At 37.8% G+C, this 144,179-nt stretch overlaps 1 protein-coding gene and 1 long non-coding RNA gene across 4 annotated transcripts; one reads left to right on the top strand and one right to left on the bottom strand.

Annotated features, from left to right (window-relative positions):
- Window positions 1-27,809: 27,809 nt before the first annotated feature.
- Window positions 27,810-37,719, bottom strand: BET1 (Bet1 golgi vesicular membrane trafficking protein). The gene is made up of 4 exons (XM_068549986.1): window positions 37,556-37,719; window positions 33,090-33,214; window positions 30,226-30,282; window positions 27,810-27,974 (listed from the first exon to the last, which is right to left on the bottom strand). The coding sequence occupies exons 1-4, from the start codon at window positions 37,572-37,574 to the stop codon at window positions 27,819-27,821; spliced, it is 357 nt and encodes a 118-aa protein (XP_068406087.1). The 5' UTR covers window positions 37,575-37,719; the 3' UTR covers window positions 27,810-27,818.
- Window positions 37,720-37,878: 159 nt separating this feature from the next.
- On the top strand, window positions 37,879-102,764 carry LOC137768461 (uncharacterized). 3 transcript variants are annotated; one of them, XR_011074751.1, is made up of 4 exons: window positions 37,879-38,064; window positions 42,069-42,390; window positions 43,277-43,461; window positions 102,719-102,764. It is a non-coding gene; the product is annotated as an uncharacterized lncRNA (long non-coding RNA). The 3 variants fall into 3 exon arrangements; XR_011074750.1 differs by lacking the exon at window positions 102,719-102,764 and adding an exon at window positions 63,953-64,053; XR_011074749.1 differs by lacking the exon at window positions 102,719-102,764 and having other exon boundaries at window positions 43,277-44,540.
- Window positions 102,765-144,179: the final 41,415 nt, after the last annotated feature.

Genomic DNA, 144,179 nt, shown 5'->3' with positions numbered 1-144,179 from the left:
TTCAAAGATTTCTAAAAGGTTGTGTGTTATTCATCAGCATATATGTGTTTTTTAAAATCAGTTTCCTCTAAAAAATTAGTTTTTTAACAATATCATAATTCATTGGGTGTTGTCAACATTTTTTTGTTATAAAATATCACAGTGTAAAGTTTATACGGTGCTCTATGGGAATAATTCTAGTTCTAGTGCAGATGCTAAGAACTCCCTAGATATTTCTAATTTCATGCAGAGATCATTTCATACAGATATAATTCTTAATGATCTATCTCCTAGTATTTTTATAGACCAGTTATATGCTGCTAGGGTTATACACAGGTTTTATAGATGAGCTTTACCTCATATATAAAAATACAATTCATGGTCTGTATTCTGGATGTATAGTTCCCATAGCAGTGGCCTTCTACTCTTGTCAAAGAGTTGTCATTGAAAATAGATCATAATAAAAAAAAAAGTCAAAGGGAAATTATGCAAATTCAGCCGTATTAAAAAAAATCTTAGTCTTTGTTTTGGTGTTCTTCTGTATTCACTGATAGTCTGAAACTATAGCTGACCACAGAACAACTCTGATAAGCATGGAAGCGAGGTTTCACAAAACAAAGAAGAAAATACGTTGTTAGCTTTCAAAAGCTAATAGGACCTGTAAAGTATATTTAAGAATGTAAATTGATGGGCGTCCCTGGTGGCGCAGTGGTTGAGAATCTGCCTGCCAATGCAGGGGACACGGGTTCGAGCCCTGGTCTGGGAAGATCCCACATGCCGCGGAGCAGCTGGGCCCGTGAGCCACAACTACTGAGCCTGCGCGTCTGGAGCATGTGCTCCTCAACAAGAGAGGCCGCGATAGTGAGAGGCCCGCGCACCACGATGAAGAGTGGCCCCCGCTCGCCGCAGCTGGAGAAAGCCCTCGCACAGAAACGAAGACACAACACAGCCATAAATAAATAAATTTAAAAACAAACAAACAAAAAAACTTAACCAATCAACAGATATTTATTAAGCACCTACTATAAACTCAGCAATATCTATCCATCCTTATTTCCCAGAGGACTAAAACAAACCTGATCTGTTAAAAAAAAAAAAAAAAGAATGTAAATTGAGAATTTCCAGGTACTAAGATAAAGTTCTAAGAATTATTTCTTTACACACAGGGTTCAAAAATTTCATAATTTAATGGCAAAATAAAATAGGATACATTATTTGAAATTCAAAATATTGAGCTAATGGATTCCCCTCAGTTCACATCACAGAATAGCTAATAAGATTCTAAACACCCTGAGTGAGATTAAAACTGGATATATATGACTCTTTAACTATATCCCTGAAACTTATTTCCATTTCTACAGAAAGAAAACCAGACATTTTTGTACATTCACTTCGATGTTCAGAAAAAAAAGATCCTCTGCAACTGATCTGATGTCAGAAAAACAGTAGCATCAAATGTATTTTAAATCAGTATTGGCTGTGACTTTATCAAGCCTATGTCAAAGATGTTTATTCTCTAATAGGTCAAAAGAGGCAGTTACTGTTAATAGAAGGGCCAAGAGGCAGCTAGATATTTAACATTTTTTCTTTTCCTTTGAAGACTAAGACATTAATATATCGATAGAACAAAAATGAGTAATTTCCTAAATCTCTTTTAAAGAGCAAGGCAGGGTATTGCATGCTGAATCTATTGGTCAGATTTTTTCTTCCATAGCACTTATCATCCTCTGACATATATATTTATTAGATATTTTATTTATTTATCTATTTCTTTGTTCCTTCCACTAAAAGTTAATCATTCTTCAATGAGGGCAGATGCTTTATTAACTACTATATCTTCAGAATTTAGAATAGTAGTGGACACATGGTAGCCACTTAATTATTTGTTAAATAAATAAACCGACCTTTAGGTTGTCTTCAATTTACTAAAAGATGATTTTTAAACTGTCTCATGGGCAAGAAAAGGCAGCGTGAGCCTGGTTGTCTTACATGATGACAAATTTACTTTTGGGTTTCTACCATGCTTATTTCTGTTGCTGTGTTCAAAATTAGCTTTTTAAAGACTTTCCTATATCTAAACCTAGTTGGAAATTATATTAACAACCAGTCAATACAATACGACATGCCAGGAGCTGCATGTATTGGTATTACTTCTGGTCTCTAGGAGCCTAAATGTTGAGCCATATACTTTGAGGAATTTCAGGTTTGGAAAGGACAGTTCTGGAAACTGCCATAATTTGTGAAGAATAGAAAAAGTATGATGCTGATAATGATACTGCTTTTTCTAGACTAGACTCAATAAATTAGGATGAGTTAGTATTCACTAGTTTATGAATGCTAGCTTCCAAAGATGAATATGTAAGTGATTTTAATGGTGATAAATAATATGAGAAGGACGACCACTATGGTATAGAATTGTGACTACTGTGACTGTCAACCCACTTTGGATGAATTAGAAGAAAAGTGTTCCCAATCTATGAATACCCATTGTAATGTGGAATAAATAAGCACAGAAGACTCCTTAAGAGATTATGAAGATGGGGTGGCAATAGATAGCATTCCAGAAGTTGCTGTATGGTTTTAGAATGCAGATACTTCCACAACTGTATGAATGATTCTTTTTACTAAGTATCAAAAATCGTTACTATAGAAGGAACAACTGCTATAGTGGAAGGGCAGCAAATGTGTAATACTTTCCATCCTTGAAGCTTCCTAATTCGTAGGTACATTTTTGGAACATGTTTGGAAATCATATATTTAGGATAATGAGAGACATGTCAGTTCATAGATGCTTTTGAATAAAATATAAGAACCAATACTAGATGGCACACATATAACTCAAAGTCCAGAGTTAGAGAAGTTCCAGGGCTGTTTGATTCAGTGGTTCTAGGATGCCACCAAAGACCCAAATTCTTTCCACATTGTCAAACTGCCAACCCCATCGGGTTGATACACCCCCTACCCATGCCAGACCACTATACCCTTAAGATGGCTGCACAAGCTAATCATGACATTCCCACAGGATGTTAAAGAACTAGAAGATAGTCTATTCTCCCACCCCACCTCCACTCCCAAAAAGGAACTTTCCCAGGTGCCTTTATCAGATTTTCATGTCACATTGGCCAGAATTGCATCATGTGCTTATTTCTAAATTAAGCACTGGAAAAAGGAAATGGTGCAACCTTAATCTGACCTTAGGAATCAAGATTTGCAGGTGGAGAAGGATTCAAGTTATTTTGAAGCACAGGGCTATCTGAGACTTGTACACAAGGTTCTGAGAGTAAGGCAGAGGGAGAAGGAATGGCTATAGGGTTGACACCCCACAGTCTGTCACTAGGCTATATATGGGATGGGCCCTTGATAGTAATGGTAAGAATTTATTGAGAGTTTACTTTGGGCCAGGCATTGTGCTAAACACTTTGCAGCTATCTGTTTGAATGGCCAAAAGGTGTTTTACTGCTTAGAAGAGAGGAGATATCAAAAGGAGAGTTGAGAAGTCCCATTCTCTCAACTCCTTTCACTTGGAACAAATCAATCCATTCTTCATAACAGAGGAGGAGACTCTTTATTAATATGAGAATCAGATCAGTAATTTTAGCCATTCTAGGTAGTTTAACCAACCTCTCAAGTTCAGTGACGAACATTAATACTATTCCTTTGGCTATTTTGACCATGTTCGCTTTTAAAAAAATATTTTAGTAGTGGCTTAGCAAGCCAGGGTGGTGAGAGTAGTCTACCCCAGATGCAGGCAATAAGATTAGGCACCATCTCATCTGGAAGATGAATGGGTTCTGGAAATCTAATGCACAGTGCAGTGATTATAGTGAACAGTACTGTATTACATACTTCAAAGTTGCTGGGAGACTGCATCTTAAATGTCCTCAACGCAAAAGAGAAATGATAATTATGTGATGTGATGGAGGTGTTAGCTAACTGTACGATGGTAATCATATTGCAGTGTATAAATGTATCAAGTCAACATGTACACCTTGAACTTATAAAATGTTACGTGTCAATTATATCTCAATTTTAAAAAAATTAGGCACTGCTGTAAAACAATTTAAAACAATAATAAAATCAAGTAAAGATCCATCTTATTTTTAATAATACCATCCACCTGCAGTGTTTTAAACGTCAGTGATAAAATACCCCTCCTAGAAAAGAATCTTTTTTTGATCTAATTTCTAAATTGCTTTTGTTACTGTTGGGTTTCAATAATATATCAAGGGCTTCCCTGGTGGCTCAGTGGTTAAGAATCCGCCTGCCAATGCAGGGGACATGGGTTTGAGCCCTGATCCGGGAAGATCCCACATGCTGCGGAGCAACTAAGCCCGTGCGCCACAACTACTGAGCCTGCGCACCTAGAGCCCGTGCTCTGCAACAAAAGAAGCCACCGCAGTGAGAAGCTCACGCACTGCAACGAAGAGTAGCCCCTGCTGACCATAACCAGAGAAAGCCCGCGCACAGCAACAAAGACCCAACACAGCCAAAAATAAATAAATTTAATAATAATAATATATGAAAAGCCTCAAATTAGCATATTTTTGTTATCTTTTGATAAGTATTGTATTTTACACAAAAGTAAGTTCAGAGAACTCCCAGATAGTCAATCCCAACACCCACAGACTCAGGGACACACACTCTATTCGAGAATCTGTTTGCGATAGTTCAAAATTATTTAATTATTCAAACTTGCTTTGGGTACCAATTATATCTCCAACCTCTGTGGCACTACATATTCCTGCTTTTAAGCAGTAGATTAGAAATAAACAAGGCTATTATAAGTATATTTATAAAATGCTTATATTATAAATTTTATATTATTATATAAATATATAATATTAATATATAGTATATAAAATTTATATTAAATATAAACATATTTATAATATTTTACTATCAATAAGTAGATGAATTATAATTATATAGATTATATCATTATAAAGATAAAGAGGGACTTCCCTGGTGGTCCAGTGGTTAAGACTCTGTGCTCCCAATGCAGGGGCCATGGGTTTGAACTCTGGTCAGGGAACTAAGATCCCACATGCTGCACGGTGTGGCCAAAAAAAAAAAGACGAAGAAATAGAACTTGAATTAATTCAATTCTGTTACTCTATGTGACAATTTGGGGGTTTTATTTGTGTTTAAATTTTAAAACAGTGAAAGGTTATAAACCAGAGATGTCATGGGGTTTTATTTTTGTAAATGTAAATTTTAGTTCATACATGAAATACTTTACTTAATTTGAATAATATTTAAATAGAACCTTTAAAAGTTATCTATGTGGATATAACTGCTCTATCATGTAAGTAACTAAATAGCATTCCATTATAAGTGTATACCATATTGTATTTAACTACCTCACTATTGAGAAACACTTGGCCTAAGTCCATCAACTTTACTTTAGCTGTGAAATTCCTGCATAGCATATTGGCTCAATTCTCACAGATCTAAGAATTAATGAGACTGGAAGGAAATACTTAGAATATGTAAATGACAGATTTTGACTTTATAATTGTTAAGAAACTAAAACTAGATTTTATATCTATTTTTAAAAGCTGAATTGAATGTTGCGTTATAAAATCTATTAATAACTCAAATTTTCCATTTGTTTACAGATCTTTAACAATTTCTAATAAATTCTCTTGCATTACAGGACAAAAATGCTGTGTTACTCATAGCTGATTAAGAGCTGCATTATTTTAGTTTAGTGTTTCCATTCCACAGAGGTTATCACATAAACCACCAGAAAGAATAGAATCCAGTTCTATTTGTGACATCTCTGCAAAATTATCACAATATTCCATGACTATTTGAAAAATCAAAGTAATAATAGGCATTTCTATTGAGAGTTTCTTTGCCTATGAAGGACATAACCAAATTTACTTCTGGCAGAAACTCATTTGACACATACTGACCAGAATATATTAACAGAGAATTGTTTGCATTGTGTGGAACATTAAAATGATATTCCATTTGACCTTTCTATTTCAGTAACACAATAATGAACATATTTAATTCTTACATATTTCAGTTTAGTGGTGAACCATTTCCTCCATATTACTCCTGCCGCCTCCACTTCAAATTTATCATAATTACTCTCTTGGTGGTTCATCAAATCTACAAATATGGTAAACACGACCAACCAAATATGATTTTTTGACTTTGTTGATATATATTTGACAAATAAAAATGGTACATATTGAAGGTGTACAACCTGATGTTTTGATAAACATCACTTTTTTGTGTTTTTTTTTTTGGTGGTGGAAACACTTAAGATCTACCCTCTTAGCAAATTTCAAGTATCCAATACAATATTGCTAATTACAGTCACCATTTTCTACATTAGATCTCTTGAACTTATTCATCTTCCATAACTGAAACTTTGTACCCTTTGTCATAAGCCTTCAATTATTCTTAAAAACAATGAACTGCAAATATGCTGACATAATTTTACAAAATACATCTAATTTGAAAAGCAGATTATTCCTAATTTACCAGACTGAAATATTCAAACACTAAAAATATACAAATATTCCAAAACCATACATATAAAAGTAGTATCTGTTCAGTAGTGGCTCTCAAGACAGGGCAGCCAGAGCTTAATATTCATTGTCATTTGACATTCTTGACAATGTGCAGAAAATCATGCTATGTACAGAATTCAAAAGAGATAACAAATGCCTTTTGTGGGGAAAAAATATGAGTGTCAATGTGTCTAAAGCACATTCAATAGACATTTTATGTGCTTTATTATTTGTATGCCCCATAATAATCCTGGAACTTAGGCCCATTTAATAGATAAGGAGATTGAGCCTCAGAAGGGTTCATAAATTAGCCAAGGTCATACACCTGGTAAACTGCAGAACTGGAATTTTCACCCAGTTGTCTGGGAACTTAAAACCCATATGCTTTTGCAGTACTATACTGTTTTCCTTTTGGAATTTATAATCTATAATTGGGGAAGGATGACACACATGTGAAACATCTAGGTAACAATGAAAGTCAAATATGATTTTGTACCAGAATGAGTGGTCCAGAGTGTGTGTGTGTGTGTGTGTGTGTGTGTGTGTGTGTGTGTAGCTAGAGAGAGTAATACAACTTAGAGAAGTGTAGTTGAAGAGGTTTTGTCTCCTATTGCTTTAGTTTAGAGGATCTGCATTTTTTTTTCTCAACCTCTGTAAAGTTGAGAGATTTAACATATATTATTTTAAACCAACTTTAGATAAGTGATAATTACCCAAATATTTACTAATCTGATGAATTTCTACAAGTCCTTTTTTTTGTCTTCACAGAGAGAGTATAAATTACTAATCATTCTCAGTCAGTGCTTCCTTGTAAATGAAATATCTAAATTCACAATCGATCTGTTATATGAAATTGGTGTTATACAAGAGCATTTGCAGTAAAGATATTTCACTCCAAAATGAAATTTTATACAATCTAACATTCATGAAAGAGGTAAATAAATGGGTTTTGCAAAGACTGTTCATCAAGACCTTTTTCTAATAGAGGGAAAAAAAAAAGAAGTAATTAAATATTAGTGGAAAATGGTGTTTCCCCTTTGGGAAATGCACTCATTCAGGCTGACAGCCTCCAGAACATTCAGTAAATACCTTCTCTTGTCTGCATAGAGTGCCAGTGTATGGAGACACTAATGAATGCATGTCCAAATTGAACCTCTTTGGTTGGCAGATTTTCCTCCATCTCTATCAGCTCTTGAGAAGAAAACACTTCTCTTGACCTTTTAAATAGCTACACTTCAAAATAATTTTAGAATTTGCATATTTTTTTCTGAACCCTGGGCACATACAATACAAATATAATCTTTACCCTATTACCTTTTTCTAAATAACAAAAATGAGATAGTGATCCCCTTGAGACAGGACACATGTCTTATTCACTTTGTCATCCTCACAATGATAATCATGCTCAGCACATAGAAAATAGTTCAAAAATACTACTTGGGTTATAAAATAAATGAGTCATACAAAAAAGAAAAGAAAAACAAATTTACAAATGCAGCTGGGGATAAAAGTGTTAAATATTATATAGTATCTGACTTTTGACAAAAAAAATACTAATCAGGGTTTTCAAAATTCAATCATTCACTTTTTTCTTTAAACCTTTTAGTGTCTCCAGTAATGTACTAGCTGGAAGGTATACCTAAATGTTGTGAATTTTCAAAGTGAACGTAGAAAGCTTGAAAAAGGCAGGACATACATAGAATAAACAGGCCTTGTCTGAGCCCTGAAAAGGGCGAGATGCCATTATCAAAGCATTTTAAATATCTGTGTGTTAGTTATAATAACAATTACTGTGGATATTTATGTTATTATGTTATTAAGAAAATTACTTGGCAGAAAGAACACTGCACAATATTAGCTCAACTCCCAGTACACCTAATTGATAAATCTAATAGACTCAAATATATACGACATACACCGTAATATTTAACAGAAATATCTATAAAATCTAATATACACAGAGGTAGTTCTGTTTCTCTGCAAGCTTTATCTGAAAGCCCAGATTTGTCTTTTAACCATTTATCCTCAGACCTGTAGAAAATGTGTCCCTTTGCGGGGTGGGGGGGGAGTAGGGGTGTGCCATACAATGAGGTTCAAATCTAATAATCACAAAATTAACATGCTATCTCTAAGGCAGCAGCAAACACTAAATCAAAGTCCAGAACATCAATACAGGAAATCTATTCCTCCTTTGAATTTTGGGGACAATTTAGGTATACAGAGTTTTTCTTAATGCTACGGTTAATGCTAAAATTTAAATTACATGCAAATCTTCCAGTTCAGGGGGAAAAAGAATCATAAAATGCTTCTGCTGAATCTAAACGACTACTTCCTTCTGCAGAACCCTCGTGCACCAGTTCTCTCAGACACCAGTGATCAGGCTAGTCAATCTTTCTGGAAAGTAAGAGTGAACTTCTCTCCAGGTTTTCCCAAGACCATCCCTAAACGTGCTTTATGGTCTCAGCGTAATTATTAATGAAGCCCACTGTCACGCCCCAAAGTGTCTCAGTCTGGATAATAAATTATAGAGTTACCCTATTTTAGGTTAAGGCAACAAATAGGAAATTTTATTAATGATATGGGTTGGTTGCTAATGAGATCTAACTAAGAAAGCTTTATTTATATAGCAACTTTCCATGAAGTAAGCTTTCTTTTAAAGAGGCAGGAAAATGCTTTATTCAATAAATTTTTTAAAGAGATTTTGCAGCCCTTTTTAGCAGCTGCAAAAATTTTTTTTTAGAGTCCAATTGAAATTAAAAAAAAAAAAAAAGCAGTCTTGAGAAAATTCCTGAAAGAGGCTTTGCTTTTCTTAAAATAGGGCTTTATTTGAGGCACCAGGCTATGGTTGTATTTCTTCCTACCCAGAGAACGACAGACACTCAACATCAAGTCTTTGGCCATAATTCTGCTGTAGACATTAGTGTATCATCCTGTCCGTATGTGATTGAGTGTGAACTGTTAGCTCTAGAATGTGAGCTGCCATCTGTCAGAGACGAAGTTTGTTTCTCCTGTGTTATAATGCCCACAACAATGCCTAAGTAGACAGGCAACAAAACCAATATACACAAAGTGCCATCACCGGTGTTGGCTTAAAGGCAGAACATGTTGACCCAAGGTTGTTTTCTAATTCAATTAGCATTTATAGAAAGCCTATTATGTGCCAGGCCTTTCAACACAAATTTTTTATTTGATCCTAATAACAACCTGTGAGTTATGTGTTACTTTACAGGTGGGGAAATAGAGAGCCAGAAAGATTAAGTGACTTCCTTAAAGTCATTTAGCTGCTAATTGATGGACGGTTGATTCAAATCCAGGCTGATTGATTCACGTGTGCTCTTTCTGCCCCACCTCTGCTTACATCTCTGGCTCCAATCTTTGATGGTCTGGCTGAGAAGAGTTTTCAGACGGGTAGAAAACCACTTCCTGCTACACTGAAATAATCCCTGCATGGAGGTAAAATTGAATATTCTTATTGTACTTGAAAAATCTTCAACACTTGCCTTAGAAAAAAAGTGGGCAGACGGCATCATCCTTATCTTTTTTCCTTCTCCCATCTGCCCTTGACCATTTTATGAAGGCAATTGTATATTTCAGTGGGAAAACTATTATTGTACTGCCTCAAGATGGCCTTATCTTCTCCATTTCATTTATTTTTTGATGCTGTAAATGGGCTAAGTTCTTCAGCCTTTTCAACTTCAAAACTGAAAAGTTGGGCTTCCCTGGTGGCGCAGTGGTTGAGAATCTGCCTGCCAATGCAGGGGACATGGGTTCAAGCCCTGGTCTGGGAAGATCCCACATGCCGCGGAGCAACTAGGCCCGTGAGCCACAATTACTGAGCCTGCGCGTCTGGAGCCTGTGCTCCGCAACAAGAGAGGCCGCGATAGTGAGAGGCCCGCGCACCGCGATGAAGAGTGGTCCCCGCTTGCCACAACTAGAGAAAGCCCTCGCACAGAAACGAAGACCCAACACAGCCATAAAAAAAAAAAAAAAAAAAAAAACTGAAAAGTTGGCTCTAAAATTAAATAGTATCAAGAGTCCACAAAAGAGTGGGAAAATTTGAGATTCTTTTCATTTAGCTTTCAAGGATCATTGAATCATTTGGTTATAGAGATATCTGAAGTATAGTTAACAGATATCAAAAAAAAAAAAGTCCTGGGCTACTTGCAGTTATGGATGCCACAGATGTCAAAACTTCACATGTGGGATGAAAGATGGTCCATACTATGGAAGAAGAGAATCCAGTACCTCTTCCAAAATATTTATAAATTACAAAGGAGAAGATAGTATCTGTAGAATGGAGAAACTTGGCAGACACCAGTTTTACAAAGTGATCAATGTTAACATAACCCATGATAAGATATGTTGACATCATATATTCCCTGATATGATACATGGAGAAGGACACATCACATCCCCAGTATTCTCACCAAAAATACGTAACCTCAATCTAATCATGAGAAAACACCGAACAAAACCAAAGTGATGGACACTCTACAAAATAACTGACAAGGCCACTCCAGAAGTGTCAATTTCATCACATGTCAGAGACATGACAACTAAATGCAACACGAGATCCTAAAGAGGATCCTAGAAACAGTAAAAGGACATTAATAAACAAAAACTGGAGAAGTTTTAATAAAGTCTGTGACTTAGTTAATAGTATTATACCAATGCTGATTTCTTAGTTTTGGTAATTGTACTACAGTTATGCAAGGAATTAACATTAAGGGAAGCTGTATGAAGAAAATAAGTTAACTCTCTGTGCTGTATTTACAACTTTTCTATCCTAAAATTTTTTCTAAACAAAAAGTTTTTAAAACTGAAACAAAATGTATCAGAATATTAAGAGCAGTGATCTTTGGATAGTGAAAATATAGATGATTTTTATATTCTCCTTCATACTTTTCCATTTTCTAAAATTTCTACAATGAGTATGTATATTCAGAAAAAGACATGTTTTTATCTTTATTTTTAGTCAGGAAATTCCTTATGTGTGGCTTTGGTTGTGAAAAATTAACACATTTTTATTTTAAAAAGATAATGCAAAAAATTTTATACTATATGTTAGAAAATATCTGAAAACTTTAACAGCAAAGATTTGGCTTTTGATAGGAGAAATCCCCTGCCAGTTAATGTTGTCTTTGTATAGAAACTTAAATTGCCATTGAGTCATCCTTTATGTTCTAATTACAAGCAGACTCACCATTTTTGAAAGCTAAAATGATCCCTGATATAATGAGTGTATGTGGAAAACGCTGCTTTCTCTCGAATAGTTGAAGAATGTCATGATACCATCTTTCAATATCATGCTCAACTATAACTCCATATATTGTTTTCAATTTTCAAAGTATTAGGAGTCCACAAAATATATTTGTTTAAAAAAAAACTTACCTCTTTCTTGGATGTTTCGGAAGGCACTGTAGGATTTCACAGTGTCTCCAAGCCATTATTTTGACATATTATTTCATAATATGTAGCTGTGGTAGATGGGACTGAAAGGAAGCCTGTTTCCTTTTAGGCTTCTGGGCAAATGACAAGGAATAGATGAACCAGGCTTCCACTGTTATCATTAGTTGGAACCTGAGGGGTCCACTGTGAAAACACCTCCATCTTAGTTTCCAAGTAATTTGAACATTTTGTTTAAAGTTAAAGTAAATATAATTTCAGGAGAGCTGCAGAAAAACTGAGCAGTGAATGAATGGAAGGCTGATGCAATAGGAAACCTAAATCATTCTTTTATCCTTGCTCTTCCCCATCTCCCCACACATCCGGAACCATTTTTCACATTGTGAAGAAAGGATGTTACATTTTTACTTTCAAAAGTAAAGCAAAAAAGATATGACAAGATTATTTTGAGAGCTTTACTAAACAGGATATATTTGAAAGGTGTCTATTTATAGTATATATACAAACATATATATGTATACATGATATATAATATTCACAGTAAGTGGTGTAATGACAATTTAAACATAAATTCTTATGCTCTGACACTATCAACTCCATTTATCTACTAGGGCAGATGAATGCAGGCAGGATCTCTGAACAATAGCTTTTTGGGGAACTATAAAAGAAAAAAATTTTATTATACTTTAGAAAATAGGAATTAGCTTAGTATTATAGCGCTTTAGTGTGTTTCACATTTTATTCCATCATGATAATTCATGGTTAATAAAAGTGTCATCATTTAATGATGGGCACTTGGATACTCGAGTTTGGTCTCCTCTGGATCTTCTTTCAAGGATTCATAACATGGAAATAAGATTTGTCTATTGTTCACAGGGCTTTCAGCTCAAAGGTGAAGGGACAATTCTGCTTGACAGTGACTTAGAATTTGCTTTAATCTAAGCACTAGGATAGTAGTTGGAATATGTCTTGTCTTTAATACATGTTTTTTTCTCATGAGTTTGAATTTTAGGTGGGTGGAGTCAGGAGACAATTGCCTGGTAATTGACAGGAATACATGATCAAAGTGTTAGATGGAGCTTAGTGGTGGAGCTTTGTTATTGCATCTTTCAAAGACAATTTTATTTGGATGGTCTGTTTTATTTGGCTGGCCTGTTTTATTTGGCTGGCCAGTTTTCCTCAGAGCAATTTTTTCAGTAAAGGTAACGAGACATGAAAAATACACAAACACCTCAAGGGGCATCCAGATGAAAACTGTTATAAGCAAGATATTTGTTCAGCTCATCCTAGATAATTTAGCAACTGTGGCTACCACCCTCTGAGATCAAGTAACTGAATTTGAATGTTATTTAGACTAAAAGGAAGATATTGTTAGAATATTTGTTTTGCTATAAATTTAATACAGTACAATTAACCTATTAATTAAATTGTAGAAAGGAAAACATCCAACTTGTTTTTATTTGAGTATTTTAGAATTGATGACCTATTCTAAGATTACACATTCCTAAGAAACTCTATTCAAAATTACTTTTTTTTCTCCTCTGAAAATATCTCAGGCAACTATGTTTAAATTATTATATTAATACTAATAATGAATTTTTCCAAAGGCTTTTATTGGTTGTTATTTTACTCACTAGATTTTATGCCATTGAAACTCACTGCAACTGTTACCACACGTCCAATCAAGTGTTTGTCTGCAAAGCAGAGTGACTACAAGAGTGTGAGTAGGTGGCAGTGGGTAGGGGAATGGTGATGCAGAAGTGTGAGATGTTCTGTGGGTGCTTTTTATGCACCATCTCATTGAGTCAGCCTCCCACCACTGCAATCCTATGTCCACTGTCCCGCCAGCCTTAACCCCAAGCTCTTTGCTCGGTTGTCCCATCTCATCCTCCCAACCTCAGCTTCCCAGAGAGACCTTCTCTGACCATCCCCTCTAAAGTGGCCTCCCCAGTAAGTCTCACTCTGATTACCCTACTTACTTACTTCTTTATCAAAATATGCTTATTTTTATTATCCCTGGATTTAGCTTCTCTCTTGCCTGCTTTGTGCTTAATTTATCCCTGATGCCCAGCAAAGTGGGTGGCCTGTGGAGCAGCTTATTAAATATTTTGCTTAACAATTGAATGAAGGATCCTTTCAACAGTCTTGTGAAGGAGATAAAGGTATCCCCAGTTCACAGAAAAGGAAACAGTGCCGGAGAGATTACATGACTTACTACACAGCTAAAAATGGAAAGGCTAAAATTTAAACCTAAGTGTTTCTTTTTTTTTTTGAATTTTATTTTATTTATTTTTTATACAGCAGGTTCTTATTAGTTATCTATTTTATACATATTAGTGTATATATGTCAATCCCAATCTAAAACTGTTTCTGACTCAAAATTTTTCCTGTCCCATCAAAGCTTCAATTAGTTGGCTTTTAAGACTTTGGGTAAATTACATTCTTAAAATTGTCATAACATTATTATTCTTTGTGCAGGCAATTGTTCTCCTATATTAACCTTGTATAAGCTGCACAGCACTTGAAAAAAAAAGTAAATGCTTAAATGAGCTAACATAGCACATACAGTTTAAGCAATGCAGGAGCATTTTATTTGCCTTCTAACTTTCTTTCCCCTAAAAACATTTAGTGTTTTTAGTGATATTCCCATTCAGATGTTTAGATCTTCTCTACACCAAGGTTATTTCATTCTTTCTCTAGGTGCTTCCCTCAAACCATGGTGATTTTTCAATAAAACAGAAAAAATACCTATGGCATAAATTTTCTGCCCTACTTCATTATTAAATTGGATAAAACTGAATTGAGGGGAAAGTTAGCATTTGTCTGCAAAGTGTTTGTCTAATAAATAAATAAGTGTATTTCTGAAGAAATTGAATCTTCAAATCAATGTTTTTTTAATTCAACAAACATTTTTATTTTATTTTTTAAAAAATTTTTATTGGATTATAGTTGATTTACAATATTGTGTTAGTTTCTGCTGTACAGCAAAGTTAATCTGATATATATATACATATATACACTCTTTTTTAGATTCTTTTCCCATATAGGTCATTACAGAGTATTGAGTAGAGTTCCCAGTGTTATACAGTAGGTCCTTATTAGTTATCTATTTTACATATAGTAGTGTGTATATGTCAATCCCAATCTCCAAATTTATCCCTCCACTCCCTTTCCCCCCTGGTAACCATGTTTGTTTTTTACATCTGTGACTCTATTTCTGTTTTGCAAATAAGTTAAGTTGTACCATTTTTTAAGATCCCACATATAAGCAATATCATATGATATTTGTCTTTCTCTGTCTGACTTACTTCATTCAGTATGACAATCTCTAGGTCCATCCATGTTGAGGTAAATGGCATTATTTCATTCTTTTTTATGGCTGAGTAATATTCCATTGTATATATGTGCCACATCTTCTTTATCCACGCCTCTGTCGATGGACATTTAGGTTGCTTCCATGTCCTGGCTATTGTAAATAGTGCTGCGATGAACACTGGGGTACATGTATCTTTTCGAATTATGGTTTTCTCGGGATATACATCCAGTAGTGGGATTGCTGGGTCATATGGTAATTCTATTTTTAGTTATTTGAGGACACTCCATACTGTTTTCCATAGTGGCTGTACCAATTTACATTCCCACCAACAGTACAAGAGGGTTCCCTTTTCTCCACACCCTCTCCAGCATTTATTGTCTGTAGATTTTTTGATGATGGCCGTTCTGACTGGTGTGAGGTGATACCTCACTGTAGTTTTGATTTGCATTTCTCTAATAATTAGTGATGTTGAGCATCTTTTCTTGTGCTTCTTGGCCATCTGCATGTCTTCTTTGGAGAAATGTCTATTTAGATCTTCCACCCATTTTTTTGATTGGGTTGTTTGTTTTTTTGATATTGAGCTGCATGAGTTGTTTGTATATTTTGGAGATTAATCCCTTGTCAGTCAATTCATTTGCAAATATTTTCTCCCATTCTGTGTTGTCTTTTGTTGTTTATGGTTTCCTTTGCTCTGCAAAAATTTAAGTTTAATAGGTCCCATTTGTTTATTTTTGTTTTTATTTTCATTACTCTAGGAGGTGGATCCAAAAAGATCTTGCTGCAATTTATGTCAGAGAGGTTCTGCCTATGTTTTCCTCTAAGAGTTTTATAGTATCCAGCCTTACATTTAGATCTTTAATCCGTTTTGAGTTTATTTTTGTGTATGGTGTAAGGGAATGTTCTAATTTCATTCTTTTACATAATGGGTTTTTTAAAACTGGTTTTAAATTCTAGGTTTTTTGTCTTATGTGTTTATCCATTTAAAAATCTGTTTAGTAATATAATATATTTCACGAAGCAGGTAGGTATAATCAGATATCAAATTTCATTAGCCTTCTGTCTTCTAGTAGCATTTTTGCAGATATATGAATATTCATTATTCAGTGCATGTATAATGAAGTGACTATTTTGCCTGCAAAGCTCAAAAGAATAGATAGCTGTTTTACATGTATATATATATATATATATATATATATATATATATATATATATATATATATATATATATTAGTCATTAATGCTGCTCACCAAATCACCAAATATTTTTCTTTCTGTCTAGGCACATAGGAAGATTTCCCTTTCTGCCTTCTGATATTTGGGTGGCCGTGAGATGGGCTTTGGCAGTGAAGTGTGATGATAATGTCACATGTCACTGCTGGACAAAAGCATAAAGCATAAAGCACTGTTTGCCGCATTCCAGTTTTCTTCCCTCAGTAATTATGAAGCTCAGAGATAGGACCTCCCTCAATGTAAGCACAGAGGATAACACAGAGCAGAGCTCCCTAGACAACCCGCCATGGGCATGTGGCAAAGAGCAAGAAATAGACTTTGGCCTTTTAAGCCACTGAGAAGTTTCTGTGGTTTGTTACAGTAGCATAACCAAGTCTTTCTTGCCTGATGTATATATTTAGATGTTTTAAAACTAACAAAGAAACTTGCCGTTAACTCTGTTTCTTTTGAGTGACATTCACATGACAAAAGTGGTTGAAAAGCAAACACGGTTGAGGGGGAGTCTAGGTGGTGATATGGACAAAACACTTGATTAAAAGGTAACCAGATCTAGCTTCAACTTTGCTACCACCGATCTCTGGGACCTCAGGCAATTCAACTCATGTGATGATCTTGTAGTTTTATCACTTTTTAAATGGTGGTTTGGATCACATTGCCCCTAAAATCTCTTTCACAACCATTAGCTTTAAAAAAAAAAAAAAGTATTTTTACTGTTTCTTGTAATAAAAGAAGCAGGCAAGGGTCAGAAATAATAACTTAAAATTAACTACTTTAATTCTTGTGGAATAAAAATTTATGTGGCTTTTATTTTTCTTAATGACATATCTTTTCTGCAGTTTATGTGGTTATAGACTTAAAAATTTTAAATGTTGATATTCTACTTATTAAACATATTTATCCTATGAATTAAAAAGTTATATCAATTTCCCACATATTTTATAGTTCTTAACTTTTAAGAAGCAATTTATTCTAGATAATAAGCTTCACTGGATACTATTAAACTCAAAAACATTCATCTAGCCATTTAAAACATTTTGATAAAAGCTATATTCCCCCTCTATCCCAAACAGATCTTAACCAGTTATTTCTGTGTGCCAATTATTTTTTTTAGTTGTATTGTAAAATCCTTATGTGTAAGTAACATAAAGTAGCTCCAAGTAAGCAGAAAGGGCAGTTGCATGGATAGGAATTGTGCAGAAGTTTAATAGCTGCTGAAGGGCAATTAGGGAGAAGTCGAAGGAGAGAGAGCCCCTATGTTCTTTAGATAGAGTACCAGAGCCTGTAAACAATGAATTCTTCCTTAATTGAGGAAAAAACATTCTCTCCTCTGAAAAAAATATTCCTTAGTTAAGGAAAAAACATCCTCTTCCCTTATGAATCCCAAATTCATAAAGATGGACTGAGAATCTACTTATAATAAGGCATTTTTTTCTTTTTTTAAAAAACAGCAGAAGTGAAGTCATCATCTTACATTATCCAGGCTTACAGAAGACTTGACAGGTAGCACCTTCCTGTGTTCCCTCCTCTCAAAAAGAAACTATTAGACCCCTCATAGTTTGTGGAACAAGAAAAAGTCTTCTATATGACAAAAATCCCACTGTGTTGCCAATAGGAATCGTGATCAATATTTTTACATTTGGGCCCTTTGGAAAATAAACACTTACTTGATTGCATCTCCTTCCATTTAAGATTGAGAAAGTTTTTATTTATTTTTTCATTACTGAAGTTTAAATCTCTCTTGACATGATGACGTCCCTGAATGAATGAGTGAAAGGAAATTTAATTGTTATTGCGGGTGTATGTAGAATCAGAATATTTTAGGTAATAGAATATATACATATATGTATATAATTCTTTTTTCTTTTTTTTTTCTCTTGTTCAGCAAAGTGAGACCTTTTGGAATAGCATCCAGATTTCTTCCTCTGGACCTCTATGATGATTTAAGCCTTTTAAATTACTTTAGCAAATATAAGTTGTCTGTTTTATGTTTATGTATGACCCAGAAGGATGTTGAAATGATGAATCAGATCAGCATGTCCCTAATCAGCTGCTACGTATAGCTCAAAGGAAAGTAATATCAGTGTATAGACTAAAAATATCATCAATATCATACTCCCAAGAGGTAAGTTACCTAGTTAAAAATGAAACATGCCTTTTTAATAAGAATGCATTATCTAAAAGACAAAGTGTAAGATGCAGCATAGTCAGATTTTGAGTTGAATTTAAAGAGTCATCTGCAGCTGTTGTGATATGCGTTGCTGTCTGCATAGATAATGGTTTATGTAGTACCAAGACAAATTAGAAATACTTCTTAACAAATTAACTCACCCCACAATTCACAGAACTTTTTCTTCTCTAAGGTAAGGTGTAAGGTACGAGGCCATATGCCCATTTTGTGTGTTTTCTCTTAGTGATATTAAAATTACTGTAATACATGAACTTGTATCACAAATGGTAAGGTATATCAGTAAGAGTTTAATGCTAAGAAAATAGCTTTGGCTAACTTGAAGAGAAAATGAATCTGGTTGAAGGTTGCCCACATAATCATTCTGGAAGCTGGGGGATCAAGAAGAGAACATGGATATGGACAAATGAAGCTTGGCTAGAGAGCAGGAAGCATAGCCAGTCGTGACTCGTGAGCACTATGGTTGGTTGCCGCTGGCACTGCCACTAGTGGATGGCAAGGCTACGTATTGTTTTCTTCTTTCTGCCAGTCCATTCAACATGGCACATTCAGGCTGCTGCCACTGGACTGCACATCGATCTCTGTGCAACAGTTGACGCTGAGGCTTCTGCCATTAGTAGTTTCTCAGCTGCTTACATCTTTTGAGGTCCTGGTTGGTCAAGCCTGGATTCTGAGCCTACAGCTAGGCTACCAGGAGGGCAGGAAGAGAGTGTCTTCAGCCACTTTGGCTTCTAGGGTGGGAAGCAACACTTATACAAGCTGAGAATGCACCATAATAGGCAGTCCCTGGTTGCTGGCTACGTAAAAACAACCAATGTCCACCAAGAAAGCCCAGCTTTGCCAATTTTCAATACAATGGCAAGAACATACAACCAACTGAAAGATGCATTATAAGTATCTCTACTTAAAAATATGCTTTTATCACCTGAAAATAGTGGGCTTTTCCCTTGTCATGTGATAAATTAGTGAACTTCAGCTTAACATGATCTCTTAATTTTCATAAACTTGTCCTCTTTTAAATATGATTGCACAAAAAATCAGTAGCTAGATTCTGTTCATTCTTAAAATTTATCTTGAGAAAGTATGATGTATTTCAGAGTGATCTAAATTGTATTTTAAAATTATGTCTTCCTTTGTGTATCAGATCGCATTAATTCTTTCACTCAGTAAATATTTATCGAGCACTTGGGCCCTGGGAATAGACCAGAACACACAACAACCAGCCCTGATTCTCATGGAACTAGTCATTTACATTGCCTATAATTATGTCCAGTTTTAATCCTTTGTTCCTTTGACCCCTCAGCTTCAGGCATGGGAGTGAAGAACAGCAGAGTCTTTTCCATCCATTGCTGGGGAGTTTACCTCTTGTCTGTGCAGCTGTGAAACTGGTACAGGATCTGATGTTAAAAGTGAGTGAAACAAGTCTTCTTAAGCTACCATAATCCTATGTGTTTTTCCTAGATTTGACTTTCCAATGGTGTTTATTACTGTTTTTAAGGATCTTATTCCTTGCATTAGTGGGTACAAGGCTTTGAAAAGGAGCAGAACACTTGAGGCCATACTATCTCCTTGTACAAGAACAGGTGTGACATAATTACCTGAATTGGGGGCATAAATTTAAGCTTAGTTCCTCTCTGATCTCTGTTCCCATTAATCCTCACCTATGTGTCTGAGGTGGTGCTACTTTAGTCTCCATTATGGAATTCCATAGATTGGAGTGGTTTTATTTCACAAGGCATTTTCCCCCATTTTTCTTAGTCTATAAGATCTGAGAATAGGGCAAAGAACAGTTCACATTTGCAAGAATATGGCCTGAAAAATTAGGTACATTTTTTATTTAAAATCTTCTCCTTATGTTCGTCTTCTTCATTCTATGTTCAATTGTCCTCTTACTAAAGAAATACATTTAAGACTTCTTCATCTTTAATGTTTGCACTGTTAATATGTTGTGCCTAGCAGTGGGGCTTTGCTTCTTTTCTTTTCTTTTCTTTCCTTTATAAACTGTTTGCATCGTAGTGTGGCATATCGATCTGAGAACTCATGTAATTTTTTTCAATTTCTGGAGAATTTTCATTCATTTTCTCTTTCAAAACTTGCCTCATTTCCATTTTCTCAGTTTTCACTTTGGGAATATTAGATATATGTTGGAATTCTCATTTTACAAATCACTATAAATTCTATAATCCTGTGAAGAGACCAGAAATTTTTAGCTCTGAAAATTCAAGGTAGACTTTAAAGAGAAGAGTTACTAAGTTGCTAATATTTATCACTTGCCTTTCATGGATGAAAATGGACTGCCTGTCCTGAAAGATAAAAAATGAAGCTTCCATTTCCTCTGATTTACTTTTTCAGCAGATATCAGGATAACAGATGTGAAGAAAGTGATGACTATATTGTCAGTGGTAGCAAAGTGTGGGCCACCCAAGAATGCTATGCTCACTGGATATGTATGTCTCCACTAGTATGGAACGTCCCATTCTCTGACCTTGATCTGGGTGCCAGTGAAGTTCTCTGGTAAATGAGAAGCCACCACTTACATTAATGAGTAAGTGGGTTGCACATCTTGTTGTAGCGCTTTGAGTTATATGCAAACATCTTGGCTAAGGACAGTAGTCAAGTCTAATTAGTCAGAAACAGAAAAAAAATTCTTAAAGAAACCTAGGTTTTCTGGAATAGAATGCTCTACCCATCTGATCAACTTGGGTCAGAGATGTTGATAAACCTCTTCTGTTTTGAAATGTGATTGGTGATGGAAGAAGAGGAATATTAAATGGCTTTCCTCAACTCCTCTGCCACTTGTGCCTGATTAAGTGGTGTCCGTTCTTGACCTCTTAGGCAGAGCATTCAATTTTAGCCCATCTTCCTTCAGCTTTAAAAAGTGAAAAACATAAGAATTTTAAATTAGCAATAATTTTTGGCCCCTAATTAGCCTCACGGCTACTGTACTGTGCCTCGGATATTCAGAGAAACTCAGCTCATAACTGAACTTGGAATGTTACTTAACGTGCCACACATTTTTATTAAAGGCTTTCTATGGTCTCAGCACTGGAATTTTAGTGAGAGATAATAAAAAAGACACGTTCTCTAGTAGGAAACATCAACTTATTCACCAGACACTTCTGGAGATCTACTACAGTCTAATATTGGTAGACACCCTGTCCTCAGCATTCAGTTTTCACCAAGCCTTCGGAAGAGGTCATTTCGTGGGAATTTTGAGGATGAAACAGTATGTAATCAGTAAAAAGAATGTATATTCATTGATCTCCTTTAAAAAGTTCTCTGTGTGAATAGAACTATTTTAGTACTAACTTAAATTTAAATTGTTCAGTCACGAGAAGTAAATGCAAAGTAAAGAGAGTTTAAGGGAGCAGAATAGCATACCCCATTCAGAAATTTGCTCGTCTTTCAAGCAATAACATAGAAGAGAATCCATTAATATTGAAGGAATTTTAATCTAATAGTATGGAATCAGGGTGTGTGTGTGTGTGTGTGTGTGCACGTGCACGCAAACAAAACAAATTCAACTTACCTTTAAAAATGTTTAAATAATGTTCAAATAATTTAAACATAAATATACATTAATGTGAAATTAAAATATTTTAAAAGACTTTTTGAAGACACTAAGCATTAAATCTGTACGTAAGCAGACTAAAGCATTTCAGTCCAATAAATTTTCTGAAATACAGGTTATCTCACATAACAATTACACTCCAGTTTTCTTGAAAGTAAGAGAGCTTAGCTTATATGCTTTAAAGCCAATGGATTATTCAATAATGCAGAAAGCTTCATAAACTGTCAACTTACAGGATGATTTATTCATTAATGAGATAAAGTTGAGGAGGAATAATTATAAATACTTATAAAATATAAGTTAATGACAACAAAGTTTTTCATTATACATTAATATCTGTTTTATCTGGACTTTTACTTCAGCTGTGCTATGATTTTTCTGCTCATTTCCAAATTCGTTGTAGGCATGAAAGAAGTCATAAATACTGATATAAGCAGATTCAGCTGTCTGCTTTCACGTGAATCACACCATGATTATGGACCTTTGAAAAAGCACAGTAGGAACAATTTTTATACAATTATGTATATAAAATTGATCCTTGTTGAAGTTGCAAAGTTGACCTAATTAGTAAAAAGAAACCATTAAACATTAGTTTTTCTTTTTAAGCATCGTAAACACTTTGTAGAATACTAACATTTACAGTGGATAATGTGGTTATATTTTGCATTATCCTTTACTATTAAAGTTACAGATGATTAATTAAGCTTTTGTGAATTTTCAAGTCTCACACCTAGTATATGGATGATTTTTTTGGTCAAAAACATTTTATGTGTATTTCAATCTTTCTGTTCATTTTGAAGATTAGGAAAGATTATTTTAAGACCTGGACTTGGCCCTTTGCAGAGCTCTTCAGTTCATATGGTAGTCCTTTAAAGCCTCATGAAAAACTCTTTTCAAAGGGCGAGCAGGCGAGACCTGAACGCCTCAGCTAAGATAACATTTGTCTATAAAGAGAAAAGCTTTATAAAATATCCAGAACAATTCCTGCACTCTGTTTGAACATTTAACTGGAGGGAAAAGCATAGAGAACAACAATAATCAGCTATCTTTTAAAATATGTAATTTGTATACAGTATTTGAACTACCAGAAAATGGGAGATCAATAAATAAATATAGCATGAGTTTACCCATAAATATTGAGAAAAGAAGTTGACATATGACATTGAAAAAAATATTATTCTGGTTAATTTATCAATTTAAGTTCATGTTGCCTGAGTTTTTTCCTATTAAAATTTAAGTGTGAGATTCTCATTTAGGAAGCAAATAACTTCTACATTTAAAAAAAAATATTTATCATCAATGTAACCAGTGGTGTACTAGAGCCAGCTTGTACCACCTTATTAGATCCAGTTGTCCGTCTGTTTTCATAACTCTGTGCTCAGTGCTGTCACATTTGGTAGCTTGAAATCAAGTGTGGTGGAAATATTTATACCACAAAAATTAAAAATTACTACGAATCAATCCCCCCACCCCCAAGAGAGCTGGTTTACCACTATATATCATTAAATATAAATATATAATGAAAAAAATGTGAAATTTGCTTGGAGTCAAGATCTAACATTCCAGTAGGGAAATATTTTTGTGTTTTTTTTTTCAGTGAAGGTTATAAAAGATTAATGTGATTCTTATCAAAATCCACTATGCTTTATTAAAATATTATCAAAGTATGTTGAAGTTCATCAGAAAGAATAAATTGAATAGATATGTGCTGGCTATTAATATGCTATGAATCTACAATAATTAAAATAGTGTGGTATTGGTGCAAGGATAAAGAAAGTGAACGGAACAAAATACATATACAAGAAAATGACCCTATCATATACCATAACAACATATAAGGAGAGAAAAAAGGTGTTAATATTTACTGTGGGAATAACTGGTTGGCACTTTGTAAATTAAAAATAAAGTCATTTGTGCCCCTCACCTCATACCATTTATCAATATTTCAAAATAGAAGAAAGTTAAAAATTTAACTATAGAAAAAGTAAAAAAGGAAATGGAGTGTTTATAACTTTTTACCAAGTAGGAAACTAAGCTCTCTCCCTCCAAACTTCTGCTTCCAGAAAGTTGAAAAATCTGTTCTCACTCCAATAACTCAAGCCAGATACACTCAAAAGTCATAGGTTTAAAAAAAAAAATACCATCAGATTGCCAAGGATACAAAGAAACATAAATGAACTAAATTCCAGAAAATGATGACTCTTCCCAGAAAAGACAAACAGCTGCTTTTATCCTTGGCAGGATTGTGAGAGCGGGAGAAAGCAGCCAAAATTCTGTGTGACTGGTGTGATTAAAATCCCCAAGTGCCCATCCACAGACCCACAAAAGCAACAGCCACCATTGAGTGCCAGGAACCCATTTGAAGTTCTTTATAAGGAATATCATTTTTTTTATCATAATAACCCTATGAGTGTATTACTGCTGCCTATATACAATTTTTATTCCTGTTTTACAAATAAAGTAACTGAGGTGGAGAGGTCATCAGCCCAAAGTTATGATGTGAATGGTGGAGCCAGGATTTATGCTCAGGCAGTGTGACTGCACAGCTTTCAGTCTTAGCTACGATGCTATTCCGCTTCCCAGTAAATATTGAGTCAAAGTTTATTCATCAGTATGGCCTGATAAACATATTTGCTAACTGAATGAACCCAAATTATCACGCACTTTTCCCACTGTTTCTACAAGGAAGCAAATTCAATACATATAATTAGAAATTTAAGAGCACTGAAAAATTAGGAAAACTAGTTTGGTAGAAACAGAAGCTTTTTATGGGTGCAGGTGCTAGGGTTTTCTGCTCCAGAATTCTGATGCTTCAAATGTTGCCCATTTGTTTTAGATTTGATTCTCTGGTCAAGAATTTACATGCTAATTTAAATTCTATCAGTATTATGTATAATTCTCCCTTTCCTCATTGTGGAAACCTATGCCTGGTATCTGTAAGGGATGGAGCAGGTAAGTTAAACTTTCTATTATTTGCAAATGTGTCAGCACACTTCCAGAGACCAACTCCTAGTGAAATGAAGTGACCAGATATTTTGCAGAAAAAAATTTGGACACTTGAGATTTTTCTAAAGCTGCTTTACCATTTAAAATATAGGATTCATAGTGTGTTACTCACCACCCAAACACCTGCAAATCTTACACTGTTTGAATAAAAATGATAATGTGAATATTTTGTTTGTTCAATTACTACAATCAACCTCCCCAACACCAATAGCAATAAAGTCCTTTTCAGATTTAGCAATGAGTTTGTAAAGGATTATGAAGAATTAGAACTTGTCTATATTTGATGTTTTCCCAAAATTTTATTTCTCGAAGTACTTTTTCCTAGGGGTCCCTAAGCAGAAGGAAGAAAGAGGTGCTGGCAGAAGGATCCCTGATAGGGCAGAGACAGACCTTTCCAGAGTTCCCTGCCTGCCAGGAATCTCAGCAAAGGCAGTAACGGGGAGGGGGTGATATAAAATGCTGGTTAGGGACCTATCTTAGACAGTTCTTAATAAAGAATTGTAAACTATGAAATGCTGGATAATGCAGTGATGAGAATCACTTTTACATCACTCCAAACCCCTTTTCCTGAAATCCTCCCCTCCTTGATAATAGCCAACATAGAAATAGTGTTTTAATACTTTACAAAGTACTTTCTTATAATAGCCAAACCTTAATCTTGAAATCCATCCTTCTCTTGCCATCATTGCTTTTCCTAAGGCTTTGATCTCACCTATTTCCATTGTTGATTCTCTTCTGTTTCCATCTTCCGGTCATTTTTTTTTTTAGACTTCTGTTCTTCCCTTTTTTGCAATTTTAATTATTGACAATGATTTTTGAGTTTTCTCTGAGCTCTGATGTTACATAGTTGGCAGAGTACACAGTTAAATAATTCTTGAAAAACAAATCATCTCTAATTGTCTGATAGAAATTTCCACTTGGAGGTCACATCCTCACCTCAAACTTACTGTCTTGCCCTTAAATTTACTCCCTTTTCTGACATGTCTGTTCATGATATGGAGAACTAACATTTATTGAGTCATTATCATGTGTCAAGCACTTTCCAATATATTATCTTCCTCTCACAATAATCGTATGAAATAGATGATTAAATGAAGAAACAGGCCCCAAAACAGTGAGCAGGTGAAGGAATGGAGATTTGAACCCAGGTCATCTAATCCAAACCAGTGTCCCTCACCTCACGCCTCAGGCCTGTGTCTTACATGCTGTCACTTAACTGCTCTCAGCGCTAGTGTTTTAACCTGTCAGGTGGAGGCCCAAATGACAACAAGCGGAGCCAGAAAAGATAGGCCTAAATTGATAGGTAAGTATGCATAAGCAGAAAAGGATTGCAAACTCAGCAAAATCAAAGATAATAGATTTTTAAATAAAAATTTAAAGAATAAAAGAGAATTTTGAAACCAGTCACGATTTATCTCATTTGTGTGCAGCAAGTTCTGAAATAATACAAATATGTTAAGCTTTTCTGAGTTTGTTCTGAGTTTTCAGAACCACTTCTCAGTCTACGGAGAAAAAAAAGAGAGAGAGACTTGAACAAAGAAGCAACAAAGTCAATTAATATATTTCATTAAAAATTTTATTTTTGGAGCCCATAAATGGGCAAATTCCAAAATAGTAGCAATACGGAGTATCTCACATTTTAATATCTCTTTCTATTCAGCAGTCCACTTTTGTATTTTGTTTTCTATAGACAAATACACTGGATTAAAGCAACAGTGCCCTTAACCCCAAGGTCAATGCCTGAGTATTTCCAATATTTATTTTGAGCACATAATAAAGCAGAGGCAATTACTTTTCTTGAACATTTTATTTCCATTCAGAGCTTAGCAATTACTTTAGCTTCACATTATTCTGTCATAAATGATAACCAAATGGCCTAAGTAGCTAAAATCATAAAACTATTATAAGCCAAGTCAATGGTATATATATATAAAGTTAATATAAAATGACAACTATACGGGTACACATTTGTTTTGAACCTTACTAGAAATATGCCAAAATAACAAGTTTTATTAAAGAATGAGGTCCTTGGGCAGAGGCGGCAGAAGAGTCATATCATCAAAAATTATTAGGAAAACTGTAGGTAAAAAGAAATCAGCCTACAATTTTAACTAAATAAAGGAGGAAAGGAGAGTACATCATCAGGGGCGATGACAGTTCAGGAAAATACATTTACCATCCATCACAAACTTTCTCACCACCTCGAGAGCTCAGCACAAGGCTCTCCAGGCATTGTTATTTTCTCACTAAGTTTCTTTATGTGGAACATACACCTACGTTTATGGTAACAACAGGATATTATACTGCTATTTAACCTGACAGCAAAAAACAGGAAAAAAACTTACTAGGGCCAGACTGACCTCGGACCATCTCAATACCCCTGAAAATAGGGGCAAAAAAATGAATCATTAAGAAACAGTATTCAAAGAGCACTGTACTATCTAATGTGATTTATAAAACAAGTAAAATTCAGTAATCTTTGACGGAAAAAGCCATAGTATTATTTGAAATTTAGGAATGTTTTGATGCTGGTTTTTTACTGAAGTGGTACTCCAAGCCGTTAAGTTGGAACAAATTCCAAACTCACAGTTACTTGCATCACCTCAGTTTAATAATCCAATAAATGACAAAAAAGACAAACAATGAAAACAGCATCATATAGCACAGCAGCTTTGTTTGGCTCCCTCTGGATAAAATCTTCAGTTTTCCCATGGTTTTACCTAGAAATCCAGTTGTAGAATCAAACTCTGAATCCTATGAGGAGAAAAGGAAAACAAAATGTAATAGTTGGATTCTAATATTCTACACATGCATATTTAAGTAATTTAATATATTGTTATTAGAATACATTTTTAATGACATTTTCTGTGTTTAATCAATTCAGGACCCTGTTTATAACTTAGATAATCAGCCTGATTACTCCATGCAAAATAATTTTCTCAATAAATAAAAAGCTCTTTCATTATCCAATAAACATTCTTTCAGCTCCGGAGTAATTCAAAACCCCAAAGTATTTAGGTCTTATTCCAATTATGTGGATTAAAAAATATTAACAATAAAGTAAGTAGTTTATCTACTATCACACAGGTTTTTTCCCACTTTTTGTTGGGGCATTGCTCTCCAAGGTCAAATGGTGGGTTGCCTCCCAGCACAGAATTCATCCAAAATTTAATATGGTTAGCAGTTAAATGTACCTTTACTTTTAAGATCCTTTTATTTAGGTAGCTGACTTAGAAGGTCAGCAGAGTCTATTAAAATTTAAGAGAATATCATGTAGAGGTGGTAAAATGTGGTAGAGACTACAGATATGGATGGGGAAAAACGACCACATTGAAACATAGGTGGAGAGGGTGTGGAGAAAAGGGAACCCTCTTGCACTGTTGGTGGGAATGTAAATTGATACAGCCAATATGGAGAACAGTATGGAGGTTCCTTAAAAAACTAAAAGTTGAACTACTATATGACCCAGCAATCCCACTACTGGGCATATACCCTGAGAAAACCATAATTCAAAAAGAGTCATGTACCACAATGTTCATTGCAGCACTATTTACAATAGCCAGGACATGGAAGCAACCTAAGTGTCCATCGACAGATGAACGGATAAAGAAGATGTGGCACATATATACAATGGAATATTACTCAGCCATAAAAAGAAACGAAACTGAGTTATTTGTAGTGAGATGGATGGACCTAGAGTCTGTCATACAGAGTGAAGTAAGTCAGAAGGAGAAAAACAAATACCGTATGCTAACACATATATATGGAATCTAAAAAAAAATGGTTCTGAGGAACCTAGGGGCAGGACAGGAATAAAGACGTAGACATAGAGAATGGACTTGAGGACACGGGGAGGGGGAAGGGTAAGCTGGGATGAAGTGAGAGAGTAGCATTGACATATATACACTACCAAATGTAAAATAGATAGTTAGTGGGAAGCAGCCGCATAGCACAGGGAGATCACCTCGATGCTTTGTGACCACCTAGAGGGGTGGGATAGGGAGGGTGGGAGGGAGATGCAAGAGGGAGGGGATATGGGGATATATGTATACATATAGCTGATTCACTTTGTTATACAGCAAAAACTAACACACCACTGTAAAGCAATTATACTCCAATAAAGATGTTAAAAAAAAAAAAAGCTAGAAAAGAAGTCCTTAAGATGAGAGAACTAGGTATGGATTAGAAACACTGCACTTTCATAGAAATCTCAATATCCTGAGATGTAAGGCCCTGGCACAATGATAGCCTTTGCACAATTCAGGCTCTATGCAGCTCAAGCACTTTACATCTATAGTCTTCACTGGGGTTATGCATCAGAATCACCTGGGATCCTTTTTTCAAAATACATATACCTAGGCCTCTCCCCCTAAAATTCTGAATCAGTACATTTAGAGCGAGGACCAGGCATAAATATTTTCAAAGTTCCGCAAGTGATTCTAACGTACAACTTTCACAAGGAGATTGCTTTCAGTGCAATATTCATTTTTGAATAGTACAATTTTAAAAGCATTTGAAGAAACTAGGGAAGGTCCGGAGGAGTTTGACATACAAAATAAACATCGGAGAATGAAAAGAGCCTCTAACAAGAACAGGTATATATTACTGAGTTTGTTTAGACTAGAGATAAAAGGCTTGGGGATGTTACTATGTTCAAATCTTATTGACTTGTTCACAGTGATCCTTAGAAGATCAAGCAAAAGAAACAGGTTTACCTTAAGTAAAAGACATTTGGTTGGCTGGATATAAAGTGCTTTTGATTACTTGGCAGTCTATATCCAGAGATCTTTAAGAAGACTCAAAATAGTCATTTGTCCTGAGTTTTTAACAGTGTTTCTAAGCACAGGATTAAAGATAAATTGGCTTCCACCTCCTCCTCCTACTTATATGTGTTAGGCAAGATGAAAAATGTAAAACTATGGCAAAAACGAATCTTAGAGGTATTCGAAACCAAATTTGAGAATATCAGATCAAGTTTCTTAAAGTTAAAATCATATTCACTTACCATTTCAGCTAATAATTTATTTTGATGTTTAACTTCATGGCCTATTTCAATGGACAGCTATAAAGTAGAAAGCGTAAACATTATTCCTTACATAAATGTTTTTAAGTGTTATAAAGTAAAAACAATTTTGACATTATAAGCATAAACATTTTCTCAAATAAAACTGTATTCTAAAAATATAAAATACACTCTCTTCTTTTGTTACTTTTCTCACTGAAATTAATGAAAAATAAATTTAAAATTTCTATTCCTTCCCAACTATGGACATTGTCTCCCTGTTCTTCATTTTGATTTCATCTTAATATTCAATTCCATCTTTTAATTTTGGTACATATTTCTCTCTGGTTCTCTTATCCTTGCATTCTTTTTTCTCTCTCTATACTGTTCACACAATAGCATTTGTTTGTATATTTCTTCATTTACATTTTAAAAATGTGTACAAGTTCCCATAGTATCAATTCAAATCCAGATATAAGCAATATTTTCCTAATGAATGTAGCATTACTTTGAATAAACATCTAAATTAATTATTTCTTTAGATTCTAAAGGTGTTTTTCTTTAAAATATGATGATAAATTGGAAAAAAAACTCACAAGTTAGTGTTACCCACATCCTGAAGCTATACACAAAAGAGGCTGAGTCTAAATGAAATACCGTAAGTAAGTACAGCTGCTATTCAAACCAAAACCTATCTAATACTTTATACAACAAATTCATCAAAGGCTTCATTTCTAAGATATTTGAATAAACACACTACTACTAAATCTTGGAAACTACTAAAAATCTTGGCAAACCACTGCAAATACTGTTCTCAACTTATTTTGTTTGGAAAGCATCTGGGGTAATAGTGATGCAAAACCATGCTAGAATTCTATAGATCAGAATGTGAGCTTTCCCCCCAAATTTAACAATTCAGAGATAATAAACCAACTATGAAACTAGATAGCCCAAATCACCTAACTACTTTCTACAACTGTCATTCATGCCAGGGGAGGAAATTTCCAGGAGAAAAAAGCTTTCTTCTAACAAGAAGCCTAAATTATCAATATTGGAATTAAAAAAAAATCATTTAATTCTTAATTTCCTCTGAATGTTGTATTTTTAAAATTGTTAACATTATACAATATTGCTTAGTTCATAGATCAACTCCTTTTGATTTAATATGACCTTGAAAACAATACTCATTTCAGAATTTAACAGTCTCCAGGCTGAATATAATTCTGTTTTCCAAAGACTAATGAAATAGCAATTAAGTTTTGGCAGCATAAGCTTCCAATGAATGCTCTATAATTGTACTGCATGTTTATTTTAATGCAGAATCAACCACATACACTGTTAAAACTATCTTTTGGTAATCCTTTATTTAATACATATTAACTCAATACCACTATAAAGAATTATGGTAAGTGCTATGTAGAATATAAAACTAAGTACAATAGAAAACCCTATTTCTGGTAAATTTCTTTTACATACAAATAATTCCAATGCAGATCATTATGCAATAAGTGCTACAGAAATGGTACAAATGGTCTTATTTCATAAGGAAAAGGTTACTTTTATGTGGTGATCAGGTATGGCCTGGAGGAGAGAAGGTGCAATGAGGTGGAGCCTTTCAGAAGGGCAAGTCTTCAGCCAATGTCAGGAGGGAGAGGCAGTCTAATGCAAAGGGAGAGCATGCCCAAAGATACAGGAGTGGGAGAGTGACAGCATGCGTAGGACACAAGGAGTACTTGAATTTGTCTGGCAGAAAGCATGTATACATTCTGGAGGTGCAGGAGGTAAGGTCTGAAAAGCTGTGGACAATATCTGCAGAACCTATTTGATCAAACTACAGAGTGTGAACTTCATTTCTTACATTATGGGAGGCCACTAAAGACTTCTGGGAGCGAGGATGCAAGTTAAAAAATACTCTAAAAAGATGACTGGTGACAGGGTGTAGCTCAGACCAAAACATGGGAAAAATGAGGAACAGATAGGTTAAAAGGCTCTCCCAACAGTTCACCTAAGAAAACCGGGGGATAGTATTAGAAATAGAAAGGTGGAAATAGGAACAGTAGAAAAAAAGCACAGGACTTGGTGACTGACGTGAGGTACAAAGGCAGAAACATGAAAGACAGATTTGTAGCTTTTGAGACTAGAAGAAGAAAAGTCAGAAGATGAGCTGCTTGGGGGTGGAAGGTGGATTGCTCTGAGACATTACTACAGACAACATGCAGTATTTTAGATTTAACTACAAAAAAAAATTCTGAAGTTAAAAACAAAACAAAATAAAACAAATATACCATATGTTCTGATTGGCCACATTTTCTAAACTTGTACTTAAATCATGTCTAAATTTTGAGTCATGCTGCTAAAACTTAATTGCTATTTCATTAGCCTTTGGAAAGTAGAATTGTAAAAGCCTGGAGACTGTTATATTTTGAAATGAGTATTGTTTTCAAGGTCATATTAAATCAAAAGTAGTTGATCTATGAACTAAGCAATTTTGTAAAATGTGAATAATTTAGAAAATACAACATTTAGAGGAAATTAAGAATTAAATGATTTTTTTTTAAATTCCAATATTGATAATTTAGGCTTCTTGTTAGAAGAAAGCTTTTTTCTCCTGGAAATTTCTTTCCCTGGCGTGAATGACAGTTGTAGAAAGTAGTTAGGTGATTTGGGCTATCTAGTTTCATAGGTGCTTTATTATCTCTGAACTGTTAAATTTGGGGAAAAAAAGCTCATATCATCAAACTACACTATTTGGGTAACTGAATTCCTTAGTATGATGCCAATAAAAGTATATATTTTATAAGTATAAAATATACATGTATATATAAATACACAAATTAAAAAGTATATAATATGTGCTCTATACTTACAGATTTTATAGCAGTTACTTTGTTTCTCAGACTTTCCGTGAGTCTCTCATTTTCTTCTTCACAGGCACTATACCCACTATTAGGGTAGCCATAGTTCCCATAGTTGCCAGGAGGTACTCCTTCACCTGCAAGGATCAGAGTCACAAGCAGAGTTGCAGCAAAAACAAGCCACTTTTGAAACCTTGACAAGAACCAAAAAAGACCCCTGGAGGGCGTTGCAGACCACGTATGTCTATTATTCACACTCCAAATGAACTTTAAAAATTAATAACCAAATAGAGATCAGAACAATTCTAATACCCTCTCTTAAGCAAAGAATACTGAATTCAGTTCAAAACACATTTGTTGATTGCATGCTGATTGCCCACAAGACACTGAAATAGGCACTGATATATAAGGATATTCTGGACACATTTCCTGCTTCCTAGAACTACAAAGTTTAAAAAAAAATCTAAAAATATCATAATATCAACTACCTATGGAAGAAGCTTGGCTGTGAAGAGAAAGGCGGAAAGAGGATAATACAGCAGGATGGAGTTCATGGCAGAGGGAGGGTCCTTTACTAGCATCTCTTTCTTTTAAATAGAAAAGAGCTGGAATAACTTTTGGAGAATATTAGCTGAGATTTAAGAGAGGGACTCATTCATTCTTCAACAAATACTTGAGAAACTCCATGTATCAGATTCATTGTTCTATCTAGGTGCCACTTTTTGGAGCTCATCTTCTAGGGAATAGCACTGGGATACAGGACTATAGTCCCAGCCACTGCCTAATATAGTACTTGATATTCATCAGGCAATCAAACAGGTAGAGTGAGCCGTGAACGGTGAATACATATACTAACATGTTGGAGGATTGAGAGAGGAAAGCATAGTTGACGGTGTTATCTAACCGCATTTTTTTTTTTTTTAACTATTGACAATTTTCTCAGTAAAAAAGAGAAAAGCCTGTCTTTGAAGAATGGTGATCATTTGGGGGAATAAACAGTAAAGAGAATAATGGAGGAAAGTGACTAGGGTTATACAGGATTACTACAGGGATAAAGCAATCCTGGCTGAGGCAATATATTGTAGTGTGATTTTTCTCCAGAAGAACTCATCAGCCTAAGTTAGCCCATGAAAAGCTGGATGGTTGGACTGATCAAGAGTTGGAGGTTTACAGTGTTGGGGCTGCTGAAGAACAGAGCCCCAAGACGATGGGATTCCTTGCAAAAAGACTGGGTGAATATATGGATTATGGGGATTAGACTGGACAAGGACTGAAGTAGTGTTGACAGAAGTCTGAGAATATGGAGGAAAGGGATGATAAAGAAACTAAAGGTCTCCATAAACTCAAAGAGTGGATGGAGTGGCAGTGACAGTAACATGTGGAAGGGCAGGAAGTAGCAGGCAGCACTGGTTGTTGAAGGAAGGTCAAAGTGTGAAAAGAACGCTCCTTCAAGGCACAGCACAAATCTCACTTTCTCTAAAGAGCAAAACTCTCTCCTTTGAATTCTTACAGCTCTGACTATACGTAACACTAATATCACACTCTAGACTGCACTCCAAGGGCAGAAAGTAAATTTGTTCTGCTCGTGGCTATATATCCCCCACAAACATACACACACAGTAAGGCACACCCAGTAAATACTTGTAAATGAATTAATTAATGAACAGAATCTGAATTCACTGTTATTCAACTTTGAATGTGCCTGCCTTTGTCAGCAGTGGGGTCACAGGCTTCTTTGAGGACAGAGGCAGTGTCTCATCCTTCTTCTATATCCCCTGTACCTAATAAGTTCTTTACATGCAGCAGACACACAATCTCCACCACCACAAAAACCACAACAAAATGCTAAACGAGTATGTTCCTGAGGAGAAGGAGTTGCTTTCCCCAAATTTCCCCTCAACTGCTGACACACTATCCACAAAGCTCTCTAAGTGTGCCATTATAAAAGTTAAGGACTCAGGTGACTAGACATAATATTTTCCTCCACTCAATGATTAAAATAATCATTTAAACAATGCATTCTCACCCTATTCATCAATGATACTCTGTACAAACTCTATTTAATAAGGACCAAAATCCTTACAGAAAAGAAAAATGTCTTCATATTTTATGTGACTAAGGTCCTAGATGTATAACGTTTGCCCAATAAGTCATTACTGACTGGTTGAATTTAACCACTTGACAACCAAGGAATTCATTTCTAAATTAATGACTATTTGTCTCACTTCCTTTATTGTTATTTTTGCCTATCTTAATTTTATTTTTAGAGTTCTTCAATACTGTCCCATTTGTTAAAAGTGAAATTCTCAGAAGTATTTCAAGGCACATTTCTTCTATTAAAGAGTTAATCTTCCCTCACACCATCACTGACTACCAATGTTAATAAATAAATAAAATAAAATAAAATGTTAGGAGTTGTTATTCTTTTGTGTGACTTACTGCTATAAAAAGTTGTAGGAAAGCTAATGGGTGCCAAAGATGATCCTCTGACTTTGTCCATTAGACAAATGCTACTTTTGGATAGTTTCTATCAATAACTGAACCAAATCACTGAGAGAGACATGTGAAGTGTGGAAGCTTCTCCACATGAATATCTACTGATTCACGATACCAGGTTTAAAGTTCCAGGTCAATACACACTGATATTTAAAAAAAAAAAAAGCTCTTGTCACATCATGTCACATCACACCAATGTAAATTACAGCAATTGATACATCACCTTTCCTCCTCTCAACTACAGGGGAGCTTAAAAACAAAAAACAAACAAACAAACAAAAAACCACTCTATTCTAGAGATTCTAATTTAATTAGTCTGGGCTGGGGTCTGGGTATCAAAGCCCTAAAAGCTCTCCAGGTGATTCTAATGTACAGTCAGGGCTCAGAACCATCATTTCTCTAGTCCCTTTCCTGCAATTTATCATGGCACACTGCTGCACAAAAACATTCAAAGGGGCCAAAAGACCCACCAATGAGATCCAAATTCCTTGGCCTAGCACTCAAAGGTCTACACAATGTGGTTGGTTCTGGTTCTATGTCTCCTACTCCAACCAAATTGGCTTAATCATAATCCTTTAAAACACATCATTCATAATTCTAGATTCCAGCCCTACAACTATTTCTGGGGGGAAAGGGTCATCCTTTCAACTGGAAATTACCTCTCCTACACTTCATTATTTAAGCTTTAGTTGAAGTTCCTATGTCTCCACAAAGTACCAAGTGCTCTATCTGTGAAATCCCCGAGACATTCACTACCTGTAGAACTTATTTGGTATTTGGTTGTACAGCTACCGCCTTGTACTATAATTTATCTTTGTACCTATTTCTACTCCTCAACTAGATTGGAAGCTTTGGGGAACACAAGCAGAGCTACCAACGACTGTATACCTAGAACTTACTCAAGTACACAATAAATGTTTGCTGTCATTAGTAATGACAAAAAGGAAAAACACTTAGGCATATAAAACTAACCTTGTTCAAAATGAGTTATATTTTTTTCCTACAATTTATTTGGCCAACTTTCCTTCTATGATCCAAGTATTCACAAAAACTACATTTTTCAAAAGCTGTTTCTCATACTACAATTTACTAATGAATGTACATGCCTAGAGTTACTGGCAACTTTCACTAACTTTAAATACCTGACACTTTTGGAAACTTTTTTTTTCTTTCTCCATCTTATAAGAACTGAAAGAGGTAACATCATCATTTTTCAATATTTCATATATTTTCTCAGGTATATTGCACATTGATTTAGCAGGGGTTTTTTTTCCCCCCCAATTATCTCAATAGTTTCAGAACCAGAAAATGCTGTTTTAATGGCTCTGTATTATAACAGCCCATTATAAGTCCTTGTGCCTAATTTGTTCCTGCTGCTTGGTGAACCTGCTTCCTAAGCTAAAAGGTCAAGAACAAATGCTAAGTCACCAAGCATTACCACATTCTACCGTCTTACCAGTGGAACAAGGCTCAGAGAAGAATTGTTCTGGGTAAAATGGCCTTTAACGGTAATGATACGTACGTTTACCTTTGTAACTCACTGTAACGAGGCTAATATGATTATTATTAGTGTGCTTTGCATGCAACACTCACTCTTCAAACTTCGCTTCTGAAGAAACTAACATCAGGTCCAATAAAGAGAAACCGAAGACAGCAATTTCCATAATCACGCTCAGACCGTCAATAACACTAAAAGACTCATCACTGAGTTGGCACCTGTACATACCTCACCGCCAGTCCTCCACTACTCTCTCTAAACCTACCATCCATACCTGGGACTGAACTAAACTTAAGGAACGCCCCAGGATCTCGGACAAATGGTGTGTTTCCACTTGGCACCGCCTCCAAAGACCCCTCCATACACCCTGCTCTCTGGTTCAGATTCCAGTGACATGAAACAGATCCGATTTCCTTCCGCGTCCCCGCGCCCAGCACGGCCAGTTCTAGGGCCCCCGAACTTAGAATCTCAGTCCTCTTCTTACCCAGGCCTGCACGCCTCATCCTGCCAGAGGAGCGGGGGAAAAGGCGGGCGGAGGGGTGGGTAGGAAGAGGCCAGGGGCCACCCGGACCGCGTCCTCAGTACCAGGGCCCGGCGAAACACCAACTTCTTCCCCTAAAGCGCCACGACATCAGGGTAGTCTAAACGTGGCGCTGGCTGATGGCGTCACCCAAGGCGCTTCTCGGCGCCCTGCGAGGCGGCTTGAATGGCATTCTGGGAAATGTAGTTCGCCGCCGAGGCCGGGAGTGTGGTAGGGGCGTGGGGTGAACCAGGCTGGAGGAGCGGGCGGGGCTCCCGGAAGAGGGGCGCGCGCTGCCCCGGTTCCGACTGCGGGCCTGGGACTCTGGATCTCAGCTTGTGGCCTGGCTCTTTCTCTCAGCTGTCGGCCCCCGAGTTTAACGCTATACAATCTTTCCCTCCCAGACCATGAGAGAATGGTTGACTTCTTTCCAGATTCCGCCTCTCACTTCCTCTCACCTCGAGTTAGTTCAGGTAAAGTCAAAGAAAACTTTATCCAAGTTTCTGATGTCACACGTAAGTAATCTGAGACCCATAGACGGGAAGGAAGAGGGTAACCCATCGGTGACGGGTCACCAGTGGTGTAGAGAATACCAGGCCCCTTGCATTAGGGTTGCTGCTCGGATTAAAACAGTCGATAAAAGTAACAGGGCCTCCTCGGAGGCACTGAAGACTTCGTTCCCTGTTTCCGAGTTTGTTGCATTTCTAGAAAGAACCACGGCCATTAGTTGTTAAGGGCTCGAAGGACCCCTAAACTTCCTCCCACTTAGACCTTTTTAACTTACACAAAGGTTACTGAAATACTGTTTACACAGGGTAATGTGCCAATTTAAGAGGGGTGCTGGCGGGGGTGGAGTGGTACTGGAATCCGGATTAGTCCTAGAATTTCATTTTATCTCACAGGATTATCGTGAGGATTAAATGAGATAACGTGTTTTTTTAAAAAAAGTCTGATACACAGTAGATGCTCAAAAACCACTGGATGCCTGCTGTTTTGTCGTCGCTGCTGTATGACAGTGGGATAATCTCCATACTATAGATTTCTGACAATGCAATGTCTGATCATTTAGTGTTCCCTCATAGTGTCTCAATATGAACATTGACTATAGTAGTGGCAGAGTAAGTCTCTGCTCTAAGGTCGTTTTTGTAAAATACACACACACAAAAAAACAATTTTTAATAAAAGTTATTAACCTGGGAAATAAGCTTAATCCAATAGCGTTTTGAGAGGAAAACAGTATTCATAAAAATAAACAACCATTCTCTAAAAACATGAGAATTAAATGAAGATTTTATCAGAAACAATTATTGCAAATAAACACTGACGTTTCAATAAGAGAGATGATGGCATTTTATCTTACAATCTGTGACAGTTCTTTTGTAAGAAGTACACGTGTTCTATAAGCAAAACATGTCAGAAAAATCATCTTGCTTAAAGAAGGCTTTCTCATATTAATGTAATGTTTTAAATCTAATGTTGAGTTTACCAAAACATCATTTAAATTACATATGTACTTATCCTCTTATAAACTACTTCCCCTACATGGTAGGGAGATATAATAATAAAATATAAAAGGGATAAAAAATAAAGTAATAAAGGGTACCAAGAATATAACTCAAAACAGGCAAAGCTGGTTTGTATTGAGCTTGTGACCCAAAAATCCAAATAGTTGCTTATCGCTTCTGTTGCCAGTCTCAAATTAGGATAATCCCATCTGAGAAGATTTTGCATGCAAAAGATGAAGCGGAAAAGATGGATTTAATACACAGAAAAACAGTTATTCAGTAGGACCACAGTTGACATAGAGCCAAGAGGGAGTTCTCTTCACTTTTATCATTTTCTATTTTTCTTTTCCTTTTTAATAAAATCCCTAACTCTTCTTACTGAATGAAGACCAATAAAATTCTTAGAGATGAGGAGTATTTAGAACTTTTTTTCAATTCTTATAGGATAATTTCATAGAAAACATCTAATCTTTGGGGTCTCTAGGAAATGAATGACGAAAAATGACAATTAGTCTTTACTACCATTTCTTGTAGTAATTACAGAAACAAGAATATGAGCAGGAGATGTCTGAATCGTGGTGCAAAATTTGAAACTTTCTTTTTCAAAACTGGCTAAATCAACATTAACAAAATTTCCAATCATGACACAAATTCAGTATATCAAGCATAATATTTGAACGGCGAGAAAATGTAAACTAAAATCCAATAGCTCTTGACTTACAAACAGGCTATGGAACAAAAGTTAGTTTGTCAGTTATTTGGCACTTAAAGCACATTTCTCCTGGAGATTGGATTGACGGTAAGGTTCCCAACCCAGGCCAATAGTGTAGATGCTGTGCTTCCTATGTTGGCCAAAGCCTATGTAACCCATAGTATAGCTGAAATATACTATACATTCTCAGTGAAAACCAGTAGAAAAAAGTAACTTTACTTTTCATGATAAAGTGATGTCATTAAAAAAAATTTTTAAATAAAAAATTTTAAAAATTATTTTGGTTATTCTTGTTTGAGAAGGAATTAGTTTTACTTAATAGTTGAGAATGCAAAAAAAAATTACAAAGAGTTTTCAAAGAGCCACCAATTTGATCTTCCCTTTCCATAATTCAAGAATATTCCTAGCACCTATGTAATGCTTCTCAGCTTTAGTTAGTAAAAATGAGGCGCACAATTCCAACTGAAAAGTCTTCAGCAGAGCCAGCTGTGTGATCTGTGGGACCCAATGCAAAATGAGAGTGTAATACCCCTCATTCAAAAAGCAGGAAAAAAGTGCAATTAAAGATAGTAAAAAAGTTTTTTCTTTTGTTGTGATCTTTCCCCACCAACTTGTCATGGTGTTTTATTTGCTATTTTATGTCCTTCTAAGTAAAGAAAAATAAAATTTTAAATTATTGGCATGAATTTTACCCTTTAGATTGTTCAGTTTTAAATGCAAGCATGAGAGCATTTAACTCATATGTGAAATCACCAAAATCACACAGTTCGAATTTCATAGCTCATACATGAACATGTATAATATTTTGTAGAAACACTGCATAAAACTAACTCAACTGTTTTTATTCCAATCTTGATGTGCGCCAGGTCTTGATAGTCTACCAAAACTTGGTCTTCATCTTATTGGTGAGTTAGGAGGGACTGAAAAGTAAAGTAAATACGGTTGCCCTATCTTTTCCTTTCCTTCGATGTCATCATTTTAAATATAACTGCCTAACACAAGGAAGTAAGATGAGTAAGGAAGAATATAAGTTTCCTTGGATGTTTTCTTCTTTCTGCAGAAGAACTTCTGGTTCATGTGGTCTTTCAGGGCTGTCAGTGCCCGCACTTATTCAGTCACAGACTTAAAACACTTAACCTTGTACTCACTTTGAGTTTTGCAGAACTTCCACGCATTATGTGTCCACTGGAATTCTGTGCTTATGGAACGTCACAAATGTTACATGTGAATGGGGTGGCAATGAATAATAAACATGCATATTGCCATCTCCTCTGCTCATATGCATGCTCCACGGTTCCATTAGACTTCATTTACAAAACACAAATTCAAAGATAAAATGAAGAATTTCAAAACAGTGACTGCAGAGCATTAAACCAAGCAGGATGTTCTTCTAGCCAAGAGACCTATGCAACTGCAAAGATTGCACACTGGTGAACTTGGCCCTGGGCTGCAGAGAGAAATCTTCCAAGGTGATGGGGACATAGTTGGTAGAGAAAAAGGAAGAAAGTGAGTGAATACAGAGGATATATATATCCACAGGGAGAGACTGATCAAGGTGAAATAACTGAGAGGTGAAATTCTCAGGGAAACAAGAAAATAGAGCATGCAGGTGCTGCCCTAAGCAAAAGGAAAGAAGAAGGAAGGGAAGAGGTTGTTAGTTGTACCGTTTTCCCAAACCACCCACCAAGTTGGTCTCAGTAAGTGGTTAATGAACCATAGATGAGTGAAGTTCTTGTGACTTGGCATGTATAAGCAGTAGAAAATTTTTTCTCAAGGCAGGCATGATCCCAGAAAACCTAAATGATAGGGTGTGATTGCCAGGATAAGGCTTTTTCTTGTGTGTAACTCCAAGACGTTTCATTCTTCCAGCAATTCGGATGTATTACTTAGACCTCATTCTGGGAAATGATTCCTTCCTTAATGTCAGTGAATCAGTAGCTTTGATTTTTTTTTTTTTTTCCTGAATATCTGGACCCATAGCAGAGCTAAATTTCAAACAGCACTTTGCATAGGCTGCCCTTTTAATATTCCAATTTTAGACAAATTTTTGAGATTTATAAAACATTGTTTTAGGTTAAAGATGATAGGTTTAATTTCCATCGCTTAGAAAATATGGTGTTGTATGTTTTAAAAGGCTCTGCATTATGACTCAATGTTAGAAACCAGAATATCTAACTTACAAATTGTTTTAAAAGGTATTTTTTAATGAACAGTAAAGTTAACAATGAGTAAAGTTGACATGATGTTATATTTCTTGCAGGGCTTTTTGTTTTTTGCATTTTGGGACAAGTAGGAAGACAGAATTTCAAGGTGGACATCGTGGATTACAATCGCACAAAGTAGAGCCTGGCTTCTTTGTGGAAAGCCCAGATGCAGCTGATTTTGTCCCTCTGGGGCTACGTGGTATCTTCTCTCAGCACCTCTCACCTACTTTACTCTTGTCTTTGAACACTGGATTCCTATAACTGTTCCAGAATGAAAGCCTTGGCCCCATGTCTCTTTGACCTTCCAGTTTGATCCGTGTAGCAAACCGTTTCCCAGTACGAGTTTTCTGGAAGAGAATTCCGATTGGTCAAACATGGGTAAGGGGTCCATCCCTGGTTAGTCCAAGCAGCTGATGCTGAGTGATAGGGATTCCAGAACTTTGGGCAGAGCAGAGTCTCTAAGTGGATGCAGGGGTAGGGGAAAAGGTTATTTCTTAGTACATTAAAGCACGTGTGCGGTTTGAGTCCTTGCATAAAAGCTCTTGATCTCTGCTCTGAACCACAAACAGATTTCATGCAATAGCTTAGGGCTCTGTGCTCACTCCCATCACTGAGGCCTTTATCACTATCATAAACCTGCCATGAAAGTTATGGTTAGTTAGTTAGGGCAATGATTTGTATTCCTAACCCAGGTGTGTTTGGCCACGTGCCTTTACTCTTGCTTATTTTATTTTATTGAATTCTCTTTATTGGGGTTAGAAGACCATCTTCTCTTGGGAGGCAAGGATAAAGACCTGATCTTGTTTGAAGCAGGTCTTTATGGGAGACGCTAGGAATTTGATTTCTTCTCTTGTCCCAGTACTTCCCCCCTGTTAAAAATTCTCTATAAATAAGGCCTCAGGGTCAACATAATTTGAGCAATAACTTTTAGCAAGGAGTTATGTGGAAATAAGAACTGTTACAGAGAAAATTAGGAAAATTGATTTCATAGGAGCAGGGGAGAGAGAATTTGCCTTCACAGCCTCAGCACTCAAACTGTAGTAGAGGGTTGATACGGCACTTCTGGACACTTAGCATGCGTGCCTATTCTAGGCTAGCATGAATTTTTATAGCTCAATTAGAAAGCTTTGAAAAGATTTTAAAAAGTGTTTTTAAATGATAATGTGTTACATAAATATTCATGGTTACGCAGTCCTCTGAAATCTGGACCACTTAGAACTTTCTTCCATTAAATAATGACTTTTTTTTTTTTTTTTGCATACAGGTGCCATCCATTAGAGGGATAGTGACCAGTGACATCCATTACGCACGGCCATGAATATTTATCTAGTGCCTTATCCCTGTACCAGAGAGAATAGGAAAAGAGTTATGAAAAGGCTTTTCTTCCATACCAGATGACCAGTGTCCTTCCTCAGCTCAACTGAAGAAATTAATTGGACTGGTCTTCAGGTGAGGCTTCATACCCCACTAATATTCTGCTGGGTGAGGGTTAACTTAACTGATGAAAGAAAGTACGTGACAGATTCTAATGCTAGTGGAATAATGGAGTAGTTTGCCAGGGTCTATTGATACAACTCTTTATCTAGAAGTCCTTAAGACAAGGTTAGTTTAGTATTTTGCTTAGAATCTGTGTGACTTAAGAGTTACTCACAGGCAGCCCTCTGAAGAATTGTCAGGCTCTGTACCAGCACCGTCCTTTCCTCTCTACTCCAAAACCAGCCGAGCTTACGCAGATGACACCACAATTGTAACTCAGTGAATGGATGTGAGAGGATTGGGACAGACAGTGAGTAGCCAGCCATGTGTCATTTACCCGCAGACGTTACTGACATCCTACTCTGTCACTCGAAGCCTGGCCCCTTTTTTTATTTCCAGTAACTTATTTCTACCATTCTTTTGAGCATTTCTGTTTGGATATCCTGCCATTATCTCAAACTCAGTCATTATCTTCCCCAAAGCAGTTTGCCTGTCTGATTTTCTACCCTTGTTAATGATATGATTAAGCCTCAAAACCTCTGAGTCACTATGACCTTTCCCCACTTTGCCAACACCATCAACCCAATGGCCAAGTCCTCTTGAAGTGTCTTTTTGATTTGCCCCTTTCTTTCCATTTCAAAACTAACAGTATTATTAAAAGTTTCAAATACGTCAAATCTTGCTGGGGCTTCTTAATTTCCTCGCTTTCAGGTCCACTCCCCTCAAACACACCAGATTAAAATTTCCAGAACTCTAATCTTGTCTTATCACTATTTAATTTAATTAATTAATTTATTTTCTGGCTGCACCACGCAGCTTGTGGGATCTTAGTTCCCCAACCAGGGATTGAACCTGGGCCCTCTGCAGTGGAAGCACGGAGTCATAACCACTGGACCACCTGGGCATTCCCATCGTACCACTATTTAATGGTATTTGATGAATTCTGCAGGATTTATTGGGGGGGTGGTGAAGAGTTATATTTTCGTTTCCCTGAAGTCATCTGGAAACGCCCCGAAGATGGTGTCTGTGTATGGTCTTCAGTAGTCACAGTTTTGAGGAAAAATTTAGTGGACATCTGAATCTTTCTTGCACTCTAAATTATTAGTGTTTTGTCATTCACATTTATATCTATACTTTAACTGTAACTAGTTTCGTGTATGGTATGAGATAGTAATCAAGTTGCATTTTTGTTTCCTGTATGGATACGCAGTTTTTCCATTATCATTATTATTAAAAATACTGTTGTTTTCCCATCTCCCCCAGTTCTTTCTCATGAACCAAGTACCTCTACATCTGTTGCCTTTTTATAAGCTCTCTGTTTATTCCATTGGTCTATTCTTTTATCCTTGCTTTAGCAACACACTCTCTTAAATAGCTTTATAATGACTTAGTAAAACAAGTCCTCCTACGATGCTCTTCTTCGTCGAGAATGTCTTAACTAAGACCCTTTTGTGTTTCCACATAAGTTTTAGAAAAAGCTTGTCAAGTTTCACTTAAAAAAAAATCCTATTGCTATTTTGACTGGGCTTGCATTGCAGTAGGGGAACAATGATGTCTTTACAACATGGAGTTTTCCAATTCTTAAACGCAATGTATTTCTCTAATTATATTGGGTTTCCTCAATTTCTCACAATAATGTTCTGTAGTTTTCTGTGTAGAGGTCTTGCAAAATTTTTGCTAGATGTATCCCTATGTATTGATATTTTTGATGTTATTATGAATAGTATCTTTCTTAAGAATTTCATTTTCTAACTGTTGCTAGTATATAAAAATGAAATAAAAGTAAATTCTGATAGATTATCCACTGATTCAAGCAAATTGTCTATAAAAAGTGGATAATTTTATTTCTTCATTTACAATCCCTAATCCTTTTTCTTTTTCTATTTTTTTCTTTATTGCACTGGTTAGGATCTCCAGCACAGTGTTGAACTTATGTCCAAAGTCAAGGTGATAACTTTCAGTATTATAACATTACATATAAATGTTTTCATAGATACTTTTTATAAATACTTTGTCAGATTCAAGAAGTTTATGTTCCTAGTTTGCCAAGACGGTTTTTTTAAGAATCATTAATGGTTATAGGATTTTATCATATTCTTTTTCTGAATCTTTTGAGATGATCAGCTTTTAAATTCTTCTTTTAATGTGGTGAATTAAATTAATTTTTAAATGTTAAACCAACTCTGCATTCCCAGAATGAACTCAATTTGATCATGATATAGTATTTTTTTTCATATACTATTTACTTTGATTTGACAATATTGGTTAAAAATTTATATATCTTTATTCATGAGAGAAATTTGCCTGTAATTTTCCTTTCTTATAATGACTTGTCAGGTTTTAGAGTCAAGGTTATGCTAGCCTAATTCCTTACATATTTGGAAGAATTCATTGGTGAAGTCATTGGGATCTGATGATTTTTCACCTATTTTCTTGAAAATATTCTTTAGGGGTTACTAATGTATGGGTTCAATACCTGAATCACCTGTGGGTCTGTTTATATTGTCTTTTTTCTCTTTGTATTTAGTCATAGGTCTTGTTTCTTAGCATCTCTATTAACTCTTAATTGAATTGTAGAAAATATGTAATGTCACCTGATAAAATTTTAAATGTTTTTTTACTGGGAAAAAAGCACACAAATTCAGTATTCTCCATCTCAGTATATGGTATGATGCATTTTCTGGTTTGTTCAATGCTTTTAAAGAACAAAATGAATTCTGCTTTGAAATATGCATGGGCCTGAAGCATCAAAGATTTAGGTAAACAGATGAGAGTCTCAGTAAAAATTATAATGGAATGAGTTAGTATAAAGACAGAGCATATCTATATATTATACATTTGAAAAGTAAAAGACCCATAAAATTGAAATCTGTACAGGTAAAATAAAACTGTTCTCAAACTGATGCACCACAAGTTTCTGAACTGGTTCTGTTACAAAAAGAATGGAGTGAAATTAGCAAGCTTTGCTTAAACTTTTAAAATCTAAATATAATAGAAATCCAGACCTTAAAAATGTATTTATTTTCTCTACCTTATGGTGAGTCTAACAGTTCTTTTAGGGACTAATTATGAAATGTTTCAAATAAATACAAAATAAAAAAACCTCTTTCATGAATATCCTTAAGGCAAAAGTATAGAGCAAAAGTAGTTATTTTTTTCCCCACATGCCCCACAGGATTTAGTTCACTTTTATAGAACATAGTTTTTATGTTTATCTAAACGCCCAACTATTTTAAGCTGTATTTGACATGCATGGATACTCTTAATTTCTGTGTGTGTCAGAGAAGGGGGCAGGATTCTATTTCAGACCAGAGAATTTGTACTGATGCCACTAATGAACTTAAATTTTAAATTGGGCCCTTACTTTTTGCACACACACTCACACAATTTAATTATAATATGCTGTCCACAAGCTGAAATACAATAGGATGGCAATACAATGATAGAAAGGGCGTATGCTCTTTTTGCTGCACCCTCCATTTCCAGAATCTCACATTATATTTCTTAAAAACCCATTTTGCTCAAGAAGTAAGGTTTATTTACCAAGATATAATTAGAAATTAATTTTTTTTCAAAAACACCTTCTACAAGCAGACTTATTGCCTTCTTATTTGTTAGAAGTAGGAAAAGTTTTAGCTTCTATGGCTTTTTCCCTCTAGATTTTTTCTAAAAAATTTAAATGGAAGGTATTTGTAGAACGTAACAAAAATAAGTTTTTTGAAACTAAAAATGTGATTTAAAAACAAGGAAGTTGGGCTTCCCTGGTGGCGCAGTGGTTGAGAATCCACCTGCCAATGCAGGGGACACGGGTTCGAGCCCTGGTCTGGGAAGATCCCACATGCCGCGGAGCAGCTAGGCCCGTGAGCCACAACTACTGAGCCTGCGCGTCTGGAGCCTGTGCTCCGCAACAAGAGAGGCCGCGATAGTGAGAGGCCCGCGCACCACGATGAAGAGTGGCCCCCGCTCGCCACAACTAGAGAAAGCCCTCGCACAGAAATGAAGACCCAACACAGCTAAAAATAAATTAATTAATTTAAAAACAAAAACAAAAAAAACCCAAGGAAGTTAGCACATTTAGTGTTAAGGACAGAGAGCAAGTATGGAGCATGGAAAGTTGAGAAGGAGAATGTATTTTTGCCCCCAGTTATATAGCAACATTAAAATAAAGGAATGGGACTATATTTTCATATCAAATACCTAAACCAATTGCTTGTTTTGTTTTTTTTTAAATAAATTTATTTATTTATTTATGGCTGTGTTGGGTCTTCGTTTCTGTGCGAGGGCTTTCTCTAGTTGCGGCGAGTGGGGGCCACTCTTCATAGCGGTGCGCAGGCCTCTCAACTATCGCGGCCTCTCGTTGCCGAGCACAGGCTCCAGACGCGCAGGCTCAGTAATTGTGGCTCACGGGCCTAGTTGCTCCGGGGCATGTGGGATCTTCCCAGACCAGGGCTCGAACCCGTGTCCCCTGCATTGGCAGATTCTCAACCACTGCGCCACCAGGGAAGCCCCAATTGCTTGTTTTACAATTTGTTTTTAAATGGCAATAATAAATTCTTCGTTTGTAAAAATTCCCATTTATAACCGGAGCCAAGTCAAACGTGAACCACCAACTATTCCATTAAATGGCAATAATAAATTCTTCGTTTGTAAAAATTCCCATTTTTAACCGGAGCCAAGTCAAACGTGAACCACCAACTATTCCAGAATTGTAGGATCTCCATGGCCCACAGGAGATAAAAGGGAAGAAAGAAAACCTTCTTTCTAACAATCCACAGAGGCTGCTTAACTCATGGCCGGACAAGCAAATCATGTCCTCTGAATAAATAAATAAATAAATAAATAAATAAATAAATAAATAAATAAATAAATAATAAATAAATAAATAAAAGCAACCTTACATCTCCAAAGCAGTTAGCCAGCATTCTTTCAGTGAAACCAAAAGATAAGGGAGGAGAAGGGGAAGTAGTGAATCATTCCGGGTTCCCTGTAACCAGTTTATCACTCTGGTCATAAACAGGTACAGAGAGCTATCAAGTGGAATTACCAGATATTATTTTTTTAGGAGATTTAATTTCGTTCTGGTAGGCAGTTATATCTGGTTAAGCTATTTTATTTTTGATCTGCCCTTACTCTTGGAGCATAGCTCCTTCAGGCTCTCATTCCTCCTGGGCCTGAGCCATTCCTCCCTGGTGAACTCAAAATTCAGTCTTCCTGGAACCATCCAATCACTGCGTCCTTTGCTTAAAGGTTTAGCCTTTTAGAAGCTGCTTTCTGCATGGTTTCTCACAACACTTGCACTGGTTCGGGGTCAGCAAATGCATCGACGGCAGGTTATCTATAGAAGGGTGGGCTTCCTTTTCTGCACTCCCTTCTTTTTCTGGGATCTCAATCCTTCAAGTCCTGGTTGTCTTGCAGGCTCTGAACTTCATTTCTATCTCCCCAGCCCAACGAGAAAAGTGTTGCGAGCTCTGGGTTACCACTTTCTGCCCAGTTTCCATGCTCCTATACAATGAATCAGAAAGTAATTTGCAAAGAAAAAGAATGTTTGATTTAACTTCATAAGACTTAAAAACTTCTGCTTGTCAAAACGGTTCAAGTTGTATCAGAAATTGTATCTGTTTCCTAAATTTTGTTCATCCTTCCTAGAGTATACAGTTGTAGATGGGAAGTAACAGCCCAGCCAGGGACTAAATTTCCCCATCCCATTTGCCACTAAGTGTAGCCAGTGAAATATAAGTGAAAGTAATGCATGCTAACTTATGGGCCAAGATTTACAAAAGGCCAGTGTACCTCCTCCATTTTCTCTTCCCACCTCAGCTGGATGTAGATGATGATAAGGCAGGAGCTGACAGTAAAGTCACAAGATCAAAGCACCTGGATCCCAAAACCACTTCATTGAATGAGCCATTATAAATTTAGAGGCCTAGTTGTTAAATAATTTAGTCTACACTAGCTAATACATAAGGTTAAAATTATAAACTGAAAATACATGTTGTCAAAATGTATAAATTATCATAATCTGAAATGAGTTTTAAAATTCAATTAATAAAAGAGAAATATGTCAATAAATATTAGAGTAAAGGCAATTCTCAAAAGAAGGTATGACCTTCTGATTATTACCAATCAGTCCAAGGCTGATTGATGAGAGAAATATGCTGTTGATGTTGAAATATGATGTTGATTAAGTTATTTTATACTTTGAAGCAGAAATAACACCCTGACACTTTTCCCAAGGAGAAAATGAGTGTAAAAGGATGTAGCCACTGTAATGTTCATTTTATCATTATTAAAAAAATGCCAACAGAAAATAACATCAATGAGATTAACCATATATAAATTGTGCTAGTATCATAGACTCATGTTTGTAACATACTTTGAGTATTCTTTCTATGAAGAATTATTCATATGTAAATATATACATTTAACGTGTGTGTGTGTGTATGTGCACGTGGGAATGTGTGTGGAGATAGAAAGAGGGACAGAGGAATCTGCAGAGATGTTTACCAAAATGTGAACAGTGGGTATCAGTTGGGATGGTGGTCCTGCTTTCATGCTTATACCTCTTTGAACCTACATCAACACATTATCACCCAAAGTCTGTAACATACATTAGAGTTCACTCTTGGTGTTGTACATTCTGTGGGTTTGGACAAATGTTTAATGTTACATGTCTACCACTGTACCATCACAGTTTTACTGCCCTAAAAATCTTATGCTTTTTAAAGTCGGAGAATCCTTTGATTAAAGCCACGATCTCCTTCCCTCAAAAAGATGGACCTATGTGGATAACTTTGCAGGTAATGTCAGGAGTTTCAGGCTGCCTAAGAGCCCCTGCTCTAGCACAGAGAACTGCATTTAGACTCAGAACAGTAGTCCCTTCTAGGGTCTTCCCAAGGGCAAAATAGACTAATTATCTTATGTACCAATGATCTTCTTGGGTGTCTCTCAGAACATTTTAGATGCCAGAAGGGAAATATTTCTACATTGCAATTTCCGTGTAACGTTTGCTCACAATGATAAATTATCCTTTAAAAATTATTATCATATCAAATAGATAAAAACTAGTTTGCCTGGATAAGAAAGATAACATGGAAACTTTTCTTTCTCCTACTTTCTTCACCTATCACGTAGCTTTCAAGAACAGTGACCTTTCTTCTATTGATATTTCTGGCAGAAATCTTGGAAAACTGAGTCTAACTTTAAGCATTCCCAGCAATAGATAAATCATTATTACAAAGTGAAATAGTCACTTTGAAATTGAGACTTGGATACGTCTGCTCATTACGTGGATAAAAGTTTTGGGGTATGTTTGCTTTAATATGATTCCAGCATATTCTGGTGGCTTATTTTTTGTTTTCATTCATCTCCTCTGCCAAAATTATAATTTTAATTAATTTGTTTGCAAATTCATGTCTTCTGGAGACCCTGTCTCCTAAACACCATCCTCCTCTTTCACCATATTCTCCTTCCCTTTCTTACTCAGGTCACAGTGTAGTTCGCTCACCTTTTTAAATGTCATGCTCCTGTCATTCCCTGGGTCTCCACCCACATATGTTGTTTTTAGAGCAACACATGTTTAGAATGTTCTTTCTCTTCTTTTAACTCTGCTAAATTCATGTCGTCTGTAGTAAGCAGAATGTCAGGCATTAAAAATGGCAGTATCCTGACCTCCAGAACCTGTGTGTGTGTGCATGCTAAGGTGTAATTAAGTTGCAGATAGAATTACAGTTGCTAATCAGCCGACCTTAATTAGCCTGGATTATCTAGGTGGGCCCAGTGTAATCAGAAGTGTCCTTAAAAGTGGACAAGAGAGGAGAAAGAGGAGAGTCAGAGGATAATGTGGCTCTAAAGAAAGGTGCACGAAGAGAGATGCAGTGTTGCTGGTGTTAACTACAGAGGGAGGGAACCATGAGCCAAGGATGAGAGCAGCCTGTAGGGGCTGGAAAGGGTGAGGAAACAGATCCTCTCTTAGAGTCTCCAGGAAAGAATAGAGTCCTGCTGATGCTTTGATTTTTATCTAGTGAGATCTGTGTCGAAATTCTATCCTACCGAACTGTATGATAAAACATTATGTAAGATAAAACACTATGTTTGTGTAATTTGTTACAGCAGCAATAGAAAGCTAATACATCATCCTTCAGATTGCAAGCTGAAAAATCACTTCTTGATTTCCCCCAGCTACTCAGGTTCCCCTCTTAGGCACTTTATTAGCACAGCACTTATTCTTTTTAGCACTTTAAAGCATGTAAAATACCCATAACAAAATGTTTTGTTTTCTTGTTTGCTTATTGTTGTTTTCTTCCCCTGCTGGGGTGTGAACTCCAGGGTGTGGTCCTTGTCTTTCTTTTGCCTGCCACAGAGTAGGTGTCATAAGTGTGTGTTCAAGGATGGACTCTCCCTTTTCTTCCCTACATGTGCATACATCCAGAGGAAATCGGGTAAGTTCCCTCGAACAAAATCGTGGGACAAAGAGAGTCACCTTCCATTTAGTAATATGGTGACATTCACATGGTGTTTCACTTGCCTCGGTCATCAGTTCGAAAAGTGTAGTCCCCTGACCAGCGGCGTCAGCATTGCCTGGGAACCGCTTAATTAGGGTCAATCCCAGCAACGGGTGTCTAGGTGATGCTGATACACTAACCGCTGAGAACTACTGCTTCAGGCCCGAGGGCTTTAGGAACTGCTCACAGAATTTCCGACTGAAGAGGTCTGAAGTGGGGCCCAAGAATTTTCCTACCAAATTCTGGCGCTGCCAGTGCTGTGACCTCACCGTGCGTACAACTGACCTAGCCCATGAGTAGGCCAGGGAATTTCTGTCGGTGGAATTTGACCAGCAGAGATCTCACAACTTAAAGAGGCTTTATCACTTACTGCAAAGTGTGGTCTGTGTGCCGTTGTGGGAAGCATGCAGTCTTAGCCGGAGGTGACTCCTGGAGGAGACAGTATGTCTCTCACAGAAAACAAAGCCCTTACCCTTGACTTGGAGTGCACTCTTTGTCCCAGGCCTGAGGAATGTAAAAGAGATTAGCAAAGCTATCTCAAGCCAGGAGACCTCAGGGAACTGAGAGTCCTGGTTGTTCCTTATGGCTGGGGGCTGTGTGTGTGCCTGGTTAAGGGAAGATAATGTTCAAGGATGGTCTTTGTAAACTTGTTGACGTCCATGGTGGTGAATGAACTGAGATGATAAGAAATTCTATGGGTTCATTGTCTAATAAGGAGTTCCTCTTCTGTCTATATAAGATTCAGTAAATTCTAAATAAAGTGCCTTGCAACCATCAGTTGTCTTGGTCCTTCTGACCCCATACTCACGGTGCTATTCAGTCCCTTACCCCTTCTCCGTGGGGACCTGGAAGACCCCCTGCGGTGGCTGGACCGTCGCATGCCGTCCTTAACCAGAGACTGTCACTGTCTGTAGAGCAAAATAATATGGCCCCTTATAAAGTCCAGCTTAGATCCAAATTAACAGTGATAGGCAATTAGATTGAACAATCCAACTGAAATATGTAACAGTATCTAGTTTTCACTGGTACATAGTTAAAGTTGCATGATTTTTCTAAAATAGCAATAGTCCTTGCAAAAATAAATGAATAGTGACTGTAAACCAGTTTACTTTTCTCTAAAACTTACTGCATAATTACTTTCCTAAGAATGAATGTAAAATTCCCTGATGTTGTTATATTTCTGACATAGTGACAGCAATCACTTATAAAATATTTAGTAATGTGCTTTAACAACTAGGAAAAACAACTTACGTAAATTACACTTTAAGGAATGATTTGGTTTAATGAAAGATTAATAGAGTTTATAGATTGTTTTGAAGTCAGCCTTCACTTGAATGTTTCTATACTAGGAATGACTATGGCGCCAGTCTTGTGGAGGGAGGATCCTTGTGGAGGGAGGGTCCTTGTGGAAGGTTATTGTCTTAAATCAACATGCCAGTGCTGTGAGGCTGGTGAGACAACACTCCAACACCCACAGTGACGCATGATGGCCTCTTAGACTGATTTCAAGGTGCCAATGGGATCCCTCTGTCCTTTATTCACCTGCCTTCTACAGGGAACAAGTCCTTACATTTCACAGTTGAGGGATCCAATGCTCAAAATGTCAATGACCTGGGACAGGTATCAGATTGCTTTCCACCCTCTGATAATAGATTCCATTTGAAAGAGGATGGAGTGAGAGCCTACAAGAAGAGCACACCTCCAGGGAAAGCTGGGAGACAGAAAGTAAACAGAGGAGAATAAAAACATAACTAGGCATGAAAATGCTGGGAAATGGAAGGGCTTAGCTGACAAACTTGAGCATTTTGAAACAACTTGTGATTGGCTTATGGTGACACTAAGGATGTCGCCTTAGGGTGGGAAGTTAAGAATAGGATTATTAAAAAGCATGCAAGTTAAAATGAAGCAGTTATTAACTCAAGAGAAAATATAAACATGATACATCTGTCTTTAATGAACAATATTTACAAAGTTATGCCAATATATAACATGGTTTTCTATAACTGAAATGATATAATTGTATTGGCTCGGAAGAGCGGGGAGAGTGGGCATGTGTAATTGGGCTATATCCACCGCATATCATTTAGAAATATGAAAACAAATTCAGCAGCATAACCAAGAGCAACCACACAGCTGAAAGTGTTCAAAGTGATTGCTCTGCAGAGTGGAAATAGGGAGAGCAAGGGGCAGGGTGCAGATGCTTTTATAAACATGTTTTAAAAATATGTTCATGTATTCATAAAATGAGAAGGAACACCTTAAAATAAAGACTATCATGTTTTATTTCTTTGTTTTGAATATTTCAAAGGTGACTTGCAAATTTATTCCGCTTTCACTTTTAGAAGGAGTATTTCATCATTAATTTAAAAAAAAGATTATCAACAACAAAACTCAATCAGATATCTTTAACCTTGGGTGTTGAACTCTGGCGCTGCTGCCTCACAGAGCTGTGTGAGTTTGGGCAGGTCATCTTGTCTCACTTCTCTGAACGTTAGTATCCTTATCTGTAAGAGTTACTGTGAGGTTTAAATACAATTATGCCTGTAAAGCACTTGGAAGTTGCCTGGCACGTGCTTACTTCAGTCACTCCACTCTTGATCCATCCCTTCCAGTTTTCTGAAACTTATGTCACACACACAGAAACAGCTTTTAAGTCCATGTCCATAAGTACAAAAAGCTCTTATGTGACTTTGTAGTATCATTAGCCATATTTTCATTGCGTTTATATTTACAGCATCTGTTTTATTATCTGTTTTATTGCAGTCTCCCTCAATGCCTTCTAGTTCTATGGCCCTAGCTTCTTCGTCTCTTTTGATAGTTTCTCCTTCTGGAAGCACTTTCCTAGGGACTCTTATCATTCTACAACTTCACGCCAGATGGCCATATCTACTTTCATGGTGTTAACAACCACACACTGACAACTTCCAAGTTTGTATTTCCAGCACAGACCACTCGTCTGACTTCCAGACGTGTATATCCAACTACCTATCTGATATCTCCTTTGGGATGAATCCAGGTGTACCTCAAACTCAACCTCTCTGAAACCAAACTCCTAATCTACTTCCCCTAAGTGTTCTCTCCCACTGTTTCCTAATTTCATGAACAGTACTTTAACCATCCAGTTAACACATCCAGAAACCTAGCAGTTCCTTGATACATCACACTTTGGAAATTATATCTTGCCCAAACCCCAAATCCAGTCTGTCAACACAGACTATTGATTTTACACCCTAAATCTCTCTCAAATCCCTCTCCTCTCGTCCTCCACCACCACTACCAATCCCACTCTAGCCCATGCCACTCCACACCTATACCATACCAGCTTTCTAACTATCTTACACATATCCCCTCTTGCACCATAGAATCCATTTCCCACAGAACATCCCAAATTGTTGGCCTTTTGTCACTGTCCCTTCCTCTGGCATCAGGAGCTTTCAAAGCATATTTTGTTGAATAAATGAGTATTTATTTATCTGGGGCCTACTTAAGCACTTATGAATCATATGCATATATTAAATACAATATATACACGTATATAAACTGTGAAGCAGGACTTAACAACATTTGGTAATGTTGACGTGAATACTTTAGAAGTAAATTCCACTAAGTGTGAAAAGCTCTTCCACCTTTTGAGGGAAAACAAATTAGATTCAAATGTATGGGAAAACAGAGAGAAAGATAAGTTTCAATAGGAGAGGGTCAGCCTTTGACCCTTGCATTGCTATTTGTAACAGTGTTTCTGGGTTTTTTCGTGCAGGGAAATGTGGTTTTGGTGGGTTTTTTGGCTTAGATTTCTACCTTTATCCCTTTGGGTTTCTGAAGTAGCTATTTAAGGTGTTTGATGTTAAGGCAAAAATAATTGATTTTCTGTGGTAAAAGAGAGAACGCGTTCATTAGTTTAACTCTGGAGAGGATTAGAGTTCAACCACACATGATGAGCTGGCAAATGATCAAGACACATAGCATAACGAACAATGGGAAAGTCTAAGAAAAGAGAAAGAGGAGCCATAAATGGCAGGGGTCAGGGTCTAGGCACCCGGCCATGTGAGAGGAGGGGAGGAAGAATCTGAGTCTAGTTGGATCACAGGAGACTGCAACATACTACGTGGTTGAAGGGCAGAGTCTGGAGGACCCACTTGAAAGCAGAGTTTATGGGAACTGTGAAACAATTATTCCATTATGCTCCACTCTGAGCAAACCTAGAATATTCCACTTTTCAAGAGAAGCAGGATGTGGGAAATGTGTGTGGGAGTTGGAAGGAAGTCCACAAACATGAATAAATGCTGAGAACATTAAATCTGTATGGATTATTTCCACATGAAAATTGTGAAGTTTACAAAAAGGAAGGTGAGCTCTTTTGGAGCTAAACCCTCCTGTTTTTAGAAGGAACCTCTCCTAAAATCACTTGTAGTAAATCCTTAAAGAAGCATTCCTTCAAAGTCCTAGTCTGCTAGACTATATGGGTTTTGCTGAGGGACCTCACTGGAGGGAGTGAATGCCAGAGCTCTATGCTATGGAAGAGCTGCTGGGATAAGACCATTGTTCAACATGGCATCTATCTGTGTACAGGGGGTTTGGCTGTAATGAATGGATAGAGTGTGGGATGATTATTGCTCATTTTGCTGGTACCGTTCAAAAGACATGGCTGAGAGATTAGTGTTTTGGTTATTCTGTGGATCCAGAGGATCTGAGAAAATATGTGAGTCATGAAAAAAAAATGTTGGCCCAAATCTGACTTTTAATGATGTCTCTTTTTTTATGTCAATATATTATACTGACTAGGATTTGGTAGAAGATGGAAAAGCTTTGACTTCCTTAGTCTGGCTACACAGGGGCTTTCTGGGCAGAGACATGGAATAAACTTGAAAAGGATGAGACAGGGCAAAATCTGAAATGAGAGGTTGGTCATTCCGTGAAATGAGGCTCCTCATTTTCCTTTATTTTTAATATCTATCTTGAGAATATTTTTCAGTTTTTATACTATGACAGAATAGAATGACTCCCTCCCCCACCGCCCCCTACTCCAGATTATACAACGATTTCTATGTCTTTTCTGGTTGTATTAAATTTCTGACAACACAATCCAACCAATCCACCAGTTGCAGGACACTGTATTGTGTGACTGATGTTACATTAGGACATTGGGAAACATGTGCTATAGTGGAAGGCCATGCTGTGATGCAGGGTATGTGGGGAAGGGGCCCAAAAGGCAAGAGACAATGACCTATCCCTGAGACCCAGATGCCATTCTATGCCTTTTGGAACCCTTCTTTTTTTAGCATAACTATTTTAATTAGCAAAAGATCTATCATAACAGTTTTGCTTACTAAACATGAAGTTTCAGCCCTTGTGTAGTGTATAGTTATGAAATCAGACATTGGCCAATTTCTCAGAGGTTGGTGGAGATCTAAATTCATAAGGGGTCTCAACAGTGCCCTTGAGTTTGTTTGCCCCTAATCACAGTTTGCATTTTATCTTTCATCACACTTTGCAGAGGAATCCATAGTTTGTATTAACCAGGGTTCTCTTGGTCACAATTCAAATGAACTTAAAACAAAAAATTGTTAGCTCACTTAACCAGAAAGTCCAGGAATGATGCCTTCAGGGCCAACTGTATCGAGAGTTTCAAATCTTTAACACTCTGTCTTCCCCTCCATGTCATGTTTCTGTTTGTCTCTTCTCTCTGCATGATGGTCTCTTTACTTTTTGTTACAGTTTTCTCCATGTGGCCAGAGAAGATGGCCACTTGAAACCACAACTTCACACCATCCTGGTTTGACAACCAGTAGAAAGAAAGCAGCATTCTTCTCTGCAGCTTTATATGAATCCCAGGCAGGACTCTCCTTGGCCCTGCTTGCAAAATATGCTTCTCTTTCTATTCAGTGTGTCCAGGGGAATGGAGTACTGGGACTGACCATTACTAAAGCATAACTGATATCTCATCAGAGACATAGAATGGAGGAAGTAATTTCCAAGGAATCAGAGGATGGGAGGAGGTTAAGTCTGCTAAACAGTAGAAACTACAGATGCTGCAGTTTGATGCATAAGTTGTCTCTCATTAGAACTCTTCTGAGGCTAAATATCTAGGTAGCTTATAAGCTCTCTGACATTCTACAATGATTTAATTTGTATGCTGGCTAATTTTAAATGTCAACTTGACTGGGCCATGGGGTGCACAGATATTTTCTTAAACATATTCACTGAGTGAAGCAGATTGCCCTCCCCAATGTTGGTGGGCCTCATCCAATCTGTTGAAGGCCTGAATAGAACAAAAAACAGAGTAAGGGAAAATTCATTCTCTCTGCTTGACTGTCTTTGAGCTGGGACATCCACTTCTTCTGCCTTCAGTGCTCCTGAGTTCATTGGAGCTCCTAGGTCTCCAGATTGCCAAATGCAGATCCTGGGGCTTCTTAGACACCATAATCCCATGAGCAACCCTCCACTCTGTATAAATATGTGTTATATATATGTGTGTTATATATATGTTAACTATATATATATATATATAATATATATACAATTAGGGATATTTGGGTGGCAGAGGGGAGAAGGGGTATCTGGACTACAAAATCAAGTTTTATGTCTTATGGCTTAGCTTCATTTTGGGGGATATTTTTTCCCATCTTCAGATCCCAGAAGGTTCACTGTTGTCTTTGGTGGGATGACTATTAAAAACTAAGTGAGAGATTTTTGTTTTGAGTTTATGCTTCAAAATGCAATTTTAGATATTATACCAGGCAAAAGAATAAACTCTACCAAATAGCATAAATTGTTGAAAAATTTTCATACCTCCTATATGATGTGATATGATTAAAATTCACATTGCTTTTCCTACGAACTCAAGAGAAACACAGAGGAGAAATCCAACGCATTAATATTCCATGAATATTGGGGATAGGTAAATCTAGCAATTTCCTTTCAACTATGTGCTCAGATTAGAATAATATCATGTAGAAAAGACAATTATGCTTTAAACTTATAACCCATGAAAATGAGTAAATTATAAACTTGGCAAATACATTTTCCAATTTTTAAAAGATGTTTAAAAATGAATTCAGAAGGGCATCAGTGGAAAAATAGAGGAAACAACTCTTACCTTGTGACAAAATAGGAGATAAATAATTTTAAAATGTTGCAGCGCCATATTACCAATACCTCTTTCATGACTTTTATTAACATGCCCCTCTTGAATGTGTCTGTATAAAGTTTCTTGTAAGTTTGATCTGAGGATCAGATTTGGTGTCACTTCTAGAATTACACAGGAATGGGTAGAGTTGGCTGATTTGATTTTTCCAGACAGGCTGACTTGTTTTTTGGGGGTTTTTTTGTTCTCCCTAATGAGAAAAGAAAAATAAAACATACTTTTTGGTTACAAAAGTTAACCATATACCAGAAACATAGGGTGTTATATTTCCTGTTGCAATTTTTAGAACATGGATATGCAATTTAATATTTAAGATTCTTAGTTCATCAGGCTAATTACAATTTATACCCATGTACATTGTACTGCAGTTCTAATTAATTGATAGAATACTAGGTAGAACAGTTCTTACCATACTAATTTTGGTCATCAACTGAAATTAAAGAGAAAAACAAGCAAACATTGAACTTCCTGAGCAATTACGGAAATGATATCTGAGTAATATATCTCAGGTCAAGTGATTAAGCCAATCCAATCCATAAATTGGGGGATTATCTAAATAATTCAAACTGACCTGCCTTTAATTTTATAAATGGAATTTAGGGACCGATTTTCTCAAATCAGAGTTGCACTCTAATCTTTACTGCCTAAAGTCATCCAACTGAATTTGCTTCCCCTTGTACTCTATAGACCTGACAGAATTGGGACTCCGGAGGGCACCTATTTTCATTCAGTGTGTCAGACTGCATAACAATGGTCTTGTCAGTGTAACAAGCTGAAAGAAAAGCATCTTTAAATGCATGCCAGTCCCCTGGATTGCTAAATTGACTGAATTTGATATACTGAAAAATGTCCTCCCTTTTTCCATGTGGGGAAAAGATGGCAGATGGCAAACAAAAAGGGCAGGGAACATAAAAAGGGAAAGTTCCTCCCGAACTATCTGGAATGAAAGCTTCCCTGACTGAAGGATTCTGTGGCTAGAAAAGTGAGAGTGTGGCATTCCACATGCCAAGACCCACGTGCACACCCACAACGAGTTGTTGGTCTTCACTCAGGTGGTAGAGGCCTTGAGCAAATTGCATGAACTCTATTAGGCCAGGAACTCTAGGCTTCTCAAATTATAGTACATCCCTCTTCCCACTCTCACCCCTCAGCAAATTTTATATATGTCCAAGATTAAATGATATCCTTAGATCAACAAGATACAATCAGCTAATTTTTTTTTAACATATAAGAGCTTTGGTTTTTGCTTTGGTTTCTTTAGTTTGGTCATCAATTTTATAAGAACTTCAAGAGAACAGTTAAATAAATAAGTAATATAAAGCATAATGTATTGAATGAATTTTTAAAGTTAAACCTGAGATGATGAAGATAGTTTCTATCTGTAGGTGCGTCATTTCTGGCAAACCTCCATACCCTCTGAAGTGCACATTAACTCTCTGGCCATAAGGAATGTATTGATGGATAAACTGAGAAGCACTGGAATAAACTGAAAGATCCCTTTAGTTCTACTCTCAAAGAGAATTAGAGGGTTTTGTCTCTAAATCTCACAGCAGAGTGGTACATTTTACATTTGAAAGAGCCACTGGAAGCCTATACTTCCATGCTCTTACTTTAAAAAAAAGTCCTGATATTGCCTCTATCTGGCCAATTTCGGGTGCTCCTGTTTGAGTTCTCTCACAACTATACTAAGATATGAGAAAAGCTAAATAGCTTTGAACAATAACTTGATACTATTCTTTAGTCGTTTTGTTTTAAAATAATTTCAGATTTACCGAGGAGTTGCAAAAATAGAATAGAGTTCCCATATACCCTGTCATCCAGTTTTCCCTAATGTCAACATTTTACGTAATTATGATACATTTATCAAAACTAAGAAATTAACATTAGTACAATACTATTAAATTACAGACTTCATTCAGATTTCCCTAGTTATTTCGCCAATGACCTTTTTCTGTTCCAGGATCCAATTGCATTTAGGGGCTATGAATTTTTGCTTTCCCCTTTTTATAAATAACACAACGGACACAACATTACTATTAAAATTTTTGATCTTTCACGATTATCAAAGGCTATTAATAGCTTCCTATTCTTTTAAAAAGTAGTGTTAAATTCTTGCATTAAATAGGCTGAACTGCTTGAAGTCAATAAGAAATTTATTGAGAGAAATTTTAAAACTTGAGTATCGCAAGAAGGTGGGTTTAAAAACAAACTATAGCCATTTCAAGACAGCATACAATCTCTTTCCATCTAGCAAAATCCTTTTCACCTAAGAAATGATTTTCTAATCGGCTAGATCTGATTTCACTACAGAAAAGCTCTGAATTTTTGTTAGGAATTTTTCAGCCCACTTACAGCTCACACTAGCCCTCTCTTATGAAACAAATAGATTTTGAGGTGCTTGGAGGCAAGGACCTGTTCTTATCCATTTTTGTATCCTTAACATTACCTTAAACTTGATAAATATTTGTAGAATTAATGAACATGTGAAATTTCCTAGGATCTTCAGGCTGGAGAGAATTTGAAAACTTGACACTTTCAGGTTAATTAGACTCCAGAGCCTTCACCTCTGACTGCCTCTGGGATGTTTTGGTGTAGATAGTGTCAAAGAGGTTGATAGGTGATGCATTATAGACAGCTTCATGGAAATGTCATGAACCCTTGTAGAATACTTACTGCCAGGAAACTTGCCAAGTTTAAAATGTCTGTTTCTTTTTTCTGAAAGAACAAGAGCCCTTATCTTCTTATGAATGTGCAATCAAAATATTATAGAGAAGCCAAGATATTACATGAAGCTTTGGGCATATCCTGCTTAGTTGTAAGCAATGTCCTGGTAATGAAGGTATCATTCAAAAAGCAATCATTCTGGGGCTCTAAATGCTGATGTGTACAGTGTACTAGGACCGAATATGCCCAGCGATCACTCTATGATCTCAGAGTACCTGGGTTTTTTTGTCATCTTTCCCTCTCAGCTCTGGAAAATTTATTGACAGACTAAATATGTTTGTATATTCTCTTGATATTACATACAAATAGCTGTTTATATATTTTGTATATAAAATATTAATAACCTGCAGTACCAAAAGAATTTAAGTAGGAATGCCTTCATATAACTGTAAACAAAGAATGCCTGCCAAGCTGAAAAAAATTAATGATTTTTGTTTTGTTTTGTTTTGTTTCTCTTCAAGCCTAAGACACTTGAAAGTCAGAATAGGTTGTTGTCAAGGCTAATTCCAAAATTTAAATCTTGTGGGCATCAGTTTCTTATAAGTCTATCTTGTCCAGGCAGAATGTCAGCTGTGTTATAGTGTGATCTGGGCCTCATATGTCATATATTGCCCAAAACACTGAGAAGACAGCCGTGGGAGAGGGACCATGGGTCCATATTGCTGCTTGAAAGATTGTGGTGTTGGCCATGACCCTGAAACTCTGGGCTATGCAAGCAGCCAGCCCCATCATTTCTACTCTGTTAGAGGCTGTTCCCAGGGAAGAGTCTACCTGGGATGACTCAGTAGGAGGTGAACATACCAGTTTGCCCATACAGGATCTTAATAAGCATTGTTGGTTTGATTGGTTTTATGTGGTAGAATTCAAAGGAGAATTGGGCATAGTTTAGATCAGGAGCGGACAAACTTTTTCCATGAAGCACTAGATAGTAAATACATTCAGCATTGCAGATCTCTCTCAGTACTACTCAACTCTGCCCTTGTAGCTTGAAAGCAGACAGATAATACATAAACAAATGTGTCATTGTGTTCCAATAAAACTATATTTATAAAAATAGGTGAAAGAGGGGTGCATTTGGCCTTGGGCTATACTTTGCCAACTTAGTTTAAAATAAAAATATGTTCTGGGTCTTTCCTAGGGCAAACCCACATTTGGAACAAACTTAAATGGATTTAGACTCCTTAAAAGAACACCTATGCTAATCACACCTTGCTGTTTTGCTCTGCACTAACTGCCTCCAGGATCTTATGTCTCAGAAGGAGATTCAGGTTGGATATTTGCAGATGGTCTCCTAACATACAGCTAGCATATTGCATATGAAGGAAGAGTTCATTTTGACTCCTGACATATGTAACTCTGTACCAATTATTTTAATTATAGGCAGATGACTGATGGTAATGGCTCACTCAAAAATGTTTTTATTTTATTTATGCAGAAACAATGCAAAAAATCAAACCTCAACTTAGCAAGAAATATTTGAGGAATGGGTTTCTACCTAGCCAAATTTTTGGTGAACATTGGGTTAATCAGGCTCCCATTTATGTCTCTTTGTATACCTTACTGGTAAAAATGTTTCTCTCCTGACAGTGAAATGGCTTCAGCTGGCCTTAAGAAGCAGCATACCGTGACCCTGTTGTACAATCGTTGCTTATTTGCATTTCATTCTTTCCTTGCTTCAACAGCTATTACTACCTTGGTGGGAGGAGAGGAGGAAAAGACTAAGAAGCATATGTAAATCAACCACCCTTAAGTGCAATAATTAAAAATGGTCATTACATATATTTAATATAGTCACAAAACCTGTTCTTTCATTTCCAGTGTTAGGAAATGCTTGGGCTGGGTGGAATTGAGACTTCCTTACAAACATTCCAGTGCCTTCCAGGCAGCTGCTATTAGTAGGCAATTACTTGATGGTTTCTATTAATCAACTGGTCAGGTTTAACTTGAAGTCACTTGCTCTTGTGTTCTGTCTCATAACAGTTGGCATTTGGAATCAACTGCTGAAATGTCTTTTTCCCCCCCTCTGGCAGCAATGGAAATTAATTTGGTTTTCTTTCTGCTGTGCTTATCCTTGTGGAACATTATTTCTTCTTAGGTCTTGACATATTGGTTGCTTGATGCATGACTCGTGCTCAGTCTTCCTCCAGGAGGGCACCTGATCCCGATGAAGAAACGGCCCAGCAAGGTGGCCCAGCAGGTGGCCTAGCAGGTACTGAACCCAAATCCTGGTCTGCTGGCCCTTTGCCCTCCTTGTACTACTTCACCGTAGTTTGGGATGAGACTCTCAAAGGGGCTGTTATGCAAATCGTAATTTATATTAAGAGACTATACATTCTGGTAGGAGGAAGAGAGACTCTGAGATTAGATAGACCTGATTTTGCATCTTTTTGAATTTTGACTCCTCTTATTTGTAGGACTTGGGGCAAGTCATTAATCTTTCTTTACCTCAGTGACTTTTTCTGTAAGACAAGAAACTCTCATCTACCTCATAAATTATTGTCGGTATTAAGAGAACATCCACATGCCAGCATATTCACATCACCCAGCATGCCGGACACATAGTAGGTTAGTAGGTGCTTCATAATTTTTTACTTCGAAGGAAATGTCTTTCCTGCAACCTCAACCCAAAATGAATGGCTGTGACTTTTTGGAGGGATGTCCCCTTCAAGGTCCCCTGACTCAAGTAACCTGGGCTGAGTGAAAGGACAGCCTTCTCAGGGCCCTGTGTGCCTGTCACTAGCAATGACTTAGGGCTTGTGACATCAAGTGTTCACATTTGGAAGCTTGCTGAGGCTGGGCAAGTTTCTGAGGCTTTTGTCTAATGGGCTTTGTGAAATGCTAATAAACACAAAAACTTCTCTATAAACATGTTCCGTGTGGACCCCTGAGGCTACAGTGCTGATGAGCTTATTTTTTTAATGAAAAATAAGATGAACTGCAGGCACCCAATTAGAGAGGCTCAGTCAGATCACTAGACGCTTTCAGGCCTGGACACAATAGAAGAGCTTTTAAGAGGCTGGAGCAAGATAAACCATAACGAGAGAAACACTGAACTTGCTTTTATTCTTAGCAGTGGCTTTGTTTGTCCTCCTTCCAGGCTCAGAGCTGTGCTGCTGGGACTGAACTCATTTCCCAGCAAGCTGTTTTTGTGTTTCTCACTTGCAATGCTCTGTGAATGGACTCTCTGAAAGGCAGGCCCCTTAGTCCCCGTGAGTGCAAAGGGTTTGACAACACAATGAGTAGCAGTGGACGTTTTCCAACTCTCACCTAGATGTCTCTTCCTATTGCAAAAGACACCCCAAAACCTAGAATGGTTCTAATCCAGGAATCTCACCCGTGTCATGTTAACAAAGAGGATGAGACTGGGGAAGTGATGCTTTTTGGGCGCCCTTCTTGCCCACGGTTTACAGCTCAGAGATCACCACCACGTGTGCATATTTTCAGATCAGTTTGTGAGTGATGGAGTGGCAAGCAGATGGGGCAAAACGTCAGAATAAAAGTTCTAAGAATAATGATTCTCCTACCTGCAAAGTCACCTTGAAGTGCAGATATATTCAAACATTTCTGAACCAAGGCTGTACCAGTTTAGTGCAGAGCCAAAGATTAAGATTAGGGCTGTATCTCTTTAATGACCTAACCAGATCTTCGATGCAGCAGCAGAGTCCTGATTACATGTGTGCCTTCCTTGTCTTCCTGTAATTGTGCTTCCCCTGCTGGTGTCTCCATCGTTGGTATATCCCACTTTATGCACATTTATGGTATGTTTTTCTTTTGGTCTTTATTTAAGCTTAGAGATAAAGATGTATTTGCTTACCTCTTCTAACTTGGGTCTCAAAGCAGAAGTCTCTGTTCTATCAATTCATCTTCCTTTCCTAATAACCTATTCAGTACAGATATTTACTGTGCACTAATACCAGCCAAGCCCTGTACCAAGCACTAGGATTCAATGGTGAACAAAACAGACAGACTTTTTACAGCCGTAACAAAATAGTCAGATGAATAAGCAGTCATAAACTGTGATCAGCCCCACAGATGAAAAGTACAGGCTATAACAAGAACTGTAGCTGGGTAGCTAATAAAGGCTAATGAGTCAGAGAAGTTCTCCTCAGGAAGTATCCTTTGGACCAAGAACTGAATGATGAATAAGTGAAGCAAGATGATGATCATTCTGGGTTCCAGGAACAGCATGTGCAAAGGCCCTGAATCAAAAGGAATTTGGCATATTAGAGGAACTGAAAGCAAGAGAATGTGGCCAGAAGACAGAGAGCTGGGAAAAAATAGGAGGCAACACTGGAGGGGTTTGTGGGGGGGAGCACTGACCACATCAAGTAGGACCAAAGACATTGTGTTTTTATCTTTAAATCAGTGAGATACCATTGAAAGGCTAATAAGAAGAGAGATGTAAACAGATTTGTTAGTAAGAGATTGTGACTGCAGTATATAGACTCTATCAAAGAGGGGAGTGTAGTGGTTTTAAAGTATGTCTACAAATTCTTTGATACTCCTTGCTTCAGGAAATGGAGCCTAATTCTCCCTCCCTTGAGTGTGGATGGATTTAGTGACTCACTCCTAGTGAATAGGACATGATGGAAGTGACAGTGCTTAACTTCTAAGGCCAGGTCAAGAAAGACAGTGTGGCCCCCACCACCCTCTTTAGTCGTTTGCTCTGGTGGAAGCCAGCTGCCATGTCATGAGGAGCTAAGACCTTTAGCCAAGAAGCTGGGAACTCCTGCCAACAGCCATGTGAGAAGCCAAAGTCTGCAGCAAATCCTTCAGCCTCACTCAAGCCTTCAGATGATTATAGCCCCTGCCAGCATTCTGATAACTCAAAGTCAGACCAAGCCAGCTTAGTGACTCCCAGACTCCTGACCCTCAGAAACTGTGTGAGATAATATTTGTGATTTTAAGCAGCTAAAAGTTGGGGTAATTTGTTATGTAGCAATAGATACTTACTACTGCAGGTAAAAACAGAAATAGTAGTAGAAAGTTCCTTCGGTAGTCCAGGCAGATGATGATGATGTCTTGACTTAAAGTCATTGCTACTCAAGGCCAACTTCACTTCCTTTTTGTAGGAATACACCGTGGAGACTAGAGCATGACCACTGGACAGCTGTAGATGTGGATTTAAACCTAGGCTTTGCTACTTAGTTATAGGTGACCTTGCAAAGCCTATTGCCAATGATTTTTTGTCTTCATATGATGGTGTTAATATCACTTCTCTTTTAGCTTACATGGAGGCAATACATGTAAAGTCCATAGTGGAGGGTTTGGAATATTGTAACTGCTTGAAGAGTATTTACTTGCCAGTTTTTATTATATACGTAGTAATTTCTCTCTCCCGATCTTGTTCTTTGCTACAAGACAAATCCACATTAAACACTGTGTCATTCTCCTTACCAAATTGCATTCAGAGATTTCCATTACTTTAGAAATAAACTTTCAGTTCTTTGGCTCTGCATCGAAAGTCCTCTAACTTCTAACTTGAAGGACCATCTTGCTACCTATGTGAACCTCTGCTCCGTACGAATTCATTGTCTCTTCAATTAGTTTCCTTTTTTTGTGGCTTGTGATGTTTGGTTGAGTCACTTAATTTCTCTTACCCTCATCCATATATTGTGCATAATAATAGATGCCTGCCCTTCCTTACTGTTCAGGGAAAGCATAATAAAAGTTGTTGCATTGTGACATCATTTGCAAACTCATTCTATTGCATGCATGTTATACTTCCCACACACGCATTTATGAAATGAGATAGCCACCAAAGGGCCTCTCTCTGGACATCTCACCAGCCATGAGGTGGCATTTCAGACCTCAGGTCTCAGAGGATATTAACTCATTTTCAGGACATCAAGCCCATCAGTCTCACCTCTTATTTCCCACACAAGTTTGAGATGTGATTAATCACTGCTGATGCATGCTCAGTCATGGTTTATTGCCTAATTAACCTCAGGCAGTCTGTTGCCATTCGCACAACAACCCAAAGCAGCTACTGCTCTACACTTACATACAGAGAGGTCGAAGAGCTGAAGACTCCTTCACAGACTGAGGCAATAGCACCTCTCCTAATGGCTGCAGAGATGACCTCAAGTCCCCAAACTGGTCTGGATCCCCCTGACCAAAGGAGCCTGAGAAATGGGTATGTTTGACCCACATTGAATGCATCCTAGATCTGTAATTTTAAATAGTGCATATTTATGGCAACTTCCGAGTTGGATAGCCCTCCCAGATTGGCTCCAAAGTATGTGGGCATAATTTTCCACTTTCTGTGCTCCCTGTTGGTAATAACAGGAGTTTTTACTCCTGGTAGAAGGCCCTTCTGTGGCCAGAATCAGTGCCTGAAACATGACTTATGGCTCTCTTCCCCTTCTCCAAGCCTCCTTTAAAAAAGAGAAGCTATCCAACAGAGAGGCTCTTTATTTTGCCAAGGACCCTGCCCAAAGTGCATTTAATGTTTATTTTTTTCTCGATTGAGTTAGCACCAAAACACCATCATTTTAGTTAAGCTAAAGTATGGTAGTGACTTTGCATATGGTGTATCATGAGGATTTTTTGTAGAAATCTTTGGAACTTTTTTATGTTCATGTTTCCAATAGAGAGGCCCTAAATTTCTCAGCACGATTTTGCATATGAAACATAACTACCAGTTGCAAGCAAGTAATTTCACTGCTCCATTGCCTTATCTATAGCCTTCTCACATCTATTCAAATATGTGTCACAAGTTCTTTATGTAATATGATTTTGTGATACAGTTAATTTTTCAATGGCCTCTGAACAGAAGTCTTATTATTGATTGATGTAATTAAGATGCAGCCTGAGTTCCGGCATTAAAAATAAAGTTTAAACTTTTTATTGAAATAGATAAACAGAAACGTATGTAAGTCCTAAGTCTATAGCTCATCAAATTTTAATAAAATGAGCACAACCACATACATCCAGCTTTTATTTTTAATTGGTTATCTCTTTATAAATCATAAAAAAGCCTGATAATTTTAGCTTTCCCTTAAAATTGTAGGCATATAAGTTGAATACTAATTGTACTATTGTGTATTGATTTCTTTCTTAGATTTTTAATTAAACTGCTTATACATTGGGGCCCCTCAATATTAATAGATTAATCTAGTCATGATTATTACTGATATAGATGTTTATAGTATGTGTCTATTTGCGTGAGTGTGTGTGCACACGTGTTGAATATGGCGGTGGACTGATTTGACCAAGTATGAAATGAGGTAATTTTAGATATTTATGCTTAAAAAAAACCTTGGCCATTATTCTTAGTCCTTAACATAATATCTGAAAAATGAATTCCCCTCAGAATAGATTGGGTTGGCCAAGAAGTTCGTTTGCGTTTTCCATGACATCTTACGGAAAAACCCGAACGAACTTCTTGGCCAACCCGATACATATTGAATATACAGATTCAACTTTTGAATGTGAAAAGTTACAGCTGGAAGGGACCTCCAAGAGGAGACCTCATTTGCACATGAAGAAACCGAGTCCCTGTATTTGAGTGAGTGGCGCAAGGTCACACACTGAAGAGTGGCTTACCTATTCCGTTTAGTTTTTCCTCTCCAACACATTCAACACACATTGTGTTTACGGTCCAACACAGTCATGTGTCCTATGATGAGCGTAACAGACAAAACCATAGCAAACAGTGAGAGCTGGAGCTCTTGCTGGTCAACAAAGAAAAAGGAATCACTTCTTCTCATGGGGAATGTCTCTGAAATTTCCTCTCTTCCAGCAACTCAACACTCAACCCCACTCAACCCTGGCTGGGGCTGCCTTTTAGATAGATATGTGCTTTGGGGGAAGTGCCAGGAGAAATACTGTGGAAAAGATGAAGAACTGTTGTTCTGAATATAAATTTTAAGTAGCCTAAAATCTATTTTGATGTGACACTCAACATGACAATTTGGGATTCAGGCTGAAACAGAAAATTGGTTTTCTATATTGCTAATCAATGAGATCATAAAACTCTGATCACAGGCATTGGTTATGCACTGGACATGCTAGTGTGACATATGATCAGAGTATTTGCTTCCAACCCCAGGTGAGGTATTCCAAGACTACAGCTCCACAAGGGAAGTATATTGTAATAGCTATGATCTTCTGCCCCACTCCATATGACCTTCTGCCTATCCAGATGTGATGTCTACATCTACATAGATACAGACACACAGAAAAACTTCCTGAAAGGAACAGAAAAGTAATAGATTCTTTCAGATCACAAGTACACACAACTGTGGAAGATTCAGGTTAAAGAATATATAGGAGCTGAAGCTTATGGCTCTTGAAATATCTCAGTCCAAGTCAGTATCACCATGATGGAAGTGCTACCTGTTATCATAGTTCTGAGCAATTTTCTCACCTAAATGCTTCAACAGTACAAGCCAGGCTCATTTGTTGAAATGTTTGCATTTCCTTACAAATATATTCTACCAGTGATGTTTCTAAAAAGTGGTTGCTCTCTAATTCATATGTAAACGATTCTCTTGCATATGTTCCTGTATTTCAAGATGCCTAAGATTGTTTGGGGAAGTAGGCAAGATATAGAAGGGAGTAGGATTCCTCTATAAATTGCCAAGGTGAAGGGGCCAATTCCTCTATTTCTGGGTGGATAGGAAGGTATATGAATTAGGCAGTAGGAGAATTCTTCCCAGAAACTTAATCTAGTTGGGGTGTAGTGATCAGAAATGTTTCATGGAAGTTCTTAATTTCCAGTTGGCACATGGGGCATTACTGACTCAAAGAAATTATGATTATATATCCTAAAAGTGGTCTATTAAATCTAAGTTAACTTTTGGTAAAATAAACTTGCCCAGGTCAACATTGTTTATATAGGACAATGACTGAATTTCTAAAAACTCAATTAGATGGAAGGCTTCGAGAATAATGATCACCTAGGCTTATTTAGGTGCGTTAGTCTTTATTTTATAATCATTCACTGTGATGATTGAAGTCAGTTGACTGTTCTCAAGTAAGATTTTAATTAAATTGATAAATCCTCAGGAAAAAAATCTATGAAATGCTTATAGTTACCCCTGAGGTTTTCCTCTGTCAAAAGCCTAGCAATAAATGGTAATTTTAAAATAACTCAAGTTTTTGTGTGTGTTGCTCTAAGACCATATAAGCAAATTTATGGTCTCAGCCATGATGAGTAGTTGGTATTGGACTTACCGTCCCACTTTATATAACTATAAAACCTGTAGAAATCTTATAAAATCACTGTTTGCAGTGATAGGACTGGAGCCAAAGCAGAGCCCCAATCCTTGATTCACCTCACAAGGTGAGTCCCACATATATTAAGGCTTTTTTGCTAGAGACAATTTCCAGGTTGTGGTGCAGGGAAATGGAGCCCAAACAGTGAGTGTTAGATGAAAGGCCAAGTACTTTGAAAACATATTCTATAAAAATATATGCCTTTCAACTCATTTAACTCAATACCAGAAAACAAAACAATCCTATTAAAAGTGAGCAGAGGATCTGAATATTTTTTTCAAAGAAGATATACACATGGCCAACAGATACATGGAAGTGTGCTCAACCTCACTAATCATCAGGGAAATGCAAATCAAAACCTCAATGAGATATCACCTCATACCTGTTAGAATGACTGTCATCAAAAAGACAAGAAATAACAAGTGTTGGTGAGAATATATGGAAAAGAGAACCCTATCATACTGTTGGTGGGAATGTAAATTGATAAAGCCACTGTGGAAAACAGTATGGAGGTTCCTCAAAAAATTAAAAGTAGAACTACTATATGATCCAGCAATTCCACTGTTGGGTATTTATCCAAAGGAAATGAAAACACTAACTCAAAAAAATATCTGCATCCCCATGTTCAATGCAGAAAAAAAAATATGCAAAAAAATATGCCCTTCATTTAAAAGTAGTGTTCTGTTGGTCTTAGAAATTGAGACCTGCCAATTCACAAGCAAAAGGAAACATTTGCTTCCCCTATCGTGGTATAATATCTTACCAAGCATTTTGTAACCTAAATCTTTTCCTCTTCCACTTTCTACCTTTGACTTCAAGAAGTCTAGAGCTGATGAGTGGGTGGAAGCATTGTAGTATATACCGTTCATATCTAATAAAATCAACCTTTTTCTAGTCTCTAAGAATAATTTATTGCATTGAACGTTGAATTAAGGAGTAACTTAATGTATAATAGCTGAATGTAATAGTAGACAAGGCACATCCAAAGATAACTGGATGAATCAACCTGTCAAATTGGATGCTGCGTATGTCTACCAAGGGGAAGATTTTATACTGACGTACTGAGAAGGAGTTATTCTTCCAGATACTTATCAGCCCAAAGTTTCTGTTTCAACCTGAGATCACTTTTAGGTTGGGATAGTAAGGATAAATCAATAGCACTGGAGATAGGCTTCACCCTTGAGTGATGTTCACCCCTGATCTGCTGGAGGTATTAAAAGTGTGGTTCATCTTCTTGGAAGTTTTGAGGAAATAATCATTTCTTTTACCTTCAACCTCACACATCTATATTGTGAAAATGCAAAATATACATAAACTTAAAACACAAGACTTAAGAAAGGGAGCCTATTTGGTGCATATCCCCAACATCTCATAGGCATCTGTGTTTGTTCTTTGCTGCCACTGGGGAGGAAGTGTTTGCGAATGGAGAGCACATGCTTGTCCTATCAGGCTGGGATTCAATCTTGCCTCGGCTTCTCACTAACAGTGTCATTTGGGGAAAGTTGTCTAAAGGCTCTGAGATTTAGTTTACTCATATTTACAAAGAAGACACTATTATTTACCTCCAGTGTTGCCACAAATTGGAGGGGTACCGTTCCTACCTAGATGGTTCTCCTTCCTCTCTCTTTTTACCCCCTAAATTATGTGAAGTCATTTAGGTATGAGTTAAAAAGGACAAAGAATAGGAGACCAGAGTGTTTCATCACAGACTTGCACTCAGATTTGCTTCTCAGGGGTTAATTCCTTCACTGCTTCTTTCACTGTGGTGCTGTCATAAAGGCTGGGAAGGAGTCAACCCTGAGAACAAGGCGTGTGTCCCATGTCTGGCTGCTGCTTAGGGAACCAGGCCTGGAAAGAGTCTTTAGTTGCCTCTGTCTTCTCAATTTGGTAAAGCTGACTAAGAGCAATGTGAAATAGGAAGGCTATCCTGAAGTGCTCACCTGAGTGACTCTACAAGGAGTAGGACCCAAGGGTGCAATGGGGGCCCAGCCAGGGCTGCCCAGGGGTTCTGGTGGAGTAAAGGGAAGAAGGTTAGGGGAGGGGGTGGAGGAATGCCAGAGAATCTCTGCAAATGTATGGAGAGAGTTTGGGGTCAGGGGCTAAGTTGCTGTTCTGTCATCTGGGGCCGTCTGGTGTCTGAGGGTAGCTGTAGGGTGGGAGTGAAGCGGGACCAAATGATGGTGGCAGGGAAGCCATCTCTAAGCCAGCCATCTTCCTGGCTTAGAAGAAGGCTCTTCCTGGCTCATTCCGGAAACAAGCCATCTTCCTCCCAGGTGGTTCGTTCATGTGAAAGGTGTTCCCAAGAGGAGACTTTGTAGTGTGGGGACTATTTAAAGAGTAGTTTGTTCAGTGATACCTTCATTTATTCCATTTGTGTAAATATGGAATCTCTATTAATGATTATTTGCTGAATGCAAAGCAAAACCAAGGACACCAAAATGAGGCAAGACCCTAAGATTACCATTTATCCATTCTTCCTTCATTCAGCAATACCTAGCGCCCACCATGTACCAGGCACTGGGACTATCAAGTGAAAAGTTCAATGCTTACCCCTAGGAATATACATTCTACCTAAGATTGTATATATCAAGTCATTCACTTTAAAAAAGTTATGTGAAATTCATATTCTCAGTATTCATTTTTATTAATGTAAAAACATTGTCAACCACTTTTTTTTTTTCCATCTCCTGATCTGTCAAAAGCTCAGGGACATCTCTGGCACTATTTTTAAAAAATAAAAAATATTTTAAAATTTTATATATACATATAATCTTTGGCTTGATTCCAAACCTACTGGATCAGAATTTCTGCTCCTGCTGTTTAACAGATTCCCAGTGTGATCTTATGTAATTAAAAACTGAGAACTATAGTCAACTCTCTCTCTGAACATTCTCCCTTATCGTAAGATAGATGACACCAAGGACTTTAAAAGCAAAAGCAGAAGAGAGCACATCTGCCATGAAATTTCCAAACACAATCTTTCTAAGTATGTGTTGGTGCATAAACGGATTTGTTTTGACTGATTTTATCAGTGACGCCAATCCACAAAACAGCCATGTCTATCAAAAAGTCATTTCCTTTTGTTTGTGTTTTAACATTCACCAGCCCGGGGCTTGTCACAGACAAAGGCTACCTGATTACATTACTGTAGCAGGCAGTTGGGAGGCTTCTGTGGGAGCTAAAGCGGAGACATCCATCAAAGGGCTTTTCAGTGGGTAGGTCAGTGCTTAATGAAAGTGTCAGTGGCTTTCACGGAAAGTTTATCTTGATTCCTGTTAACACTCTTGATAATAAACTTCACACACTCTCTCGATAAATGTTCTTCCTAAATTTTTAAGTAGGCAAAGGTAATCAATTCTAAGAGGACCAAGGGCACTTTTTGAGGGGTGGGGTGGGAGGGATCCAGAAGCCTTTTCCCCTGGCTTTTGAAAGAAAACACAGGGAAACTGGAGTGTGCTGGTGTTTACAGCATGGCTCTCAAGAGTCAGAGGGTGCAAACTCACTCTCACACTTACCAGGCTATTTCGGGCAACTTTGTTCAGGATGGCTAAGCCATAGTTTTCTCATATGTAAAAGGGAGGGAATAATCACTAACACTTATTGACTGTCTGTTATGTACCAGGTCCACTCCTGAGCATTTGACACGTACTCATTCATTTAGTCCTCACAATGATGCTGTAATGGAGATGATAATATAAACCCTATTTTACAGATGATGCATCTGGGGAACAGAAGACAACTTCGTCGAGTTCTTGAGAGCATTAACTATTATACTATTTGGAATGCTTAGCATAGAGCTTGATACTTATAAATGCTAAGTAAAGATTTCCATTAATATGAATTTATTCTATTAGCCTTGTTTTTCCTTTTTAAACCCTCTCCAATAGTTATTTCAAAATTCACGTCCCCTTTGGCCTGGACCCTTGGGCCAGCCTGTTAGTTAGGATGCATTGTCTGAATGCAACGTGGTGCTCACTCTTCACACTTCAGAAGAATACACTGAGCTTCTTAAGTTTGTTCCAGGAGAGGATACTCTCTATTTCCCCAGTATGTGATCCTGACTCTTGATACTGGGCAAGACCAGAAAGCACACACCACCAAGGAGAGGTTTAATCCAAAACATGACTAATCAGTCATTTTGGTTACTTCCAAGGGGTGCCTAGCAGGTGCTTTGGCGGCATTGATGCACTTCGGACAGTTGATCCAAATGTGAGTTCCTTGATTGGTTGCCCTCAGAAGGGTAGAGCAAGAGGCAGTGTGGTGCAGGAAAAGAGCCAAATCTCTGTCAGGTCCTGGGGAGACGAGGCAGAGCTGGAGCTGAATCCTGTTCCCTTTCCCTCCACTCAAGAGTCCTGTGATCTGGGGCAAGCTAGCTCAAGTACTTAAACTAGAATTACCTCCTAGGGCTATTTTGAGAAAGTAAACAAGAGAAAGTATAGAAAGCGCCTAGTGAAGTATATAAATACAACTGAAATATAAAGTTTATCTTTATTATCAGTAATGTTTAGATACCCTAGATAGGAGGAATAGCCTAATTCTATGACCAGGCAGCCAGCATAGAGAGAGATTACAGAGGTATGAACTCTAGTCAGGCTGCTGTATGACTGAGTAGCACACAGAAAATTCTTTTATTGAACCAGTAAACGCTGAGGCTTCTGCATATGGGAAAGCAGGGACTGTATCTAAAGACAACCCCTATTCCAGTTTTCTTTGAAAACGTGGGGTCACTGATACAATTTGCTAGGTGCCTTGGTAGAGAGTGTTTTGAGGGTAGCTACACAGAAAAATAAGTTCCTTCAGAATGGGAATGGAATGAAAGCTGTGGTTGCCAAAGTTGTGGGAACTTGTTCTCAGCCTCCTGAAATCTCCTAGGGGTATTGACAAGACCTCCAATGGCATGTCTGCATGGTATTCCGGAGGAGCTAGGCCCTAGAACAAAGGTGCCCAGCCCCAGGAATGGTGTGGGACCCCAAGTCTGCCACAGAGTGGCAGAATCACCAGAACTAAATGGGCCTCCTGGATTTCTCAGTGGTAACCAGAGTGGGCTGAAAACCTAAGATGACTTCCCGATACTTCCAGGTTTTCTAGAATTAACTCTCACCCATGATTCAATCAAAGACCCTTGTAAAACCGTGGGGAGAGGAGGTCCTAAGATTGCTCCGATTGGATTCACTGCCAACTTGGTGAGATGTGGAATGAACAAAAAATATACAATGTTTCCTACACACCCAATTATAGCACAAGATTCATATTTGCTGCATATGTTAGACAGACAGTTTTTGAGATCCCTTGTTGAAATCACAGGGAGATTAAACATAAAGTAAAACTGCACTACCTAGAGTTCTTTTTTTCTTCACGAAAAGCTCCATTGAGCCTCATCTGAAAGCAGGGACCTACGTGCTTCTGCTTGAAATCCAGGATGGAGAGCCAGTTTGTATCAATACCTCTAGCACAGTGGTTTACAAACTTGAACATACATCAGAATCACCTGGAGAGCTTATTAAAATGAAGGTTGCTAGGCTTCTCTCCTAGAGTTTCTAATCCAGTAAGTCTAATGCTGCCAGAGAATTTTCATTTCTAGTAAGTTCCCATATGATACCCATCCTGCTGGTCCAGGGGATCCACTCTGAGAACCACACCTAGAGAAGGCAGCCTAGCAGATTCTGCGTTTGGATTTTCTTTCAACCTAATTTTTAGAGGAAATGCCTTTCTTATGTAGCATGAATTTATATTCTTGCTTTAGAACTCTGTCCCCTATCCCCACCATCCATAATTCTGCACAATGCTTGTTACAAAAATGTAGGAAAATGAAATAAAATATAGGAAGAGAGTAATAAGAATAACCCAGGATCCTGCCACCCAAAGATAATATTGTAAACATTTGGTATTTCTTTTTTTTTTTCCCTAATCCTGTGGTTGCACTTGTATGAATGAGGACTCATTCTACCTCAGGTGACTGATAATCTGACTCAAATGGAGCTTAAACATAAAGGAGAATTCATTGGTTCTCAGTGCTAAAAGATCCAAGAGTAGGGCCAGCTTCAGGCCAGGCTGGATCAGGAGATACTCACTGTCCCCAGATACAGACCCTCTCCAGGCCTCAGCTTCATTCTCAGGCGGCAGGATGCCATCCATGGCTTAGCTATTCTAAACTGGAAATTTCTATTTTTTAATGCCCATTTTTCTTTTTTCATTTTCTTTTTCTCTTTCTTTCTTTCTTTTTTATTTTTGGCTGTGTCGGGTCTTAGTTGCAGCACACGGGCTTCTCTCTAGTTGTGGTGTGCGGAAGGCAGATTCTTTGTGTGTGTGTGTGTGTGTGTGTGTGTGTTTAAATTAGTATACACATTGTTAATCTGAAAAGACATATGTCTCTTTAAACAGTTAATAAACATATTTTGCTTCTTAGCTGCACTCAAGAAATAGTATTTGAGTACAGTAAATCCTTTAAAAGGAAGGTAGCACTTAAGTAAATTAATATCAATCAAAAGAGTCAACCAGACTGAGCTGACTGATACCTTGTTTAGGGGACAGAAATCAGATGGTAAGGCCTTTATGGCTATTGTGCATGCTTGTAAGTGGTGCAAGGCAAGGATTCACTGTTTTGTTGGGTGGGTGTAGAGAGATTATTTTCCATCCCTGTATGGCTTGAAGCTCTCTGATGGTGGTGGCATTTTGAAACCGAGAAATAGCTTTAAAAACCTGCCATCTGAACTTGTGGAAAGTAATAGGTTTCAGTACAGCATGGACATGCTATGAATTTAACAACCAACACAATTGGTGCCAGCCCCACGCTACCCCATCTCACAGGGCCTTCTTTTTTATTTCTAGGCCTCAATTTGAGGCCAAAGAAGCTCCGTCTGATGCATAACCTGGTCCAGCTGTCCTCTTCAGAGATTCATGCCTGTAGCTGTCCAAATCGTTCTGTAGTTCTTTCTTCAAAACCTGATTTCTCTTCCTATACCCCAGCTGAGCTCAAACAAAGAGCAACAGATGACATATTTCTACAAACATAGCATGTTTGTGTTGTTGTAAACATCTACAGAGATCAAGAAAGTTAAGCCAAACTTTGCAAAACCAGAGGTGCTACCAAGAGAAAGCCACTCCAGTCACCTGACAAAAAAAGGAAATGAGATTTGCCAAAGATAATAAAGAGAGAGCTCACATTTCCCCCCCTTGACATTTTATAGCCAAAGAGGAAAATGCAATACTGTGATGGATTCTATGCGTCTTAGAAGATGATGGATTCCAGTTAGATGCCTATTAAGGCAATTAGGGTTGCTTTATGCTTAATTCTAAATCAAAGGAAACAACCATTGTATTTATTATTGACTGGGGTTACTTCATATTGAAATCATCTTCAAATACCATTTTGCTTATATTTCCCATTATCTTTGGAGATTTTCTCAAAGTTTCACTCTCAGAAACAGATGCATGTAGTCGGCTTAAAAAATGAAATGTCTCCAATTTCACTCTTTACTGATATAATATTTATATAGTAGAATCCCCCCCACCAAATAATCATGCTGTGTGAGTGTTTGATCTAGGGATCCCCTTTAGGAAATAGAGGAGAAATATATACGAGTGAGGTCAATGCGTGTATGTGGCAAATAAGAAAGATGCATTTGACAGAGCACAAGAAAATATATTCAGGCACAACTGGAACACTAGGGAAAAAAAGAACTTTTGCCTAGTGGAGGAGAATGGCTTAGAGGGAGAACTGGTATATCCTTAAAAGTCTCTGCATTATATATATATATATATATATTTTTTTTTTTTTTTTTTTTTTTTTTTTCTGGGGAAGTTGGATTCTTTACCGCTGGACCAACGGGGAAGTCCCTCATGCCCATTTTTCACATCAGGGTTTGTGATAGCACTAGTTAAAATTATGGCACTTTTCTCTCACATTTTAATGCTTAAAGTTTTTGAATTTGTGTTTTTCAAATTTTACTGTTAAAGGGAACTCTGAACTTGTCTCTTTAGTAGCCTTAAGTATTATACATTGAACTTAAGAGTTCTAGGGTTCTAATCAGCATAGGAAAGCAGAGATTGGAATTTGTGATATATATATACCATCATTTTATTTTCTTCAAATACAACCTACCCAAGTCTCTTATCTGAGTTGGTTTTAAAAAGCCATTTTGTGTGACAAATTGTATCCAATTTTTTCTTGCACCCTGTAGATATTTTTTCATGGACTGATGAACAGAGTATAGAATCTGTTATAGAAATTAAATAGTGTAGTGGGTAAAAGCATGGGCTTTGCTGACAGATATACCTCGGTTCAAATTTCAGCTCTGTTCCTTCATAAATAAGGGGTGACCTCAGGCAAGTCAATTTTTCCTCTTTGAGCTTCAGTTTTTTCACCAAGTAAGAGATAATGCCTGCACTTTGGGTTGTTGTGAGGGCTGATTTAGATGATGTTAATAATAATAAGCATTCTAAATAGAAACTATGGTTATTTCTTACAGATGATCATTTTTCCAAACCTTTTAGCCCCTTCTACAACTCAACTTTATAGTTTAGAAACAAAAAGCTCAGTGGAAAATTAGAGAAAAAAATTTTATTTGCGCATACTGGATATTACAAGAAAGTGCTATTAACAAACTACATGGTTTTCACTTGTTACGGTAAAGTAGATGTGTTTGCTTAGTGTTTACTCTTATTTTAGTGTTTGTCTAAATCAATATTAGCTAAGAGAATTCACACAATTCAAGCAAATATCACAGGACTGGAGAGGACTTTTTTCCAGCCACGTAGATCATATTAGAATACTGGGTTAACATCAATACACATGAAACCATTTGGATAACATCTCTCTCTACAAACACAGAATATTCATGGTATAAAAGTATTTGCAGTTTGGGTGAGACAAACCTGGCAAATATATGTGTGTATATATATATATATATATATATATATATATATATATCAAAATGCAGTGAAATCATTTGTGCCAATTTTTAATAGCTTTTATCTTTTAACTGCAGTTCGTAACATTATACTTCTCAGGCTTTAGTTCTATGTCATGTGAACTTAAATGAAGATGTTCAGATGGAGCACAGCAAACAAAAGAAAATGACTCTGGTTCATCTAAGACAAAACCAGATGTTTGTGTTGGGAGGGGCAAAAAAATTGAAATTGATTGGCAGGGTATGGGGTAGCTCACTGAATAAAAGAAACTGGATGAAACAGACCAGGAGGGAACAAGAAGCAGAAGAGCTCAGGTATCCTGTTCAGCAGGCTGACTGTCTCCTGGGTGCCTACTGCTTCTCCATCTGTTAAGTCATTCTGCTCAAGAGGTAAGGGTCCCTCTCCCTTGTCTGGCTCAGGTCAAGAACTCATCTATTGTCAGGAGAGAGCAGGGAACCATGATTGACAGTTCCACCTGTGCCACTGTTGCATACAATTTGTGGTGCTTAGAGGGACTCTCCCCCACCCAAATAGCCTGCTGTTACCACACATAAAAGGAATGGATGCAAAAAGAATGTAGCTTACTAGTACAAAAAGCACATAAATATATCTGTTTACATTTGTTCATTTAACTTGAAAGAAAAGATGCTATAGGCTTAGAATAACAGCCAAAAGCATCTTAAAAATATAACTCTAGCCCACAATTTATCCAAATTCTTAAGCCAGCATGTTATGCACATTGAATTATCTAAAAGTTAGTATTTAATGTAAATATCCAAGATGGCAACATAAAACTCATTAAAAGGAATAATGTTCATTTGAAAAGTTAATTTATTCACATCCAATGCAATGGCTATTTTGGTGTTCACTTTTAATAGCAGCAGCAATAAAAACTTTGGCAATCCTGTTAATTTATTGAAAGCGATGCCTAGTAAATATTTAATACAGCCCTAAACATTTTAATCTACTTTCCATTAATATTTTACTTGACAGTTTTTCTCTCATATAATCAATTTAATATTTTTAATGCTTAATATTTTAATTGGTCTTCAATTTGGAGAGATGGAATAGGAATTTAAGCTTAAGATATGAAATTGTATCTATAAGCTGAAGAAAAAGTTAAAAATCTGTAAACCCCTTAGGAAATGGAAAATTACTCTATTCTAAAATGTATGTCATAAATTTTATATTAAATGAACACTGAATCATAAATGTTTCTTCTTTCACATGTTTAATATTCAACAATTATGTCTCTCCTTAATATCTTTGGCATTAAATTTAATTGACCTTGGTTGTGTCAATTAGAAGCACTTGTATTATTTATGGGTTTTTTATGAATTGTCTTTATCAGGTCTGTAGGGCTTCAGGCCACTTGCTTATTCATCACCTTCTTCATCAAATCTCCATCTTAAAACAGTGGGATTTTTGAAATAGTTTATAATACAATAAAACATCTACTTGATGCCTATATTTTCATATAAGTGGCAAACATTTTCTGTAAAGGACCAGATAGTAAATATTTTAGGCTTTGTAGGCTACATGCTGTCTCTGTCACCTCCTTTTCTTTCTAATAACCTTTTAAAATGTAAAAACTCTTCTTAGCTGAAGGGCTGTACAAAAGCAGGCTGCAGATTATATTTGGCCCATAGCCTTAGTTTTCCGACTCCTGCACACATCCTTTCATTTTATAAAACATTATAATACAGAAGGCTATAAGATATGTTTGTAAAAGTAAATAGTAATTTTGAAGTAAGCTACCATAATAATCATCATTTAATTCAAGAAGTGGAATGTTGTAACCAAGTCCTCAAAATCTCCCTCTTTGCCTCTTGCAGAATTAATAGCATCTTTGGACATTGTCCTTCATTCATTTATTTTTATCTTTTCAGGAAATTTTTTAGCGGAATTCCTTTTATAATTCAGTCAGTTCATCTAAAGATATTTAATAAGGATATTATGTGTTCCAAGCATTCTTCTAGACTCTTGAGGAACTTGTAGTGATGAAGATAAGTATTGCATACATAAGGAAATAACACAAATTTAATACTAGCTGAAGGTGGGAAATGATGGTGGCTTGAAGATGATATGATAAGTGTTGAGATATATTTTTTAAATAGTGCCATGAGACTTACTGATGGATTAAGTGTGAAATGTATATGAGAGAGAAATCAAAGATGATGAAAATTTTGACCTGAGAAGTTGAGTAGGTGGTGATGCCATTTCATATGATGAAGAAGACTCTGAGAGGGGCAGGTTCTATAGCAAAACTCAGTAGTTATATTTGGGCCATGTTAAGTTTCATACTTCTTATATACCCCAATGGAAATTTCAGTAGACACTAAGATGTTCAAGTCTGGAGCCACAGAGCTGGATGAAGTCACCCACAGAAATAGTAGATAATAAAAGTAGGTAAGGAAGAGATGAGGATCCAGGAGCAAGCCCTGGAGAATTGAAACAACTGGAAGCCTACTGGAAGAGGAAGAGACAAAGGGGGATGGTAAAACATGCCAAGTCATGTCAGGTAAAACACTGGATGGATGTGAGGGGATCCTGGAAACTTAGGGAAGAAAGGAAAGGGAGTTCAACCAAGATTTTAAAAAAAGAAAAAAGAAAAAAAACAGGAACAAGAACTCTAAGAGGTTGAGCAAATTGAACACCTTGCTTTTGGCAAGATATTCTTTATGATCTTGACAATAGCCACTGTGGAAGAGTGGTAAGGATAAAAACCAGTAACCGGGTTGGAATGAACTGAGCAGAATGGTAGAGGCACCCTTCAGAGGAGTTTGCAGTGAAGGGAGCCAAGAAATAAGGTGCTAGCTGAAGGGACATTTTTTTCTCCAAAATCAGTAATATTACATGAGCTTATATATAATTTAAAAACAGAAATGACTCCAAGAAATGTCTTAGTGATATCACCCTAACACTGTATCAGCTATCTGAGGCTGCATAACAAATTACTTCAAATCTTACTGGTATAAAACAAGCATTTATTATGCTCAAAGACTTTGTGGGCTGTCAATTTGGATACAGTACATTCAGGAAAGTTTGTCTATACTCTACAACAGGGAGTGGCAAACGTTTTCTGTTAAGAGCCAAATAGTAAATATTCTAGGCTTTGCAAATCCAGTAGTCACTGTCACAACAACTCAACTCAGCCATTAGAGCAGGAAAACAGCCACAGACAATACATAAAAGAAAGAGGGTGGCTGCGTGCCAATAAAACTTTACTTAAAAAAAATATAGGTGTGGGCTGGACTTGGCCTGCAGGTCCTAGTTTGTAGACTCCTGGCCCAGAATGTCTGAGACCACATCTGGAAGACAAGATGTGAAGACTTGGGGCTTGGGGTGGGGACTTGCCAGCTGGGGCGGGAAGGCGGCCGCTCCTCAGGCATCTCTTTCCATTTCAGTGTGGTGATCTTTCCCCGGGATCCCTCAAGCATGGCACTTCAGTTAGTTACACTCTTTAAATGGCTGCTCAGGGCTTGAAAGTGAGCCTCGCAGGAAAAACTGGCAGAATCTGCATGGCTTTTTCTTACCTAGTCTTGGAGGTCATGGAATGCCACTTCTGCTGTATTCCATTAGTTGATGTAATCACAAAGGTCCACCGAGGTTCTAGGAGAGAAAAAGGAAGAAAAGTTTTCTCTTACTGGGAGGAATTTTAAAATTTATGAGCATGTCTAAAACCACCATACTTTCTAAGAAATAACCAAAAGGTCAAGAGACTTTTTTTTTTCAAAAGGAAAGTTTGAAGTTTCATAATGGCTCGGATGATTCCAAAATTTATGTTACAAATAGAGAATTGTGGTCACACTGTCATATTGTAATTTTCTTTGGAATGGGACTGAAGAAAAAAACGGCTCCTTACATAATTCAACTATGATGGTGCTTAATTGCATTCAGACTGCCTGTTTTACTAAAAAGAGGAAACACATTATTGACTTTATCTTTTGGGTGTGTAGATTTAACGTCAGTTGACATTTTGTAGTTTTGGTTTGTCCACTGAGCATGAAAATGGATATCTTAAGCTTAGAAATGTAAATAAGTCTATTTGGGCATCTATGGTAGGCTGAATAATGGCCCCAAAGATACCTGCATCCTGGAACCTGTGAATGAGCCTTTATATGACCAAAGGACCTTTGCAGATGAGATTAAGGATCTTGAGATGGAGAAGTTATCCTGGATTATCCAGAGGGGCCTTAAGCATAATCATAAGTGTCCTTAAACGAGGGAGGCTGAGGGAGATTTGAGTAGAAGAGAAAGAGAGGTGACGAGGTGTTGTTTTAAGCCACCAAGTAGGTGGTAATGTGTTATAGCAGCCATAGGAAACTAATGAATCCTCTTATAAAAGTTCATGGAATATTTGGTTGACACAGTTGTTTGCACATGACATAAACTGAGATGACTTAGGAGTTTTCTGTAATTCTATGAGGGTTAAAATGAAACTGTAAGTGGAGTGCCTGTTCATGGTAGTTGCCCAATAGATATAAGTTAAATAAGATATATATTAACTAAATGATTAGAAAGTAGAAGACAATAAAGGCATGAAACTGGAAGGTGGAACTGGTAAAAGCCACATGAAGGAAAGGGCACAGTGAAGCAGGGTTGAAGTTGAAAGGCCCATGAGAGACTGAAGGGTGGATCTCGGGGTCCACTAGAAGCAGGGCTAAGCTGTCTTCCCCCAGTACTTGAATCAAGCCCCCCTTGTGGGATGGAAGGATAAGGTGTGGCGTTTATTCATTCAGCCCTGAGGACGCATCATGTCCCAAGCATGTGCTCCTCCTGGGGACCCCTAGTGGGTAGCGGACTGTCTCCAGTCCCCAGTGCACAGACCAGGCGAGGTTGGTCCCAACGAGTACACATGGAGGGCAGAGTCCTCCCGCGTATCCTCACTAATTGAACACTGTTTCAATTTCTGTTTAAATAGGAATATGTCAAATGCCAGATTTTAATGCTTTGAAGATAGTTTTACATCTCAGCTAATAAAAAGCTAAAGATTCAAGGGGAAAACATTCAGGTTCATAATGCTTAGGCGCCTCACTGAATCTTTGTTTATATCATGTCTATTCCAACTGTCCCCTAGAAGCAGCAAAGCAGAAGGCTCAAGAGCATGGATTCTGGAGCAGGAACCTGGGTTTGAATCCTAGATTTTTCACTAATTAGATTTGTGACTTTGGACAGAAATCACGTACCGTCTGTGTGCCTCAACTCCCTCATCTGCCAAATAGGAAAAATAATAGTATCTACGTCACAGGTTCTCGTAAGAACTGAAAGGGCTGATCATTGTGAAACAGTATCAGCCCACACTAAGGGCTACGTGTTTGTTGAATAAAAGTATTAAAAACTTCTTTAAGACCCCGAAGTTCCTAAGAAAGCACATTCATACTCTGTAAATTACTTAACTTTTTCAGAGGACATTTTCCTGTTTGATATTTTCCATGCTTACTTTCCAAGAGTCCCCATGACGAACTTCCACTTACCATTCAACAAGTGCAGACAGAGCTCCATCTGTGAAAGCCAAGTGAACCCATATGTTGCTTGAGTGTCAGTAATGGGGACAGTAAGGGTTTCACAATCTGTGAGGGAGAAGAAAGCTCATGAACGCAATCGGAAATGAGATACTCCTGCCATTTCTAAATCACTTCAAACCCTTTCAGACTGAAGTAAGTGCTGGGTATGTGAATCACAGCTATTGCCTCAGTGTGGAGAGGTGAAGCATGTACTGGCTTTGCCAGTTGGACAGAACTGCATTCAAATCCTGACCTAATCCTTACTATCGACATAACAAGCAAGTTCGTTCAACTTTCTTAATCTAAAAGGGAAAACTTTGCAACTTTGGCTGAATCCTAAAACAGATACCTATATGCAGTCCAGTCATTTAGCAAATCATACCTATCCTTGGCTAAACATAGCAGGAGTGTTTGTAGTTTGGTGCTCAGAAATTAGAGCACCTACGGCCTTTGTCAGTGAGGAAAAGGAAAGCAGTGCCACCTCAAGCCTGTCTTCCTGCCTTTACTTTTGTTTAGCCTTTTAGAAACTGAGAGCATTCAGACATTTCCTCTGGCACATAGTAAAGAGAAAGGACATAAATACTTTTTAATCTTTCCAGTGAAAGTGGATGTGTAACACACAAAAGAACAGTGGCAGGTTAGACAACAGCCCTTTCCAGGTGCAAGGTCCCAGGCACTCATCTCAGATTTCATTCCCTGCTGCTCCCACCATTGACCCCAAAGGAGGAACTGATGCTGCAAATGGCTAAAATCGTAGTCATCCTCTTCATTTCCTGTGTGACCATCCCACTCTCCCCACAAATAATCCCACAGCCGCATCAGCCAGTGTCAGGGTCCCAGGTTTATCTCACTTCTGAGGAAAGTGATGCCTGAGAGAAAGGGCTTTTTATTTGTCTTTTAATTTTGGCTTCTTCTTAAATGAGACAGCTTTTTAGAAAGATGTTCACAGTATCAGGTTAGTTATCTAAACACTTTGTGACTTAACCCTGGATATAAAGGAACAGGGAAGAGGGCTAGATTAGGATGATTTTCCTATGGTACATCTCATTTTTTATTCAGTTTATATATTCTGTGTTATGAGCTGTATGTGGAACAAATAGATGTAGGACATGCATTATTATCCGTATTTTATGGATAAGAAAACAGAGAGGAAAGGCACAGAGAAGTTAAATGATTTGCTTATGGTCACAAAGCTTATTAGTAACCAAACCAGAACAAGAACCTAGGACTTATAACTACAAGTCCCGGGCTGTTTTTCTTTGCCAAACATCCTTGGTAATCAACATAATTGAAATCTATTTGGAGGTAAGTGGTTACAACAAAATAAATTCTTGTTCCTTTTGTTGGGTGACTTTGATTTGACTTAGATATTAAATTTTCTTGAGAAAGTCTCACTGTATTATTTGGTTATGTCTATTCTGATTTTTTTTTTTTTTTTGACTATACTTATGGCTTTGAGACTGTTGATTTACATTAAGGGAGATAGCTTTGATAGCTATCAAAGTGGAAGTCACCCAGGTGAATCTGGGCCACCTGTGGAATTCAGACGGAAGACCAGATAAGCACTTTAAGTATGCAAAGAATGGAGGGAGCTGAAGGGAGACCAAATGATTTGCTTTACTCTTGGTTTTCCCTAGAGGAAGAGGAATCCTTCCCATTTTAGACCTAAGATGGATCCCAGCCGTCAAGGTTAGAGAGCCATCCTGCCTGCTTCTTTCCAACAGTGTAATTTACTCTCTTCTTTATTCCACTTTGTCTTGTTCTACTGAATAAGTGACATTTCCTTTGGCATTGTTCTAATATCCCAGGACCAACTCACAGTGATATAAACTGGTGAGTGACCTTGAGCCCAGAGGTCTGGTGGCTCATTCCCTGTATCTAAATCAGGGGATAACATTGATATGGCCCTTAATCTCCTCTACTCTCCAGGGAAGACCCTAAATCTCAGAGTAGTAGGTAAGTAGGAAAGCAAACGAGGAATCTTGGAAAATTCTGAATTCCCAAAGCCACACCACTGTATTCTTCCATCACTTGTTTCCTTGGGTCTGCCCCCAGAAAAGTGTGTCCTTCTTAGCATTACAACAACACTTTCCATCCCATGAAAGTAAGACTTGGGAGACAGAACGTTGCTATACTGTTTGGGGAAACTTTGCCTAGTAGCTGGTTGGCTTTTGTTTTGTTTTGAAGCCTGAGGTGGCTGACGAGGGGGTGAATGAATAAATGTTAATGTCATAAATTATCCTGCAATAGATTATTAACTGATTATAACAAATTTTCCCAAGGGGTCTAAATTCCCTAGGAAACTCTGTCCAGGATTTCTCAACTCTTTTGAGACACCATCCAAAAATGGTGACCTGGATAAAAGAACTCAAGAGCTACATGCAATTCTTCTGGATGCAGCTCTATTCATATTCTGCTAAAGCTGGTTGATATTTTAAAAAGCCCAGCCCCACGATAAGGGTTTTGGAATTTTTTCACTATTCACATCTCATTATATGGTATAGAAATTGGGGAATAATCATTTAATAATAAGGCAGAGACTGACTAACAGAAATACACTCTAGAGCCTGGTTGTTGGAGCCAGAGAAAGGTGGCATTTCCTAAGAAACAGACAGTAAGAGATATTTAAAAACCAATTGCAGAGTGAAGAACAGAGAAGTGATGAAGATGATTGGGGAAGAGGTGCATTGGGACTAGAGGCATAAAGGAAGAGATCTGTAGACATCTAATAACAAGAAAAAGGGGTCCAATGGCTGAGAAGGAGTAGTTTAGACTTGATCTGTTTGCACCCACAGACCAGTTAGTGAGGAACCCAACTTTCCCAGGGACCAGATTTAACAGAAATATAAAATTAGTTTGGAAGGAAGGAAATCTGACTTACTAGTTAAAGTATGTCCAGCTAAATGATGTAACTCGGCTGACTATAACTCATTTATTTGAGTATATATTTTATAGATGATGTATCAGAGTGTAATAAAACAGATCCTGTACTACAAGGATCTATAGTTGTGATTTGAATGACTTGCCTGAGAAGGATGTGGAAAGGATCCCATGTCTCTTGACAGCAGCCCCCAGGTCAGCCTAAAAAGAAATAAAACATCTTACATCTTGGTTCACAGAGATGGAAGGAATTCAGAGTAAATACAGGGTCTCCTATCTGAGTGGAGTACTCTTAATTTATTGTTAGTTTGGTATCAGTGCTTTCTCTTAAAGATGCTATAAATTTAGGGCCCTCTAATGGATTTTTTTTTAACCTGTAAGTGTCAAAGAGTATCCTGTTACAAATCAAGCTTAATCCAGCCCTTGATGACATTGTGTCTGTAGACTAATTTCTTTTCAGGTACAGTGGAGTATAACTCAGCATATTTTCTTCCTCACAAGTTGGATTAATTCTTAAAAAAATAGCACGAAGAATTATGAAAAGTAGCCCAACCAAATACTCATTTCTTTACTTACTGTCACATTGCTTGGCAATTTTCTTCACTGTCATTTTTCAGTGGAAAAATACCTGAAGTTCATCTACTGAAATTCAACTGAACAGAGTAATTTAAAAAGAATCAATAGGCATGCTAATAATAAGGAAAAGCATTCCATTGCAATACAACATTTGTTTCTAATTACCACTTCATCAAGTCCCAGTTACAAGTTAAGTCTCTTTTATTTCAATTAACAATTTAATGGTGCTTTAGAGAGATAAATAATGTTCTAAAAAGACAAACCTCTGATAAAGCACACTCAATTTTCTCCCAAAATAAAATATGATAAAGGCTTCAAGCTATGAAAAAAAGCCTGGGATAGATGCTTTGTGGATGGTACTGTCCACCATGGGTAGGAGATGCAGGTAATGTTCTTTGTTTGTTTGTTTTAAGGCTCCTCCCCTTCCTGGGACCTTCCAGTCTACTGCACATGTGGGTTCTGATATCCTAGCACGGGGGAGAGGTCAGCTAGTCAGCCATGCATCTATCCAACAAATATTTATTGAACACCTACTTTCTGCCAGACACTTAAGTGGTAGGCTGTGGGGATTCAGGGATGAATAAGATTCAGGCCCTTCTCTCAGGAAGATTATTGTTTAATGGTAGAGACAGATGTATAAACTAATAGTTATAGTGTAATGTATCTAAGACAATAACCAAATGAGAAGAGCTATAAAGAAGATTTATAAATTTATTTACTCTGTGTTATATCATTTCATCCAGAAGTTTTTAAATGGACAGAGGAATATTTCACACACACACACACACACACACACACACACACACACACACACACACACACATACTCCTCTGTGTGATGTGTGATGTGTATGTGATGAGGGTAGTGAGATGTCTGATACTCACATAGGTGACCACAAACTCTAATTCTTTGTCCTTAAGGCTGAGCTTGTTAAAAATTTTTATTCCAACTCTGGGCTGGATAAAGCCATAGAATGTTAGGACTTCAAGGAGTTGCTGAGTATGTCTAAATGACTCTCTTATTTCACAGATGAGGAGACTGAGACCTAGAGAAATGAAGTTATTTGCTCAGGAAGACATAGGTAATCATTGGAGATCAATGTTAGAGTTCAGCTTTCCTAATCCTTAGTACAACATGTGGGAGAAAATGTTTTGTCTTTACTCAGAATGCCAATGCCTGGCCTTATCTGACTTGACCTCCTTGCAGTCTCAGGACCCAGAATCTTGCTCTCCCTCTTCTACACTGCTGATGAAACCTTCCAGGTCAGCAGCCACATCTGCTAAGTGAAGTTAATACTCCGCATTTTTAAAATAAGAGAATTAGACGGAATAGAGATACCCCAGATAGAAAGCCATTCTGAAAATTCTACTCAAGAACTGCATCTTTTTTTTGAAGGGTGTCACCAACCTGAAATAAATGCCTATAGGGCATGTTTCGGTAAAACATCTTTTGTCTGATTCATGGATGAAGTATTAGTTTCCTGTGGTTACTATAACAAATTATCACCAACCTGATGGCTTATAACAACAGAAATTCATTCTCTCACAGTTCCAGAGAACAGAAATTTGAAATCAGTATTGCTGGGCTGACGTCAAGATATTGGGAGCCTCTCATAGAGGCTTTAGGGGAGAATCTGGTCCTTGTCTCTTCCACCTCTTGATGACTACTGGTATTCCTTGGCTTGTGGCCACATTGCTCTAATCTCTTCCTCTGTGGTAGTGTCTTCATCTCCTCGTCTCTGATATCTGCTTCCCTCTCATAAGAACACATGTGACTGCATTTAGGGCCCACCTGGCTAATGCAGGATAATTCCCCCATTTCAAGGCTCTTAACCACATCTTTAAGGTCTTTTTTTTTTTTTTTTTTTTTTGGCCAAAAAGATAACATTCACAGATTCCAGGTTTTAGGATGTATATCTCTTTGGGGGGCCATTTTTTAACTCACCATAACGGGGTAACTGGTCATCCATTGTTTAGTCAGAGACTATGACACAGAGTTTCTTGCTTTTGCCCCATTTATTTTGCACATAATTACTGAGCTCGGATATTTCAGGGGCTTTTACTAGAATTTTTCTTTTGCTATGTATCTCAAAAATGTCTTACGATTTTTTTCATAACCTGTCATTTGTGATTTTTTTTCTAAGTGTTTGGCTATCTATCTTGGTCAGTGCTCTGAAGTAATCAAAATCACTTTGGAACTGAATAAAAAATCAGGAGGAAGAATCAAGAGATCCGTGTCTTACATGTTAGGAAAACTTTGTTGCTCTTTACGTCTGTTTGTAGAGTTGGAGGTAATCTGCTCGCAATAACTGCTGTGTTCAAGGAATCAAGTGTTCTTATCCCCAGCCACATAGTCCCTCCCATAAGACAGCTGGGTGCTTTAATAATCATCATTGACTCACTGTCAGATGGGTCTGTACTCTATGACAACTTTTCAGTATTATAGACTTTGCCAAGGAAAAAGGCATCCCCTTATCCTGTGTACAGAAAAAAAAAAATTAGTAAATGGAGGTGACAACCAGAAGTCCTGTGGCAAGAAAATACACATGAAAGTGCCCTTTTATGCCTCTGAGAACTCCTATGCTAGAGATGGACTCTTCAGTGTGTCTTGTCTGGTTTTCTAATTCCAACTGATATCCAGGCACACAAGGCAGCTTTGTGGTAGGGCCAGAGGGCACCACAAATTGTTATGTATGAGGCTCAGGGTCCAGCAAACAGGCCGTGCAGGGATAAGACTTAGTATTGGTCAAAGACATTGGACTGAGAACCACTGTGAGACAAGAGACGCAACCACATCTGAGACTGGTTTCCAAAGCAGGGTGACTTGATTCCATCCACACAGTTGACCTCTGGCCCAGTTCAGAACAGAGCTAGCTGCAAGTGGCAACTGCAGAGAGGAAGTTAGTGGGAAGGACAGAGACCCAACCCATTATTGACAGCATTAATCCCTGCAGCTGTGTTCCCCATTTTCCTACTAACTTTTTCTGTGTAACAAACAAGTTTCACTCCTCCCAAAGAGAAAATAGTGAGTTCATCTTCATTCATGGTAACTCAGCTCATGCTGTAAAAACTTAGATAACGCTGTTTGAACTTCTTAATTCCTTATCATATGTATCTGCAAGTTCACTGACAGTAGGAAAAGAATTGCCAAGGACTTTAGTTAACATTTCTTCATATGATGGAGAAAAACAAATAAATTATTTTTTATATATCTACCTTGCCCTCCAAACATGATTGTGGATATCTTTCCTATAAAAATTTATTCCTATATAAATGGTACTTAACCTTTTCTCAAAAGGGAAAGATATATTCTGTTTTCTCCAGCCCAAAGATAACCATATTTCCCTCAGATTATAAGTAGTTTAGATTTAATATTCTTTTTTTTTTTTTAAATGTCACTTAACAACTTTGTCTTAGCTTTTTATTATTTATTTATTTATTTATTTATTTATTTATTTACTTTTGGCTGTGTTGGGTCTTCGTTTTCTGTGCGAGGGCTTTCTCTAGTTGCGGCGAGCGGGGGCCACTCTTCATCACGGTGTGCGGGCCTCTCACTATCGCGGCCTCTCTTGTTGCGGAGCACAGGCTCCAGACGCGCAGGCTCAGTAGTTGTGGCTCACGGGCCTAGTTGCTCCGTGGCATGTGGGATCTTCCCAGACCAGGTCTCGAACCCGTGTCCCCTGCATTGGCAGGCAGATTCTCAACCACTGCGCCACCAGGGAAGCCTTAGATTTAATATTCTTATAAGAGATCTTCAAGAATTACAAATAGTAAGGTACTGTTACTATTTTTAGTTTGGAAAATGACAGGCCATCAGACCAAGGGAGAAGAAAGGCTGAAGGTGATTTCTGACAAGAGGGCTTTAGTATATAGCAAAAAGGATGTTAGAATGACTAGAAGCCTTGAGTAACTGTGTGATCACAAGGCTTAGCTGAGCATTAGTGTCCCAAAAAGTTAAATGTAAAATAATATTGAACTTGCTGTGTTGTAAGGATAACATCTGTTTGTAAACTGGAAAATCTACGTTAGATGTTTTTAACCACGTGGCTTAGTCATGATGGAGCAATGTTCTTCAGCTGCACCATGATCCTAGTATAAATGAGTCAACTAGATCAACATTTACATTCAGGTTCTAGCTTGCTGATAACTTTCTTGGCTCTTTTTCCAAATCAAATGTGGCAGCAGTTGTGACTGAATTAGTCTAACTGCTCAGACACCTGCACTTCTGTTTGGTCACCCTGGTATCTTTCCAAGGCCAAGTGCGGTGATCATTTATTCTCATCAGCATTGGCTGCTGTTACGGAGCGCTTGCAAGCAAAGCATCAGCATGTCCCTCAGAGAGCAGCTCCAAGGTCGGCCCCTATCATAATCCTACCAAGCCAGGAACGCCTTCCAGGGCCTCTTCTCTTTAGAGGCGGGAGAAAGAAAACGGGATGCTGAGGCTGGGAATGAGGGGCTTGAGCCCTGCACATTTTCTACCCTTTGTTTCATTCCCTGAGGGGATGAGGAATGTTGTTACTGCTGCTATGACCCCTCCTCTCTTCTGTTGGACCCAGGACAGATTGGAAGCAGTATACGTGGCCTTACTCATTGTTGAAACACTGATATTCTTCTATAATGGTTTGTAAAGAAGTGCTGCACAGAACTCGGAGTAACACACACTGCCAGGTGTCAACCCCAGACCTCCCAAGACCTGCCTCATTTCCAGCCTTGAAAAGGTCAGCCTGGCACAGCAGGAGGTCTCCAGACCCTTCTGGCGCCCTTTATGTTTGTGAATAGCGATTTGCATGCCTCTCCTAGCTGTGTCCTCTTTGGCTTTCAGGACAATGCAGAAATTTTCAGGATAATGTAGAGGATCTATTGCTTTCCATCTGAAAATGTTTAATTTTCACTAAAGAATAAATATTGATCAAGAGCTTACCATGTCCTAGGCATTATTCCAGGTACTAGTGATTTTTCAGATGTGTATTTTATGGATTTCACAGGAGAAGACTGTAGCTCAGTCTACCTTGAACTGAAGAAGAAAACTTTCACAGATATTTATAGATTGGCTATTTTGTACTGATTATGACCACCTCCCATCACCATGACAGACCACATTCATTAAAAAATGAGGTCAGAGGGCAGCTTCTCTTGGACACTTAACTCCTTCATCCATGAAATCATACTTTATGTGATTTATTTTTTGAAGAGTCCAGGTGGTTTAAAATTTCTATATCATACAGCCTAGGAGGAGACAGGAACTTAAAAACCTATTTTCCTCAGAAAATGTAAAATATAGCAGATGTAGTTCAAAACAATTTTAGGGAACAAAAAGATAGCCATTATGCATCCACTTGTCAACACAGCATTAGTTGCTTCCTTCAACTTAGATCCTTTGTTCAAACTCAGAGAGCACGAAGTATGGTGATAAACATTTAATACGTTTCCTGCCTGTCCTTATATTTCCCTCTAAGTTTCTTATAGTGTGGGAATTCTGCAAGATGAATCTTCCTTAGCACTGTCACACGTGGGAGGACACTTTTGAATTCTCAGATGCCACATGAATCCCAGGTATCTTTTAAGGTCTCTGAGTTACTTGATAAGATTTGTATACAGTTCACACCTAGTTAATGTATGACTAAATGAATATCCGGTAAAAGACAAATTAAATTGGCTCTCCGTCCACAAACAACAAGGTTGCAAGTATGGCTTAGTAAAGCTCACGCGCAGGAAAACAGAGCGTTGCAACAATGAGTGTGTTTGTCAACTTCACAATGAGTCATAGATTTTCTGTTTGTTCTAGGATTGTAAATATCCCTGTAAAAGAAACAGTTTGGAAAGCTATAGAAAACAACTGGACTCTGTCTAAAGTCCTCAGAGATAAGACTGTGATCAAAATCGTTAGGTTGTTATAAGGAAATGTGTGTATGCTTATGTATGTGTGTGTGTGTATGTGTGTGTGTGTGTGTGTGTCAGAGAGAGAGACAGAGATGGAGACACAGAGAAGTGGAGAGAGAGAGGATGGAGAGAAGAAGAGAAACAACAATAGAAAGAGAGCACTCAATGAGTCTCCTTCAGATGAGCCTGGCTTTCTGAGGGCCTCTGGGAGCATTAATCGTGGAGGACAAACTCTCTGTGATATGCACTGCACTTTAGTCAAGAAGTTACGAAACAACTCTGAATATTATCATTTCTTCCTATTTGACCACTCAGGATGTGCCTTCATGACATAAACAAATTTCAGCCACATTTATGCCGTGTTTGTCTTTTTCTCACAGAGAATACCATGCTTTTGCTCTGCAGTTTACACGGTGCTCTCATATCCCCTTCTGCATACAATCCTCACCTCATAGTTACCAGTAGGTCTGTTTGAGCTAGTGATCAAGCCACCAATAGGCACAGGTGGCTTTTGGGCTTCAGACATAATGTAAAAGTTGTTCTCCTCCTGGAGCTCAAGGCTAGAGCAGGACAAAGCAGGGCAGCTAACTTTCTGAGAGCTTTGTAAACTGAGGCATCCTTGGCTGATTGGATTGTTATTAGGAATCTTCTGATTCAGACATATAACATCATTGTCCAAAGCCTCTCAGAATGAAATGTGGTATAAAGTGTTTGCTTTAGAGTCAGAGCATGGCTTTTGTAGAAGCGTTAAAGAGTAGGTATGTTTATTGTCTCAAAGTGCCGTCCTAGTGGGACCTGGAAAATGGTTGTGGTAACATTGAGTTATGCCACAGACCTGTCCAAATACTTCGTGCAGCCAAGGCTTAGATACCTCAGTTATAACCAGTGTGACTGCTCTCCTCACAGAGAAACTATAAAAATTAAAGAATCATCAAGAATTTGCAAACACAGGCTCATGGAAATGTCTAGCAGCTATGTCAAACATAAGTGTTCTTTTTCTGGTAGAAGAATGGGAAAGAAGCATATTTTATTGGATTTTTATGATTGCTCAGAGCCTGACCAAATTGTGATTGCCTGGCCTCCATCCGCTGCATCACAAAATCTCACAACTGGCAGTAGGTTTAAGTAACTTACACTGCAGATGAGAAAATGAAGGTTCCGATATATTTAATTACTTGCCTAGGGTCATACAGCTTGTTGATGGCAATGTGAGCCCTGGAAGCCCAAATTTTATGATGTCCTAACTAGTTTCTTTTCCACAAGTCCAGATGGATTTATAACTTGGAGTTAATATCTAGGAAAAGGATGGTAAAGATGTTACCCTGAGTCTTGATTGGTAGGGAACCCTGACTGACTGGCACAGAATCCTGGAGTAGGTGTTAAGAAGGGTTTTGGAGTCACATTCAGGCTTCTCAGAAAAGAGCTCCCAAGGTCAAATGCAATTTTTGTCATGGGGAAAAAAAATGGAAGAGAGGCCAGATGCCACATGTTTCTGATGTAGGAGCACCAAATTTTCTTATAGTCATTATCAAATGTGTTTAAACTATAGGTGATGGTTTTAGGAATTGATTGTATAAGATTTTAATGAGAGGGACTGCAGAGAATAAGTGAAGGCTTACAAATGGTAATAAAATATTGTCAAGTCAACAGGTGTCTCCTATTTGCCTCAGCCTGTGCCGGGAGCCATTAGGGCTACAAAGAGAGTAGAAGACAAATCCTTATTTTCCAGCAACCTGTACTACAGTAGGGGAACTCATACAGCCCTCCTAATATTATCATGGTAATTTTATAGGAACATAGTGCTTTATATTTTCAAAGTGCTTTCAATGCATTTTCTTATTTTATACATACAGGGCAAAGGAATACATGGTCAAGTGCTAAATTTTGTGACGCTCATTTGTAGATGTTTTAGGAAAAATACCATTTGAAGGGAGACAGAGAAGAAGGGGAGTTTGTTTAGTTAAAGAAAAAAAAAACCTCTAAAAAATAAAGGCAATATATAGTAGCTTAAACAATCGATTAATGAATATTTCATTCAGATATTCAAACGGGAGCGTTCTGTCAAAAAAAAGTGACTAAATGGAATCAGTAAGTTTATTGTTCACATTTCACTTCTTAAGAAATTGTTTTGAAATTCTCTTTCTATTTCATGGTTAGTTGCTTGGCAGTCCAAGCTATGGAGCGGCACAATGCCTTCAGAGTTGTCAGCATGTCTAAATGAGAAGCCAGAGTTCAAATCAAGCCGTCCAAGCATTATTTTGATCATTGCAAATCTCCTCTACCAATTCTCTATGCTTCTGATGTCTGTCTTTCACTCAGTGAATGGAGAAAAAGAAAACTCAATCGGATCTACATTTTATTTATTTTCAGTTGGGTGAGAAAACTCCCTACTGCCTAAAAAGCATGAGAATACTAAAATTCACCACAGAATGCATTTCACCAAGAGTTATCACTGTGGTCTTCCCAGTGGCCAGAATGCCACAAGGAATGGCTCTGCTGTTGGTCAGTATTTCCTCAAGTGGGTCCAGTAGATTCATGTTTCTCAAAGTGTTGTACCCAAGCATCTCTAGAAGAATTACGTGGAGTACTTTTCCTCCTGAAAATGCCAGAGAGAGAGAGAGAGAGAGAGAGAGAGAGAGAGATTTATTATAAGAAATTGGCTCACACAGTTATGGAAATGGAGGCTGGCAAGTCCAAAATCTTCACAGCCAATCCCCCAAGCTTCTGTAGAACCAGGAAGAGCTTGATATCCCCGTTTGAACAACTTCAAGCAAGAAGAATCAGTATTTCAGTTTGAAGATTACCAGGCAACAGACTTAGGGGAAGGTCATTCCTTTGTTCTATTCAGGCCTTCAACCAACTGGATGAGGCCCACCCACATTAGGGAGAGCAAGCTGCCTTACTCAGTCTATCAATTCAAAATGTTAATTTCATCCAAAAACACCCTCCTTATAGAATACAGAAACACCCAAAGCAATGCTTGACCAACTATCTGGGCACCCTTTGGCCCAGCAAAATTGGTACATAAAATTAACCATTACAGAGAGTATAGCAGTGACTATTTGGCCATAGGAGCCATATACACACAATTCAATTTCTCCCTCTGCTTAATCTTGTTTCCTTCACCCATAAGAGATATTGTTCCTGAGAGTACCCACCCCCTCCAGTAAACTTCCTGCTCACAAATATCTGTCCCAGAATCTGTTTCCCAGGAACTTGACCTAAGACAATAGGACATAGCAGTGACCCTTCAAAGTGGCCTTAATTAACTTTCACATAAAGTCATTTAAAAACAAAAAGAAATAGATCTACTTCCATTATGACACAACTTAACAGGGGAACTCTATCTCAGAAACATGTGGGGCACCACTGGGAACATAAGGTGATGTAGTAAATAAAACAACTCTGTCCACATCTGTAATCCACAGAGTTCTTGATGCAAATGTCACATATTAAGCAGAATATGGAAATAGCCATTTTCTAAGTAGATCCTACGTAATTCATATAGTACTCAGGGGTTTCCTCTAGGCCATTCTGAACTAAGAATTCTCTTATGTTCATCCAAAAGATGGATTTTGGGGCTGTTGCTGTGTTCAACTTACGTGTCCAAAAAAGAGCAAGCTCTCTTGCTAGAAGCATTTAGATATATGGATACGGTTTGCCTCTTTCCTAAGGGTCAATTTATTGGCTCTTTACCAAAATATACAGGATTATTTTGTAGTCTCAAAAAGGGAGGTGCGTAAGTCTCACCGTGTTCAAAGTTTAACAGACATCTCACACTATTTTTCAAATTGACTGCAAATGTTAAGTCACAAAGCCTTAAGGCAAAAGTAAGTTGAATCTTGCTGACTCTTTTTAAAATACAATACATTCAAATACTGCTATTTTTTTAAATGTCTGCGACAGCTGGTGATATTTCAAGAGGAAAATTGGAAAGATATTCTTTTATACCTTTAGGCAAGAGTGAATTATTTCAAACAGCAAGTGTTTCAAAATCCCATTGAGCTCCAGAGGCTGGGTGGGTTTCCTAGGATTTCTAGTGGGCACTGTATTTGGCATAATAAACTTCCTCTCCTGCTTCAATTCCTCCACTTCAAATAGCCACACGCCCTCCAACCAGCCCTTGAGACAGACCCCAGTGTTGAATGATGGATAATCGTCATTTTCACCAATCCCCTTTAAGAACTATGTTTAGTTTTCAAATACAAAAGCAACGTGAATGGCTCCCTTAGGAAAACAGTAAAAATACAATCAAAACAGTTTAAATTTCAAAGGTCAAATTCATAATTCTACGCTCAGCCTAGTTTTCTCCCCGAAGGCAATGTGGTATTACATCCACTGTAAAGCACTGCATTCACACGGAAGGATTAGTCATAGGCTGTCAGAGCTGGCAAGGACCTCAGAGATTATCCATTTCTGTGCCTTTCTTTTACAGACGAGACAAAAGGCTCCAGGGAAGTGATAGCAGAATGGAGAGGAAAAGAGACACAAAGTTAGATACACAAAGTTTCTTAAGTTTGTTCCTAGACGAGTTGTGACCAGCCTACGTATGGAGAGCGTTCTCCTATGCAGCGATTTCTCCCATTTCCTTCACCTGGGCTCCACCCCTCAGCCCTCATTCCCACCCCACCCTGCCTGCCCTCACCTTTGTTGCCTTTCTAGGCGAGCTTACATCTCTGTGAAGGCCTGAGGTGTTAAGTTAGAACCCCCCTGAGGGCAGCTACCACGCTTGATACGGTCTTTGCATCAACTCTCTTGACATGAAATGGATGAGTGCAAGGCTCTGCTGATGCTGGCTGGGCCCTGAATACGGAAGCAGGAAGCTGATTATATCTCCTCTTTCTTAATCACCTTGTGTGCAGATCCCAGTAACCAATGCCCTCCTTCTCTTATGCAGGACTGAAAAGGTCTCATCTTTGTTTTCTTATCAAAATCCAAGCACTGTGATTCCTTGGTCTACCCACTGTAAACTGTCCTGTAACAACTTCTGTCCTTTCTAAGGCTTCCTAAGGTTTCAGCCTCTGCCTCAGCCCCCCATCACCTCTGTTCCTGTACCTTTTCAACTATACTTGCATGCAGGCACGTTTTTAGACAAAAGTCTCTTGTAATCCTGGACGAAGATTGAGGATCTGGGGTGGGAGACTGAGATCTGTTCTAAAATGAAGGGTTGAGAGGTTCCTGGAAGACAAAATTCTGTAAAAAAGATCAAATCACAAGAGATCTTTTACACGTCTTTCTTTCTTTTTTTTTTTTGGTTGCGTTGGGTCTTTGTTGCTGCGCGTGGGCTTTCTCTAATTGCAGCAAGCGGGCTTCTCATTGCGGTGGCTTCTCTTGTTGCAGAGCACAGGCTCTAGGCACACGGGCTCAGTAGTTGTGGCTCGTGAGCTCTAGAGCGCAGGCTCGGTAGTTGTGGCGCACGGGCTTAGTTGCTCCGCGGCATGTGGGATCTTCCCGGACCAGGGCTCGAACCCGTGCCGCCTGCATTGGCAGGCAGATTCTTAACCACTGTGCCGCCAGGGAAGCCCTTCATTCATTTTAGAGATGAGAAATTTGAGGCTTGATGAGTCTGTGATTTGTCCAAAGTAAAAGGGCTTGTTAATAACACGGCAAGAACTCAGATTTTTTGTTGTAAACTTTTTTTGAGCTAAAACGTATCTGTAGAAAAGTATGCAGACTTTTACAGTACAGTAAGTTTTCATAAACTGAACACATTCATATATTCACTACCCAGATCAAGAAATAGAATATTAATAGCACCCAGTGCTACTTATGCTACTCTCAGTCACTACACTTCAAGGTAAACAATATCTTCACTTCTATCACCATTGATTTGTTTTATAGTTTTAAAATTTGATATAAATCAATATAAATGTTCTTTTTTATGTCTGGTTTCTTTTGATCATCATTGTGTTTTTTGAGATTCATCCATCTTGCTGCATGTATCAATAGTTTCTTCAAATTCACGGCTGTATAATATTCCACTATATAAATACACTATAATTAGTTTATCCATACTTTTATAGAAAACATTTGTGTCATTTATGGTTTTTGTCTGCTATGAACATCATTGGACATCTACTTTGGTGTATATATGTGCACCGCTTCTGTTGAGTATATACCTAGGGGTGCAATTGCTCGCCAATAAGGTATGTATAAAAGAAGCCAGATCTTTTGACTCGGGGGTCAGTCTCAACCTGTAAATATCCTCAGCATGACCAGACTTCCTTCTGATATACACACAATGCAATAGCAAGATCAGGGGCGTGAGGAGGTTAAGATGGACCTTTTGGACGCTATTGGTATTGAGTAGTATTGCACAGAAGTGCCATAGAAAGAACATTTAACAGAGAGCCTGGAAAGCAGTTTCAAATACTGATTTGTCGCTCATTAGGAGGGCCATCATCAACAGTCTCAGAGTCTTTGCAGTCATTGTTACCTCTGTCCAAATTGTTCATCCCCTTCCTTTCATCTTGAGTAACTCCTGTCCATCCTTCAGGACTCAGCTTAATTCTCACTTCCTCAGCACAGCCTTTTCTGATATTCCCAATCCGCATTCAGTTTGCTGTTACTTGTCTCACAGAAACTTGCACTTTTCCTTTTTATAAAAATTATTTCTCTTAATCGTAGGTTTATAAATGATCATTTTTATAAGTACTGGTTTATCACCTACATCATTAGATGGTAACTTCTGTGAGGGCAGAGATGTGTCTTTCCTGCTCACCACATGTGTTTGGGGGAGCCCAAGATCACCCTCGGGTTCAATAATTTGCTAGGCGGACTCACACAGCTCAGCGGTGTTAGTGTGAAATGATACGAATCACACTCAACAAAGGGAATACCAGGCACAAGCTTCCTCGCCCAGTGAATCCCGCAGATGCACCTAATTTCCGCCAGCAACGCATTGTCACAGCACGTGTGAAATGTTACCAACCGGAGAGATTCTTTAGATACTCAATGTCCAAGGTTTTTATTGGGGGCTGGTAACATAGGTACCCTCTGCCTAGCACATCCCTAAATCCCACACTCTCAGAAGGAAAGCAGGTGTTCCTCCTAAACCACATGGTTTGTATAAATAGTTCAGGCACAGTGTGCTACTCTTTCTTATCAGTTCTGGAAGGAAGGAACCCTCCCCAAACTCATGTTCCCAGACACCAGGACATCATTTCCACAGATGGTTCTCAAAATAACGGTTTAGTTCAGGAAAATATCAGGAGGTATTGGTTAACAAATTTAATTACTTTTTTGGTCTTTCTTTAATTGCGGGAATTTCAGAATCTTTAGTTGTATAAATCTCCAAGGTGGCATGGGAAGATAGAGTATATAATGTTTCCCAAATTCTTTGGCCATGGAAAAATTTTTTTCCTCTCTTATTTTCTAAGGGATTAGTGTTCCATGAAGAACACACTGACAAATGTTCTAATTCCAGCGCCTTCTTTCAGGCCAGTCACCTTCCCACCTCAGCACTCTGCTGACAAGGCTTAGGGAGCAACAGTCCACAGAACATCTTTCAGGTTTCCCATAACGTATTAGAGTTACAGTTGTTTCCCCTATTAATTCTTTTACTTCCTTCTCAGCCACTTGTAATCATGACCTTAACCCCATAACACACATCAGTGATTCTGAATCACAGATAATGGAAAAGTCAAGGGGTCAAGCATATATGGTCACTGAGAACAAGACAATATTCATCCAACATCCCACCTTATACGACACAATTTCTGTTTCTTGGCAGGATTTTGCAAAGGTCACTTAGTTTTGCAGAGGTAACTTAATTGAAACTCATTAGCATGTTACTGACCATACAGCACAAATAGTGCAGAACAGAAGTAATTAACCATCGTTCCAGTTGAAAACCTACATTCAGTTCCTTTTTTATTTTCTTCACAGCTTCTGGGGTTGAGACTACTGAGGTGAAGGCTGTGTCGAAGAGGTCATAAATAAAGCCACTGCTTTGGATAATTAATATATAGTGCTTTGATTTTTTTTTCAGGCCAAGACTATTACTTTTGATAAAATGCTATGTATATTCATACAGGAACTCATTTAGAAAAATGGCTTTCATATAAACATTAGAGGAACACCTTATTTTTCTTCCCAGGATTAATTGAACAATTTTAATACAAAGCAAATTAAGTAAAATAAGGTCCAGGCTTCTCTGCAAACCAATAGTTCACTAAGTTTAGCTAGGTGTATGCTTAATGAAAAACCATAATTTTTTCCATCGGTGGAGGAACTGAGACAATGGTTGCTTGTCAGACAATTCAGACCGTACATTTAGACTCCCCAGCCACTTCTGAAGGTATTGGTGAATTAGCTGGCATCAAGTCACAACCATGAGCAATGAATACAAACAATGCCCTCAAAACTGACAAATTTTCTTCCAATCCTAAAGATAGGGACCAAGGCTTTATATTTTTATAATGAGAATAAAAGAGAACTGCCTCAAAAATGACGTTTGGCTGGAGCCTCTTTCATGAGGTCACTAATCCCATTCATGAGGAATCGACTCTCAGGACCTCATCCCAAAGCCTCCTGAGACCATCACAATGGAGATTAGGTTTCAATCTATGAATTGGGAGTGAGGGACATAAACATTCAGTCCATAGCAGGAATGGTCCACAAACTTAGTGCATCAGAATTAACTGGTGATGATAAATTGGGAGATTGGGATTGATATATATACACCAATATGTATAAAATAGGTAACTAATAAGAACCTGCTGTATAAAAAAATAAATAAATAAAATAAAATAAAAAGCCATAGGATACAGGGTCAATATATTTAAACAATCTAACAACACAAGGGAAAAAATTGGAACTATGTGAGGTAATGGATATTAACTAAACATTGTGGTAATTTTGCAATGCATACATATATCAAATCACTATGTTCTACACCTTAAACTCTATAGTGTTATATGTCAATTACATCTCAATAAAATAGAATATATTTAATTTCTATATACTAGCAAATAAATAAATAAATAAATAAATGGGTTACTCTGACTTCAAAGCTCCGATGAGGAAACCTTAGCTCTCTTAAATAAACCCTTTGATTTATGGCAATAATAATAATTATAATTTGAACTTATCTGATGCTTTCTTGGCAGTTTTTCCTGGTCTCAGTAAGAACAACATATTTGAAGTCTGTTTTCTCGGAATGCCGTACACAGCTGTGTAATGTTTAGGAAATTAAAAGGAGTCTGTATTTTAAATGTTTCTAGGCAGTTATTGTGGGACATTGTCTTATGGTGTTGAGGTGTGTTGTGTGTGTGTGTGTGTTTCACTGAAACACTTGAGGTGACCAACTTCACTTCATTCTGCCTGTGATATGTTAATTTCTTTAATAAACAAATCACCAAAATTGGCAATATTAAAAAAAAAAAGAAAGAATTAACTGGTGATATTTTTTTAAATGAAGATTATGGAGCCCTAACCCAGATCTGCTTAATCAGAATCATTGGGAGTAAGGCCTGGGAATCTACATTTTTAATATGCTCTACATATGATTCTTACACACACAAAAACTTGAAAATAATCTTTTCAGATGACTGCAGGTGGACAAGATCATATCCTGTTCTCAGGGCCAGGTTAGGTGATTTTTAGCTGAGTTTTGAAAGATGAGTAGGACTTGAGAGTTAAAACTGAAAGAAAGGGGCATTCTAGGTGGAAACAATGGCACGGGTGGACACACAGAGAAACACAGAAAAATAAATTATATTTATTGAATGGTGAGAAGACCAATTCTGTTGGAAACAAGGTATAATGTAGGACAGTAGAAGAGAAATATGAGAAATCACACAGAGTTGAACACTGGTTGTCTCACTGGAAAGCATCCCCTTCCCATAACCAAGGAAATGCAGAAGGTCCCCCGGGTATAGGTGACCTAGGCAAAGAGAGCAAACTTTATAGGTTCGAAGATGGAGACTATTCTATTGGGGAGGGGGACAGGGAGAAGAGGGTTTTCTGTAGCGTATGCACTGTTTTGTTTTGAATTGTCTATTTACTTATTAATATTCAGCTTTGATCCAAAAACTTAGGGATAGACTCTGATGATCTAATTTTGTTCATGGCATTAATAAATGAGCTTTGTTGATGTGTCTGCATTCTAACATCCTCTGATAAAGCAGTACTAATGGGCTGCTGTGGTGGATGGCGATAAGCACACAAAGACTGTGATGTAGTTGCCCTCCCTTTTTATAATTAATTTTGGAATCTGTTGTGCTGTTTAGGGTCTAAAATAAAATGGTAGGCAGCAAAAGTTTCATCATCAATTCCACTTCATAGCACCGACGGATAGTAGATCTTGCTATTCCATTTAATATTCTATTATTTTTTAAATTTAAACTTCTGATCCTATCAGAGTCTAAATTTTCATGCTTTTTCACTCTTAAACTGCTTTAGCTCCCAATTCAGGGGTGTGTGCAGATTACTCTTATCGAGTGGATGAGCTGAACTTTCCATCGGCTCTCCTTGGTGGGAAGCCTGTACACTGGGAAAACAATCTAGTGCTAAGCCACAAGCCCCCTGCAGCTGTCATGCTGGAAGGACCCTGGAGCCGCGCTCTGAGCGTTTTTCCTTCTCAGCCAGTCCTTACATCAAGCTGTGTCCTACAGCTGCAGTGGAAGAATAATCCAGGACCATGTGCTGCAGAGCATGGTTACCTATATAAGCAACCACCTGAAAGCTCCTCTCAGACCCCTCCTTGGAAGGGAGTTGTGGTCATGATAGGTTACACTTCCGCCTTTTCCACTCCAGGTTATGAGATGCTCAGCACAGGACATTTTAGAGGCAGGCAACCCAGTAGTATGTAACAACGGCATGCTCCACGCTTAAAAAGAGAGCCAATTCGGCCAAACTCAAATAATGAGGGCTTGATTTGGGATGCTTGACCATGACTGACAGATCTCTAGTCCATTGTAGAGAGTGGTACTTATCTGATTTGAGCCGTAAATAGTGGTATAGGAAGTGATTTCTGGCTCAAATTTGGTGGTATCAAATTCAAATGTGGCAAGACGGGAATAAAGACACAGACCTACCAGAGAATGGACTTGAGGATGTGGGGAGGGGGAAGGGTAAGATATAAAAAAAAAAAAAAAAATTCAAATGTATCAACAAAATAGATAGACCCTCCAGGAAGAAAAATCTGTGTGAAGCTCAACCAGTAGACCAGAGAGAGCACAAAGTGAATGTCCCAGCCCGAATGCAGAGGTGGCTCCAGCGCTTCATTCCCCAAACAAAAAAGCCGGATTGAACAAATCACTGTGGAGCTGGAGCGACCTCTCTTATTGCAAGGCCGGGTTCTCGGCACCCACAGCTGCTAGGAGTGGGACTGGAGGCACGTGCAGAGGACAGACCAGTGGCCCCAACTCTCTCATGCCTGGGCTCTGGGCTTCCATGGCATCGCCCCCCTCCACAGCGCCCAGGAATCCCACAGCCCAGGGCCCCGGCCAGAAGCCACGTGGCTCTGTGCTTCTCCTGCTTTCAGCTGCCGTCTCACTTCAAACTTCAGTCTCTGCTGATGCTAATGTTGTTGTGACTGAAGAATGATTTGAAGCCATTTCCCAAAAGCATGAAGCAGCTTGTCATTCTGGTTTAACACCCAAGCTATTATTTGTAAAAGCTACTTTAACTTCCATATTTTCTCTGCTCAGAAGCTGGCAATCAACTACGGCAATCTCTCTGTTTCCCAATGTATTTACCTAATATCCACCCATCAGTCATAGAACAATTCCATTTCCGCCCTCCTGTCTAAGGAAAGTGTGAGTTTTAAACAGAGCAGGCAGATGCCTCCCCCATCGGGTGCTTTCTTCCTTGTTTCTGGGGCATTTTCTCATTGAGGAGTGCCCCCGCCAGGCCCCTCATTTCCGCTCCTCTTCCACTATACCTGAGGATGCCTGAAGTGGCTTGAGGGAAAATCATGCTATTTAAAGTCTGGCAGACAAGTATTAGTTGTGTGACCATGGACACGTTATTAAAGTTGGTTGCGTTTCAGTTTTCTCCTCTGTGAGACTAGGACTGGGTGTGAGAAGTTTTGAATGCAGGGCATGGAAAAAGTACTCCAGTGATGGCTGTCAACCTCCTCATTATTGTTATATGTTAGTGAGAGAGACTTTTTAGCATCCCATGAACCTATAAAATAAGCCATCGTGGGCCAGCAGTGGGGTACATGGAGTCACTGAATTTGTTCTGGCCCCTGAAGCTACCCCAAGAGTCAGAGTTGGGCTGGAAGAGATACTGGCCAGTTAGCAAATAATCTTCCTCTATCTTGAAATTTGACTGCCTGTGTCCTGCCAGGTTAGAACCCAGATGGAAACTGAAATACCTCTTAGCATGAGGGATATATTCTGCTTCTCCCTCTAATGACATCAATATGTGTCATGCATGCACCTTCAGTGGTACTAATATTCTGAGTTTTAGTCATTCCTCTCTCAAAACATCTGCTTTGAAGTACCTTAGAGGCTGAAAACATCAGTGAAACGTGGGGTTGGGTTCTAACAGTGGTGTGCTGGTAAACCTTTTCTCTGGAGAAAAAAAAAACAATTTGTGGTGTTCGACAATTTCTGTGGTGTAGATATTCCCACCGAGGTGGATTTCAAGCTTTCAACCTTGAAACCATGCCCCATAGAGTTATCAGGAGCTGATAACTAATAGAAATTCTTGAACCTGTCTTACAGAATAACAGATAAGAGAACCTCTGTGCTTGTAAACCCTTTGATTGTAAACTGCCTTCATTGATTGTTTCAGGTTTTTTTTTCATTCTTTCATTCTTTTCTTCTCTTTAATTGCATACCTTCCCAGCTTCACGCAGCCCAGATTTTTTATAGGAAACTGGAGTCCACCTCTGCCCAGTGCAGGCTGGCTGGGGGTTGGTTGGGACCACTGACCCTAAAACTGGGCCTGTGCAGCTGTCCGATGAAGGGCCTTTAGACGTCAGAGGGCTGGAAACCCGACCCTCAGGTCACGCTAAGCGCCTCCACATTGAATACGCAGAAGCATGTGACCCAGATGCACCTGCGCAGAACACGGATTTCCTCACCTTTTCCCCTGCTTCCAATCACTTTTCCCCAGCCTAAGACCACCTGCTTATCCCATAAATACCTCAACACCCTGGCCTTTGGGGAGGCAGATCTAAGACTTGTTTTTCCATCTCCTCGCTTGGCTGCCTTGTGAATAAACTCTTCCTCGGCTGTAAAGTTCTGCATCTCAGCCTTTGGCTTGCTGCACGTCAGGCAAACAAAGCTGGTTATCACTAAACACAGGACTGGAAAGAGATGAGCACAACTGCTTCTTGTGAGCTGGTACAAACCAACTCTAACACCGCGGTGGTTCCAGACCAACTCTGCCACTTCCAAGACATGTGTTTTATGAACCAAACGTTACTCTCTGGGTTTCTGTTTTCTCATCTACACGACAAAGAAGTTAAACCAGACTAAAGTTTCCCAATCTGGATGATAATAAACTAACAAAAAAAAATATGTCTTGGCTCAAAGAAACTTGGGGAACTTTGGATTCAACAAAATAATCTGATTACATAGGTTTCTTTATAACAGGACTCCTTAGACACTTTAGTAGGACTTTAATACTTTGACTCTGTCGAAGGAAGCTATAGTATTTAGCTTTTCCCAAACATTTTTTTTTAATGGCACAGCTATTAACAATAGCCAGAACTCTGTACTAGATGATATTTTTTTGCAGCTGTAAAATCAAGCGAGAGGAAGGAGGGAAGGAAGGAAGGCAGGCAGGCTCAAAAATTTACCACTCTCTCACCCACTCCTACCTCCCAACCCCAGTCCTCACTTTCTGAGTTAAGGGAGCTAACCTGTGTTGAGAGCTTACTCGGTGCTGCCTGCGAAACTCAGCTACACCAAGGTTTTTTAATTTAAAACTGATAACTATCCTGAAAAACAGGAATTGTTTTCTTCTATCCAATTTCCAGATTAGGAATCCAAGCCTCACGCAGGGTCACAGTGTGTTTGAAGTGAAGGAGGCAACTGATACTGCCAATCCGAAAGTGCCTCTCCCAAAGACCCTGCTGAAAAACAAAATGAAAGCTAAGTTATATATGTATAATCACATCGGAATCTGTAGGTGGAGAGCTATTTTAGCAATAGTGACACCTTGTGGCTATGTCTGCCTCAGCTTAGTAGCCAGAGAGGCTGAAAGGGACCCTGTCCTGGGCAAGTCACCCCTGAGAGCAGTGGAACGGTGGCAACACGAACACAGCTCGGAGAATTGTGAAAGATCATCATTTTGTCATTTCAGAAATAACCTGAGATGAAAAGAGTCCGTTCTGTCTTTTCTCTTCTTCCCTTTTCTCTTTTTCCTCTTCTTTTCTTTGATTCCTATGATTATAAACTAAGAAGCAAATATGTTTGCTTTTACATCCTATCCTACCCATATCCAAAACAAAATAGTACATTTTTTAAATGCATGGGTAACTCTTTGATGTCATAAAAAACACTAATGGGCTTTAATTTCAACGGGACTTTCAGATTCTGGCATGCCCTCAGTATATCCCTTTCATGTGTTTTCAGAGAGATTGCAGATGCTTCTTAATGAGATGGAAAAACAGACACATTTTTCTAAAGCAGCCAAAGTGATGTTAGGTTCTTAGAAGACAGCAGGGCTGTTGTCAAGTCATTTGAAGAAATGTCTGGAAGGAAACCTTACTAAGATACAAGGGAAGATAGGAAAGCCAAAACTGAACAATCCAGTAGAGAAGGTGGAAGTAAAAAAAAAAAAAAAGACATTTTACCAGCCTTTTATTATAAAACCAAGGCCATACACTAGATCCTTAGACCTCCTGGGGAGCCAAAACATTGTGAAAAGTTCCATTCAGGGGAGTTGAAGAGGAGAGAGCTGAAGATGCACATGAACTTGATGCAGATTTTTAGGGGGTGAGGTGGTGAGGAGAGGAGAGGTTTAAATCTTGCAGAGGCAAAATACAATGTGGAAAATGGACTTTTTTTATGTCATGCTGCAGCCACACCAACTCTCAGAGCTTCTGTTATTGCCAGGCACAGAAAAGAGATGAATACTAGAGGACGTCAGGAGAGCCAAGCCATACAAAAGACCAACTCCAGAGCACTTAGCTGTGTGGGAAAGCTCTGATGAGCTTGGTGACCTAGTAATGCACCTGTGCCCTCTCCCGTTCCTCTGCAGGGATGAGGATGGCGTGGGGAGCACAGGGCAAGGGAAAAGGGAAATAGGGCACCAAAGAGCTGTGGAGAGGTTAGGAATGAAAGAACGGGAGGAAGGGAAGGAAGCAAGCAGATGAGGATTCCTAAGTGATGTCAGAGTTGGGAGACCAACTAAGCTATTTTTACCAGGTAAGTCTTATTTCCAAATACCTGTGTGGAAATCCCTCCTCAAAATTCCTGGCTGAAGTGGGAGTCAGTGAGCACCGGAAGTTGGGCAGGGATTATATGTCTCTGGACTGTTGCACCTGTTTGTTTGGTTTTTTTTCAACCAGAATGCTCTTCCAACCTTCATCCCTAACTCTCCAGCAGCACTTCTCCTGCCTAGTAAGCCCTTACAGATTTACACCACTGCATATCTCTTCTCCAAAATAATGGCTTACAAACACTGTGCCAGACTTGCATGAGGCAGTCACTGGGGTACAGAGGGCATGAAGTCCTAACACCTCGTGTTGTTAGGAGCTCACTGCGTGCGGGGGGAGGGAGAGCAGCGAGGAAATTCTCTGAATAGCCCCCTTTCATAACACAGTGCCACATCTCTCTTGATGTGTTTACTATTGTTCTTGAACACAATTGCTTTATCCCCAAAGCAGGTCCCAAACTACCCAAGGACAGAGACTATATTTTAATCTTTGCATCTCTTTCTGTACTATCCCAGGGCCACTGAACACAGTAGCTGCCTACTAAGTGGTCATTTGTTTGAATTGAATACCCGACTGACTCAGTGCAGGAGACATAGCTGTTGCTTCCGTTCCTAGAGTGCCACACTCCGGCCTATTGAGATAGAGGTAGTATTTTTCTGGCTGGCTCTTAGCTGGGGAAGGCCGATGTTCAGCCAGCGAAGAGATTTAGTAGGAAGGCCAGCTGGGAGAGTGTCATGGAGAAACAGAGGTCAGTGGGTAAATAACAACAAGTCCGATTAGGAGGCAAAACAGAAAGAGAAATGGACCCAACCAAGGGCTACCACAGGAATCCTGCCTACCTTTGAGCCTGATCTGATCATTTCTTTATTCTTTCTTTCACCAAGTCCACCTCTCATGCCCGACCCTTCAGGACTGCTCTCTTGGTTGTATTACTCCAGGTGCTATTCCAACTATGGGAAGCTGTCTTCTAAGGAGTAATTTGCCTGTATTAAATGTGTAGGGCTAGAAACAAGGCAATGCGTGATAACTTAATGAACACATTTTCAGATAAGACAGCCCTAAAACAACAAAAAGAGAGAGAGAAAAAAAAAAAAGTCTTCATAATTCATCCTTGGAAAATGAAACTCCTTATAACAAAACAACCAAGCTATCTGTCAGAAGCTGCCATTGCACTGCTCCCCAGTCAGCACAACTGGGTGCAAATGCCCTGTGGCGCTGCAGAGCACAGCCAGACCAGCTTGTCAATAGATCCCTGATGAAGACGCAGAGAGCAGTGTTTACCCAGCAATGCTTCTCTGACCCGGCTTCCAAATCTGGCCTCCAAGATTCTCTTTTCTCTAATCAGGGAAAACACAAACTGATAAAGATATTTCATTATTATTTTTTTAAAAAATTTCTGGGGTTGGGAGTGGAAAGATGGGGAAGAAGCAGAATCCCTAACCTCCCTCCACACTTTCTTTTGTGCCTGGCAGAGCTGCAAGGCCAGCCTCATTTAATCCCTTCAGGGTATGTCATTCCCCTGAGAAGGAAGATCCTAGATTAAAGGGGTCCAGAGCTGTGTGTTCAGTTTCCTTGCTTCTTGAAGAACTCAGTGTCGGCTCTGCCCAGGCACTGACTTGTCCAGCAGTTTCTTCCATGGCAGACCGAGTACCCACCTAGTTGTCCCCCTCCCCATGCCAAGACTCCCAGAGGCATTGCCTATAGTTGACAAAATGTTTTGTGCCATTTTAATTTGTCTTTAACGATATTTCATGATACTGTTCTCTAGTTTTTTGTTTCTTTTCAGATGTCCTCTAAAGCTATTTCCATGCCTCTTATTTATTATTTTTTTTATAAATTACTATAAATTATAAATGTGCTCTTTAGAAAATGTAACTCTTAGAGAATAATGATACATAGTGGGAAAAAAAAAACTGGCCCCAAATCTCACCACCTCAAATGGACAGTTGAAGCTACTAATGTTTCTATAAAGAATGTGTCAGAATGAATATACCTATCCAGTCTCTGTCTCTTACAAGAATTTTCTAAAATGCACCTTATCAAGATAGAGGAACACAGTATTGGACACCAGGAAAGGTCTAGGACCTCTTTACTCCCAAGGTCTCCACTGTGAAGTGGGTTTATAAAAAGCCGCTCCTCAATGCAAGTACCATTTAGGAATCTCTTACCTAATTTAGCTCAACTTCTCGCTGGCCTCTTGATACTACTGAACAAGTTGTCAAGAAACAAAACTACTTTGACTGAACAAAGTGACAGGTGCATAAAATACCAGAATATCTCAAAGTTCATCAAAAATCCTGCCTCACATATGGAAAAAGCAATCCATTTTCCTTCCCAACGAATATGTGGTGAAAGGATTTCCTTCTCAGATATTCATTCCAAGATAAGGAGTAGGGAGACAGAGATCTATAAGTGTTTGATTTTGGATGGTTTCTTTGAAGGTTACTTTAAAGCTATGACAGCCCTTTATCAGAACACAATGAATGTAAATGACAAGTAGTCATCTACAGAGAAAAATGTGCAGTCTTACGAAAAGGAATAAATGTGCAGAAATACCCTGGGAGAGCAGACTGGGTCATGGTGGAGCTTCTTGCAGTTACCTCTGGGCGTGAGTGCGGTACACTTGGTAACTGAATTTGTTCAGCCCTTTTTATCAGAGTTTTTTCATATTGTCACAGAAGGAAAGTAATAGAATAAGCCCTTTGCTGACAGCATTCCTATCATTTGGCTTATTAGCATATATTTTTTTACTACTAGCAGCATAGAAGAAGATTCTAGGGTGGGGATACAGGAATTAAGTTAAGGAAGTAGGTTTTTGTGATGTCAGTCTAAGGTTGAATCCACGTTCCCTGTATCCTTGTTGAGTGACCTTACCAAGCTGACTGGTCTGATCTCATCTGTAAAAAGGACATAAAACTAGATCTTATTTTATAGGATTACTATGAAGATAAAATGAGATGATGAAATGATGTAAGAGACAGAATGGGTTGCTGTGAAAGTCTCATAATTTTCTTTACATTTAAAAGGAGAGAACACGTTGTGGGGTGTTATTTGTTTGTTTTTTTTTTTTTTTTTTTTGGCAGAGGGCAATGATTCTTAATTTTGGTTGTGTATTAGAATAACCTACATAATTTTCTGAAAGTAGCAGTGCCCAGACCCCACCCTCAAAATTCTTACATAACTGATCTGAGGTGGGGTGCAGACATTTGTGTTTTTCAAAAGCTTCCCTAATACTCTGGTTTCTCTTAAGATAGTATAAATCTTTCACCTTCTTTTAAAAGCTTCCCAGTTGATCTGAACACACAGACAAGGTTGAGATGCACTGATCTAAGGATGAAAGAGCTAATGGTGGAATCCCTGAGTTCCATTTTCCTGCCAAGTATTTAGGTTTTTTAAATTAATATTTCTCATTTTCCTATCTTCTCAGTTTCCTAATTTATTTATCATCCTTTTGTATTGTGTGTATTTTTGTGGGCCAACTCAAATTCTTTTGGGAATAGACAGAGTTTAAATAATCAACTTAAGTTGAAGGATGAACCAATCCAGGCTTCTCTATATATTAAGATGTTTCTATGGAAGGAAAATATTATAAAAGTCTCAAAATAAAACTTCTTTTGCTATAAAACTTATTTTTAAGGAATATTCATTGCACATGAATATTCATTTGCCAGTACTTTGAATGCTTCTTTTAGCAAAAGGAAACAGCAAAAGAAATAAAGAAATAATAGGCATATATCAAAACTTCAAAAAGTTTGGATCTCTTTAAAACTTGCTTAGTTTTCCCAACTCTCTATTAGCCTAAAATTCTGAGTGCAAAGCTTATTAATTTGTTGACTGAGCTCTTTATGAAGAGAGGAAAACCTACATCAGACTTGGATTATTAAAATAGCATAGCCACAATTATTTCAGGATCTGAAATTGTGAGACTGAACTGAATGAAACTGAATCATATGGTTCAACCTATGTATTTTGTCAGAACTCCCTGTAACAAAGCCAAGTCTCTTGTTCATAATTAAATATTACAATAATCTACTATAATTTTATCTAAATGAAATTCTGAGCAGTCGTATTAAGCAATTAGGGCACTATTAAATCTTTCTAATATAAGCAGAAAAATTACATAAAATCTTCCATAATTGATCAGATTTAATTCCATAGCACCAAAACTTGCTACTACAATTGAAACAGGACAGAGATGGGGTGACTGCCTTTCAGGCACTTCAAAACAATAGTAGATATAAAAGGTCACAATCTCAACATAGCTGAGGGGAACACTGCTATAACTGAAACTTTGAAATGTGAAAATACTCCACTTATTCCAGTTTATGTATTTAAATTCAATCTCTTCCCTATTTAGGTTGCACAGAACTTCTAATACCTGATGTTTTGATTTCCTTCCTGGCTGTGCTTAAGCATTATCATAAAAAACTATCAGAAAATCAATCTTTTGAAAACTTAATGAACTATGTTTATTGGAACAAGACAAAGTAAAGAGAAAAAGTGGGTCCACTTTCCTGCCAGAAAGCTCACAGGGATGTAAGAGCCCTGACTTGATCATATTTCAGGCATGCTGGCAAATTATGAGGTTGCTGGGGATTTCACAGTGTCTTTGTGCGATGGTCTCTCCATTTGTAAAATAGAGATGAGGGCGTCTTCTACTTTCCTCCAGCTGATATGGAAGTTATGCGATACTGACCTCTGTTCTTTCTGGCAAAGAAAGAAGAGAAGAAAGAGTTGTCTGTTGTCATTAATCTATACAGTAGGAACTTCAAAAATATATGAATTATATACATTAGGAATTAACAGAAAATTGTAAAACTCATTAAAAACTTCCTGCAATATGTGCCAATTTTTATATATATATATATATATATATATATATATATATATATATATATATATATATATATATATATGAGACATTATTTTTAAATTATAGTAGCAAATTCAAAGATGAATTCATCTTCCCTCATGTGCTCCATCTCGTAACCTCTGGGATACAGCATATTTCTATTTCCCTGAATTGCTTTTTTTCCCCCCCTTAATTGGCCTCTCTCGATAATTCCACAGGATAAAGAGGAAGATAGTCTCTGGGATTAGTAACACTGCACAGGTGCAAAATGTCCCATTGAAAAGCTAGTTAAACCTCAAAGGTGGAAGCTCCAACTATAAATTAAATGAGAGACACATAGCCTTATCAGAGCCCATATGTTGGTCAACTGGGGATGCTCTTATCAGAACAATCTTTGTAAATGTAACAAGGCTGTTTCAATGCTACCCACAGCGTGAAGCTGATTTCTATTTTGCATGGTAATAGATTATACAGCTTCAATTTTCAATGGGCATGCCCTAACATATTGGGTCTCTCAGGAGACACAGCAGTGGCATTGACAAGGAGGGGCAGAGGGCTAAGCAGTATCATGCAATATTTAAAATGTTTTTTTCATGACAACCAGCAAACTGTGATTACCAAATAGAATGATTCACCACTTTCAGCTGTCAAAAATAATAGCTTCTCCTATTAGAGGCCTGTTACCGAATGACTGCCTCAGTGTCCAGTTTCTAAAAGATATGTATTCACATACTGATTATAAGATAAAATGTTTAACTTGTTATATATGGAAAAGTAATATTGCTGCATAGCTTTGCTTTTTACGGTGAGAAATAGAGTAAGGAAGAATGTAGCATCCAGAAAACAAACAGCACTGCACCACAGGAAATCGTGATAATACCTGCCAATGTTAAGTCACCTTTGCTAGAATGGTCTCTAAATAGTCACCTAAAAGGTGGAAACTAGTTTGCCCAAGACTGAGTGGTTTCCTGGGACCCAGGACTTTCAGTGCTAAGATCAAGTCCCAGACAAACAGGGATAAGTTGGTAACCTGCTGGAAACTTTTCACTTATCATCGGTATACACTTCAATCTGAAATAGAGTAAAACCATATATCAACTACCCAACAACTGACACCTCAGTTGGGTCACTCTTGTGGTGGAATTTAAAGGAAGACAAAGTGATAATGGATTTTTCAAGAGTAACTAACTATTATACTTTGGCAAAATAGTTGAAGAATTTCTTCACCTTTTTCTAATTATTTGTGCTGGAATTTGAGCACAATGATCTCAGAGATGACTGGGAAGACTTGGCAATATGATCTCTTTTCAGACAAAAGGGAAATTGAAAGTGTATTAGGTTGGGTTTGACTAATCTCAAACTAGATTAAATTGCTGATGTTATAATTTTAGAGTAATTTAAGACCAGATATCACAGACTTGAAAACTGTACTGTATCAGACTAGGATATTCCAACAAGATTTTCCTTCTGGAGGCCATGAGGCAAGGTGACCCGTTATGAGTAATGAGTACTCTGGAGGGAGTGGAAATTTCCACGGTGGGCCACCCTGGAAACCGGCAGCTCCAGGACAGAGAATGAAACTGGGAGGGGAAATGTAAAATGTAAATCACAGACACGTCCAGAACTCTCCTGGAGAGAGGGTAGTAACACCGATGAGAAAAAAAGTCGACCAGGACCTAGGTGGAGAGGTGCATTGTGAGGTGCCCTAAGGGAGGATGTGTTCTGAGTGGGACTAGATCTAGCACTTTCCCAGGATGTTCATCTGATGTCACTCCCAAAATCTTTAGTTAAGTAAATCTTGTAAACACCTGCAGGTTGGTCTCAGCTGGGCTATGAAAAGTCAAGCAATTCCCCCCCCCCCCACCTTTTTTTCCCCCTAACTGCTTCCCTCCTCATGAAAGTTTCATGCCACAGATAGACTGTATATGTACTATATGCATTTCTGTGCTTTCTACATTTAAAGAGTAAGATAAGTAAGATGTTTTCACCCCTCAAGAACCAATTTTCACCCCTGTGGATGCAATAGCATCCCCACTGAGGATGCACGGAGAAGGGGTGATAGCTTGAGAGACACTGCACTCTCAGCCTATCAAGAGGTGACCTGCAGTGGAGCAAGTAGCAACTCATGGGGCAGAGTAGAGACCAGAGAAGGCTGAGACCCCAGAAGACAGCCTGGATTGGCAGAGTACGTAAATCTCCCCAGGTGAGACACTGGATTCCTTGCAGTTGAATAGAATGCTCATTCTAAGTCATCATAATATGGTTATTAAAGGAAATGTAATTTTATTTTGTAGGTGTAGGCCAGTAAGGCCAGGGAACGTTTGGTTTACAAATATAAGTAAAACCTATTTTGATAAAAATTGATGAAGAAGATGAGGCTTAAAGCTCTCAGTGATGACGGAACATCATGTACACGCAACAGTACCAAAAAAGAGGCATATGTGATAAAACACAGACAGAACATAATAATCAGGATGATTAGTGCCTCTGAAAACAAAGGTCAATGTTGAAATTACTAACCAATAGCAATGCTGTAGAGTGTCTCAATGGCTAAGGCGGGGCTGGAGTTCTGGTAAAATATAACCAGAGACAATAATGTAAGAATCAAAAGGCACAGCCTAAGAGTCATATGTTATAAACTCTATCTATCTTCAGTCTTTTGCACTGGGGACTATGTCTCCTGCTTTGCAGAAAATAGCATGTTGCATAGTGGGAGAATTTTGGTCAGGGGATCAGAGCTCTGTTTCCAGCTGTGCTACCCCAGGCTCCTGGTTCTTCACTTGCTGGCCATTAGTCCTGTAATCTGTAAAGTGCAGAAGCTAAAGTAGGTGTCTCTTCCACCTCTAACATTATTTGAAGATATAAAGTTACATGCTTTGCTTTCCTATGACCCAAAGCAGCTAATATCTGATGAGTAATCCAACAATCAGCCATTAGGTATTTACTAAGTATGTCCTTATGTCAACTGGATCTCCTTTTCCTACTCACAAATATCTAAAATGTATTGTATACATAATTAAAGATAAGATTCAGAAGCAAGTAACAAAGGGAGAGATAATACAATGACTTAAATTTATACCAAGATATAAATATCAGATCCTTTTCTGAGAGTACAGTTTGGCAAAGAGAAAGGGGAGAAAGACCAGGAGATTCAGAACACCTTGACCTAGAGGCAGGACGTGTGAGTGAAGGAACAAGGAGCTGGGAAGCCAGGGCTATTTCTGCTGCTGATGCCCTTGACTTAACGCACTTGGATATATCCTGAGTACCCCAATAGGCTAGTGTGACAATGCTTTTGGCTTGAGTTGTATTATATTAAATACTCTTATCTAAAGGTAGATTCAAACCCTTAGCCACCCTTCTATTATGAGGGGGAAAATGACAGGGTTGGCTTCGATTGGTTAAAACATAGAGCATCAAGTCTATAATTGACATGACCTTCAATAAAATGGAATATATCCAAATCAATGAAGTTAATGATACACATGTTTTATCACTTCAAGCTTTCTTTGTTCTTTAAAACACAAGTGAAAGTTATGTAGTTAGACTAGGAGAAAGAAGTTAACATTTGAAACCAAAAGTACCAAATAAATAAAGGATTTTTGACTTGGAGTATCTTTATTGCTTAATACACCACTGGCCAGACTCGAGTTAAAAAAAAAAAAAAAAAACTGATTTATTTTGTTATATGAAAGAGCAGCAAAAAATGCACCTACCCAGCTTTTGTGTAACTCCAGAAGGTAACTGTGAGGAAGATACTTTTTCTTCATTTTTTTTCCTGTGGAATCTGCAGACCGCCATTGCAGCCCATCTTCGATAACATCCTCCCACTGCACTGTGACCTCCGGCCACACTCCAGAGCTGCATACAGACCCCTCAGTCCATGGCCTGTGTCCACACGGCAAGCATGTATCTGTTAACCACTTCTTACTACCATTAGTCACAATCTCTTTCCCCCACGGACTACGGGCTCCCCAAGGACAGCGACCATGATTATTCATCTTAGTCTTCCCTGGCACCTGGCACAACATCTGCATAATAGATACGCTCAATTAGTGTTAATTGAATGAAAGTAAACTACTTTTTATTTTCAGTGGCCTTCTAATTATGTAAAGCAGTCTAGCTATAATGAATACCAGAGTCCTAAATGTAACATTAACAGTGTTTCTCTGTTCAAAATCTTTTAGAAATTAAAAAAGAAATGAATTTTAGTAAAATACATATTTCCTAATTTACATAAGCACAAGATATCCTTAAATTACTCTGTTTCTCATGCCTTCTTTTATATGAATGTATAGGAAAGTGGAGCCTCCTGTTACTTTTTATTTGCTCTGTTTGATTTTAATTAGCATCATTAACATAGAACAAAACATGCAAACTTAGGAAACGGCTAGATAATGATATTTTTCATTTTTTATCCCCAACTGTGAAGTCCTGTAGATGCAGCCACTTGGTGTCTAAATATTTTTTTACAAAATGTCAACAGATAGGAAAAAGTGTAAATAGAAATGCTAGTGATTTTAATGAGAACTAGCTCTGAAATCTAAGATTAGCTGGGTCTCAAATATTACAAATAAATACTTATTCTTCTGGACCAATACTTATCTGGATCCAACATCAAACACTGAGCTATGACAAACTTTCTTATGACATTTTCCTGAACAATGGATAAAAAGACAAACATGACGAAGGACAAATATTAACTAATGGTTCCATTCATCTCCCCTTCACTTGCCCAGGTCTATATAATTTGTTATCTGCTGTAGTGTCCATGGATAGATTTCACATGCTGTCGTATCCTAGAGAACTAGGACATATTTTTGGAGAATTGCTGATAATGCTAGCTAAATTGTTAGACAAGAGAACAAGCTCAGGATGGCAGGTCATTTCACAAGTCTCCAAAATGTCATATTGAAGTGAAGTATCTGTTAAATTATTTTGGAATCTGTTAATAATTATATAAAGACTCAATCAGTTTCTGAATATTAATCTATGAATGGATTTTTAATAAAGTTGTAATATTCGTTGTTTCAAATGTGTTTATAATTCACAACTCCCACAATTACTTGAGGTGGCTCATAATTCAAATACTCATGTAGGAGTCTTAACTATAAAGTCAGTGAGAAGAGATAAGCAATCCAGTGGGCAATTTGGGGAGTGATTTTGCCCTCCAGGGGACATTTAGCAATGTCTGAAGACATTTTCAGTTATCAGTTGGGGCAGGGGGGAGCTGTGTAGGCGGATTGCTACTGCTGTGTAGTGGGAAGAGGCCAGGGAATCTGCTAAATGTCTTACAATGCATAGGACAGCTACTCCCCGTCCTCCAACAAAGCATTTTCTGGCCCAAAATGTCAATGATTGGGCAACTGTGATGAAGAAAAAGGAACAATAATTTGACCAGAAACCACCCCGTGTGTAATTAATATAATGAAACATTCAAGTTATCCTGAGCTTTCAGCTTGGTTCTGAAGTCACAATCAATAGAATTTTGCTGATGATAATTTCACAAAGAATGTTGAAGTGTTTTCCATATACCTGTTTTTTGTTTTATTTGTTATTGTTTTTGGATCCTCCACAAAGCTAAAAACTCAAGATTAGTTTGTCAGTTATGAAAATACTAAGGAGCCAAAATAAGATATATTAGGGATAGAACTCAGTAAGCATATAGTGATGGTTCTTGAAATTTAGTGTGCACAAGATTACCCAGGGAGCTTGTTTAAGATACAATTATAGAACTTCTGACTGAGAGATTATTATTTAGTGGGCATCAGCTCAATAGACCATATTTTTGAGGAATATTAGTTTAGTGGAATGAATCATTAATGTAAACCTTGGATGAGCACTTCCCAAACCTGGACCATCAGAATTATCTGGGGAATGTTTCAAAATATAAAATATCAAGCATATATGTATTGGTCTTATTCCTAGAAATTCTGATTCAGTAGATTTTGGAATAGGACTCACACAATTATATATATTTTAAAGCCTCTAAGTTGATTCTGTTGATCAACCAGGGATTAAATTTGCCATCATAGTCTATTATTGTATCATTTGGCCTAAATTCACTTTTGACAGAAGCTAGATGAAAGTCTATTCAAAACTGGATTTCTGGACAGTGCTTGGGCTAGGTATAGGACAGGCTTTGATTTACATTTAAGCCCCAGTTGCCCGCCTTTCTAGCTATGAGATCCTGAATACTTCACTTAAGCTCTCTGAGGTTCCTTTTTGGTAAAATGGGAATAAGAATGCCCACTTTGCAATGGGATTTTGTGGATTGGTTAGTAAAGTGCCTGACCTGACATGGAGTAGGCACGCAGTAAACAACTGTAAGCTTCAAAGCAAAATAGGTATCTAGGCATATACAGATATAGCTAATATATTGATATCTACATCTGCATATTAGATATAGGTGCTGGTGAAATGTTGATATTGACTATAAAGTACAAATTAAATTATGTGTTTTTAAGTTAGGAATAACTACTAGAAGAATAGTAATATTCTAGGGTATAACTACACAAAAGAAGAGGTTTGAAAAGTAAGGGTCATATGTGCAATATGATACCAATAAATATGAAATGAATTGCACAATTTACTAATAAAATTTAAATTACAAAAACTGCCACAAATATGTAGAATACCTGATTAAACCATCATCCATTGAATATATTGCAATCAATGCAATTTTTACAAATAAAAATATGCCTGACCCTCAAAAGGTAGTAAATCCTAATTCCTTTACAGGTGATGTCTACCAAACCTTCAGGAACATGGAATTCCCAGCTTATACAAACTGTTTCAGAGCATAGGAAAATGTGGAAAGCCACTAAATTTATTTTATGATTCACATAAAATACTGGAATCAAATATGATACTGTGAATAGTGATAGCAAATTACAGCAAACTATAGGACACTCTCATTTATGTACAAAAATTGATAGTTTGTCTAGAGACTTACATAACCCATTGTAAAGTATAAGAAAAAAGATGTCATTTTTCATAGGCACACAAACAACAAAATAGCTAGTAATATAACCAGTTAGTTTTTCTAAATCCATGGAAAAATATAGAATGATACTGAAGGACATAAGAAATGATTTCATACATAGAAAGATATATTTATGGATCCATAAACTCAGTATTTTATGACTATCAATTGTCACCATATTAATTTATCAATTCAATTAATTCCAAATAAAATACCAATAAAAATTTTCACAGCAGTTGAAAATTTAATTCTAAAATTCATGTACAAGAGAAAATGCAAAATGGTAGCCAAGACAATATTTAAAAACAAATGACGGATTTTCCCTGTGTGACATTAAAACATCTTATAAAGTATAGTAATTAAAACTGTGTGAAATTGGCTAAGGAACAAATACATCAGTGAAATTAAATAGATAATACAGAGAATGGCCCATGCATAGTTGGGAAATTAGACATGATAGATGCAGCATTTTATATCAGTGGAGAAAAGACAGATTATTCAATAAATGCTTTCTAGGCAACTGTCTAATCATTTCGAAAAAATAATTATATTCTTCCTATGGAAATTATAATATTAAATTCTGGATGGATTAAATACCTTAATGTAAAAGACAACAAAATAAAAATAATAGAAGAAAGTAAAAAATGGTTAAGTTTATGTCCTTGAAATGGGGAAGATCCTGTGACACCAAAAATTGATGTTTGTATCAAATGTTAGAACTTCTCATTGATGAAATACATCACTAATGGAAAAAACGATGAAGACATACGAAGAGAAAATATTTGCAATGTAATGATAAAGGGTTTTCATCAAGAATATACAAAGAATTTCTACAAACCAATAAGAAAGGACATGCGGTACAATAACAATTAGCAAAAGAAAGGAACAGTCAATTCATAGAAACTACAAATGGTCAACGCAGATGTAAAAATGTATTCATCCTCACTAACATTCAGGGAAATAAAAATTCAAACAACATATTCATCTATCAGATGGTCAAATATTAAAAGGTTTAATGACATCAAATGTTTATGAGGGTGTGAGGAATGTGATACTCTCATACAGTTTAAAATTTCAAATGCTTATAACACATTTCCCAGGAACAATTGGGCACCTACCCTGAAAAGGTACTATGCCTGGGAAAAAGGTGACATAAGTAAAAGTGTTTGTTACAAAAAGGTAGAACTAGCCTAAGTATCTCTTAGAATTATCAATATTATATTAGTAAGAAGCAGTTAAAAAGGAGGATTTGGACTAACATGGTTAAATTTTTTTAATTAATTAATTTATTTATTTATTTTTGGCTGTGTTCAGTCTTCGTTGCTGTCATTGTGGTGTGTGGGCTTCTCATTGCTTCTCATTGTGGTGCATGGTTTCTCTTGTTGTGGAGCATGGGTTCTAGGCGCACGGGCTTCAGTAGTTGCAGCACGCAGGCTCAGTAGTTGTGGCTCTCAGGCTCTAGAGCGCAGGCTCAGTAGTTGTGGTGCACGGGCCCAGCTGCTCCGCGGCATGTGGGATCTTCCCAGACCAGGGCTCGAACCCGTGTCCCCTGCATTGGCAGGTGGATTCTTAACCACTGCGCCACCAGGGAAGTCCGAACATGGTTAAATTTCTAAAAATCTTTTATTGAGTTATAAAAGTAGAAAGGTATATGTAAATCAATATCATTTATACATTTCAAAATCTCAAAGGACACTATTTTCCATGGATACATATATGTACATATTAATATTTTAAATAGTCTGGAGAAAAGGGTCACCAAACTATGGCTTGTCTGGTTTTGTAAGGTCTGTGGCTAAGAATGGTTTTTAAAATTTTAAATGGTTGAAGGAAAAATCTGAAGAAGAAAAATAGTTTGAAACACATGAAAATTATGTGAAATTCAAATTTCATTGTACATAAAATTGTATTAGAATACAGTCACAATCATTTGATTAAATTTTGTCGATGGCAAAATTTAATGATACTTTAAATTTAAATGTAACCTGATGCTTTCAGGCTACAATGGCAGAGTTGAATAGTTGGTACAGAGACAGTAAATATAAGCCTAAAACTTTCCATTAGTTAATTAGTATTTAATTAATAGAAAACATAAGCCAAAATATTTACTATCTGGCCCTTTTGCAGAAAAAGTGTGTCAAGCCCAAAGAATAAACACAAACTAATTATAGTGGTCAAAGAGACTTCTACCCTTACGTTAATGTTCTGGGTTTAAAACAGAATGTTTTCTCCTTGCGTTGGTTGGATTTCTGAAACAAATCACAGAGTCTTTAAAAAAGAGAGAAATTGGGGGATGGGAGGGAGGTCCAAGAGGGAGGGGATATATGTATACAAAAAAAAAAAGAGAGAGAAAGACACTGTTGACTCAAGTAAACTGAAAAAACCTAGGTTCAAGGTAACTTCATCTGTGGCTTGACTCAGTTTGGCTCTACTTCCCCTGGGCTGTTTCCACGCTCGGGCCCAAATTTTTCACAAGAGGAAATTGCCAGCAATTCCTGGGGTCTTGGTTTCCCTATTTGAATCTGGAGAAAGAAGCCAGTTTCTTCATCATAGTAATCCTACCCAGGATGTTCCAGTTAGGGAAAGGGGCTGGCAGTCAGAGCAGACAAATTGATAGGGAGGAGTAGTTCCTCATTAACATTTCTTAGAATTGCCAGTACATGGTGATAATAAAAAGCAACTGACTTGTACTTAGTTTTACTATTGCTTTTAAATTCTCCACAGACCATGCACCCCTTTACTGTCTGTACCTGTGGCAGACCTCTGGTAGCCTGTCTTTGTTGAGCCACTAGTCCTAGAAGGAGCCTGAGAATTGCTCCAATTAGATTACTAAGTAGTTAGGTGCCCAAGTGTGGACCAGAAGAAAGAAATGATAGTGGCCAGAAGAAAGCAATACACTGATTGGCTGAGAGCTCAGCACCTGTAGGGCACTGACACCATGAAAACTAAAAGTCTCGAATAAAACTTGGAACTGCTACTAAAAGAGGGAGAAGATGCCAGAGAGGCAAATAATAAGGATGTCCACTGTAAATGTCTACCTATGTAGTTAAACATTCATACTTTTAAAAAGAAAGAAAAAGCATGTGTTTGGGCTCTAGATTCAAATCCTCCAATTTACTAGTGATGTTTTCTTGGAGAAGTTATTGTTCTTGTTCTTTCTTAGAGAAGTTCTTGTTTCTTGGAGAACTTCTTCCTCTATAATAAGTTGTACACCATAGGCTCATTTTTGAAGGTTAAAAAAGATTAGATAGGTAGATAGTCTGCCTAGCATTAATACTTGGTATATATAGCAGCTGTTTAATAAATGTTATCCAGTTATCTATGTTATCTATCGTTGTGCTAGCAATATAACATAAAGCCAACAACACCCAAAGCCACTGGTAATTACAACATCAGTTATAAGGAGAGGTTGATGAATGGCAGGTTGTTCCATGATCCGAAGTTAACTTTTGTTTCCTTTTTTTCCCCAGCTTCTATCATTTCATGGGGCAATGGTTTTTTTTTTTAATATAAATTTATGTATTTATTTATTTATTTTTGGCTGTGTTGGGTTTTTGTTTCTGTGCCAGGGCTTTCTCTAGTTGCGGCGAGTGGGGTCCACTCTTCATCGCGGTGCGCGGGCCTCTCACTATCGCAGCCTCTCTTGTTGCGGAGCACAGGCTCCAGACACGCAGGCTCAGTAGTTGTGGCTCACGGGCCTAGTTGCTCCGCGGCACGTGGGATCTTCCCAGAGCAGGGCTCGAACCCGTGTCCCCTGCATTAGCAGGCAGATTCTCAACCACTGTGCCACCAGGGAAGCCGGGGCAATGGTTTTGATGTCGCTAGTCTATAATAATTTGTCTACAATGAAAGTCTTGTTTCCCTGAAGACTGCTTATCTCTTGTGAGAGAGACCGATTGCACTGATGGCCCAAGTAACGGTCTCCCTATATCCATACTCTTTAAGATATGACTTTGAAATTCCTCCCACCAAGAGGTAGAGTCTATTTCCCCATTACTCAAATAAGAGATTGCCTTCTGACTTGTTTGGCCAATAGAATGTGGGGGAAACAACAGGGTACCAGTTCCAAACCTACATTCTCAAGAGATCTCATGTACCTCCACTTTCTCAAAACCTGGCCTCCACTATTAAGAATGAGCCTGGTTTGCAAATGAAACAACAGACAAAGGATTAGTCTCCAAAATATACTAACAGCTCATGGAGCTCAATATCAAAAATAACAAACAATCCAATTAAAAAATGGGCAGAAGACCTAAATAGACATTTCACCAAGGAAGACATACAGATGGCCAAGAGGCACATGAAAAGATGCTCAGCATCACTAATTATTAGAGAAATGCGAATCAAAACTACAATGAGGTATCACCTCACACCGGTCAGAATGGCCATTATCAAAAAATCTAGAAACAATAAATGCTGGAGAGGGTGTGGAGAAAAGGGAACCCTCTTGCACTGTTGGCGGGAATGTAAATTGATACAGCCAATATGGAGAACAGTATGGAGGTTCCTTAAAAAACTAAAAACAGAACTACCATATGACCCAGCAATCCCACTACTGGGCATATACCCTGAGAAAACCATAATTCAAAAAGAGTCATGTACCACAATGTTCATTGCGGCACTATTTACAATAGCCAGGACACGGAAACAACCTAAATGTCCATCAACAGATGAATGGATAAAGAAGATGTGGCACATATGTACAATGGAATATTACTCAGCCATAAAAAGAAACGAAATTGAGTTATTCATAGTGAGGTGGATGGACCTAGAGTCTGTCATACAGAGTGAAGTAAGTCAGAAAGAGAAAAGCAAATACCATATGCTAATGCATATATATGGAATCTAAAAAAAAAAAAAGGTACTGATGAACCTAGTTGCAGGGCAGGAATAAAGATGTAGACATAGAGAATGGACTTGAGGACATGGGGTGGGAGGGGGAAGCTGGGGCGAAGTGAGAGGAGCATCGACATATATATACTACCGAATGTAAAATAGTTAGCTAGTGGGAAGCAGCAGCATAGCACAGGGAGATCAGCTTGGTGCTTTGCGATGACCTAGAGGGGTGGGATAGGGAAGATGGGAGGGAGGCTCACAAGGGAGGGGATATGGGGACATATGTATACATATGGCTGATTCACTTTCATGCACAACAGAAACTAACACAATATTGTAAAGTAATTATACTCCAATAAAGATTTATTAAAAAAAAAAAAAAAGAACGAGCCTGGGCTAGTCTACTGGGCAATGAGGGACCATGTGGAGAAGAGCTGAGGCACCCCAGTTTCTACCTAGTTGATGCTTGATTTTGCGAGGGAGCCCTACCTAGATCAGGAGAGCTGCTTACCCAACCTGCAGATGACCAGATACGCATGAGTGAGTCCAGCTGAAATTGAAGAACCATCTAGCTGCCATAGATGCTTGAACAATAAGAAACAGTTATAATAAATAGTAATAGCAAACCAATTCACCTTGTCTATAATATGCACTGGACTTTCACACATTTGCTTTGTCTTGAAATAACATGTTCAGTTTCCCCATTTCTCTCTTGGAGTTCTTTAGTTAAGAAATATTTAAGTGAGTGTGTAAAAAATCTAACGAAGAAGGAGATTAAATCTCTAACTTTTGAGGAAATTAGGGTCAACTTTGGACCAACTTTTGGTTGGCCTTTTTGAGTTCATGAGCAAAGGTTTGTGCCTTTTTCTTCTGTTTTTGTTGTTACTGTTGTCGTTCAAGGAGGGTAGAAATGTATAAATAGCCAGGCAAAACATGCATGATTTTTTTTTAAAAAGTGTTAACCTTTAAAAAAGAAAGAAAGAAAGAAACTAATACTTTTACTTTCTTTCCTTCAGGAATTGTTGTTTTCCACCTGGGATGTTCTCCACAGTTTCAGGGAGAATTGGTTTTAGTTCTATTCCCCCAACATCTAACTCTTAGACCAGTATGTGACTGAGCATCTTTCACTTTAATTGATCTAATTTGCACACATAATTCTGATGGAATTATTCATTGTAAAGTGTACCTTTGGGCCTCCCAGAATTCTGCCTTTTTTCTATGAATCCATTTCATTAATTTACCTGCAAATTCTCCCTTTCTCTAGAGGCTTCTCCTGGTTATGTAAATACTTTTGTACAGATTTTTCATTACAAACTGTTCTGAAATATTGGGTTCTCTCATTTTTTTTTCCTGCTTAGATTTGGACATAGACCTTGAAGCTACACAGTTGCAGTTTTAATGATCTCTTTTTCTGATAAATCGGAAACATTTGTCATGTATCTGCTTCACTAATAGCACAGTTGTAAGAACCACTAAAACCTTGATACAAAATTCTAGCCCTCAAAGACCCGAATTTCAATTCCAACACAATTTAATCTTAGTTTTGAAGGTGTGTTAGTAATAAAGATACATGCTTTTCATAACTTTAGCCTGCTTCATTCTACCATAGACGAGTTAAAGTAACAATTGAAGAGGGTGAATACAGAAAGAGTTGTGATGGCAATACAATTTCATTATTTCATTTCTGTGTGGCATTAGTATCTTGTCACTATTAGCCATTTCTAAGGCACTTGAATTGTGACCTTATAGCCGCCTTGTAAATAGGCTAAAGTATGTGGAGACCAGCAAATACAACCAATCCATATAGCTCACTTTAAAACAGCATCAGCTTTTAATTATTTGTTCCCATGTTTCTGTCCCTCATAGACTGTGTACTTGCAGAGGACAGGGTTTTGTCTGAAATACAATGGATATTCAATTAATATCTGAGGAGAGAGGGAAAGAAGAAAGGGAGGGAGGGAAGAATTCAGCGCCGGTGCACACATACAACTATGAATATAAGACTTAGAAAACAAAGGATAATCATACTGCATATATTGCAGCTGGGCTTATGTTCATAAGCTTTCTGTATATGAGCAGGGAGGATTCATCTTTGGTACAGAACATCACAGCTGCCACTCTGAGTCTTGTGCTAGGAGTCTTGTAGACCAAGGTACTTTCGCAGGCAGGTAGGAAGTAGGGGAAGTACCTTGTTACTTTTAACTGGTACCAGCTGTGCAACACCAGTCCTTAGATTTGGACATAGACTTTGAAGCTTCACAGTTGCAGTTTTAATGAGTTTTTTTCCCTGATAAATCGGAAATATTTGTCATGTATCTGTGACATCAGTCCACACCTCAGGCTGCCTTTTTGACCCTTGATGTTTATTTTAACTCCCCTTCTCCTGGCTGGTGAGAAATGAGGATAGCTCAACTCTTTCCTTCCTGCCTGCCTCCCTTCTTCCCTCTTTCCTCTTTTTTCCTTCTTTTCCTTCCTGCTCTTTTCTACAAAGATAAAAGGTCTTGAAAAAGTCTCAGGACATGCAGTTCTAACTTATATGTTAAGTATACTAACTACATGTCCAAAAACTGTTAATTTGGTTCCAGTTACAGAATTAGCGTGATTTTATATACAGCTAATCAGACTTGAATACTTACAATCGATTGATTTCAGCAATTTCGTATCCACAAAGAAAACATCATGACTAATCAGTTATGCTCAGTGGAAGAGACCCAGACAGAATAAAGAGGAAACGGTAAATTGGTGAATTGTCCTCATAGTACCTCCTGATCTAGATTGGATTATATCTTGAAACATTAATATTCTGGCTAACAGTGAGGTGTGACTCATATAGGCTAACAGTGAGGTGTGACTCATATAGGCTGAATTGAATATGGATGAGTTTTATTAAGGAGCTAAATGGTTTGCAGCAAATAAACAGCATTATACATGTTGGTGCTTATTCCTGGAACAGATGTAATCATCCGGAAGAGAGAAAGCCAACGTGTGTATTAGGAAGGAGGTAGTTTGAGGTACTACTGCGTAGGGGCTAGATTTAATTTACTTAATGATATGATGTCATTCTCTAAAATCAGGACAACTATCTAAAAGAAAATTCTCATGACCCTAACCTTTTGCTGGTTTGAACATAACCTGCATGTTAAAGTGTATTTTCTTACCGTCTGTCATAAAGCAAACTCCTAATTATCCTAATTCTCCCCATATATGGTGCCGTGCATTTCATTCTCTTTAACAGAGCCACCTAAGTCTGTGGACAGTCAGTGATGGAAATGGAAGCTATTTACTTTGATGGCACTACTCCTGAATCATTTATCACTGCCAATACTCCACAAAACTACTGGGACCCCAACACTGTTGATAAGTTATTACATTCTGAACCTGCTACCTTATTTCTGGCGTGCAGTGACATGAACTCAGTATCTAACTTTCATATTAGTTTTCTTCTCTGTTGGTAAATGGTTATCGTTAATATTTACTATGTACAATGATGATTGTAATAAGTCAGAGGCACCCATCTTTTGCTCCAACCTTCTTATCCATACACCTTTGCCCCTCCACCTGGGGACCTCAAAAGGCTGGAAGAGTGCTTTTATTTTCTCAGTTGTTACCTTACTTCCAACTTCGCTCCACACCTCTGACTGCTCCCACAACCCCTCCAGAAATCTATCCAGAGTCTAGGGCCACCTTGGCCACCTTTATCTGTAAGATAACTTCTACAGCATAGAACTGACAGGAACACGAGGGCCAGCCGTCATATTCTAATGGTTTAACATCGGAACGAATGATTTAGAGAGTGTCGCCTCAGATTATAATGCTAATCCCAGCCAAACATGGTTTTGTCAAACTGTTTTCCCTCTGCTCTCCTGTCTTCTCCTCTCTTCTATTTTTGATCTTGAAAATTTAGAGAAAATGTCCAGAGGAAAAAAAAGAGTAATTTTAAAGATCCCCTCTCCCTCTAGCATCAAGCCTTTTACCCAAATCTAACGTTCATAGGTCTTTTAGCTCTAAATTGTCCCTGCAAGCCTGCCAACAAAGAGCAGGCAATTGAGAAGGTTCAAATTTCAAGTTGTAGAAAATACTCGAAAGGATTCTATTTCCGATAACTAGAAACTAGTGGGGGTAGTTAGTGTTGCCTATAATTTGGTAATATAAGATGTTTATTTAAGTCATTAATTCTGACACAATAGCCTCAATTTGAGGACATTTTGTTGTTGTTGTTGAAGGTTAAAAATGCTACCTAGTGGCATGCCAGGGTCTGTGAGCTGTATATTGGATATAAGCTATAATTTATTCCTTTAGGAGCTGACAAAAATTTAAAGATAGCATTCTTCTGTTTCTGTTGCACATTTTAAACACATACTAATTGAACTCGGTGGTTACTAAGTGTCACAGAAATATTTACTGTGTTTACCTGCTTGTGGGATTGCTGGGGGCAGCGAGCTGAGGATAAACCCTGAAGTCTGGGAGACAGAGAAGTAATTACTCGTTTGCCTCTAAAGTATATGGAATAAATATGTGTGTCTCTAAGTAATTTCACTTTCTGATTGACAGCTGTATGATGAAGAAGGAATTAAAATCCAAGGAGGAACAGAAGAAAAGTATGTAGAAAATGCTATTTCCCCAGGCTCACTATATCATCTCATAAGGAAAGATGGGTCTGACTGCCAGTAACAGTCTTGAAGAAAATAATCAAACAAGTGAGGCTGAGGAAGTAGCTTTCTCACATAGGTTCCAGTCTATTAGGTAATATGGGATAATTTAGCTAATGATAATTATGATGATGCCAGCAGCTATATAGTAAATGCTTATTCAGTGCCAGGTACTACTAACTCATATTATCTTGAAAATACCTCTCTTGGTAAGTTAGTACTCACCATTGTTTTTTTCTCATCCCTATTTAACCAATGCAGATGTTGAGATAGAATTGGAGCTAGTATTTGAAACAGTCATTTTGACTTGCAAGCCCATATTCACCAATACTTTTATACACTGTTTCTATAGAAATTGAGACTAGGTAGCAAAAACAAATAACCATCAAGCAAAAACCCTTTAACCATATAAGCAAATCAAATTGAAAATGATATTCTTGAGCTTGATCAATCACTTCATTTTGAATAGTTGTAAGATGTTTCCAAAATGCAGAACCAATTTACCACTATTAAGCATAATCTGAAAGAAGCCCTGTGACCGGTGAAGGAAATTTCACGTATACAAGGAACTGTGTCAAAAAATTAATGGCAGCATTTTTTATGATAGTAAAAATAGGTGTTTTAGGAAAGCTTTACAAGAGGTGTGTGAATAACTAAAATATGGTATATGCCATCAATGGAATACAAGGCAGTAGTCAGAAGTAATTAATTAGATTTAAATATAGCAGCATGAGCAGATCTCAATAACTTGATGTTGATTTTAAAAAGCAATAAACAGTATGGAATTCATATACAACGTCGGTTGATGTAAACCCATCCATATAATAACACTTTATCTTTTTTAAAGGTACACATATATCTGTCAAACGATATTCATTAAATAATGAGAGAGTGGGTACCAAAGAGGAAGCAAGGAATAGGATTGAGTATGGGGAACTAAGGGAGAAGAAAAAAATAATATAATAAAACAAAAATAGGGACTTTTCAATAGACTAAGAATTTAATCAAATCAATTTCATGCCTCTGTGATTTTTAAACAAAAGACCCTAAAGAAGGGACTAAAATGAGTGTGGTACATTCAGAAGATTTGTAAAGCTACCAAGTTTTAAGCCAAGTTTTGGATTTATAGAGGTTCTGGTTTGAGAAGGGATGTTCCAGGGAAGAAGCATGTCATGGTCAAGGCTGGGACAGGAGAAGGATGTGTGAAAATTGTATGGGACTTCTTCTGGCAGAAATTTAATGAAAAGTTGACAGGGTGTGACAATAGATGAAAGCATAAGGCAGAGTCCCTTGTAATCTGTCACTGGGGCTTTTATTTTGATCTTCCCATAGTTTTGGAGGCCATTGGGAGTACCCGGGGACAATTAAACAGAACCTGATAAAAAGGAGAGCCTTGGAAGAGAAATTCTTGAACACATAGGTGCCACTCCATTTCTTTCAGAAATCGTGGCTATCAGAGGTTCCATGACATTTAATTGGCCTGAGACACTGATAATAAGAGAAGTCTTCCAAAAGTACTAGGAATTATTCTTCCCCTGAAATATAAAACAAACAAATAACAACAACAACAACAAAACAGAACAAAGCAAAACCTTTGGTGGTTGTTTCAGGGAACAACCATTCAACCCACATCGGGAGAAATTATTAAGGGGCCAGCAATTAGAAAAAGACCTTACAGGGTTCTCTATTTCACCAGCACCTAGTACAGGCCCTGAAATTATTATCACCTTTTCTTTAAGTTAAAACCTTCCTTCACTGGAAAAATATTCTGCTTTTTAAAAAAAAAAGTATTTTGAGTCACTTTCGAAGAAACTAAATTGGCAGGGAAAATTATGAAGGGTAGTTTGACAATGTATATTGTTTTAAAATGTCAATATTTTTTAATTTAAGAATTTAACCCTCAGGAACTTTCTATTTCTAATTTCTAAAGAAATAATTAAATATGCACAAAAATATATGTGCATAAAAATATTAATCATAATGTGATTATAATAGCAAAAAACGAAAGCTAGCTAAATGAGCAAGAACAAAAAAATTAGAATTAGGCGCTTTTGTTTGATGAAATGCTATTAAGTCGTAAAATATTTATTTAGAAATATTTAATAACATGGGAGAAAAGCTCCAAATATATTGGTATGTGAAAAAGGTTATAAATATACACCAACATTGAAAAAAACCTTAAATATTAACAGTGTTTATCTCTGAATGTGAGACAACATGCAAAATAATTTCTTCATTCTTTCTTTTCCAAATTCCCTTGAGTGATTGTTTGCTGAGTTTATAAAACAAAATAACACGTTATTTAAAACTATAAAACTGTATTGAATAAATAAGTTAAATATTGCTGAAACTGGTCATTTAAATAATTCATAAGTATTCATTTGTTAAAATATATGTTTGAATTCCTCCAGGCAGTCTTTAAGAATAGAAATTTCAGGTATACATTCAGCCATATTTTGAAAATTATCCAGGAATAGTCAAGGTGCATATGCTACATGGATATGGAGGATTGGATGAAATAGAAACGCCCAAATTAAAAGGGAATTTTACACCCTTAATGAATTAAAGAAAGTTGAAACTGCAACAAAATCTATGTTTTTGCAAAGCATAGTGAAATACCTTTTTCAAAAGAGATTTATTCTAGTTTATGCACCAGGCCTCAGGATGCACTCAAACACTAGTTCACTGCTCAGTAACCAGGGCCCTGCTCAAGCGCCAGGCGCACGTAGGGGTGTTTTTAATAACAGATAGCAAAAAGAAGAAGTAGCTTGCTCTGGAAATTAAGAGGGGAATTTAAGGAAAGAAAGAAAGGCTATGAAGGCGATGAACATAACTTATTAAATGCTGGTTACCTTCTGTTTTCTTATTTCTCCCCTGGGGTTTTTAAACAAAGTATCCCCAACAACAGGTACTATTACATTCAGCCATGTCACCGCCTGCAGAATTTCTGTCTAGCAGGAATCAGAGTATATTTTCATTTGCAGGAACCAATCCATTAATCTTCAGCATAGAAAAATGAGCCACGAAGTATGACAGATCCAAAACACAAACAGAATGTTGACTTTTCTTGCTTAGATGATTAATAGCAGCGGTCATCTAGCTTGATTTCAAGAGATAGTACTGTGAGGCTCAAAACTGCGGTTGGAAGGTGCTCCCCAAGGAATAAAGTCAATCCCGTAGATTCCTTCCCTTGCATTGAGCGCTTCCAAGGCCAGATGTGTGTATTTCTGGGGTTCCTCAGATTATATGAAAGTGAAAGGTAACTTATTCCTGTGGTTTGCTCCATCAGCTACATGTGCCTACCATCTATGAGACGGAATGCGCACGCACTGCCCTATTTCTTAGAAGTTTCAGGAAGTGCTCTGACGTCAAGATGCCAACAGATCAGACAAATGTTTTCTGTCCCCAAACAAAAGGAAGAACATCCCTCCTCACTCTGACTTGGAAATTACCAGCCAGAAATCCTGTGAGAGTGGTCAGATTCCTTCATAATGTCGGAAGACACTAAAAATAAAATCATTGCGCATCATGGGAATATTTGAATTGTAATTTTCACACAACTTTCCCAAATTGCAAGACTTCTGCTGCCAAAGAAGAAACACCTATGAATTTACCAAGGACTCAGAGGCTTGGAAAGCACAATGACCCGTTCAAACTGAAAGTGAACATTTAGGTTGGTGTTTCAAGTAAGTACCCAGTCAGAGTAGAAGGCAATAAAAAAATCATATGGAAACTTCATAAATATAAAAAGGGTCAGGACTGACACTGAGGTCTAAATGCCAAATGAGGGTCATCTATGGCCTCCTGAAACTTGTTTTTCTGTTTTAGTAAATGGGGCTGGAATCACTATACTTGTGTGAGTACAGTACATCTCTGAAATGCCATCCTCATTTTTTTCAACGTTGCCTTGGCATACTTTCAGCTTTTACTTCTATAGTTAAGTTTGAAGATCATCCAATGTAGAGAAACTGAAATGGATTACGTTTTGACAAATAGGCAGCTGGAGGAGGAAGAAAGGAATTGCCCTGAACAACAAAAATCATTAAAGACACAGAGGATGGAACAGGATCTGTTTTCTATCTCCAGCGGAAACAGATAAAGAAAAAAGAGTTTAACTGGCAAACGGAAGATTTAATTTAGACGTCTTGAAGATATTACAGGTTTGCCAGCTACTGATAATCGCCACCTTTTAGTAAGAGCTAAAGGCTTTAAATGCATCATAGGTATGAATTTCACGTCGCAAACCTGAGTATGTAGCAAATGTGATTTTCATTTTTGCCGTAACTGTCAGATCTCTGATTTGAGCTCTGAGCCCGCCTCACGCAAGCAACTTAACAGTGTCGTTTCTGATTTTTTTTTCTTTTCAATACAGTGATTTTGTTTGTCCATTCTTGCCTAGAGGGTCAGAAACTGTACAGTTTAATCTTCCTTCCAGGTTTTCTCTTTCTTCTGTTACCCAAAAGCCTGCAGGAACAAGACCAGGTGAAGCCTGGCATGCTCTGCACCCTTCCACTAGTCCAAACAAGTCCTTCGCCTTCCTCCGGGGGCTGGCTTGGTCTTCAGGCTCCTAGGATTTCTCCTAGCTCCTGACCAACCTCTCTACCCCATAGCCCATCTGCAGTGTCTCCCTCCATTCAGAAAACTGAAGCTGAAACATTTCATTGGCCTTGGAGCATTCCCTGAACTCTTCTGAATTCATGCCTTTTTTTTTTCTCAAGCAGTTTCCTACATCTAATTTTTAATCAAATACTAGCCATTCTTCAAAGCTCCCCATATTTCTCCCTGATACCCTCAACCAGAAGGGAATTTTCTGAATTCACAGTCTGTCCCTCTCCTAAGAACTCTGTCACCTTCGGTTAGCACAAGCATTCACCTGGCATGCACCTCTGCAGTTGGAACCCTTGTTGACTGCGGGCATCTATATGATTGGGACAATGTTCATTCTGATTGACTCTTGGCTATGTCCTACCGGTTGTTTTGCATTTTTAATACCACCTCTGCCTTCTGCCCTAGATTATGATAAATTATATCCGTGCCTTCCTCTCCTATTGTAAAGTCCCTGAGGAAAGATAAATGTCTCAATTTGATAGTTCAATTCAATTCCTTGCACATAGTAGGCAATCAAATATATTTATTAAATGAATCCTCAGGTAAAACTAGACTAAGCCACAACATTGCCCATGGTATAAGAATGAAAAAGGCAGGAGGTATCATTCATCATTGGCATATAAATACAATTTCCTTGCCAGCATTACTCTCTTCTGTCTACTCCCTAATGCCTACTTAAAGCCTCATAATTTTTAATTTGAGAAAAGAACCAGTGGGGTACTTTTGTTTTAATTTGTGGAGAAAAAAAGAAAATAAAATTATTCAAACTTTGCTCTTCTATCACTGACAGTTAGTAATATCACTGTCATCATAAAGGGCATATTTAAAAGTCATTTGAGAAATCCATCTTTTCCCTGATTTAACATCACGTTTTAATTCTGATTCGCTCTCAGGAGGATTAAAATTCAGCAGCCACTTGTCACTTTTGTGCTCCTCCATTACCATGACATAAAAACAGAAATAGTAAATACAGTATAAGAATACTTACAGAACGTATATATATATGTATGACTGAATCACTTTGCTGTACAGCAGGAATTAACACAACATTGTAAATCATTGCACAAAGAACTGGCTTTTGTTTCAGAAACATTAAGTGAAAACAAATTAAAATAAAAATGAGTCAGACCCGCCCTATGGTAGACACTGAAAAGCAAAATTTTTCTTATCACTTTAGAAGCCTTAGTTTGTGAGAATAGATGGAGATGTTGGTTAGAGGGCCTTGCCTACCTCCTAGCTAAAAGACTTGTGTCTACACCAGCTTTCCAGAACATGGATTCAATTTCCTGTCTTTGCAATGTTACAAATGAATATTTGAGGCACCCATGAAATCACCTGCAAACTGTTGAAACTATGTTAAATCCACAAAAGCCAGAGGCCTGCTATTCCAGCAGTCACCAACTTAACAGTAACTTTAAGCATTCTCCATGTTTAAATGGTTATTGCTACTACCACCACTCCCATCCCTTCTCAACTCCCCAAATTCCTGAAGGAACTGCCAACCCCCATTGCCATCCTCAGCCTCCTGGAGTCGAGTGTTCAGAAGAGCCCAGCACTCGGAGTTTAAGATTTGCTGAGGTTCAGAGAGCTCAATGTCTGGAAGGGGCTGGGCTCTCCCTTCAAATTCATAGTCACGATTCTCAGAGCATGGGCCACAGTCAAATTCAGATTTTTGTTCTGATACCTGACCTACTGAACTAGACCTTCTAGTAGACCAGCCCGGGGAATCAGCATTTTAACTCACTCCTCACATGATTTTTAAAAAAAATAAATTTATTTATTTTATTTATTTTTATTTTTAGCTGTGTTGGGTCTTCGTTGCTGCGCGTGGGCTTTCTCTAGTTGTGGTGAGCGGGGGCTACTCTTCGTTGCCGTGCGCGGGCTCCCCATTGTGGTGGCTTCTCTTGTTGCGGAGCATGGGCTCTGGGCATGCAGGCTTCAGCAGTTGTGGCATGCGGGCTCCAGAGCGCAGGCTCAGCCGTTGTGGCACACAGGCTTAGTTGCTCCGCGGCATGTGGGATCCTCCCCGACCAGGACTCGAACCCATGTCCCCTGCATTGGCAGGCGGATTCTTAACCACTGCACCACCAGGGAAGCCCGTCATATGATTTTTTTTAATTAAAAAAAAAAATTGCCATGTTAGAGATACTGTGTAAATTTCACATTGCCTACAGTCCCAGAAAAATAAGCTCCCAACATAAACAATTTCAGTCAAGAAACCAAGGTTGCCTTCCCAAGTAGTGCCTCAACCTGGGTAAAAAAAGTTCATGACATTTTAACCTGCACACAGAGCAAAACTAAATTTTTAATAATCTCAATACAGTAAACCAACCTTTTAAGGGAATATTTAAACGATTCCTTTGTTTCCAAGAAAACCCAAGCAAAGAAGCCCCTTTGGCTATTGTTAAACCAGAACCCCCTAAATCAGGATGACCCTGGTGACTAGGCAACCATAATGGGACCTGAGAAGGGGTTGCCTTTGCCCGGCTCTGTCAGACCAAAATTATTCAGATAACTTTTACACAAATAGCACATCTGTAGTGAACATTCCAGCTTTATTTACTGTCAGCAGCCTTGAATGATAATTGCAATAAAAACATATACTCTCATCAAAAACCAAATAGAAGAGGCTACCGCTTTTCACTTAGAGCTGAAAGATTCTATTTTAGAGAGGAATTGAAATCCTTTGTTTTTCAAATAGCACATTATAAAAATCACTTAGAGCATTTCCTTATTCAGTTTTGTGCAACTAATAGTTTCTTCAAGTTAGTTAGGTGATTGCTAGCAATTAATTAGTAAGATTAACATTATTTTTATTGATCAGCCTGGCAGCAGTGATTGGCAACATTAATATAATTGCTTTATTTCTCAGAAAACCTTGACATAAGAACCTAATGGTACTGGGAAACAGTTGGGAGATAAAGAAAAATAGATTATATGCTTTAGATTGGGCCAATTACCTTAACATTCTGCCTGGGCTTTGATAAGTGAATTAAGGGCTAAGAATTCCTTCCCTTAGGCGCTAGGAGCTTGTTTTTCTGTCCTTCTCCAATAGCCAGCGTGACAATGAATCTCCACATACGACAGAGAAGAGGTGACTCTATGCTCTGAGCTAGGACCCTACATTACCGTTTCAATTATAATCACCATAAGCAAATAAAGAAATAGTTTATAACCAAAATTTGAAAATTCAAAGCTCAGTGGCTACATTTAACATCTTTTCTGATGAAATCAGAGACCAAAATGGAAAGAAGGACAAGTTTGCTCTGCTTTCTACCTCTCTAAAATTCTAATCAATATTGGTGATGTCCCAGAATGATTCTAGATCTGGCTACAATATTATAACTGTATGTCATCCTTGTTCAAGGGTTACTAGGGAGAGAAGGTAAGACCTGAGGATCAGGTCCATCTTGTGACCCGAGTTCTTGTAGTTCTTGACCAGAGTTCAGTAGTTCCTCTGGGAATTCAGTAGAAACCTTCAGTCCTTTGTTGTACTTGACCTACTCCTGCAAAATGACTAGCTTGTTATTGTACCCAACCTGTCCTTCAAAATGACTGTTAACATCTTTATCAAAGCTGCTGAAAATTTAAAAAATAGTTTTTCTTTTAGTTAAAAGGGAAAATAAGTGTAGGTTTTGTTTGGATATTTGCTCAGGGTGTTATAAGCATTCTAGTTCAAATAACTGTTTCAAGCTACTTACAGCAAACATAAAATTGCAGATCCCTCTCATTAGAATGACCACTTACTGGGCATTCTTGGTTTCAGATACCTTTCAAGATAAATTGAGAATATTATCTTCAATTCTTACAACGATCTGGCAGATTAAAACCCAATTTGACAGCTAAGGAAACTAACAAAATAAATGACTAGTACAAGGTCAGGCAAGTAATAAGGCGCAAAATCCAGATTTGTCTGGTTCCAAAGCCTATGTCCTTTCTGCTACTTGGTGGAAACCGTTAGGTTTCCTTTAATGTCCCAGTGTTCAAAGGTTTAATGGTTCCTTTTATTGTATTTTGTCTGTTAGAGATTTGGGATCCCTGCTGTTGGCAGTGCTATCACAAAAAAAAAAAAAAAAATAGTATTGTGGTTTAGATTTTCAGTACCATGCCAGCCTTGCTGGGTCTGAATCTTGGCTCTGACCCTTCTAAGCTATATCTATCTCCTTGTGTATGTAACTCAACTTCTCAATGCCTCTGTTTCCTCCTCTTTAAAGTAAAGGTAACAACCTTTCCACTTCATAGGGCTGTTGGAAGACTTATTCAGTGCTCCTCAAACTTCAATGTACATATGAATCACCTGGGAGTCTGGGAAACCTGTGGATCCTGGTTGCAAGGGCTAGGGTGAAGCCTGATGTTCAATGTGCAGGATATGTAGACCAGGGGCTGACATGGAGTGATTTTTCAATAATGGTCGACTATGATCATTTAATGATTAGATAAGGGAAGGTCGCTTGGAGCAAACGCTACTTTCGAACGAATTTCTGAGGGAATGATGATTGAAGAGATCCTACATTGTGCAGGCCAGCCCACCATGCCTGAACTTCTCAAAGGTTTCACCACGGCATGGCTGAAGGGTCAGGCACAGGCTACCTTCTTCCTGGAGATGGTATAATTCTGAAAATGCAGTTAGGACCAATGTGGCAGTGATGCAACCTACTAAAGAGCAATTCACTTATTGAACAAATATTTATTAAGCATCTTATGCTTTAACTGTTAGAGATTTGGAGTCAATTAAGCATTTAGTATATGTCAGGCATTGAATTAGGCATGGGGAATCCTTGGCCATGCCATTATTTTAAAAGCTCCCCCGGTGGAAAATCCCCCCCCCAACACCAGCTGCGAGGTGAATGGTTTTTCTTTATGGGAAATATCTGTCCTTCCCCTGCTGCAGTGCTCCTTCTCATATCATATCTATCATTCCCTATATATTCCCTTTGGTTCCCCCATTTTGATCTGTTTGTTTTAAGTACATCACTCTTCTGGACAGTCCCTGAGCTTATTCACTTTCTCATCCACCCCACACATCTTTATTGAGTGCCCAGTTCATATATAATGTACAGCTGTTAGCACTGTGAGTGTTGGAAAAAAGAATTAACAGGTAATTGACCATAATTTACATGATCTGTAGTGTTCTTAAAATTTTCCTATTTGCCTCAAAATAACATCTTTCTTGTTTGTATGCCTAATATATCTGCAAGCAAATAAAAGAGGGCATTTTGCCACAATAACCTGAGATCCACCTTAAACACTAACACTTTGCATACATGTTTAACTCCGTAATATAAAGGTGTTAGAAACTCAGCGGAAAGCAAACGTCTCAGTCCCCTTGTTTTGATAGATGCCTTTTTCATGAAACATATTTATATTAACATACTTTGTCCACTTTTACTTGTCTATCCTGTATCAGCTTCATCTTTGTGGGCATCAGTCCTATATTATCCTTAAGAGGCAGTAATCATGGTTTCAGATGTTAGAAACACCAACTTGTTAACATGATCTGTAGGATTTTCTGATTTGCTGTGGAACCTTTGGTGATTCCAGCAAATTTTTTGCACATATTCTGCTAAATGCTCAAAAGAATGAAACAGAAGGCAGGCAGTTGTTCTTTTTTCTCCCCGGCTTTATTGAGTATACTTGACAAATAAAAATTGTATACAAAAGGTGTACAAAATGATGTTTTGATATACATGAACATTATGAAATGATTACAACAACCAAGCTAATTAATGTATCTGTCACCTCACATAGTTACAATTTTTGTGTGTGTGGTAAAAACACTGAAGCTCAACTCTCTTAGCAACTTTCAAGTGTACAGTATGGTATTATTAGCTATAGTCACCAAGTTGTACATTAGATCTTCAGAACTTATTCATCCTGCGTAATAACCTTTGTACTCTTTTACCAACATCTCCTCATTTTCCCACCCACAGCCCTTGGCAACCGCCATTCTACTCTCTGCTTTTATGAGCTTGACTTTTTTAGATCTCACTTGTAAGTGAGATCATGGGGTATTTGTCTTTCTGTGTCTGGCTTATTTCACTTATCATAATGTCTTCAAGATTCATCCATATTGTCACATATGCCAGGATTTCCTTCTTTTTTAAGGTTGAATAATATTTCATTCCATGTATACATGGAATATCATATATATATCACTTTTTTAATCCATTCATCTGTTGATGGATACTTAGGTTGTTTCCATATCTTGAATAATGAGGAAATGAACATGGGAGTGCAGATATCTCTTCAAGTTCCTGATTTCATTTCCTTTGGATATATACTCAGAAGCGGGATTGTGAGATTATACGGTAGTTTTCTTTTTAATTTCTTGAGGAACCACCATATTGTTTTCAATAAGGCTGTACTAATTTGCATTCCCACCAACAATGTACAAAGATTTTCTTTTCTCCACATCCTTACCAATGCTTGTTATCTTTTGTCTTTTTGATAATAGCCATTCTAATAGGTATGAGGTGATATCTCATTGTGGTTTTGATTTGCATTCCCCTGATGATTAGTGAGTGTTGTTGAGCATATCTTCATATACCTATTGGCCATTTGTATGTCTTCTTTTGAGAATTGTCTATTCAGATCCTTAGCCCATTTTTTAATGAGGTGTTTGTTGTTGTTCGTTTATTGTTGATATTTGCCATTGAGATGTTTGAGTTCCTTATATATTTTAGATATTAACCCCTTATCAGATATATGGTTTGCCAATATTTGTATCCATTCCACATGAGAGTGTAGCTCTATTAAAGGTGGACCCATGGCACAGTTCTCAGGGAAAAGAAACAAGAGAAAACAGTCAATGCTCACCAAGCTTCTTCAAAGAAGGGATCTGGGCACATGGGTTTTTATTTATACAAGCTTATGGAGGTACATGCTTCCATAATGCCACCAGCACTTCCTCTTTGGAGATAAAGATGGGGGTATAGCTGTGATGGTAGATGATAGACATAACACCTGTCTGTTTTTATGGAAAGAATTCTGACTCAGAGCCAGGAACACCAGGATTCTCATCCTGATTGCTGTTAAATCCATGATCTTAAGCAAGTCATTTTATTTCTCTTGGCCTAAATGCATTAATCTGTTAAACGCATGGAATGGCATGTGACTTTCATACCTCAAAGAGTGTTTTGAGTATAAAAAAAAAACTGATAGGCGCTAGTTTAGAAAAAACTATAAATTTGCCCCAAAGCACTGTACATTATGAATATTTTCCTAAACACTATCAGAGGTGCTGGGAGACTCTTCAATTTTTATCATTCACTCATTTTACTATTACTACTTGTATAATTACTACCACTCATAATATATCAGCAGGCAATTGCTTTACTTGCTTTGATGTTCAAGTTTCTCTTTTTGGAACCAAGGGTACCAGATGGAACATCTCTTATGTATACATGGAGAAGTGACGTCATTGGAGGAAGACCCTATGTTTTTAGTCTCAAGAATTTGCTTTATCATTGACATCCTAAAAGACTCTCTAAGTAGACTAAACTAATTTAGAGACTGAAGATAATGTTGAAGGTGTAATTCATTGTGATTAATAAAGAATCTTTAACCATAGAAAATTCCTCTTGATTGCTAAAAGAGTTTCAAACTTCAAATGCAAGTTTATCATTCTTTCTTAGAAAATGAAATGTAGCAGAGATATACTTTTGATTCAAATTGCTTTTATACTAATGCACAAATAAGTTTTACATTGTTCTATTTTCATGGTTTTTTACTGGGCCTTAGTGGACGTAGAAAACTCAAATTGTGATACCTTAATCTAATAAGAGACTTTTAAAAGGTAATGACTGTCACAGAGCCTGTTTCTCCAGTTCGGAGTCTTCCCTGATAATTCATCTAGTTTGGGTTCTCTGTAATTATATGGCATTTATATTCTCTTCTCAATGTACTCATATTACTTTTATGTCAATTGACAGAATTCTTCAGGGCAGAATAAGTTGAGCCCTTATTTCCCTCTGCTGCTCCTCTGGTAATTGTTTGAAGAGTACTGTGAAGACTTCTTTTTAATTCCTCTCACTTTGAGGTAAGCCTTTATAAAGGTGGTCATAATACAGAAAGCA

Source organism: Eschrichtius robustus, chromosome 8 (genome assembly GCF_028021215.1).
Source record: "Eschrichtius robustus isolate mEscRob2 chromosome 8, mEscRob2.pri, whole genome shotgun sequence".
In the NCBI taxonomy this organism is placed as follows: domain Eukaryota; kingdom Metazoa; phylum Chordata; class Mammalia; order Artiodactyla; family Eschrichtiidae; genus Eschrichtius; species Eschrichtius robustus.
The sequence above is the reverse complement of the archived record's forward strand: the minus strand, read 5'-3'. Positions and strand labels throughout refer to the sequence as shown.

Excerpts from the sequence above, each read along its gene's own strand:
- BET1 (XM_068549986.1), bottom strand. Across the intron at positions 30,283-33,089 it reads AAGTAACTGCTATAAAATCT|CTGTCCATTGAAATAGGCCA; the intron begins GTAAGTATAGAG and ends TCTACTTTATAG. Across the intron at positions 27,975-30,225 it reads ATAAATTATTAGCTGAAATG|GATTCAGAGTTTGATTCTAC; the intron begins GTAAGTGAATAT and ends TTCTCCTCATAG.